Raw genomic sequence first — 144,179 nt, 5'->3', positions numbered from 1 at the left:
AGGCAGGAGAAACTGCACTCAGCCTGGAGTATGGGGACAGAGGTAAAGGTCCTTTGCTTCAGCAGTTTCCAGAATGAGGCTCATGATGAGTGACCTGGTGACTTTGTTGGGGTGCCTGCCACATCTTTCTTGGGGTGCTCCTCCTTTTATAGTCCCAGATGAGAAGATTACATCTTGTGCAATTGACAAGTTCATGTGTCTGGTGTTTTGATATGATTTGCTATATTCACAGATGTAATTGTTTATTGGCACAAATAAATTCTTCATCAGTTTGTGCCTCATGGTATACTGACAAATGGTAGTTGTTTATGTGTATAAGCAAGACACAGGGTCATTCTGTTTGGCACTTAATATTCAAAATTGAATAGCTTTATGTCAAAATTATTGCTTCATAAAATGGAGTAAGTCAAGGCTAGTCATAGCCTTAAAGTCGCTATTCTGTACAACACAGAGCAAATAACCCAGAGCAAGTCCAGCTGTTCTTTCCAGATTAGCTCTGGTCTGAAGGTTCACCTAAAGTAAGGGAAAGTTTTATATTCAAAGTAGCTCTGTTTGACTTGAGACAGACCAGGACATAGAAAATATCAGGACTCTTAAAACATATGTGACTTATTTCAGATTGAACATCTATTCTCTCTCTCTCTCTCTCTTTTCTTTTCAATTGCAAATATGTGCAGATTATTCACACCCTAGCCAGGGGACTGTCCAAATCCTAGCCTGGGAATGACCCAAACCCTCCTCACTCACTGATTATTGGCAACCAAGAACTGCTCCCACAGGCTAGGATGACCTTTTAAAACACTTTGTCATGGAGAGCTCGCTCTCTCTGTTTCTGCCTCCTTCCTGGCCCATCATGGCTGTTTGTAACTTTTTTCCTTAACCTTTAATAAACTTTTACTATCAACCTCACTGTGCCTACATATCTTGCCTGGATGCATCCATATGGGATATAAGAATCTGGAATCTGTTTATTGTGACTATAACAGACTGACATGCCTTGCAGTGGTCTTTGGGAAGATGATTGTTTAATCTTTTTAGGGTGTCTTTAGGAGGTGGAGAGCTAAGCATATGTACTGGACCAACTGCATGAGGCACAAATTCTGCAGATGCTTCTCTGTGGGCCTGCAATGCTTTCCAAGGGTTTAAACCCTTCAGACGAAGGTCAAGTGCAAGTTACTGCTCATTAACACCTTCAGGTCATCTCCTTGTGGGAGTTCACACCACAGCAGCAGCTAGAGGTTGGGTCCCTGAGGCTGAACTTTATAAAAAGTTATGTCATTTGACTTGATTTGTAAAAAATATGACACACAGATGTTAAATACAAGAACTTGCTGGGTATGTTACTGGAAAGGGGCAAAGCATGAATGAGCAAAGAGGAAGTTCGGAGCCTCTTCTGCCCTCTGTTACGCTCCAGTCATTAAAGGCAGAGTGAAGTGGTTTGTATCGCAGATGGACCCAAGATTGCACCATGTGCTCAGTGGCAGAGTGGTTTGAGTTTTCTGCCCTTCAGTTCTTCGTTTTCTTTATTTTGAAGTGAAGAAAATATAGTGAGGGTTTTTCTAGACTTGTTCTGATGATCAATTTAATTAATATAAGCCAAGCACATATCATAATTACATGATACATGGCCAACAATCAATCGATGTAATTAGAAGGACCAAACTTCAAAATGCATGAATTTACTATTGCTATAATTAATGTGCCCTGGGTCATACAAAAAACCTTTTCCCCAAGGAGAATCTCTCCTTTCAGTTGTGAATCCATGCAAAAGCCACTTCCCTGTCCAGGAACATGGGCCACAAGAGAGAGGCAGGCCTCTCCTGTCCTCTCCTGGAGGACAGGTTCCCACAGCAGCAAACCTTCAGTCCTGGCCCACAAGCTAAATGAAGATGTGCGAGAGTCCAGAATCAGGCACCAAAAAGGGAATTAGGCAAGCCAGATGCCTGACCACAGAACACTAGGTCATGAGAAAGAAGGTCCCCACCAAATTCACCCACACCCTACACCCCAACCCCTATGAGAGGAGCAAGGCATGCTCCTTGCCCAGAAGAGCTAGGACCATGTTTATTTTCTCCAGATCATTTATTTCATCATTTAGCTCTATTAACTATCTCAGCTCTTGTTCCAGATATGAAGTCAGTCTTTCCAAACAAATCAGTAGATATTATAACAGGCACTTAGAAATGGCTTTGGAAAAAAAAAAAACCACCATTTCCTCACTTGGGCCACAGGTTAACTAAAAGAAGGAAAAAAGATTGGCATCACTGCCTCCACTTTGCATTTGATCTTTGCTAAAAGGTGGAGAAGCCATCCTGCCTCCATTTTGTATCTGTCTCTTTTGTTCTGAATACCTCTTCTTCAGTCACCTTGTGTTCCAGGAAGGACAAGACTGATCAATTTACATCTTTATGACTAGGGATCTATACTATTGCACAAGGAAAGAAGCAGAGCGTCAAAGGACAGACTACCCCTCTCCCCCCAAAATGAGGACAATTACCTATGATAATGAAGCTATACCCTGGAACAGGGGGAATTATCTCCTGGGAACCAGATTGCTCCCTTCAAGTGATGACAGCAATAACAAGTTCTCTGGAGTCCCTGCAGAACTAGAATTGAGATAATGGTCAATCAGGCCTCACTCTGCCCTGACTGCTTAATTATACAGACCTCTTGCCCCCGACCTAATTTTTCCTCTCTTGTCTGAAGGTGGGTTAAATGCTTCCCACCCTCTTCTCTCATGTGGTGGATGTGTAACAGGGGCTGAAAAGCTGTTTTTGCTGAGCAACACTGGCTTTTTACTTGGCCCCAATAATTAACCAAAGGTAGGAAACAGATGATTGCAATGCCTCTTTTCCATAGAAATGGAGGAAAGAAATTTGCAGTGGAAAAATGTAAGTAGGATTACAAAACAGAAAACTTTTGGTTGTAGCCAGCTTATGTACTGGCCAGTTTACTCTGTTAATTAAACTGACACTTTTTCCCTTTTTGTCTATATGCTAAGAGTCCAAGGTAACTCCCTTTGCTTTTCAATTAGACCAGGCAGTCTGCTACCTCTTATCTCTCTCTGACCACCAGAGCAGTAAACCTGCCAGCCAAGATATACAGCTTCAGAGATGCAGCACCAGACACCTGGAGATTCACGGCCATGATGCACATGCATCTGGTCACGTAGTTAAGCTGAGTCCTTGAACTCCCCTTTAAAAAGTGGACATTTTCTCTCAGAAGTGGGACAATAGAATTTTGAGAGGTTGATTTTCCCTGTCCTTCTCTTCATCTGATGAATAATAAACCTTATTTCCCTTCCCTCAAAACCCTGCTCTCATTATTTGTAGATTGTGAATTAGCATCATGGCAGGGGACCAACTTTCCGCTAACAGGTGCCCTTCACCACTACTCTTCTTTACAAATGGGGTGAGTGGCTGGACCTGACATACTGGAACCTCCAGAGTTGGGCCTCTGACCTAGGACTCCAGTTATATCTTCAGAAAGTCCCCAGTTACTGTTAAATGTGGACACTTTCATACTTCTGTCCTCCTTTCCTCAAGAGAGTCCAGAGTTTATCTGGAAGGTGCAGCGTACCCCAGCAGGAAGTGGAGACCTGAGACAAGGTAAGGAAGAGGTCACCTCTGCAGGCCACTGGAGCTCAGCTCCACAAGGAACTGCAAAACCACACATAATGCCTCTGAGGGGTGAGGGAGCCAGGCTTGTATACAAGCTTGGCAATCACTAGTGGAGGGGTGCCAGGGTATGAATTTTCAGCCCTCAGACAACCACCACCCTAGACCATGGAAAGACAGGAGATTGTCCTCCAGCCAAGAGGAAATTGGAAATGAGGTGGAGCCAAGGGCCAGGGGTACAGGTAAATCACCAGCTGCCTCTGTTACTTTACATTTTGGGAGAAGATTCTGGAACTCACCATAGACAAAGCTTGGCATAGGAAGTTTTAAATTCACCCTTTTCCCTCTGAAGTTACAATCACTTTAGTCTATGAAATTTACTGACAAAAAAGAAACAGATAAACAAGGGGGGAAAATCAAAGGAATTTATTGGAATTTTTCCCACCTTACAATTTTTAAATTGGGCTTAAATAAAGAAATCAATGCTTCCGTGCCACCTGGCAAGGGCCCACCACTTCCCTTTGAAGTCTGCTTTCTTTGCTTTTCTTTCAATAAAGTTTTGCTAATCAGTGCCTCCTTGCCATCAGGCAGAGGCCCACTTCTTTTCCAGCAGTGCTTTTCCTTTCTTTTTCTTTACTATTTCTTTCAAAAAAGTTTTGCTACTGTTTTGCAATTTGTGTCTCTGTCCAGTTCTCTGTTCAGGTGACACAAAGATTTGGAGCCTTCTGGGCTATGGTTTTAGACTATGCAGCCCAGTAACACACCCACTGTTTATTAACAGATAGATGTAAATGTGTTTTTACAAAACGATGGCCTTCATCGTTTTGCTCCTGTGCCTGCCCACCATACAATTGCTCTGAATAACCCAGCTGCAACTATGCTAAAGAATGATCATGGGGCTCCCTGTCAGATAAAAGGCTTCCCCTCCAGAAAGTTTCCTGATGTCCACAACTAAACCTCAAAGATTTACAGATTTGCTGCTGCTGACTGAGGGAGGAGATAGCAGGAATCCAGCACCCTGGCTCTGAAATCAGAATCATCTACCTCTGAATCCTCAAGATTCCACTCCGTGGTCATCAGCAAGTCCCTTGATGTCTCTGGGCCTGTTTTCCCTTGTGCAAGATGCGGATTGTAGTGAGACTTACTTGGTGGGGCTGTTGTGAGGATTTAAGGCATTCACATAAATACAGCTCTTAAAGGCATGCATTGGGTGGCCACACATTTCATTGTAGATCAGGTGTGAGTTGCTTCTGTGTACATATGCTGTGGTGTAGCAGTGCTCAAAAGGCTTTGCCGGTCTAATTCACTCTGCTCTAACACTCTGAGAGTTGGTGGAAGCAGTGCAGTGGAAAACAGGGAGCTGCCAGTGTGACTCAAGTGATAGAGCACCTGTCTGGCAAGCCATGGGCCCTGAGTTCAAACTTGAGTGTCACCTAGTTCACAATGCTAATCTGATATTCAGATAGGAATATAAAAGAAAAAAAATCTTTTGATAAATGTTTTTTTAAAACACCCTGTTACATGTACAAATTTTTAAATGGGTAATTTCTGAGATATTGGACCGTATCCAACACTTGGCAACAGGATGTCACCGTGCTCTGTCATTTAGCATCGTCATCAGTTCCAGTGAGGGTGAAACAGCTTCTGGTACAGGCAGGTTAATAACTGCTATAAAGAGAAGTGAGGGAAAACACAAAACCCTCCTCACCTCTCTTCATGCATGAAATAAACCTTGCTAATGGCTTCTGAGGAACAATGGCCAAAGTGGTTGGCCTGAAATGGGATTTCATTTGAATCTCTTGCTATGCATTCTTCAATGTCCTCTCCTGCAAAATTAGTCCCCTTCCAGTGTAGATGGTTTTTTGCTAAGAAGCTAGACTGGCGGTTCTCCACCCGGGGGAAGGAATGGCACCTATATGAGACTACACTGCCCTCTGCTGGATGTCGGAGGTCAGATCAGCTCAGGCAGCAAAAACCTCTGGGAGAGAGTGGGCCATTTTAATTAAGCTTATGGAAATTATGCATGAGATCTGCATGGGAAATGAAGCGTGGCTGTTACAGTTATAAATCTATCACTCTTCAGTGGCAAAACTAGTTGGCCAGAAGGTGCATTTAGAGGTGGTGGGAGCTCCAAAATATGCTGAGGCTCGCTTCAGGGCTCCAGCTCTGCAGGTCCTACTTGGGCCTCTTGGGTGAGTTGTCTAACCCCTCTGACTTCACTTTTCCCACCCGTGAAATGGAATCACCCATAAGGATATTCAAAGACTGAACAAGAAAATGCATATAAAGTCATTAAGAGAATGTACAACATGTCATGTTCCCAAAAAATGTTGGTTAGCATTATTCCAATCTCCTTCTTAAAAATACAGAAACGGAAAACTTGCAGGCCTTGACCAAGGGGCCCGAGGTTACATCTGCCTTCTCCCTCCCCCAGGTGTCCTGGGCACTAAAGAGCAGCCTCAGATCCTGTCACTGCTCATCGCGGTTGGAGACCTGGCCTCGACCTTCTGGCTGACCAACCCCAGCACCCACAGAAGGAAACAGTGCCTGTTTGCTGGGCCAAAGCTCTGCCCATCTTCTGCCTCAGCAGAGCAGTTCACCAGGAGGATACCACAAGGGCTGTTCCAGAAATGCAGCATGGAGTGAGCACAACTCATCGTTGAGTGCGGTCGCAGGGCAGGGCCCATCAACTGATAAAATATATTGAGTCATAGGAAAGCTCATTCCTTCATTTTCCATTTATGCTTTCCCAAGTCTTTGTTGAGTGCTGCTACATGCTAAGCAAGTCTTAGAACTTGTGCTGAAGAAGAGGAGAGCCACGATCCCCAGTGGGCTCTCATACCCTTGAGCACCTGCTGGGCACATTGGTTCCTCTTTTGTGTGGGTTGCCCCAGTCCCAGGACTGTGACTGAAACCACATGAGGGAATGAGTGAGCGGCCCTCCAGTAAACAAGCTTGTGCAGGTGGAGCACTCATATAAACTGAAAACATATGACACCAAAATTCCATACATCCGGAGGGACATCACGCACTGTCTCAACACCAATAGTTGTCCTTCCCTGGTCCTTGCCCTAGATTCTGGAGGCATCATCACACAGTCCAGATTCATCACACAAGGACAAACCTGAATTATCACCACTAATGTGTTTGCATTGGAATTCTGAGAAAAGCCAAGCTCGATGCCTTACTACTCTCAAGTGCCATGGTGAAGAGTTTTCCCTAAGACTGGGAAGGAGACAGCAACATTTCTCTTACCGAGTCCATTCTGAATTATATTGGAGGTCATAGGCATTGCAATAAGGCAATGTAAGTACATAAATAGAAAACATAAAGATAAGAAGGGAAGGAATAAAACTGTCTGTACTTGCAGATGCGTGTTTTGCAAGAGACCTAAGGAATTTACAAAGAAACTAGTACAACACACAAATGTACTTGCCAAGGTCTTTGGACACAGAGTAAATCTAAAAATTTTAGGCTTTATTTCCATTTCCTGAATGTGGAACAAGAAATGCTTCTCCCTCCCCCGCCCACCAAATTTCTCCCTACTTTTATCCTGTTATACTAGATTCCTTTCCTAATGAACTTTCCTATTACTGTTACTATAAAAAAAAACTACACATTTTAACTTTATACTTACGTGCTGTCAACAAAAATTGGTGAATAAAATTTACAAAAACCTATGCCAGTTCATAAGAATACCAAATATTTAGAAATAAGTAAATATGGGCAAGACCTGTACTCTGAAAAGCTACAAAACACAAAGAGTGCTAAGACTTGCTCAGCAATACTAAGAGAAGTCAAACAAGACCTATGTCAGCGGACAGATGCTCTGTCTGGGGGTTGGGAGATTCCACATTTACAGTGGTGGTATTTCTTCCAAACTTACCCATAGATTCACTGCAATGCTGTGTCAGCCAGCTTCCCATCCATGAGACAAATAAGATGAGATAATCAGCTTTTAAGGAGGCAAAGTTTTATTTTGGCACGTGATTTCAGAGATTTCAGGTCATGGTCACTTGACTGTGTTGCTTTGGTCCTGTGATAGCACAGTACATCATGGCAGAAGTACAAGACAAAGGAAGCTGCTTGCTTCATAGCAGTTGGCAAGAAAAGAGAGAGTTAGGAAGGGCTAGAGCCCCAATATCCCCTTGAAGGGCATGCCTCACTGACCTGACGCGCTTCCACTAGACCCACCTCCTAAAGACTCCACCACCTCCCAACGGGACCAAGCCTTCCACACAGGTGCCTTTGAGGGATATTTCAGATCCAAACTATAGTGAATTCCAGTCAAAACTCAAAGACTGTTCTCATGGAAATTAATAAGTGGATTCACATATTTATATGGAAATGACAAGAACCTAGGATAGTCCAGTCTCCAAAGAAAATAAAGTGGAGGAATTTTAATAGTTGATTTCAAGTCTTACTGTAGTACTGAGGCAGGCTGGGACATAGAAAAGTTCAGTACTCCTAAAGCATACATGACTTAAAATAATTCTGTTTTCATCTTCACTATGTCTACACATCCTGCCTAAATACATCCACATAGGACACAAGAATCTGGATTTTCTGACTACAACAGTGCAATAATTAAGATTGTATGATATTAGTGTAAGGATAAAGAAGTCATTAAGTAGAATAGAAAATCTAAGAAAGACCCAAATATACAGTTAGATATTTTTAACAAAAGCAAAAATGAATTTTAATCAAAAGGGAAACTCTTCAAAAAATGATGCTGAAGCAACTGGATGTTTGTATTTTTTTAAAAAACCCTCAATTTCTGTCTTACATTTTTTATTCAAGGTTTATCAGAGCTCTAGTAAATATAAAAGCTATAAAATTACTGGGAAAAAATAAGAGCATATGTTATGGAGTAGACAAAGTGTTCTTAGAATGGTCAAAAACAGCATTCATCTTAAAATAAGAAAATTGATCAATCTTGCTTATCAAAAATAACAACTTCTGCTCATTAAAAGACAGCAGTAAGACAATGACAAAGGCAGCCAAAGACTAAAAGAACATGTTTACCATGCATGACCCTGCAAAGGACTTGGACCCAGAATATATTTTTTTAATTCCTAAAAATAATCAAAAGACAATCAAATTGTTAAATGGGCAAAACATTGGAGCAGCACTTTATAAAAAATAATGGAAGTGTAAGCACATAAAATATGGTCAGCATAATTGTCACTAGGGTGGCATAATTGGTCACTAGGGCAACCTTGAGCACACTGTGATGGCTGTGCACCCTCACTGAATAATTGAAAGACAGCTGGGTACACCATGAAGTGTTGCAACGATGTGAAGCAAATGAGACTCACACACTGACAAGTTTTCTCCTTAAAATGGTGCAAGCATTTTCGAAACTTTTGTCACAGTTTCCTTTAAACAGACAATTCTGTTCCTCTGTTCTACGAACTTATCCAAAAGGAAATAAACTATAAATCCATTAAAAAAAATCATACAATAATGTTCACAGCAGCTTCATTCAGAACATCCAAAAACTGGAAGCAGCTCAAGCATCCAGTGACAGAAGAATGAATAAAAACTATGTACAGCTGAGTGCTGGTGGCTCAGCTCTGTAATCCTAGCTACTCAGGAGGCAGAGATCAGAAGGATCTCAGTTCAAAGCCAGCCCCAGGCAAATAGTTTGTGAGATCTCATCTCAAAAAAAAAAAAAAAAAAATCACAAAAAGGAGCTGGTGGAGTGGCTCAAGTGGTAAGAGTGACTGCTTAGCAAGCATGAAGCCCCTTTTTCTTCTACTGTACTCAATTGCAGAGCACTCTGGTCACCAAAGTGGGATGGGAAGATTCCCCCACTCCAAACCAATCTGTGACCCTGTAACAGGTGCTTAAACTGTTTCTGCTAAAAAGTACTGACTCCTTACTTGGACCCTCGAGTTAACTAAAAGCAAGAGAAAAACCTGGCATCCTATCTCCATTTTTGTGTCTGTCTTTGCTCTGAGCCATTCACCTCGCAGCCACCTTGGAATCCAGAAAGGATAGGACTGATTGATATCATATTTACAAAGAGGAATGGAGGAAACCGCCACCAAGGAAGGGAAGAGCAGAGCCCTTTCAGGACAGACCACACACCGGGCCACAATGACTTGTTTATCCTGACTAGATTGCTCTTCTCAAGTGAGGACAAGCACAAAATCCCTTTCAAAAGCACTACTGAGGTAATGACTGGGACTGTTTAACTATGCTTACCTTTCATTCCTTGCCCCAAATTCTTTTTCTATTTCAGCCAAAAGCTTGTGCCAAAGACAAGCTGGAGTGCTGCCTTTGCCCCTTCCTGCCGCTGTTGTCTGTGCTGCCTTCATTCTCCGCCCTTTATCATTCTCATTATTTGGAGCCATGGACAGACCTGACATGGAGGTGGAGCCTGGAATTAAAACTCCAGTTTCAACAGCAGTGGGTGTCCTCCAATTCAAGTCCATTCTGTCCAGTCAGAGGTAGCGTCTGATCACACAGGTTAAGTTCTTGGTCCCACAAGTCTGCCCCTTTCCTCCCCACTTCATGTGCTAGTCACATGCCCCAAGTGGTGACCTGTGCTTCTGACCATCTGCCATCAGTTGAGGTTCTTTCCACCCATTCTTTGGCTCATGTAATTGGCTAGGATGGCTCAGAGAGCTCAAGGAAATACTTACATTTACCCATTTATTATAAAATATATTACAAAGGGCACAGATGAACAACCAGATGGAAGATGTGTACAGGGGGAGATGTGTGGAAGAGGCAAAGGGGCTCCCATACCCTCCCGGGGCACCACCCTCCAGACATCTCAGGTTGTTAGATGCTCAGAAATGCTCCAAATCCTGTCATTTGAGGGTTTATGGGGTTTCGTGACTTAGGGGTGACTGGTTAAATCATCGCCAGTAGTGGTCATCTCAACCTTCGGCCCCTTTCCCCATCCAAGACGTCTGTCTGATAAGGGTTGAGTTTCAACCCTCTAATCAGGTAATTGGTTCCCCCTGGCCCATCCTGAGGCCTTCTAGGAGCCTCAGCCATCAGTCATTCCCTTTACATGCAAAAATGGCACTGAATATTTTGGAGATTCCATGGATTTTAGGAGTTGTCCCCAGGAAACAGGAATAAAAACAAAATACAGTACACATTTCTTTCTTTCTTTCTTTTTGGCAGTACTGGGGTTTGAACCCAGGACCTAAACCTTGAGCCACTCCATCAGCCCCTTTTTGTTCTGGCTTTTTTTGAGATCTTTCAAGATCATTAGAAGTCTTGCAAACTATTTGCTGGCACTGGCTTCCGACTGCAATCCTCCTGGCGTCTGTCTCCTGAATAGCAAGGATTACAGGCATGAGCCACCAGCACCAGGCCACATTTCTTATAAATCACAGTATCATAGCCCAATAAAAAGAAATCAATAAGCAACATGGATGCATCCTAAAACCATGATGTTGAACAAAAGAAGCCAGATACACAAGAGTGCTTAAGCATATTATTTCATTTAAATAAAATTCAAGAGCAAAGAAAACTACAGTGCTAGAAATTAAAATTTAATTGCCTGGGAAAGAGAGGACTTGCTGCAAAGGGGAATTTCTTGGGTGATGAAAGTCTCTGTCTTGATTATGTGTGTGGTTATCCAAGTATTACATCTACGTACATGTGTCAAAACTAATCAACATGCCAATGAGGTTTGTGTATTTCTTGTATGTGAATGAGGTCTCAATTCTGTAAATAGATAAAAGTAAACCCAGTGAAATTAAAATTTAACAATGCCATAGTTATCGATGTCCAATAATTTTTTTTTGGCAGCACTGGAATTTGAACTCAGTCCTCACACTTGCTAGGCAGGTGCTCTTACCACTTGAGCCACTCCACCAGCCCTTTTTTATGATTTTTTTTTATCAAGATATGGTCTCATGAGCTATCTGCCCTGGCTGGCTTCGAACCATGAGCCACCTGATCTCTGCCTCCTGAGTAGCTAGGATTACAATCGTGAGCCACTGGCACCTGCAATATTTTTAGTAAGTACGATCAGATGGTATCCTTTTCCTCAGCAAAATCTTCTTGTGGCTTCTCCTTGCCTTTACAACAAAATCAAAGTATTTATTTGCTATTGTGAGTATCATGGTTCGAAGCCAGCCCAGGAAAATAGTTTGCAAGACCCTATCTTGAAAAAAAACCATCTCAAAAAAAGGATTGGTAGAGTGGCTCAGAGTGTAGGCCCTGAGTTTAAGCCCCAGCACAACAACAACAACAACAAAAATTCTCCAGGGCAGCCTAGTTTCCAGGCTACATGGGGTTTCCACTTTTGATGACCACAGAAATGCTATAAAATAGATTATACACTGTTTTGAAGTTAAAGAAAAGTGCCAAGCTCATATTAAAAATCAGCTGCTCTTGACCTTAACAAGGAAGAGAAATACTTATTAACTGAGAAGTATCTGGCTTCATTTTCTTCAAAAAATAAAAAAATGCTCAATCTGTAAGAGTTCATCTCGGGAAGTCAGATATAAGACTGTGAAGACGCCAGATGTCAGTCTGTTTGGCTTGCTAGCTGGTGTGACCAGAGAACAATCAGGACAGGTCTCGGACGTTACGTGCACAGTAGCATCCCTGTCTGCTGCCTGGGACTTTTGTCAATGCCCAGCATACTAGAGTTCAGAAAGAAAATGGCATGCTTTCAAGTGACTGTCCTGGGCTTCAAAAGTATAAGAAACCTGATGGCCAGCACACTTCCCAGCAGCTATGTCAAAACAGCTGTGAAGTCGGAAAGACAAATGTGGCCATGATTCTGAGTTGGGTGTTTCTCTGATCTCTACAGGAAGCATAAACTCTCTTCCCACAGCTCTTCTTCTACCACCTCCCAGACACCCCGGGCCTCAAGGGTCACCTCTGCTTCCTGCATCCAGACGAAAGGAAGTCACATCCCTGGTGCCTGACCAGGGATGACCAAGGTGACCAAGACCCCTTCGATGACTGCCCCAGAGAAGGTTTCACCTGTGACTGGGCGTACAAGGACAAAGGTACCACCACTGGTGACATTTTTCCTTTCTTCATTTTTCTGAAATTACAATGAAGAGGGCCCTTATGACTTGTTGGACCAATGCAAGATTGTTGGAGTGTTGTTTTTTGGTTTTTGGTTTTTTTGCAGTACTAGGGCTTAAATTCAGGACCTTCATCTTGAGCCACTCCACCAGCCCTATTTTTGTGGAGGGTTTTTCGAGATAGGGTCTAGCAAACTATTTACCTGGGCTGCCTTCGAAACGCAGTCCTCCTGATCTCTGCCTCCCAAGTAGCTAGGATTATAGGCATGAGTCACCAGTGCCCAGCTAGACTGTATTTTGAACTGCAAAAATCCATTATAGCTGCTGAAAAAAATCTCATGAATATTCCTGAAAATTATTTGTTGACTTAATGTCCACCCTCTCAAGTCCCTGGGTCATGAAGGGACAAAAGAGACATCAGTAGCTCTAGAAACATAGAGGCCTGGGTTCAAATCACAGTCTACAACTTCCTGCCTATGTGATCTTGGTACATAACCTCTTCTTCCTTGGTTTGTTCATCTGTGAAATGGACACATTAACAGTATGCACTTTGCAAGCTATATTAAAGAAAAACAGAAAATCCACCCAAAGAATTTAGCAAAGCACCTGCAGCTTTCATAACTATGTATTTAGTATCTTTTATGAGAAAAAGTTTTGTGGTAGTAGTTGTAAGGACATGAAAAGACAGAAGTACACAATCTTGAGTAAAAGACACTGAAGAAGTTGTTATGAATGCTGAAAAAAGAGGAACTGAGACTGAAGAAGGGGAAATAAAATTACCCAATGTTCACTGACATCAGGGCTTGCACTCAAATTGTGTCTTTTGGTTTTCACAGCAAAATGTGATATCATTTTTTCAGGATATTTTCAATGGCTCGAGATGGAAATTCAAGTCAAAATACCGAGAGAGAGAGAAAGAGAGAGAGAAAGAGAAAGAGAGAGAGAGAAAGAGAGAGAGAGAGATGCAGGATGCATTGGCTTTCCCAACTTGGCCACCCAAGGTGGAGATGGAGTTTTGGACCAACATAGAGTCCTGAAGGTCAAATGATGTGTGGATGGTTTTCTCGCTCTTGCTGCTCCATCTCACAGTTACATTCTTCTCTGCCTCATTTCCTCGTGCTTCAACAGGTTTTCCTGTGAGACAAGAACTATGACTGTGTAAACCCCAGATCCAACAGGATCTATTCCGGTGATTCCTGTGTCAGATCTCAAGAAAGCACCTAAGTGGCCCCAATTGAGCCACATGCCTGCTCTTTTCCTAGTCACTAGATACAAGGGCATGGGTTGCCCTGATTGGCCAGGGCTGAGTCACATGCTCATTGCTTGCACCAATTGCAGATTTATATATAATGCATTCATGAAAATTCACAGGAGAAGGGTATCCCACATAGGACCAGTTTCAGGGATGAACTGCACACACAACCTCACAGTTGTTGATTTCAGGCTCTGCTGCTGTCATCTTGAATTTTTTTTTCATTTTTTGGATGGTACTAGGGTATGAACACAGAGCCTCATAGCTGCTAGGCACGTGCTCTATGAGCCACTCCACTGGTCCTTTTTGTGTTGAGTATTTTTGTCTGAGCTGGCTTCAAACTGTGATCCTCCTGATCTCTGCCTCCTGAGTAACTAGAATTACAGGCATGAGCTACTGGTGAAATCTTAATAGCTGTATTCTTGAGCATGTGTCAGGTAGGTGGAGTCCAAAGGGTCACTGGCACATTTACATGAGCAGAGGAGATGGACGCCACAAGGATGTCCACTGCTGTGCCTGGCTAGCACTGACCTCTTCTGCTTACACTGCCCAAGTGCACAGAAACCCTTTGTTCCCATCATGTGTGCAGTTCAGCAAAACTCAAGGCAAGAAGTGTAAGGTGACTATGTGACATCTGCCACTGGGTAAGAGGGGTGAGAGCAGCCCAAGAAGCTACATGTGATATACAGAAACTGTTCCAAGTGCAGAAGAAGGCAGCTGCCTTCTAAGAAGGAAACAGCGGGGCACCCTGTCAGATCCCTTCTCACCCAGCTACTCCCCCTCATTAGCCAACCAGGCACCCTGAAAATGACAAGAGGGAAAGTTTCCCCACCATTAGTGTTTCTTGCTGATCAGTCGGCCAAAGATAGAGGGTGCTGGGACAGTGCACTGATCAAAAAGTGGAATAAAAATGGTGGAGTTAGTTTCGTGCAGCATGTCCACTGTTCTGGGAAAAAAAACAAAATAAGCATGCACATATGAGCTACAGAATGCAGACTATAACTATGTTGATTCCACTTAAAAGTCACATTTTTATACACATTTATATCTATATCACAGTTTTATATACGTTTAAAACTGACATAGCCAATTCTATGTAAAAATGAGTGGTAAAATCCATGCTAGTAATTTATAACTTGAAATTTTGTTCACTTACAGTGACATTAAAAAAGACACTTACAGTGCCTTTTGAGTAGGACCCAACATTTTCATTTTGCTGTGACCCCATAAATTATGAATCTTGACTCTCCCTGGAGAGTCAGACCCTGCACAGTCACTGTCTGGCCTGCTTGAGTGCTAGAGTGACTGTGTAACACATGATGCCAAACCTAGTGCCTTGAAACAACCATTTTTAAATACCTCATGACTTTGTGGCTCAGAAGCTGTGGCAGGGCTTAGCTAGAGTACAATAGAAGTTATCCAAAGACGGAACACAGATTCTAGGATTTATCTGATCCTAGACAAGACCCCCTAGGAGCAAAATTTCTGGATACACCTGTGCAGGGAACCAGTGGGACCAGACTGCAGCTATCTTCGGTGGTAACCTTTAGGTCTGCTTCTGAGTGACTCTGGTGGGTTTTTCCTGCATAGTTTCCCACAAACGCTAAATTAAAAAAAAAAAAAGTCATTGAAGTGGTGTCTACAGCCTTTATGACCAGAGTCCACCAGTGCCAGGAATGTGCTGTACCAACTTAGGGCCTGAATTCATGCCAGGTGAGCTGAGACTGGGATGAAGTCGTTTTGTTCACTTCATCTCTGTATGCCCCTCCTTCTGACCCCAATTGTAGCAAGACCCCCTCTGTCAGTAAGTCCCCAGTACATAGCACTCTGTCTGCCTCCTTCGTGGGTCTCCAGTTGTTCTGCCTCCACCGAGGGAGCAGAGCTGGCTTTCCAAGAGACCCGCAGGCACCGCGATGGCGGCACACTGGGGTGCCAGCGCCGGGCGCCCCACTCTCCGGCTGGAAGCGGAGTCCCCAGGGCGCCAGCGCCGGGCGCTCCCGCAGGAAGAGGCCAGGCCCGCTCCAGGGCTCAGCGCGGACACGCGTGGGCCGCACCTCCCCGCCGGCTCTCCCGCCGTCTGATCTGCCGCGGCCGGAGCTGTCGGAACACGCGGGTTCCTCCAAACAAGCTCCCCCGGCTCTTGTAAAAGGGGAAATGAGCCTAAGTCCCAGAGCATGTGCTCGAGTTCAAGGCTTGGCAGGCACGAGGGAGCCGCTGTGCACCCTGGAGTGTCACTGCCGCGTTCTCTGAGCGCTTTTAGGTCGGGTACGTGTGCGTGTGTTTTGTGTTTTCTGTTTTGTTTGGCAGGTTTCTAGGTACTGGGCTCCAGACTTTTTTGATTTCAGGCATCTGCAGCTAAACCTGCCTTTGATGCTCTCAGCGCCAGCCCGAGCCTGCCCTGCTTGGAACCCCTGCCAACTACCAGTGAATGGGCGGCGGGAAGCGCGATCCCCGCCTCCAGGACTCGGCCACGCCCCCTAGGGCGGAGCCACGCCTCCTGCTGCCCAGGGCAGGAAAGAGGTGCTCCCAGCCATCCTTGCTGCTGCTTCTGGGCCTTGGCTTTGCGCCTTGTCTCTAGTGGCTTCTGATTCTCTGTACTGAGCCATGCCAAACAGCCAGTTATTATATTTTTAATCATTAAGCTGCAAAAGTCCTTGTTGGTTCTGCTGACCTTAATGGCACAGACAGGATTTAACTTGCACTTTAGGAAGAACTTTCCAGTTATGATACTTTTGAATCTCTAAGAAAATTGCTAGGGGTGGTCTTGCGTTTTCTGCACCGTCAGTATAGACTAGGCATCTACCAGAGATCATTGGTTAATAAAAAGGACTTAAATGAAAGTGGGATAACTTTTCATTGTTTCCGTCCTATGGATTTTATAGTATGGAATCGACATAATTTAGATCTGAAAGGAAACTGCAAAAAAATGAAGGACTTTGCTTTTCTTTCTTCCCTTCTTTTTTGCATTAAGACATATGACTGTAGCTGAGCGCCAGCGGCTCTCGACTATAATCCTAGCTACTCAGCAGGCAGAGATCAGGAGTTCCATGCCAACTGCAGGCAAAGAGTTCACAAGACCCTATCTTGATAACACCCGACACAAAGCAGGGGGAGCAGAGTGGCTCAAGTGGTAGAGCACCTGTAGCAAGTGTGAGGCAGTACCCCAGAACTGCAACAAAAAGAAAACATGAGTGTGATGGTAATGCTGTTGAGGAAAGAATTTCAAATGCAACAAGGCCCTAGATGTAATGTGGGATCTTGGATGAATACCTGAGACAGAAAAGGACATTAGAAGGAAAACAGATGGGGTCAGAATGAAGTGGGCCGTTCAGGTATTAGCATTGTCCTAGTCACAAGTCTATAGTTCCAAGGGATGTTCCTTGGTTCTAGGAGATGTCGATCTTAGGGGAAGCTGGTGGAGGGGGACCTGGGAGCTATCTGTGCCCACATTGTGACCTTTCCATAAATTTCAAAGAATTCCAAAATTAAAAGTTTATTAAAAACATGAAGGACCGGGCTGGAGGAAGGGCTCAAGTGGTAGAACACCTGCTTATCGAGCATAAAGTCCTGAGTTCAAATTCTAGTACCACCCAAAAAAAAAAAATGAACACAGTTCAGCTATATGAGTATGTTTCTCTGAGTCAAATTTGGTTTCAAACAAATATTTGGTTTCAAATATTATTATTGTATTGAATAATAACATATTATTAATCCTTTCAATCATATTTAAGTCAAGATCGTCATTCAAGATTTGCAAACATGAAACAAATCAACAAACTTCTTGTTTATGGTCATCTATGACATCAAATAAAGTGAAAATTTTCAAAACAATTAAAAACCAAGCAGAGTAGTATATGCCTGTAATCCCAGTGCTAGGGAGCTGAGGCAAGAGGACCATAAATTGAAGGCAAGCCTGAGCTATAGAGTGAGTTCAAGGCCAGCCTGGGATATACAGTGAAACCCTGACTCAAAAAACAAAACAAGCCAAGTGAGGTGGCTTACTTATCATCCTCACTACTCAGGAATCAGAGGATCGAGGTCCAGGCTGGCCTGGCTTAAACATGGAACTCATCCCAAAATATCTAAAGCAAAAAGAACTGGGCATAGCTCCAGCAGTAAGAGCAACTTCCCAGCAAGCATGAGCCTTGAGTTCAAACCCTAGTAATGCCAAATAAGCAAACAACAACAAAAAATTAAAATCTTGGGCTGGAGGCATGACTCAAGTGGTAGAGTCCCTGCCTAGTAAACACAAAGGCCTGAGTTTAAACCCTAGTATCACCAAAGAAGAAAAAAATAAATAAAACTTTCATGTAACTTTAAAAGAGTTTGAAAGGAGCAACACATGATACAAAAATAAATGTTTGAACTTGCTACTTCTGTGTAAACAATCATGTCTGATGATTTTTTCAAAAGAATCATGCATTGGAAAAGTTTACATTCTAGCAATATCACCAACAAGATGGATTTTTCCATCTGCCTTTTCTACTTTAGTTTCCTTTCATTATTGTATACAGAAAAGAACCTCAGGAAGAGTAGGCAAGCCAATGACAAGTACCTCAGATTTAATCCAAGTGACCATGACCGAGAATTACATGGCAATCTTACAAATCATCTGGGCACAAGGACAGAAGAGGGGAAAACATACAAAGCAGGTTCTCACAGCGCTGCAATGTGCCACCAGAGAGAAGACACAGAGACCAGATGGCTCCATAGCACACTGTGGGTGATGGGATGAAGGTTTCTTTTTCCTAATCACCGACAGGGAAATTCTCTCAAAACAGCTCCTCAGCCCTCCACCACCTGGCTGTAGAATCAAAAGGAGAAGCTAGCGTCTAGTTGACACTTTTATGTCTGTTGAGTTACTCACCTGTCCATCTCGATGCTTCACCATCTCCTGTCTCTGACTTCGTATATCAGGGTAATGACATTACTTGATAAGGAATAATTTCAGTTTTCTATGTCAAAGATCAGTGAGTCTGTTCTGTAGGGAGCCAGAGGGTATTTTAAACTTTGGAAACCACATACAGTCTCTGGAACACAGCTTAGTTTGTTTAGTTTTTAAAATAACATTTTAAAAATATAAAAACTATTTTCCCCTATGGGAGTGAAGACATATAAAAAAGGCCCATGGCTAAGACTTGGCTCGTAGCTGTAGTTTGCTGAACTCTGTCTTCTGTTGAAAAGATGCTTAATTTTTTTCAGAAAATAAATGTCTCAGAGGAAAAAAATGAATAAAAAGATTAAAATGAAACGAGCATTAAAATGTTTTAAACATTTCATTGAGATGATGAGACATTACCCGTTTCTCCAGGGCTGTTCCAAAAGCCGAGCCCTCTGCACGCCCCATTTCTGCAGGTGTCATGGGTTCTGGGCAGGGTACTGGAAGCTCACACACTGCTGATCAAAGGATCTTCCTCCCTGCCAGGGAGGTCACAAAGTCCTCCCCAGGTTACAAGTGGGCAAGTCTGAAGGGACTCACCTGACACTCAGGTGTGCTGGGTAACCAGCCCTCCCCCAAACTTTGAGGGAAGTCACCTTTGCACTTGAGAGTCATGAACTGGAAGGGAACATGTCTCTGTCTTTTTCCTTTATCTCCTCTAATCTGAATCAGGGAGTTGATGGTCTATGAATTCACATAGATAGGTTGCGTATCCGTTATCCAAAGCATACTTGGGTTCAGAAGGTTATGGATTTGGGATATTTTGGGATATTTGCATATACATAATGAGACAGCTTGTGGTTGGAACCCAAGTCTAAAACACAATTATTTGTTTTATATACATCTTATACACCTAGTCTGAAGGTAATTTTATTCAATATTTTTAGTGCACACCTGCTTTTTTTTTTCTGTACTGGAAAACTGAACCCAAGGCCTTGCGCATGCTAGGCAGTGCTCTACCACTTGAGTTATGCTTCCAGTCTTTTCTTTGTATTTTTTTTTTTTTGTATTGGAGTTTGAATTCATGGCCTCACACTAGCTAGGCAGGTGCTCTGAAAAAAGCCTCTCCTCCAGCCCTGTATGTTGTTGTTGAGAGAGGTCTTGCTAACTTTTCCCAGTTGGCCTTGAACTCGTGATTCTCCTGCTTCCACCTCTGTTTTTACTGCAACATGAGGTCAGATGTGGAATTTTCCATCTGTGGCACCATCAGTTCTCCAAAACGTTCAGATTTGGGGACATCTTGGGTTTTGGATTTTCATATTAGGGACGCTTAATCTTTATATATTTTCTCCATGTACTTATGTGGAAACAAAAACATCTTGTCAGGAGAACAGCTTTGACCTTCAGACTTTCTCAAATCCTGAAATATAGTAATAATGAAGCCAAATCACAAAGCTCGAGTAGTTAAAGCAGTGACAACCTAGCATACCAAACCGATGAATGAAACAAAATTAAAGGCCTGAAATACACCCAAGCATTTATGCAAGTCAGTATTTGATAAAGTTAATTTCCGACCAGAGAGAGCATAGACTGCTGAATTAACTGACTAACCACTAGGGGAAAAGAAATCGAATGTTGGTCTCATTCGTATGACTGAATAATGTCCTGAACAGGCTGGGTTTGGTGGTATGCACCTAAAGTCCCAGCTCCTGAGGAGGCTGAGGTGAGAGGATTGCTTGAGTCCAGGAGTTCAAGACCAGCTCGTGCAACATAGTGAGACCTCACCTCCAAAGAAGAAAGGAAAGGGGGGGAGAGAGAAGAAAGAGAGAAAGAAAGGAAGGGGAAAGAAAAGGAAAGAAAAAAAGACAGAGGGCCATAGGTATGGCTCAAGTATTAGAGTGCCAGCTTAGCAAGCACATAGGCCCTGAGTTCAAATCTCAGTACCATCAAGGAAAAGAAAAAGAAATGGACTAAGTAAATTATATTCACAGAGGGGACACATTGAGAAACTCCTTTGAACATTGACTTAAATATTAATAATGAAAGACAGGACTGTAAAATAGGCACAGTGTGTGGGGGTACTTGTGGGAGGGGGAAGGTGAGTGAAGGAGAGGAAGGTGAAGGGATATGGTTGATGGACTCCATATATCTATATGAAAAAGAGCAAAGACACCTCTTGCAATTCCTTTAAAGGGGTGAGGAGGGGGTTAAGGGAGAGAGACAATGGGGGTGATCTAACCAATGTACAATATAAGCCTATTTGGAATTGTCACAATGAATCCCCCATACCACAAAAACATCCCGATAAAAAAAGAAATCCAGAAAAAAAAAAGGGAAAAAAGAAACATGCCTGCCCGTAAAATCCCAGCTTATAATGAATTAAATATAAAAGGCTTCAAATATTTTCACATGTTTGAGGTTTAGCAAGGCCATTGAAATAAAAAAAAATAGCTGATTTTAAATGTATTTTTCCAAAAAAATTGAGAATTTCTTTTTTGGCATAAGTAAGAGAAAGCTGGAAGACAAAGACTAAACTGGAGAGTTTGCAATGTGGTGTAACTGATGAACAGAGGGATAAAGTTCATAATCCACTACATTTTTTTGTTAATCAGTAAAGAACTATTACTGATGAAAATATTGGGAAATTTGGTGAGTAGGAATTTCCCAAAGAAATAAATATGAATGGTCAAAAATATGTAAAATAATATTCAATCTCTAGTTAAAATGATACAATTTAGTCACAAAAATAAAATCTTGGGCTGCGGATATAACTCAGTGGTGGAGCACTTGTTTGGCATGTCTCAAGGCCTGGGCCTCCATCCCCGCACACAAACACACAAAAAGCAGTCTCTTTTTTCCCCTCACCCTGAAGAGGATAAAAATATTTTTTGTCTTTGTTTTCCTTTTTCTTTAGTCTCATTTTTTATTTAAAAATTTTTTAAATTTAGATATATTTGTTGCACAGGGGGATCCATAGTGACAATTCCAAATAAGCTTATATTATACATTGATTAGATCACCCCTACTGTTTCTCCCCCTTAACTCCCTCAACCTCTTCTCTGCCCCACTTAAAGCAATTGCAAGAGGTTTATTTGCTCTATTTCCTATGAATATATGGAGTCCATCAACCATATACCTTCACCTTCATCTCCTTCCTTCACCCTCCCTCCCATATACCCAATATGGTGCAATAGAGACACCTGTACACCGATGTTCATCACAGCACTGTTCACAATAGCCAAGCTAATGAAAACACCCCAGATGCCCTACAACTGATGAATGAATCAAGAAAATGTAATACATACACACAATGGAGTTTTACTCAGCCATAAAGGAATAATGGCATGTGGTTTGAAGGTAAATGGATGCAATTGGAGGACATCTTTTTAAGTGAGATGAGCCAGGCTCAGAAAGACAAAGGCTGTATGTTTTCTCTCATACGTGGAAAATAGATCCAAAAATACTGATAATGCTTAAAATTAACAGATCCAGGCAGCAGGGCAAGTCTACCCTCACAACTGCTGAGACCAGCATGCCCCCATAGAGCCTGGGTATGAGCCACCACTTCACACCCATGAAGGAAGCTGGTATCAAAATGACAGACAGTAACAAGAGTTGAAAAAAAGGTGGAAAAATTGGAATCCTCCTTCATTTCTGATGGAAATCTAAAAATGGTGAAGCTGCTTTGGAAATGGGTTACTATGTATCCCAGAATTCTACTTCTAGTTATATATACAAGAAAAAAGGAAAACACGTATCTACCCAAAAACTTACATTTGTGGCAGGTTATTTATAATAGCTAAAGAGAATAAACTGATGAATGGACGAATAAAATGTGATACATCCCTACAATGCAATCCTACTGGACAATAAAAAAGTGAAAAACTAATGCATGAAAGTACTATGCTAAATAAAATAAACCAACCAGAGACAGCACGTGCTTTGCAATTCAATTGATATGAAATGTCCAGAACAGTCATGTCTACAGAGACAGAGCAGAGTGCTTCCAGTGGGAAGGGAGGATGGTATTGAAGCGGAAGTGACTAATAATGGGTCCAGGTCTTCTTTTTGAGGTTTAAAAAAATTATAATATTGATTGTGGTGATGTTTGCACAACTTTGTTAATATACTTAAAATCATTGAATTGTACACTTTAAATGTATAAGTTGAATATTATGTGAATTGTATCTCTAAAAGAGCTGTTAAAAACAAAATTGTACTTTCAGAAATAAAAAGAATGAAAAGGTAATGGTACGAGAAAAGTCGTCAAATGAAGTGACTTTCATGGAGGTAAAAAATCACAGCTGAACTGCCTTCCAATGAAGAAATCACATATTCACAGAGGAGCCTCTGAGCAAATGGTGATGACCTGCTGGCATAAGTGAAAAGAAGTTTTTGGGTACACTTCTTCCCAGTCTTTTCCATCCTTTTCACTTCCAGCACTTAGGATTGTGTGTGGCAAATAAAAGACCCTCAATAACTGATCACTTGATTTTCACTAATAGTAAGAAATCAGAGTCACACAGAGGAGACTTGACCCCAGACGCACACCCAGGAAAAAGGAGCGGGGTTGTGACACTCCCTGTTTCCCTGACCCTGAGGGTGCCCACTGCTGTGGTTACCCTGCTTGCACATGGGCCTTAGTGCTTAAGTAGTGTTCTCGCTCTCACTCTCTCACTCTCTCCTCTAAAATCTCACTGACAAAAAGAAAGAAAGAAAGAGACTGCACCCAATTTAAAGTAGTCTGCATAAAAATAAATCAGACACTTTCTTTAACCATGCCATTTTCTCCTTCGTGTGCCAATGAAACTTAATTATTTCAATAGTTGAAACTGGGTATCTTTTCCTTGCAACCTGAAGTTTCCTAATAGGTATTTATTTGGGTGTAACTTGCATGTTTTTAAAAATTCAATAAGATGAAGACTAAGTCCCTGGCATTGTAATATGAACATGTACATGTAAATTCTTTAGTAAAAATGTGTGAATTAAATTCTGAATAACTGTGAAATAGTCACAGACTATCAAGGCCCCACTATGCAGAAGGAAAAGAATCCTTCTTCTTCTCACCCCTCCCCCAGAGAAAGGGGAAGAGGGAGAAAACAAAAATTTTAAAGTTACCAGTAGTAACTAAACAAAGGAAAGAGAGCCAATTGAGGAGATGCACTTGGAAGAGTGCTGGCTCACAAGAAAAACAAAAGTGTGAGAGGATACAGAAGGGTCAGACACACACCTTCAGAGACCTTGTTTTGTGGGTCGCAGCCCTGTGGATTCTCACTCAAGTCTTGAGAGAAGCAAAAGGGATCATTGCTTATCCTTAGCTTTCCCGTTTCTGACCATGGGGTGGTGAAGATGGCTGCTGTGGAGAGGAGGCTATTGAGTCAGCAAATCAGGCACGGCTCCATCACAGTGGGAAGATTCCAAAGACCCCCCAGGAATTGGGGGAATGAGTGGACTCTTCAGGTACCCCCTAGGAAGTGTCATTGTCTTCTCAGAGGAACAGGAGGAAACTCTGAGCGCCACACCCAGTCTCATCGGAAGGGAGGAGTTAGCTGAGCCCACCCTATATCCCCATGCTCAAGAGAATTAGACTCAAAGGGAATAGTAACACTCCAAAGGGTAACACAGAAAAGAGAAAAGAGAAAGCAGCTGACATAGGATCAAGGGGGTGTCACCCACAGAGGAGCACAGCAAAGAGAAAGTCTGCAGGCCTGCCACGCATGGAGGAGACAAGAACAGTGAACTAGCAACTATGCAGACCTTATAAGAAAATAGGAGAAAAATTTAAACAAAAAACTCAGTCTAAAAGAAATGTCAAGTACACAAGATACAAAGCGATTTGATTATAAAAAAAAAACCATGAATTCAGTATTTTAAAATGCAGGATCAACTGAATTAAAAAAAATTATAACTCATAAGAGAGAGGTGATGCTCAACAAACTTAGAACCCACAAGGAAAGATGACCCTGCTGAAGAGTTTAGTTACTAATTTAAAAATGAAAGAAAACCATTGTAAACAAGGAAGAGGAAAAAAGAGATAATAGCAATCAGAGAACAGATAATAGATGTGACATAAGAATAATTTATATCTTTGAAGGTAAGAAGTATTTAAAATAATACAAATAAAATGTACTTAAATGGAAGACAAATTTTCTCATAAAGAGCTCATGTGTTTAAAAAAAAAAAGTAGAAGCAACAAGTTTCTATCTATATATGTCCTCAGCAAGTTTCTTAATTCCTAATGAAAGTTTCCTTTAGATGTCCAGGAGAAGGATCACGTATCAGGAGTTGGATATGGTGTGAGTGTGTCTTCCAGGGTTTGTGTGCTGAAAGCTTGTCCCTAGTGTTGCTGTGAAGGAAGCAAACGTGAGGGGGAATAAATGGCAGAAGTGACCCTGGGAATGTAAAGGGAACAGATGGCAGAAGTGACTTTGTCTTCGGTAAAGGAAATGGGAAGACATCCTTAAAAGCAAACATCTAAGGAGATGTGAGAAGCAGGCTTCTCACCCAGACGATAAAGTACGGCTGTCTTTCTCTTAGATAAGGGAGACAGAGACGCATCTTTAAAGACAAACATCTAAGGACATGTAGGCGACAACTGGCTTCTCAGAGAGATAACAAGCCCCTTACCAAAGTAACAAGATGCAGCTGCACAATGTGGAGAGTGGGCCCCAGGGCCAGGAGGAGCCGACCAGACCCTCCTGGATGTCCAGTTCGATGAGGAAAGGGACAGACAGGTGGTCGAATTTAATGAGAAGCTGACTAGGCACCAACCAATCACAAATACAGTTTCAAGGCAGAAAAGGTGGATCTGAGCAGGTAGCGCCCTATATCATCTCCTAGACTTCAGCCATTGTTTGGCTTAGCTCTTTCACTAAGCCCCACCTGTCAGGGTGCTTTGCTATCCTTTCAATAAACATCGTGCTTGCTTTAACTCTTAGCTTCTGGTCCAAGGTCTTCAGTCATTGACTACTCCAGGACACAAACTCGGGAACAACACCCCAGTATCAGGCCATGTGGGGTAGTGACACTTCCAAGAGTTGGGGCCTAGTGGGATGTGGTTAGATCATTTCCAATGACCTCAGACCCTTCTGAGCAATGTAGTCTGTTACCTGGAAGTTGGATCCTTTAAATTCAGAACTGAGAATTGATAACTGAGGGGTTGTTGTAGAAAATGATGCAAAAAAAATTAAAACTTAACAATCTAAAACTAATACAACTAACAAACCTTGAGAGGCAACATGAGAGAGGGACAGAGGTAGATAGCTCACGTTTCCTAGAGGAGTGACACTTCTGAAATTAAAATGTACTTTTTAAAAAATGACTGAAACTGCTTATTTTCCTTGTCTTTTTCTTTAATCATATTGGGATCATTCCAGAATGAGTTGTTTGTGGTAAACAGTCATTTCTATAAAATCAGCAATTCTCCTTATCTCATTTTAGAAATTTTCATTCCATTAAGTAGAAATAAATTGTCATATTTTATATGGATAAAAATGTATAATAAAAATGGTATAGTTAAAATGATGCTGCTTGGATACAAAATCAACTTAAAAATAATTAGCCTTTCTATACACTAACAGTGAACAAATTGAGAAAGAATATATGAAAACAATTCCATTTACTATAGCCTTAAAAAAAAAATCAAATACCTAGGAGTAAACTTAACAAAGGATGTGAATGACCTCTATAAGGAGAACTACAAACCACTGAAGAAAGAGATCAAGGAAGACTACAGAAGGTGGAACGATTCAGTGCTCATAGATTGGTAGAAACAACATAGTAAAAATGGCTGCACTACCAATAGCAATCTACATGTTTAGTGCAATTCCCTTCAAAATCCCAATAACATTCATCACAGAGATTGAAAAATCTACCCTAAAGTTCATTTGGAAACAAGAAACCACGAGTAGCCAAGGCAATATTAAGCAAAACAAGCCATGCTAGAGGTATCACAATACCTGCCTTGAAACTATATCACAGAGTCATAGCAATAAAAACAGCATGGCACTGGCATAAAAACAGATATGAAGACCAGTGAAACAGAATAGAGGACCCAGAGATGAATCTACACAGCTATGCCCACCTTATTCTTGACAAAGGCACCAAAAACATACAATGGAGAATAGACAGCCTCTTCAACAAATGTTGCTGGAGAAAGTGGCTATCTGCCTGCAAAAAACTGAAACTAGATCCATGCCTGTCACCCTGTACTAATATCAACTCAATGAGGATTAAGGACCTTAATATCAGACCTGAAACCTTGAAATTAGTACAGGAAAGAGCAGGGAATACTCTGGAAGCAATAGGTATAGCCAAGAACTTCCTCAGTAGAACTCCAGCAGCCCAGCAACTGAGAGAAAGGATGGACAAATGGAACTACATGAAATTAAAATGCATCTGCACAACAAAAGAAATGGTCTCTAAACTGAAGAGACCACCCACAGAGTGGGAGAAAATATTTGCTGGATAAACATCAGACAAAGGACTGATAACCAGAATATACAGGGAGTTCAAAAACTAAACTCCCCCAAAATCAATGAACCAGTAAAGAAATGGACAAAAGATCTGAGCAGAGCCTTTTCAAAGGAAGAAGTCCAAATAGCCAAAAAACACATGGAAAAATAATGCTCACCATCCCTGGCCATAAAGGAAATGCAAATCAAAACCACACTAAGATTCCACCTCACCCCTGTTAGAACAGCTATCGTCAAGAACACCACCAACAACAAGATGTGGAAAAAGAAACCCTCATACACTGCTGGTGGGAATGTAAGCTAGTGCAACCACTTTGAGGAACAATATGGAGGCTTCTTAAAAAACTAAACATAGATCTGCCATACCATCCAGCAATCCCACTCCTAGGGATATACCCAAAGGAATGCAACCCAGGTTATTACAATGGCATCTGCACACCCATGTTTATTGCAGCACTATTCACAATAGCCAAGCTATGAAACAACCAAGATGCCCTACAATCAATGAATGGATTGAGAAAATGTGGTATCTATACACAATGGAGTTTTACTCGGCCACAAAAAGAATGAAATTTCGTCATTCGCAAGTAAATGGATGGAACTAGAGAACATCATCTGAAGCGAAGTTAGTCAGGCTCCTAAGGCCAAAAATCACATGTTCTCCCTTATATGTGGATTATAGACCCAAAACAAATGCAGTAATATCATTGGACATGAGTCACATACTAAAGGGAGAACAAATAGGAAAAGGAAAGGAAACCTAAAACTTGAATGTGGTTGACGGGCTCCCTGTTGAGGAGCGAATAAAGTAATCTTAAACTGGCTGAGGCCACTATGGGAAGGGGACCAGGAAGTAGTGAAGAGGTCTGGTAGAAATGAACCAATGTGAGTTGCAATACACAAATGTTGCATGGAAGCAATGGTAGGAATTTCACTGTATAGCTATCTTCATCTCAAACTAGCAAAAACACTATGTCTTTCTTATAATCTCTTATGCTCTCTTCAACAGAATTGGAGAACAAGAGGGTGGAACAAGATCTACCTGGAAGTGAGGGTTGGGGGGATGCGGGGTAGGGGAGAGAGATGGCCCAAACAATGTATACACATATGAACAAATATAAAAACTATAAAAATAAAATAAATAAATAAAAAGAAAATGATGCTGTCTTTATGATGTTTACTGCCAGGTTTATGTAAGGAAAGAGATTTTGCAACAGTCACCTAAGGTCAATGTCTGGAATTTGGAATCTTTCTATTTTCTTTGTACTTCTATTCACTGTGGGTAGCTCCACTGTGGGTATTTGCACGATTACAAATTCAATGGCTGTTTTTGATTTGTTTGTTTCTTTTAAATATTAAGTAATATTTAGAGTAATTTTAGGTTTACAGAAAAATTCAAGTACAGGTAATCAAAACTGGTACGAACATGGTTGCAGGGTTCTATGCAGACAGAACTTTTCAACTCCTTTGGGCTGATACCAAGAAGCATGAGTGTTGGAGCGATGGTAACAGCAGCTGTCTTCCAAGGTCACCTTCCCACCAGTGATGAGTGAGAATTCCCATTGCCCCACGTCCTCACCGGCATTGGGTGCTGTCTATGTTCCAGATTTCGGTCACTCTAATGGGCACATGGTGAGAGTTCATTGTATTAATCTACATTGAGTGATCTGTAGTATCTTTTCATATGCTATTTGCCATCTGTATATCTTCTTTGATGAGGTGTCTTTTCAGATTTTTGGACCATATTTTATCAGATTATTTGTTTACTGTTGAATTTTAAAAGTTCTTTGTGTATTTTGGCTAACCGTCCTCTATCAGATGTGTCTTTTGCAAATATTTTCTTCCAGTTTTTGGCTATTGCCTCCTCATTCTCTTGACATTATCTTTCAACAATAGCTATTTTTAAAGCTATATGTTTTGGTTCAATTTTCTAGTGGGCAATTTTTAAAAGAACTTTGGGGAAGAGAAAACCACAAAGCTTGTATATGTTATACAGCAACATAAACAAAGTCAAAAGAGAAAAAACTGAGGACAATATTTACAGTGATGATAGAAAATTGTTAATATTGCTCACATAGATAAGCTCCTATGAATGAATAAAGCAATCAACTAACTACCCAGTAGGAAAATGGCATGAATATAAATGGGCAAGGTGCAAGAGGACAAAATGTCCAAAAACTCAGGAAATAATGCTCAGTCTCCCTAGCAAGTAGGTACCAGCTATCAACACTCATGTGTTTTATCACAAAAACCACCTGTCCTCCAAAGGCATGGAAAGATGAGATTTCTCACATGAAAAAGTGCCAACTGTTGAATTTGCCTGGAAATTGATATGAAAGTACACGTAAAAATGTGCCTAATACATGGTTCAGCATCCATTTTAAGCTGTTATACTACAAAAATAACAGTCTAAGCACATAAGACAAGGATCCAATGTCCAAATGTAACAGTTTCCTAAAAGGTACAAAAGCAAAAATGAAGTGAAAAAAGTCATCAACAAAGCAATTAAAAAAAACTTCCAGAAATACAAACATATATTTCTAGATTCATAATAAAAGTAAATTCCATTTTTATATTTAATTACACAATATTTATAATAAATAACAATTTGATCCTAAGAAAATTATTGTAATATTATCATCATATATCATCAATGTCAAAATATGTGCACAAATTAAAAAATTCTACAACCTTGAAAGGAGAAATAAGAAGTTACAGAAAGGGATAAAGAATCAGAATGGCTTGGATTTATCAACAACACTTGAAGCAAGAATTTACTAGAATAAATGTGAAGAAAAATAACTTACAAAGTAGAATAGTATTCTGCACAATCCAAACCACCCATCAAACTCAAGAGTATATCATTTTGGATATGGATAGTTTTAGAAATATCTACTTCTGTTTCTCAAAAAATCAACTAGGAAAGGGGATTGTGTTTCACCAAAATGGTAGAGTAACTTCAAATTACAGCCTAAATTCATATCTCCTACATGATCCAAAAAACTAAAGCTGGATATTTACCTTAAACTCTCCAAAGACTAGTTGTACAGGCTTCTGACAGGAAGAAGGCACATTCTTTCTGAAAGAAAATACCTTTTGCCCAGTCTCATCTCATACCCATGAATAATTTTTCAAAGAGAATGAATGGCTCATAGTCAAATGTCACCATGTGTGTAAGGAAACTGGGCACCATACTGGTTTTAAGGAGAGACTTCATATGTTGGAATTAGCATGGTGGAACAGAAAACAAATATACAGTCATTACTATTTATACGAAATTTCAAAAGTAAAGAACTTGCAGGCAGGGAACAGATTTTCAAAAGTGACCCTAAGACGAGCCAGGTGCTAAGATTCCCTGGAAGAGTTACTGGGGACTAAGCACATTGTTACAGCACAGCTGAGGGTTACAGTGAAAGCTTAGAAAGCAGGCTGAGAAGAAAAAGGCACAGGGAAGATTTTTTTTCTAGGTATTTATGTGATGATTTTTAACAATTTTTAATAAAAAAATCACTACCAGCATAGTGATGAACATTCAAGATGACTTGCAGGTCGGAAGACTTTGTAGTGGATGGAGAAAGACACCTCATTTCCATCAGGTGACACCCCAAGAAACATGTCAGCCACCATAGTGAAGGCTGGTTTGCTCTGCACAGATTCAAGTCAGGCCTCCAAGATCCATTCCCGCCATCTTGACAACTCTGAACCCCCCTGTAGATTTTCTACCGCTTCTATGAGGGAGCCATTGCTATGCTGCTGGCTCACTGAAGCAAAATAGAGTCATGATTGTGAAATATGACAATATAAAAAATCCTCCATTTCAATTAAAAATTTTCATGGCAAAAATGGATGGAAGAGAAAGTCAACCACAGTGGAAACAGGAAAGACTGAGGGGCTCCAATTGAAGGGCACACCTCCTTCACCTCCCATTTTTTCCCCTCCATGTTGTTACAATCTAACAGGCCATTTTAATTCTCCTACTGTAGTTGGGCTCAGGGTTCTGTTTTTTAAACAGGCATTGACAACTACTGTTATGGAGGCCGGGACACTGTTTTATGGGAAATGTCCTGTCAAAATCCAAACACCACCCAGAAAAATTCTCCAAAAAGACTGAGCTTGCCTGGGAGGGCCAGAGCACAGCACTAGGAATATGTCTGAGGTGGTGATCTATCAGCCTGAGGCAAGGGTAAAATATTAAAGGCAAAATGAGGATTATGTAAATTATTTTGGAACAATCAACCTTGCTTACAAGTATCAACGACAAGGCAGAGTCAGCCCAAGGTTGAAGGGGCGGTTGGTGGACAGGCTCCTTGCTCAAGTTCTGTGTAAGACTGTGGGTGGCCTTTTTGCAAGGTCGTGGCTCTGAGAAACTTTGTTACAGCTCTTGACATCGGGCACATGTGAGATCCCCTTTTGGCTTTCACCACCTCCTGGCTTTATTTATATGATTATTAATATTATTATTATTGGTTAAGACTAGACACAAGTGACTGTATTCTCATTCTGACGGGGGGGGGGGAGGGTGTTTTAAAGCCACGTTAACTCTGAAGAAAAGGATTAATCTTAGTGCATTTCGCTGTAGACACCAGACTCAGTTGTGGGAAGAAGGAAGACTCCATTAAAACCCTGGGAAGACAGTCCACTGGGTAGGCAGGACTTCACTAGCTTTCGCCTTGGGGTCACCTTTCAGGATTGTTCTGTGTTCCGGCCACAGTGTCAGCAGGCACATCTTGGTTTAAGCCTGCAAATACACCATAGGGTGAAGGAGAAAGATCCTCTTCCCAAGCGATCACAATGCAAAGGACAAGGGACGCTTGAATGGCGGCAGGGTTGGCAGGAACAACGGCTGCTGTCGTTGGCCCACCTCCCTTCTTTACATGTGGAGGCCCTTGGTGCGGGGCGCTCCTCCTGGAAGGAGCCTGGCAGCCAAGGCCACGGCCAGCTCAGGGCGCGCGGGCGCGGTCGGTCTACCAGCCGGGCCGGGCCGGGCCATGGGGCGGCGGCCAGGAGGAAGTGCGGGCCGCAGCCTGGCGCGTTAAGGAAGTGGCCCAAAATGAGGAAGCGCGGCGCGCCGGGTGGCTGAGGCTGCAGAAGAGCGCGGAGGAGCTGCGGTGTCTCGATCCTGCGCCCCGCGCCCGGGTCCTGCGCTCCGCGCCCTGGCGCCGGAGCCCCGCACCCTGTCCGGCCTCACCTGGCACAGGTAGGTGTGGCCTCGCCACTTCCCGGGCCGCACGCCCTGGAGCTTTGGGTGAGAGGGGCACGATCCGCGGTGCCCACGCTTTCCCGGGTCTCTGGTGGCTGGCACCTGGGCAGGTGGCCTTTGCAAGCTGGAGGTGACCAGCTCAGACCAGAAGTTTCAGAGGCAGAAACCCAGGAAGGGAGGCCGGGCAGGAGAGGCACCGTGAGCCTTCATTTGGCCACGGAGAGATGCACTGCGCGGTGGCACCGTGATTATCGAAATGACCCAAAGTAGAAATGTCCCCATGGCTTCTGAGGCTTTACAGATGTGCGTGGTTTTTTGGTTTTTTTGTTGTTGTTGTTTTGCTGCAGAAAGGCAGCACCGTGGTGCAAAACCCGATGCTTTCTGAGCCGCAGTAAAATCCAGCACCCAGCTCCCTGGGCTCCGTGCGTCTAATGATAGTTTTCCGTAATGAAATGTAAATGTCTTTTGGCAGTATGGCTTCAAAACCTTAAGCTCACCTAAAACTCCACAAATGTAACAAATTTTGTTTGAATATTCCAGGACTAGTCAAGAGTTTGCATCTGGTGGATTATTTTATGAATTTTGCCACAAAGATTGAGTTCAAGTTGAGTAAAAAACGCTTGTCTGGGAGAATTGTTTGTTCTTTTACTTTGAGCCTTAAAAAAAAAAAAAAACAACTTTGAAGCATTTTGGCAGGTGGTAAAAAAATAGTTGGAGATGTTCCATCTCTGGAATCTTCATATTTAAAAAACAATGAGACATGTGGTGCCTGAGACACTCTGCTGGAAATGGAATCCATTCTACCTTCTGATTTGGTTTCGATAGAACAAATTAATCGCTTTTACACAGGTAGCTTTTTAAGTAAGTGCAATCAAACACATTGATATGATGTCGTTATATTTGATTGTATTTGAGCTAAGAGGTTGAAAGACTTACAACTTAGGTGCTGTAAGTGAGAAATCTTGCTAATTGAAATTATTTCATCAAACCTTTTTGTTTTATCCAAATCATACTTTTGTTTGAATGTATTAAGAAATATTTTGCAGGAAAACAGAAATTCATTTGTACTGTCCTCCCTATTTGAGTGCTTAGATACATAAGATGTTATAAGTAGTCTTAAAAATTAATGAAAATGTTTTTAATTTTTAAAGTTAGGACAAAAATGGAGACTTTAAGTATATCCTTTTCCTGAGAGATGAAATTGGCAGAAAGATTATTTTATTGCTAAATTTACATTTCAGTTGTGATTCCCTTTGACTTTTTTTTTTTGGTAAAATTGTTGAAGTTTGAACTCAGGGTCTCATGCTTAGGCACTCTACCACTTGAGTCACTCTGCCAGCCCCATTTTGTGTCAGATACTTTTGAGATAGGGTCTCATGAACTATTTGCCAGGGCAGGTTTCAAACCAGGATTCTCCTGATCTCTGCCCCTGAGTAGCTAGGATTACAGGTGTGAACCACTGGCACCCTTTGGTCTTTTTTTTAACACTATTGAAACAGGTCTAATATTGCTGTTTTTTTTTAAAGCTTCTTAAGTAGAATTTACACAACATACTATATGTCCATCCATAATCATCATAAACTCTTAAAATTTAAATTTAGAACTAAATTTCAGAATTTAGAAAAGCATACGTCCACGTGGACCCTCCAGTCCGGTTTGAGCATGTCCTGCAATCCCACACGTAAATATTTCTGTGTCCTTACATTGTATGGCATGAATAATCTCACTAAGTGGAACAAATACAGACTATAAATAGGTGTGCGTCAGTTTAGCACAGGTGTTGACACTAAATGAGGTTCCCTAAAACTTAGAAAAAAAAAAAAAAAGAAAGAAAACCTTGCTTTTGAGAGCTGTGACTGAGGGACTAAGTCTGTATTCAAGAAACATTCATCTTTGCTCATAAGGCTCTATGGGGGGAAAAAAAAGCATATAACTGTTATTCTAAAACCAGCTGTCTGCTTTTGAAAGCACAGCATCTGACTGCCGGCTACTTCACACTTTCCAGAAATGGGTGAGCAGGGCCCCTTTGTTCAAGAAGTCTGACATAGCAAGAGTTCACTGAATCTCCTATCGTTGCAATCAAATACAGATCCTTCAAGGAGAATGGGCTGTTTCAGCCTTTACTGACAGCATTTCAGACATAGAATTTCCCACAGTCTTACAACTTGAGAGACAGCAGTAGTTACTCAAAGAACAAGCTATGGTCACCGGGCACAGCCACAGCCAGTCCCTGGAAGAAATATGGTTTCCTGTTCTCTTTGCAGCTGGTTCTTTCTATCTACTTCTGTTATCTCCGCCTGAGGCATTGGAGAGGAGTCTTTACAGTTCAAGCTAATTTTTGCCTTCTCTGCCCTTACTATATAGTTTTCCTCCCACTATTCCTAACTCACCTTCTTTTACCCTCATTGTGCAGCTTTTAACAATTTCTTCCATTTTTGGATTGACTTAGGTATAACTGGATGGAGAAAATAAATTATAAATTTAGGTGAGCTTTTTTTTTTCCCCACTAGAATTCAAAGGCAGGATCCTAACAAAGACTGTAATCAAATTGTCTAGTTTAATTGTGTCTTGTCCCTTCTACGTAGGATTTGAATAGGTTGGATTTGAGCACTAGGAAAAAAGGTTTTTCTATGAAAAGTCTATGGAGAAGATTTTAAAAAATAAGTAGGCAGATTGGATTTTAGAAAGTTCATACATTTTGATATTGTGTTATCAGGGAAATTTTCTATTTGCTTGGATCTATAAATTTTTTTCCCTTTAAGGGTCAATTATCTAAGTTTTTCTCTATGTCTCTTAAAAGGTGGCCGAATAGGATTTTTTTTTTTTGAGACATAGTCTCCCTATGTAATCCAGGCTGGTTTTGATCCTCCTGCCTCAACCTCCTGGGTGCTGGGATTGCACCACCATGCCTGCCTTGAATCTTAAATACAATCAAATTTAGCCAAAGGCAAAGATAACACAAAGAAAAATATTTTGTTTACATTACAGTTTATTTAACATATTACAAATGACAGGCTCTTATTCTTTTATGTCTTGGAAATATCATATTTCTGGCTAGAAGAAGATGTGAAGACAATTAGGAATGTGGTGAGGACTAGTCTGGGGAAGGGGCAGGTGGTGTGAGTTTTATGACGGATGGTGTCTGGAAGAACACAGGTACCCCCCTGTGATACAGGGGTCCTGGCTCTTGAAGCTGGGGTGGTGCTGCAATTAGGGCCATCCTGCAGCACTGAGCAGGAACACAGGCTTACTGAGTAGAAGGTGCTGTGGCCAGAGCGGAGACAGAGCAGGCAGGCCACAGATCTGCAGAAGAAGAGACTGGGATGGTGTCCAGGTAAGTGACCAGGATACTTATGGAAAAAGAGAGGGCCCAGAACAAAGATTTAGGGAAATCCACATTCTGTACTGGCCAGTCTGGTCACTCGTTGTGCCTGTCCTTTCCTGTTGAGTTGACATGGGAAAGGTTTTGGTGTGACCTCATTTAGTTTTGCATTTTTAAAAAATTTTATTGCAACAACTTTGAGCCTTTATATGATCCTCTAGTACTACCCTCCAGAGTAAGCTTTTGATTTTTTTAAAGCTTTTTTTTCTGCACTTTTCCTCATTTCCTAGTATTGGATGTATTTGCTAATTTTTTTTAATGTTGCAGTTTCAGACAGTGTGTGCTGAGTTTCTGATGTGACAACTGAGGAGCTGGCTGGTAGTCCTAGACCACCTTGTCACCCACACCTTCCCAGGATAATGGTGTCATTCGGTGTGGACTGTACCGTGACTGTGTAAGTGCAGTTTACTGCCTGCTCAGCCTCCACTCAGTCATGGCAGGGCACTCAGCATGCCAGGCCAAAGCCCACTGTCACCCCTGCACCTGTGTTCCCTGACTAGAGCTTCAGGGTAACTCTGAGGAGCTAGGTCCTGGCATGTGCTGTGCTGTAAATACAGTTTGAGTATGTCCCACAAGGTTCATGTGCTAGAGGCCTGGTCCCCAGTGTGGCCGTGTTCAGAGGTGGTGGTGCCTTCAAGATGTGGAGCCTAGCAGAGGTGATTATGTCATGGGTGCCACTCTCAGAAGGGTTTTGTTACTGATCTTAGACCCTGAGTAGGTTGTTGCAAAAGAGCAAGCCAGCCACTGAATTTCTCTGGTTCCTGTCTCGTCATGTGAGCTGTCTCTCATCCATGGGCTCCTGCCATAGTGTTACTGACATTTTGGGATGTAGCCAGTGGGGCCTTACCAGCAGCCAAACAGATGGGGCCACCCTGTCTTGGGCTTTCAGCCTCCAGAAGTGTGAGCAAAATAAACCTCTTTTCTTTATCCAGTTTCAGGTAATTTGCTATGGTAACAATAAACACACCAGCATAGCACAGAATATGCTTACACTTTCTTGATACCCTTTGCCCCTTTTTATTTTTCCTGGGGTAAAACTTTGCTTTGCTTTGGGGGTTTTCTTAGTTTGCACTGACCTATTACAATTTTCTTTCCAACTCTCTGACAATAAGCTGAAACCCCTCTTCACATGTTTCCACCAGATCAAATATACCACACACTTCTGCTTTCCTTTCTTTTTTTCTGGAGTGCTCATCTGTCTTTTTGCTCTGTTTTGACAGCAGCTCTTCAGTTTTGCTACCCATATATTAATAACTGAAGAATGTTTTGCAGGAGTTTGTCAACTAAATATATTTTTTACCAGTTATCATATTCTCTGTATTGCATTTTAAGGATATTAATATATCTCTTAAAAACATTCATGTCTTTTTGTCTTTTTTTTTTGTAGTACTTGGATTTGAACTCAGGGCTTCACACTTGTTAAGGCAGACATTCTACCCTTGAACCACTCTGCCAGCCCTATTTCCTGTTGGGTTTTTTCAAGACAGGGTCTCACGAACTGTTTGCCCAGGGTTTACTTTCTCCTAATCTCTGCCTCCTGAGTAGCTAGGATTACAGGCACGAGCCACCTACATTCTACCTATCACAAATCTGTTATTACATTGTTGAATGCATTCTCCCCCCCAAACAGTTTATTTCTATGATTATTTATTTATTGTCCATAGCATGGAACTTTTTTGATTCCTTCCATTATGACCTATTTTGAATGATGCTTCGTAAAATGTTCTTTTCACTTCCGATGTCACGGTTAAACATCTGTACTTTGCATAAGCGTCAGTGTCGCGATTGCATTTGAGGCAACACCTCTGTCCTATTTTCTGAGTGAGGGTATTTGTCTCTCTGGAGAACCCGCCGGGCTTCCCTCCATTCCCTCAGTTCCTTTGGGAGACAGCATGGGCAGAACTCAGTTCGGTAAGCAGGGGTGACTTCTCAGATCCTGCAGGTGGAGCACGAAGATTCCCAGCAAGGGTCACCGTCACCGAGTGCATTTGTCCCCAGAGCATCCTGTAGGACCCAGCTCCGAAGTCACTTCTGGGAATGAGGACAGACTTCTTGCTGCTGTTTTGTAAGTTTTGAGGATTTGCTAGTGTAGAAGCAAAATATTGTGACTATTTTCATCTAAATGCCAAGAATAGCTGAATTCATTGATTTTTATTATGCCTCGAGTCATGTTTGCTGGCTATTTTATAGACAGTAGAGATCAAGGTCCTTTTGGGTTCAAATCCCCAGTCTGTAGTTTTTAACTACTCTTGAAGTTCTTGTAACTGGACTGATCACAGGGGAAATGCATCTTGCAGACTGTACCTGTCTGCAGTCCCTGGCTTGTGGTTAGAACTGACATAAATGTCACAGCCCTCCTGTGGTGGGAGTGACTCTGGGAAGCTGTCCCCACAGTCTTGGATGGACTCTAATAATTGCACTCCCAGAGGTATTTCAGAGGAGTCTAACAGTTGCACTCCCAGAGAGGTTTCAGAGGAGTCTAATAGTTACACATTCAAAGGAGTCATAGTTCATGTCCAGCGGGGGTTTCAGAGGAGTCTAATAATTGCATGCCCAGAGAGGTTTCAGAGGAGCAGCAGCAATTTCTACTGTGAGTTTCCCTGACTTCCAAAATAGGCGAACTTCCTACGGTTCTCTTTTTGAAATGTTTTCAATTTCCTAACTGATGCATGGGTAAAGAATTCAGATGTAGCAAGCAACAATAGCCCACACCAGTCTCAGCCTTACCAGTCCTACTGGGCGGGAGCAGTTTGGTGCCTTTCCTTCCAGGTTTCGCGTGTGCACTCATGTATGTGTGCACATGTGTGTCTCCAGCAGCCGCAGTGTTGCATGTGTGCATGTATTCACCCTTCATGGCTCAGTGGCTTGCTTTTCTTTTTTTTTTTTTCAGTCAACAGTATGTTGGGTGGGGGAGCTCCTCAAATCTGTGTTCACTCCACTTTATTTCACAGAATGAGGACCATGATAGCTTATTGATAAGCATTTAGATTGTTTTTCTGGGTTTTGGCATTATAAGCGATACTACAGTGAGAACACTTTCCCTTTTCATTTCTTTCTCTCTCCTTTGTCATCTGCACAGCACCTTCAAGGTAATCATCATCCCAAGAAAGTTCTCCAGCCCGGAGTTCAGTTCTCTTCCTGGAGTCAGTCCCACATGAGGTTTTTCATTTTAGCAAGCCAGTGGTTAATTTCCAGGAAATGTCGCAAATTCTTTGTTTCTTTTTTAAAATGGTGTATTAGGTTCTTGCAGTTTCTTGTTACTAGCCCAGTGTGGACTTTTTTTTTTTTTCTCTCACTCTCTCTTTTCCTTTTGGTGGGATTGGGGTTTGAACTCAGGGCTACAGGCTTGCAAAACAGGCACTCTACCACTTGAGCCACACCTCCGGTCCAGTTTGCTCTGGTTATTTTGGAGATGGGGGTCTCACAAACTATTTGTCCAGGTTGGCCTCCAACCATAAGCCTCCTGATCTCAGCCTCCCAAGTAGCGAGGATTCCAGGTGTGAGTTGCCAGCACCCAGCTGGACATTCTGTCTTGCACATGACCTCTCTCTTTGGGCGTCATTCGTCTGTGTACTTCTTTGGTGACTTTTCTTGTGGTGGCAGCATTCCTGATGAGCTTGATATTTCCAGCATCGTTTGCTGGTCTGTTTTGTTTGTTTGTTTGTTTTGAGGAGTCCTAGGTGTTCACCGTCTTTTGAGGCTGAATTTGTGGTGCCATTCTTTTGCAGTCTGTCCCCATGTGGCAGGAGGAGGGTGAGACAGACCCAGTGTAGGAAGCAAGAACTCTCTATTAGTGGATGTGGCCTTACCCTGCCTGAACAAACCATCCAAACCCATCTCCTCTCTCCTGTAACACAGCTTCTGTTGTTTGCTGGGGAGCTGGAGAGAGCCAGGTGGCCCTCTGGTCTCTGTCACTTCCAAGGCACCATACTTTTGGGGCTTCCTCCCCCCATTGGCTGCTGCTCCCTGCTTCCTGCCTGCACTTGGGGCTCCTTCTTCAGTGTGAGCCTGTCCTTCCTGACATCTTCCAAGGACATTAATAGTTTGTCATCTGCCGATGATTTGCCCTCTTGCCCCCCAACACTTCGCGGATGTGTTTTTGCAAGGTGTTCTTAGTGTTGCTTCTTTTCTTTCTCTGAATTTACTGCTCTTACATACACTTGAGGCGGAAGTCCATCACTTCCTTTTTTAGCAACACCAGTCAACTCATGGTCATAGCTGTGTGGAAGGGAGTGAGTCCAAGGGAGCAGGAAGGAGAAGAGGCTTGCTAGAGCAAGGTGGCTGCTTTGCAGACTATGGCGTTTGGTTCCCACCACTGCTGGCTTCTGGGGTCTTCACTGGCTCCCTCTAACCCTGTGGGCCAAATCTGAGAAGGAGGCTTCGTGGTCAAAGCCACACCAGGACACTGAGCGTTCAAAATCACAAATTTCTTAGAAGTATGTTTAAAGATGCATAGGATGCTAAGGTAACAGGGACTTCAGCGACCATCTAATTCAATATGCTGAGCAACAGGGAGGCCAGAAATGTGAAGGAGTTCGTCAAACCCCTAGCTGGGATTCAAACGCTTGAACATAGGGGTTTCTAATGCAGAACCAGAGGTTTGTTGTTGTTGTTGTTGTTTTGCAGTACTAGGGTTTGAACTCAGGACCTACACCTTGAGCCACTCCACCACCCTTTTTTTGAGATGGGTTTTTTGAGATAGGGTCTTGTGAACTATTTGCCTGGGCTGGCTTCAAACCTCAAGCCTCTTGATCTCCGCCTCTGGAGTAGCTAGGATTACAAGCTTGAGCCACCAGCACCTAGCAGAACCAGAGGTCTTATCCACTACTGTATTTGAAGGAAAAAGGACCACCATCATACTACGTGATGGGAAGAGTTAAAACTAAGGAAGCTTTGTGCAAAGGCTGGCGGGTGACACAAGCTTGGTGTAGGACATGATAGCACTCTTTCACTAGTACTTGTAGAAAACTTACGGTCTTTACTGCTTTGGTTGAGAATTGAGTAAATTCCATAGGAAACTAGACAGAAACTCCTGGGCTCATGAGAGGTTCTTATGAGAACATCTGATGTGTTTATTATTCAAAGAAAGAATAAGAATTGCACAGTCTGACAGATGCACGTTGTGTGGGGTCATGAGCACCACTGCCAGGTCCCCATCAGGCCTCCATATGTGTTGGGGTTTGGATGTGGTACCTGTGTCCCCCATGGGCCCATGTGATTATACTTGGTCTTCAGGGCTGTGAGTTGGGAGGTCTTTAAGAAGCAGGGCTGGTGGGAGGTGCTTGTGTAATTGGAAGTCCTCCCTTAGATTACACCATTTTTTATGCAACCCTGGAGTTCTTGTAAAAGGATTATTATAAAAGAAGCAAGCCTGGCTCCTCCCTCTCTCTGCTTCCTGGCTTACATGTGAGTACTTGTTTGCAGTGTTCTTGTCATTGCCATCTGTCATGGGATCTCACCAGAACAGCTGATGCAGGTACCATGCCCTTGAACCTCCAAACTGTGATCTCAACAAACCTGTTCTTCTTCATAAGTAATCTTTGTCAGGTATTTCATTATAGTGATGCAAAGCTAAGACAGTGTTTGTGGTTGTCAAAATTTTTTGAGAGGGGCAAAATTGAGAGTTGGGAAGAAGTGCTAGGTGTTCTGAAGAGTTGGAACAAAATGGGGAGGGAATTGTCAGACTCATTTCCATCCAGATAGGGGATATTTGTGAGGCAAGTGCATGTTCATAACTCAGTCCAGAAAAGGTGGCTTGGTACCTTGGGAGAAGAAAGAAGACAGAAGGCCCATATTTATGAGGGCCAATCTCGCCCAAAGGAACCACCGATGTCTGCAAAGACATATTTGCATGAAACTCCTTCCAGCTTATTTCCAGTAAGCTCTGGAAATTGCTGCTGCCCGTTCATAGTGTATGAACTATAGCGAATGGAGTATTAGTTTGTGCCAGGCTGCTGTAACAAAGTACTATATGCTGGTTGGTTTAAAAAGAAGAATGGTTCCAGAGCTCAGGGAAGTGTAAGATGAAGGTGGGGGCAGATCTGGTTCTTTCTGAGAGCTGTACAGGTCTTTTCCCTTGGATTGCAGGTTACTGGTTTCATCTTTACATGACATTTTCCCTCTGTGTGCATCCCTGGGTCCAAATTTCCGTTTTGTATAAAGATACCAGTTATATTGGATTGGGACTCACCCTAATTTAATATAATCACCTCTATAAAGCCCTTATCTCCAAATACAGTCACAATTGCAGTACATGTGGTTAGGATACCAACAGTTGAATCTGGGGAGCAGGGGGTACAATTCAGCAGGGACACAATGGTTGAGTGAAGACTGCCAACCCCTTCACAGTGGCTTTTGTGCACTGCCAGGCACAGCAGCATCAAGGTAGGGAGGTGTCCAGCCACCTGAATGGGCAGATGGTTGCAGAACACTCTGTAAAAACCAAACAAAATTAATCAAATTAAAATACTTAAGAGATAGTGTTTCTTCCCATTTAGACTGGCAAAAATTTAAAGGATGGGGAGGAAGAGAAGAAAGACAGGGAAATCCCAGAAGGGCACAGGCACAGCTGTGGAGGAATGGAAGTTTAGGCTCAAGTTGCCACTGGAGTTGGGCAGCCAGGGGGCGGTCACATCATTAGGAGGAGGGAGAAGGGAGGGCGGTGGGGTAGGAATTAATGTTAATGGTCTTGGAAATACTGCCTTGTCATTGGGGAAAAAAAACAAACTTTGCTCTTTTACCAAAATTAATTCCAGATTGAACACAGACTAAGAAATATATAGCAGTGGAATAATGAAAATAAGAAAACTTAACATGAGTTATTAAATAACTGTGGAATAAAGAGGGCTTTCTAAATGTTATAGAATGTACAAATGCACAATAGAAGGTTGACAGGTATCACTTCCTATAATTTTAAGTGGATATGCATACCAATAAAATATATAAATAAGTAGAAATAACCCTGTAAGCTAGATTTATTTGCAATGCTTGTGGTAAAGCACTAGTAACCTTAATATGGAGTGACTTCATTGAAGTAAACAAGAAAACATCCTTCAGTGAGCATTGGTGTTACTTGATAATATCTTCTGAAATTTGAAACACTCAAGAGCTGTGATGCAACAATTTCACTTTTTGGAAATTAGTACACATACAAATTGACAAAAGTGTAGAAATTATATGTATGTATACAGTAATTCATTGCACCATTTGATTTTGTAATAGCCAAAAAGGGGTGGGGGGGGGAAATGAAAGACATTAATGGAGGAAGTGGTTAAACTCCAGCTTTATGTATGCATTGCAAATGTGGGATTTTTATACACCAACATATAATGATGTCAACATTGTATTATGAAAAAGCAAGTTGTAGCATATCACTGTACATTTTTAAGCTACTGAGTGCACATCATGAGTTTACATTGAGTTGTTATTTAATACACACAGGCACAGCATATGTACCTAGGCACATGTGTGTACATCTGCTCATTGATCTGAAAACCTAATTACCAAACTGAAAACAGCACTTATCCAAGGAGGAAAGTGGAACTGGTTTGAAACAAAATGTGAAATATGAATTTTCACTCTACATGCTTCCCTATATTTGCAGTATTTACAAAGTCTTTTTTGAGTTGGGAAATAATAATAAAATAAGGTTTGCTTGGGAGGAGAAGAAGTGAATAGGATGGCACCAAGAAGAGAACTGATTATGATATATGATATCCAACATTTGTCATGACTGCTGGGACAATTTTGCCCTCAAGCGAGGAGTGAGGCTTGGAGAGGTGGGGTGGCTAGCCCAGCATAGCACAGCCCTGGTTCTCAAGCACATTTGCAGCTGGCACCCTGGGAGCATGTCTCAAGCCCAGGCCTACCTCCAGAGGTGCCAGGGTGGTTGAGGGTAGAGCCTCCCACCCCATCCCACCAAGGGCAGCAGTCAAGGAGGAGGACCACTGTTTCAGAACTAGTTTGTGGCAGTTCATAGCACACAAGCATGTCTCTGACAGTGAAGCTTCCACTAAATTGGAATTTATTGGTGCACTGAGTATAATGGCAGTTGTGTGAGTCTTGAATGCAAATATTGGGCAGGCCAGAGTGGTCCCTTACTATTTGATGTGTGTGTGTGTGTGTGTGTGTGTGTGTGTGTGTGTGAGAGAGAGAGAGAGAGAGAGAGAGAGAGAAGGAGAGAGAATGGGAAGGAAGGAGTGAGGGAGAAAGAGAAAAAGAGATAGAGGAAGGAGGGAGAGAAAAGGGGGGAAGAAAGAGGGAGGGAGGAAGAGAGAGAGAGAGAAGTCACCATTTCCTTGGTGTGAACACTTCAGTGCATGAGAACTTGTGTTCACCAAGTCAGTCTGCAGACACTCTGGAGGAAGGTGCCTGAGAATGGCAGCACTTGCTGACACACTTGGTGACGAATACACAGAAAATAACTCAGAGAGGGAATGTATGTACCACCTGATTGGAATGGTTCCCATCTTTGGGATTACTTTTTATTGTTATTCTTAGTTCACTGGACTTATTTGCTATCATATCGTTTGTCATGTAGCTGCTGCGTGTGAATTTTTTTTTGTTTTCACAAGAAGGACATAAACAGCCTCACTCTTGGTTGAGAACTTGGGTGATGGTTTGGTGTCTGTGGCTTAGTGTCTGGGCCTTGCAGGCTGCAGTAGGTGGTGATCTGAAGATGGTCTGTGCTGTCACCTACCCGGCCCTGAATGCCTCCCTCCACACTGTGCCGAACTCACCATGGAGAGCCCCAGGGCTCATCACACACTCTGGCTTTGACTCCTAGACCCCCAGTTCCAAGCGGTGGCTCCCTAGCCCACCTCTGGTTGTCAAAAGCAGTCTGGATTCCACCATTTGCTTGAAACTTCTTAGGCTCTTGCTACTTTGTCTGCAAAATGAGGCTAAAAATACCTCCCCATTGGGCTTCTGTCAAGCTCAAGGTGCTGTATGCAAAGTGCTGAGGTGACTGACTTGCAGAGAAGGGGCAGTCTGTAAAATGTTCATGATTAAGAGCAGGAAATCAAGGATGAATATTTACGGGTCACTTGGGGACTGAAAAAGTTGCCTTTTGTGACCAACATAATTTAAAAAGACCTTATGGGAAGGTCACAGAAACAGGGGAGCTCTTGGCCAACTATGTCACCTGATTTTAAAGCAAGCTGTCTGTAAACACTAACGCGTTCAGTAATCAGTGAGCTGAGTGTAACAAGCATCACGTGGAGAGTGCTTTCCCCAACTCTTCTATCTCCAGGTCCCTAGTCATTGGATGGCTTTGTTACATGATTTGAGCCCTTGTCACACACTTTAAAAGCATCCAGTTGGAGACCATGCTGTAACATTTTTGTGCGATTGGTACTCCCAAGGATGGCAGATTGTATGTACCCTTAAAGTTTCTGTCCAATAGTTGAATCTATCAGATATGCTTTGGATACAGTAAAACTGGGCATTTGGAGAAAAATATACCATCCCCTTAATAAGAATGAAAACCCAGAACCTCCAAATTTGGCCCTAGTGGGAAAAACTTCTGGAAGGGAGAGGTGCCTGTCCACACAGACTGCTCCTGGGGGTATATTTATGTGACACCCATCATGACCTGCAGTCCACACCACATTGGTCTCAGATGGGCATGTGAACTGCCCAGGTGGGCACAGAGGCTTTTCTCTGGCCAAGGAGAAGCTACCAGCTGTACATGGCCATTTACATTTCAATTACTTAAAATGAAATAAATTGGAAAGTTCAGTTCTCAGTCATAGTAGACACATTTCAAGGGCCAGTGACCACTCATGGCTGGTGGCTGTGTGTGGGAGAGAATAGACAAGAATTGCCATGATGAAAGAAAGGCCCGTGGGGGCCAGTGAGACCTAAGCCTGACAGCCTTGGTCCCCTGGGGAGCCTGCGATGGGGAGGAGCCTTCCCTGCCTCCCACCATTCCGCATCCCTGGCTCTTAGCACTGCAGCTCATGGTGAGTGCATTGGCCTTTACCATGGCAACAATTTCCCCAATTTCTTCAAGGGGATCTGACACCAGGATTGATGGGGACACAGGAGCATCTTCACCTGGGAGGTGAGACCCTGAATCTTGGCCACAGGGACAAGGCCCTGCCTTCCACTCTCCCCGCTTCCCCTGCCTCATGGGTCCACCTGTGGGCACACACAGGTGCCACTGGGGTCTAACCAGAGTAGTCAGTGGTATGCTATGGTGAGGCACGGGGGAGCTGAATTGGTTCCCAGTTGCTGCCTTGCCAAACTCTAACCAATCCTGGGACTAAGCACATGTGACTCAGAATGCAGGCAGCCCACTGTAACCTTGGGGGCTGGAACATCAGAGGACTGATACAGACCATTTTCTTGTCGTTATTCCCAGAACGATACAGTATATTTACCTGGCATGGGCATTGTATTAGGCATTGTGGGTAATCAGAGATGGTATCAAGTCCATGGAGGATGAGCATAGCTCTGTGGACACACCACGCCATTTGACATTGAGCTACTGTGTCTTTGGGTGTGGAGGTGTGGGAGGAGATGGAGCCCATTCTCTGCAAGTCTGTGGTGGTTCCTGAAAGAATGGAGCCATTTGTTTGTCCAAGAGGACTTTGAGGGAATGTTCACTTCTCTACTTTAAGAAAAAAAAAAAATCAAGGACTGGGGGTGTGACTCGTGGTAGAGCATTTGCCTAGCGTGCACGAGGCCCTGGCTTCCATCCCCAGTCTTGTTAAAACAAAAAATCTAACGTTATTCCCATGCACCTTGACATCTGAACTTTTGTTCATTTTGAAAGCAAGATGTTCTTTATGAGGGCAAAATAAAAAAAAAAATGCTGAGTGTCCTGAGCTACTTTCAATGCAGGAAAATGAGGTTTTAGCTTCTAGGGAGTTAAGAATGAGGGCGGCTGGAATCTGGAGGCAGGAGCACCCTGAGGGGGTCTTTGGTGCACAGAAGTGAGCAGGGCACAGCCCAAGAGTTGGGGACCTTCTCACGCTAGGCCCTGCCTCACTCCCACGTCCCAGGGAGAGATGGCAAGATGGGTGCTTTGTCCATCTCTGGAACTCCTGTGCTGTTTAATTTGAGTACAGATAAAAGACCACAAGAGGATCACTGAGCAGGGCCTGTGAGTTACAAGACTTCCTTTCATGATTCAGCCTGACAGCAGGAAGCTAAAGCGCGGGTGCTGTCCTCTGGCTCTTCACCCCACAGCCAGTTCTGGCTCTCTCTGGGCTGGACTGACCACAAGGGACACGAAGAAGACTCTCCTCCTATATTATCATTTAACATTCATGGCAGCTCTTTAATTAAAAGGACAGTGTCGCCTGACCATGTTCACATTGCTTCTATGGGACCCTCTGCAAAACTTGACTCCCCTACCCTGTACCTGTCCTCCTGGCTTTGGTGGCCTGTGCCACAGGCAACGCATTTCAGTGTCAGCTCTGTCTGCATGGATTTTGAGTCCCAGCACCTTCCCTGATCAGGAAGTAATTCCAGAACAAGTGATTCTCAGTCCTGGCTGCCTTCTGGGATCACACTGAGAGCTGGGGCCTGGTCCGATGTTTGGGCCCAAAACCTAGAGACCTGAGCATCTGTCTGGACTGTGCCCTGTCACCATACTTTCAGTGACTGAGCCCTGCAGGCAGGTGGAGGGCATGGTGTCATTCATCTAGGGCCTGCTGTGTCCTGGTGACAGCTTGTTGATCAGAGCAGTGAGTGGCCCAAACCACTGAGCACTCAACAGCAACAAGTTTAGATGGCTCCTTGTGCTACTGTAGGCTTGGTGGCTGCGGTTCTGAGAGACACCTGGGGTGACTTGGAAACAGGTGGTTAGAAGGTTGATAGTCCTCCTCTGTCTTTCTGACTCTCCATAGAGACCCTGGAGTCTTCCCAAATCCTGACACTTCACATGGCCAGCCCTGGACCCAGCCGGACAACCTGCCACTGGGTGGGTACATTAGCCACCTTTGAAGACTGTGAACTTGAAAGCTGTGAGCATCACTCAGTCTTCTGGGCCTCAGGCCTTGCCAAGCAGAAGCCTGAAATCCAGAATTAAATTTTTGTTTGACAAATTGTAATAGTGTACGATTATAGTGTACACGGTGATGCCATAATATATGTTCTCGGTATGGGATGAATGAATGGAGCTAATTAACATATCCACCCCTTTAAACTCTTACCATCTTCCTATATAACTGCAGCTTTGTGCTCTTCCGTTAATGTCCCCCACCCTATCCAGTCCCTGCTAACACCATTCTGTTCTCTGCTTCTATAAGTTTGTTTTAGATTCCATATACAACTGAAAACAAGTGTTTTTAGTGCTTTCTGTGTCTGGCTAATTGCATTTAACATACTGTCCTTCAGGTTCATCCATGTTGTCACAAAAAACAGAATTTCCTTTTTTATAGCTGAATAGTATTCTACTGTGATATATACACATTTTCTTTATCCATTCTTCCACTGGTGGACATGTTGGTTGCCATCTCTTGGCTATTGGAAATAGTCCTGCAATAATCATGAGAGTGCAGCTGGCTGTTCAATATACTGTCTTCGGATCTTTAGGATGCTTTCCCAGAAGTGGGATTTGTAGTTCTATTTTCAGTTGAAGCCAAATAACTTCCTGTTTGTTTAGAGACTCTTGAAAAAAGATGTTCTTTTAGCCCCAGAGACAAGGCCTCTTTTATTTCTGGAGATTGACATGTAACTTTAAACATATATGCTACTTCTTTATTTAACTTCTCTACACAGGGATGTCAATTCTGCAGAGTTTGCATTTCCTTTGTCTGTCTCACATTTTTCTGTTAAATTCCTGAACTCATCGTAATTTCCATCTCCCTCAGGTACTCCATCATCTCCCCTGGGTGCTTTGCAATGGCTGTTCTTTTTCTACTGCTTGATATAATAGCTGCCATTTCTTTTCTGTTTTTTCCTTGATTTCTGCCAGGTTTTCTTTCCTTGCTTCTCTCTTGCCCTAACTTGCATGCCTCTGGCTTGAGCTACTGCCTTAGCAAAGTGATGATTCTGCTACAGGCCTTGATTGTGTGTATGTGTGTGTGTGTTCCTGACTTCATCATCTACCCTTTGGGTCAATGTCCAAGTGAACGCTCTTTGGTTTTTCTTGTTGTTTCTTGCCTTTCATTTTTGTAGTGTAATTGTGTAGATACCCCATTGTTCCTCATCTTTGAAATAGATCTTGGAAGGGCTTGGATGTGTTCTAGACTAACTATAGTTTCTTTATGCTGAATAATAAATGCTGTGTGTGTGCGTTAGTGACTTGGATTAGTATGTATTCGTTTCCAGTGTGGCTGCTAGCCATTCACAGTCTCTCCTCCATCTTTAAGAAATGGTTGGCTTGGCCACTGCAATGTGGATCCCTCAGTCCTAGGGCTTTTTCAGGGTCTGTAGCTGCTGGCCCTCCATGTAACTCTTCACACTGTAGGATGAGCCTTGACTGCGTTTGGTCTGATCCTCTGCTGTAGTTTGAACATGGTTTGTGCCTCTAAAACTCACATTGAAGTGTAATCCCCAGTATGAGATATTAAGAGGTAGAACCCAGCAGGAAACTCATGAAGTCAAGACTCCTCCCTCATGAATGGATTAATCCACTCAGGCAATTAATGCAGTAGTGGGTTTATGGGCTCCCCTGTAGAAGAGCCAGTTTGACTGTCTCTCATGATCTCTGTCTCTCACCATAGGAGGCCCTGTACGGTCTTGGGATTCTGCCAACATGAAGGTCTTTACAGAAGCAGCCCCTCAACCATGACAAAACCATAAGCCAAAACAAACCTCTTTACTTTATAAAGTAACCCACTTCAGGTATTCCGTTAGAGCAATAGAAAGCTCACCAAGACATTGCCTTAGGTTGTTCAGGGTTAGCAGTGTTCGCTCGTTCCACAGTATTTCTCTTTCTGGTCCTTCTTACTGTGGGTGATACCAGAGAGGAGAGGGAGAGGATGACTTTACTCTGCCAGTACTCAAGCTAGCTGATATTTTGATATGAATCTCACAGAACAATTTGGAGGGGCATTGTTACATAACAGTGGGGTTTCTTTAGGAACTGGTTAAAAAAAAACCAGAAGGCAACTTCAGAATGACCAAAGCAGTTCATGCTCTTTGCTTCCTCGGAGATTCCGGGTCTTGCACGTTGATTATCAGAGTACCTCCCACGTGTCAACAGTAGGATCAGGTACTGGCTGTTGGTCACTTGTTGTTACTGTAACAAAGCACCTGAGCAATCAACTTAAAGGACCATCTGCAGTTGGTTGGCCTTGTTGCCTATGGCAAAGCAAAACATCATGGTGCAGCCGAAAAGCTGCCTCCTCATGCTGAAAAGTGTGACAGTGGGAGGCAGGGGCCATGGTCCTCATGTCCCTTTGAGGGGCACGTCCCAATGACAAGGTCACCTCATAAAGTTTCTTCCAGTGGCAGTGAGCTGGGACGAGGCCTCTGGGGACATGTAAGACCCTAACTGTAGCTGGTGTAACCGTTGCCAATCCATTCCTACACCCAAGTGACTTATGGTCAGTTTGTGCAAAACAGCTGAATTCCAACACCTGGCCAGAACCACAGATGACTGTTATTTATTCTTCACAACAATTTTTTTTTAATTTAAAATTATAGAAAACTACAACACCAATAAACATTAACAAATGCTGCCTTCTTACAATTCATGCCTTTATTTTTCCTAAAAGAAGAATATTCCAAATAAAGATGAAACTGCAATTTTGATGGATGAGGAAATGCAGAGTGATTGGGCTGGGGTCGCAGGGTACCAGGCCATTGTCCTCATGTCACCTGTGTCCACTGAGCCATCAGCTCATCCGCTGTGACCATCTGCACCCATAACGGTAAACACATTTGTCAACACATTTGCTTCACACTGTGGCCTGGGTTTTTTCTTTTTCTTTTTTCTTTATGGTTTCTTTGAGACAGGGTCTCTGGCTATGTAGCCCAAGTTGGCCTCAAACTCATAATTCTTCTGTCTCAGTCTCCCTGAGAGCTGAGATTACAGGTGTGTGCCACCATACTCAGTTTTTGTCATTGACATATGTGAGTAAACCTATGTTTTTTGAAGGCGGCATTTTGTTAGCCAGCCAGGCAGATGTAGGGGGTGTGACTCTCAGGACCTGAGGTGACATGAGATAAGAATTTGTAAATAGTCATGAGAAATTTAGGTACTTTTGCACTGATCTTTGCAGTGATCTGCACTTCTCACTTACCACGTGACCATCAAGCCCCTTGAGAATACTCTAGAAGTTAGTCAACATGGGTAAAGAATGACTCTGAGTCATTCTTACATAAGCATTCATGTGTAAGATACAATTGATGCCATTTTTCTGGACTCCATATTTGTGGAACCCCAAAACCAATACTCAGGGTGCCTCAGTGGTCATCAGTGGACTTGCACTGAGCCCACAGCACGTGAGTTACCGATGTGTGTGATTCCAGCTGAGGCCGAGCAAGGCCACTTGTCCTACAGTGAACAAGATCCTGTCCCCAGTCTATTTCATGCCATGGTGTCCGCCATGTTGGCTCTTCTCTGGGGATTGTCTGCAGTGCTGAAGTGCAGGCCAGTGTCCCCAAGCCAGGACGGCCATGCTTTGCCCTTGAGAGTAAATCTATGCTTTAGAGGGATGCTTCAGATGAGTCACGGTGACAGGAACCAGCAAGCTGATTACATATGGTGCCTTTAATCAGACACACATGGGACAAGGCTGGGTATCGTTCTGTTGATAAAGGTACTTTGACCCCAGGCCCTAAAGAAACACTAGGTGACTTTATGGAACATGTTTATCTCAAATAATAAGCATCAACTCATTTTGTTTCTTTTTTCTTTTTTTTGATGGGGTTTGAACTCATGGTTTCGTGCTTGCAAAGCAGGCGCCCTACCACGCGAGCCACATTTTCAGTCCATTTTGCTCTGGTTATTTTGGAGATAATGGTCTCCGCTCAGCCTCCCAAGTAGTAAGGATTACAGGTGTGAGTCACTGGTACCCAGCTTATTTCACTCTTGCACAAAGCAGGAAATACTTTCTAAATCCAAGTTATATGTGATTGTTTTGGTAACAGACATGTTTGTGAAACAAAGGAACCATTTTCTAATGCAGTGAAAGTCTCTTCACCTTGCATTTTATATTGGTTAACCAAGTGGGAAGATTTTTCTTTTTCTTTTTTTGGCAGTACTGGGGTTTGAACTCAGGGCCTCGCACTTGCTAGGCAGACACTCTCACGTCAGCCATGCCTCTTGTTTTGCCTTTAGGTCATTTTTCAGATTGGGCCTTGTGTTTTCTTGCCTCGGGCTGGTCTCAGACTTTGATTCTCTTACCTATGCCTCCTGTGTAGCTGGACCCTGTGTACAGTTATGGACCCACCATATCTTGCTTGTTTGTTGAGATGGGAGTCTCACCAACTTTTTGGCTAGGATGACCAATAATCATGATCCTCTTGATCTCCCTCTCATAAGTAGCTGGAATTACAGGTGTGAGCTACCATACCTGGCTTAAATTGGTGGATTTTATTGTGCCAAACAATGTTTGGTACCGGGAAGATATAGGTAGACAGATCACAGTCTTCAGGATTAAAGGCAATCTCTTCAATTTGATATTTCTCTTTAAACTTAGTGACAAGCCCAATGGGTTCTGAAATAAGAATCTTGTGGGGCTGGGTATTGTGGTTTTTATGAATCTTTATGGTGTTACAAACCTTAAATGTACCCAAAAAGCTCATGTGTTGAATGCTTGGTCCCCAGCTGATGGCACTCTTAGGAGGTGGTGGGACCTTTAAGAGGTGGGGACTGATGGAAGGAAGTGAGGTGACTAGGGGCATGCCCTTGAAGGGGATGCTGAGATTCCAGCCCCTGTGACCCACCTTGTGCTCCTTGCCATGATGCTCTGCCTTGCCACAGGCCCAAAACAACAGGTCATGGACTGAAACCTCTGAAACTGTGAGCCAAAGTAAAGCCTTTCTCCTTTAAGCTGATTATCTCAGGCATTTTGTCATAGCAATGGAAAGCTATTTAACACACTAAGGATGTAGACCAGTGGTAGACTGCCTGCCTGGTGAGGCTCTAGTTTCATTCCCCCAAAACAACACATACACACACACACACACACACACACACACACAATCTTCCAATTACCATGCAATGTTTTTCTTAAGAATCATTTCTCAAGCCAGAGCCTGGCAATGATAGAGTCCCATACCCACCCACCAGGAGGTCCTGTGGCTTCTGACATCCAGATTTGCAGGCTGGTCATAGGTCATACTGGGCACTGGCTCACTCAAGGGTACAGGACAGAGATACCTGCCTTGCAGCAGGGAAACCTCAGGCATTTGTCCTCTGGCACTCTGCTGTGCTCCAGTCAGCTCAGCACAGGAGATGAGGGCCACACCTGGGGCCATTCATGGTCCTCCACAACACTGTTGAAGTAGCTTGGGTCCACATTGTAGCACAGTCATTACCACTGCTACAATAAATCCACTAATGCACCCTCTCTATGGTTCACTGTCGCTCACCTGCCCTGCAGGTGATGTGTCTGTGTTCCTGCTCAGGCCCCTTCCAGCTGGTAACCAATAGGGAGACACCTCAATCTTGGCTTTTGGACCCATACTAAGTCCGGTGAGTTTTTAGGGTTTATTTTAATATTTTTGCATGAAAAACTTAAATTTTTGCTATAAATATTTTTAACAGACAAGTAAAGAACATGGTATAATAATTATGTATGTTTGTGACTTAGTTCTAGCCATTAACTGTCATTAGCTTTGATTTGGTTTTTCTGTGTGTTTATTTATTAATCATTTTTTTATTATTGTTGTACTGGGGATACAAAGTAAATTACAATATATCATAGTTGAATTCACCTCCTCCTTCATTCTCCTTTATCCCTCCTCCCCACATCCCTGGAATAGTCTCAACAGGTCTCATTTTTCCACTTTCAAATATGAATATATAATATTTCTGCCATATTCGCCCTCTTCACCCTTTCCTTGTATCCTCCTCCTTCCCACTGGTGCCAACCCCCAGACAGAACCTGTTTTACCTTTCCGTTCTCCATTTGTGAAAAAAGACATTTTGTTTGTTTAAGATAGCTATATAGAGAGTTTCATTGTGACATTATATATATGCATTATAACCTGAATTGGTTCATCTCCTCCGTTTTTCTCCTTTCTACCTTAGTCCCCTGTGTGTGTGTGTGTGTGTGTGTGTGTGTGTATTTAAAGTAAACTAAAGTTTTCAAAGAACTTCACCCCTGAAACCCTTCCACCTTTTTAAAAAGACATTATAAGAATACAGGTATTCCAGCACAAACCTGCTCCAGTGTCTGGGAAGCACCCCCAAGGGGCCATGGGACCCTTGGCCCAAAAGACCAAAAATCGTATGTTCTCCCTCATATGTGGACATTAGATCAAGGGCAAACACAACAAGGGGATTGGACTTTGAGCACATGATAAAAGCGAGAGCACACAAGGGAGGGGTGAGGATAGGTAAGACACCTAAAAAACTAGCTAGCATTTGTTGCCCTTAACGCAGAGAAACTAAAGCAGATACCTTAAAGCAACTGAGGCCAATAGGAAAAGGGGACCAGGAACTAGAGAAAAGATTAGATCAAAAAGAATTAACCTAGAAGGTAACACCCACGCACAGGAAATCAATGTGAGTCAATGCCCTGTATAGCTATCCTTATCTCAACCAGCAAAAACCCTTGTTCCTTCCTATTATTGCTTATACTCTCTCTACAACAAAATTAGAGATAAGGGCAAAATAGTTTCTGCTGGGTATTGAGGGGGGGAGAGGGAGGGGGCGGAGTGGGTGGTAAGGGAGGGGGTGGGGGCAGGGGGGAGAAATGAACCAAGCCTTGTATGCACATATGAATAATAAAAGAAAAATGAAAAAAAAAAAAAAAAAGAAAGAGACAAGCAGATCTAGGATTGTGTGGGTGCAATTGACTGGGGACTTGCTGACAGAGGCGTGGTCCTGGGTAGCAGCCGGGCCTGGACAAACTCCTGCAATTTGGCTTAAGAGGGGCACTTCTCTAGGTTAGGACAAAAATGACTTAATCTAAGCCAGAATGTATCTGGTTTATCTTAAGCTTGTATCAAAGTTAGGCCTGCTCCTGGCACCAGGATCTAATGGAAAGAAAGCTCCACATATCATTCAAATGGTTTTGTTTATTCATAGTGCTGGGAAACTCTGTGGGGGAACAGGCCAGGACTACCCAAAAGCAGTCATTATCAGCTCAAGCTAATTATTATTAGCAGTCATAGCTCAAGATGGCTGCAGTTAGGTCAAGCGGAATCCCAAGGGCAGATGATCCCACCTGACACAATCAACACTGGTGTTCCCTGAGCCAGTGTGCAGCAATGCAACCTTAGGGATGTGTGACCTTCCTAGGAGCAAAGTCCTTTCTACCCTGGCAGTGAGGAAGTGCCCTAAGCCATCATCCTGACTCACAACACGCCCAGCTGCAAGTGTAACACTTACCAGGTGCTAAGTGCCACACTGCGAGCTCCACACAGGGAACCCCCATGCCAATCATGAGCTGAGTTTTACCATTCTCATCTTGTGGGTGGCAAAGCAGAGTCCTAGATTTCAGGTTAAAAGTAGTGGAGTCAGTGTTTGGACCCCAGAACTGTGATCCCTGAGTGGACTTGTACGCCCTTCTCAGCCTTTAACTCTTATCCACACATGCCCAGGCATCCTCAACAGATGGATCCTGCCCAGTACAGGGCACATAAGATGCAGCCCAACCTTGTGACCAACGCAGAGGACAGAAGCAACCATTGCCTTCAGAACACAAAGCCCCTCGTTTTGTTAAATTTTATTTTATTTTTATTCGTGTATTCACATGTGCATACATTATTTGGGCCATTTTTCCCCCCTACCCTCACCCCTTCTCTCTCCCCCCAACTCCCCTTCTCTTCCAGGCAGAACCTGTTCTGCCCTTATCTCTAATTTTGTTGGAGAGAAGACATAAGCATAATAAGAAAGACAAAGCATTTTTGCTAGTTGAGATAAGGATAGCTATACAGAGAGATTCCTAGCATTGCTTCCATGTACAAATGTGTTATAACCCAAGTTGATTCATCTCTACCTGACCTTTTCACTAGTTCCAGATCCCCTTCCCATATTGACCTCTGTCACTTTAGGGTTTCTGTATTAGCTTCTCTGCAGTGGGGACATCAAATACTTTCATGTTTTTGGTTTCTTACCTATCCCCATACCTCCCATATGTGCTTTCCCTTTAGTGCGTGACCCAAGTCCAACCTCATTGCTGCATTTGCCCTAGATCTGAAGTCCACATATGAGGGAGAACATAAGATTTTTGGTCTTCTGAGCCTGGCCAACCTCGCAAAGAATGGTGTTCTCCAGTTCCATCCATTTACTTGAGAATGATAAGATTTTATTCTTCTTCATGGCTAAGTAAAATTCCATTCTGTATAAATACCACATTTTCTTGATCCATTCATCAGTAGTGGGGAATCTTGGCTGTTTCCATAACTTGGTTATTGTGAATAGCGCTGCAATAAACATGGGTGTGCAGGTGCCTTTGGAGTAACCTGTGTCACAGTCTTTTGGGTATATCCCCAAGAGTGGTATTGCTGGATCATATGGCAGATCTATGTTTAGATTTTTAAGAAGTCTCCAAATTTTTTTCCAGAGTGGTTGTACTAGTTTACATTCCCACCAACAGTGTAAGAGAGTTCCTTTTCCCCCCCGCATCCTTGCCAACACCTGTTGTTGTGGTGTTTTGATGATGGCTATTCTAACAGGGGTGAGGTGGAATCTTAGTGTGGTTTTAATTTGCATTTCCTTTATGGGTAGACATGGTGAGCATTTTTTTTCATGTGTTTTTTGGCCATTTGGATTTCTTCTTTTGAGAAAGTTCTGTTCGGTTCAATTGCCCATTTCTTTATTGGTTCATTGATTTTGGGAGAGTTTAGTTTTTTAACTTCCCTGTATATTCTGGTTATCAGTCCTTCGTCTGATGTACAGCCGCAAGCCCCTCATTTTGAAGAGTTATTTTGTTACCTTGATTTAGAGCTTAAGTTTTCCTAAAGGTTGTGCATAAGAAAGAAAGGAACTGGGATAATGAAGGCCCACAGACTCTTCATAATTTTGGGCAAAGTCATGATGGTTAATAAGCCTCTTAGGAAACACTACTGGATCTAAGTAAGTCAGAAAAAGGTATGCTAACTGTATTGCGTTGGATGGGCAATGTGTAACATAGTTTTCCTTTTGCATTTCATACCTGCACAATCCAACAGGGAGCCAACAATTTGGAACAGAATTAGTTTAGGAATTGTCTCAGTATTCCTAGAGAACAAATATGAAAACAGTGTGCGTGACATGTCAGGTAAGGAGCACATGGCATCCTGGGGATATGGGGCCTTTACCAGTGACTTAGAGTGAGTCAGTGTGCACTGGACCAGGAACCTGGAGCACCTATGGGCTTCCTTAGGTTTGCGATGAACACTTAGGGTTCCTGTGTGGGTAAAACATCAGTCACACCTTGTTCATTCATTCAGCAAATTTTTACAGACCAGGTCACCATTTGCCACTTACACATTTGACAGTTTTGGATCATCTATTATAGAATAATCACATTTGAATCCTTACCAATTCATTGATTCATCAGAAAACGTTTGTGGACTATTATAGGATACCCATGTAATAGTCCCGAGGTAGACCAGGGTTGACAAAAGGAGACACTGGTTTCAGCTGTAATATATAAAGAGCGTGGACATAGTCACCACTATTCTGACAATAGGGAAAAACTTGACATGCTGAGAATCAGGGACTTCCTCAACTCATCAGAGAACTTAGGTTCAGGGCAGGTTGACACTGGCCATCTGGAGAGACAGGCACAGCAGAGATGCTAAAACCTCCTTAGTGGAGCAGAAGCTGTGAGAGCCAGACACTAAAGGAAACTCTTGGAGGACAATTTTGTTGGAGGCTGACTGGACAAGTTTGAGAGAAAAGCTATTATAGGTAGTAGTCTCAAGATGACCCCACTTTCCACTGCCCCTACTTGCCCGAGCCGGCCTCAGAGTGATTAGGACAGGGGAATTAAGGCTTGGTTTATAGAACAGTGTAAAGGAGGTAGTTGAGGGTTGGCATTAGATTGACTAGTTTGCACACACAGAGTGTTTTACTGTCTCTATAAATTGACCAGCCCTGGGAGGCTGGTACTCTGACATCAGCAAGTCCCAGGTGTCAGAACATCAAAAGATACAGAGAATAAAAAGGTGTGGTTAATGCTAACTTCACTAGATCCTTATGATGAAGATCTGATACAGAGCCCTTCAAGGCTGTGGCTGGGGAAGAGTCAGTGATAAGTGATAATTGTGAAATGCACCTCAAGCCTTCTCCATAACAAGGGTTATTCTCCAGAGAAAACATTGCCAGGGCCTTACCCTAACTGGGAATTCCCAAGTGAATTCCTCAAAGTCCAGAGTCCTCCTAACTGCCTGTGTCACTGAAAGGGAAAAAAATCCCATGGTGAACAGGAGTCAGGGCTTCAAGGAAATTTTCACATAATGATAAGGTGGTTAAATATCCAAGAAGACAAAGCAACCTTAAACATGTATGAACATAACAACATCAAAATACACAAGGCAAAATATACTGATAAACCTGAAAGGAGAAATAGACAAACCCACTATTATAATTAGAGCTATCAGGCTTCCTCTTAGTAATTGATAAACCAATTATACAGAAAATAGAGGATAAAAATACAGAAGTTTGAGCAGCTCTCTCAGTCACTTTGACATTTATAAAATGTAAAGCCCAACAGCAGAAGAATCTACATTCTTCATTCACCAATATAAACCACATTCTTGAAAAGATGTTAACAAGTTTAAATTTAAAGTCATACAAAGTATATTCTTAAACATAACAAAACTAAACTAGATATTCATAACAAAAAACTGACTCCAATAGTTGAAAATTAAATAGCAGATTTCTATATAGCTTATGAGTCAAAGAAAGTCTTGAAAGAAATCTTAAAATATCTTCAACTGCATAGAAATGAAAATATAACTTATTTAAAATTTGTAGGATGCAGCCAAAACAGTGCTTAGAGGGAAATTTATAGCGGTGAGTACATATATTGTCTTCCAACAAAATGCCTGACAGCAAGTACTTTATAAAGAAATGAGGTTTGTTTTGGCTGACAGTTTTGATGCTGAAAAGTCCAAGTTCAGAGAGACACTTCTGGTGAGGGCCTCTTGCTGCACAATATCATGGTGGGAGTGTGTGCTTAAGTGGTGCCTGGGGAAGAGACCAAATGAGGGCTGGCAGAGTGGCTTGAGTGGTAGAGCATCTGCCTAGCAAGGATGAGGCCCTGAGTTCAAACCCTAGTACTGTCAAAATAAATAAATATAAATAAATAAAGTGGTGCCTGGGGAAGAGACCAAACGTGTGGAATGGCTTCACTTGATAATGATCCATTCTCAAAGTAAGTAACCCAGTTGCTTGGGACCTAACTCGATCCTTCGAGACAGGCATTAATCTTTTCCAAGGGCCATGCACGCAATGACCTAATTACCTCTCAGTAGCTCCCAGCCCTTAAAGGTCCCACCACTTCAGTGCACTTCAGCTTCCATCAGTGCACTTTTGGAGAACACCCCCAAACCATGTCCAAACTTCTTAAAGAAATTATATGAAGTCAATAACCTATAATTCCATATTAGCAAGCTACAGAAAGAAGTGCAAATTAAGCCAAAACCAAGAAGAAGAAAAGGAATAATTGACGCAGGAATCATTGGGATTAAAAACAGGAAACCACAGAGAAAAAGCAATACAATCCATGCTGGTTCTTTAAAATGATCAGCAGAGTTACTAAAGCATTAGCTGAGGTAAACAAGAAGAAATGGAGAAGGAAATTTTGATTCTCCGGACGCCAGTGTTCATGCCTGGCTAAAGCAGTCCACTGGCCCGTCCTCAGCTTTGTTTAGGGGACCCGTGTCCTAGAGTATAACTTCATTTTGAATATCAAGTTAAGAGTCCCTCCCACCGGGGACCCTCGCACTTCTGCTTTTGGGTTTATTTTGCATGCTGACACTATGAGGAAAGCCCAGTTACCTAGTTACAGACACCAGCCTGCAGCAGGACACCCTCGGCTGGCTCCTCTTCCGCTCTCCATTTCAGCTGTCCTCTTTTTAAAACCCTTCTCTCTACCGAGAGCTTCGTCCTTGTCATGCTGCATGCTGTGTGATGCCTCTGACTGCAGACCTGCATGTGAATCCAGGAAAGGAAGGCTGGGCCGGTAGGACTGTGCACCAGTGGGTGGGGTGTGCCTAGGATGGAGATCACGCCTCACATTTAACTTGTTCTTCTGCCCTGTGCCAACAGTATTCTCTGCTGAACATACGCCCACCCTCAGCCATGCACTTCCACCTTTGCACCTGCAATTCTCTGGTGACAAAACCATCTTTCTCCCCGGGTGGAACCTCTGCCAATTTCTTTAAGCATTGGATATATTTATATCTCAAGTTTATGAAAGACCATCATAAGTTTCTGGAATATTTTACAGTCATGAGTCTCCCACGTTATTTTTTAATTGGCTAGAGGAAAAACTCTGCATTCAGAGTTTTTTCTGCATTCAGTAAAACTCTGGAGATTTCTTAATGCAGGTTCATTGTGTCCATTTGGTTGAAAGCACATGGTTTGGATTCTCCAGCAGCCAGGGGTCCCTGTACAGGTTGTTTGTCTCGTTAAATGGACAGATGGAAAAATACAAATAGTGCCTGAAGGCTGGAAGCTTTTGCCAGATCCCTGAAGGTCGGACGGAAGTGGTGGCTGCTGACTGTGGTCACTGCTAAACAGAGGGTCTCAGTTCAGGCCTCCCAGCTGCCTCAGTTCTTCTGGGAGGAAGGGTCTTGGAACTTGGAGTGGGATCAAGCCTCAGGATCAAGAGTGGATCAAGTTAGCAGAGGCACTCCATAACTTACTGCCCTGTTCGTCTAACTTGGCTATTTGCCCAAGGACAAGACCAGTGAGACCCAGCCAGTATTTTCAATGTGAATTCTTTTGTCCAGTATTTGGTCAGTTGTTAGTATTTTTCCCCAGAGGAGAGTGAATGACAAGGTGGCTCCCAGGACATAGCAGACGGCATAGTTCACTGGGGTGACATCCTTGGGCCTGCTTAGAGCCAGCACAAGTGCCAGCCCACTGGCTGCTACTCCATGCCATCCTCTTCTGTTCATGACAGCATGAGAAGGACTTTGCTGAGGGACAACCTTGACTGTGACCCAGTACTCTGTTAATTACTCACAAAGGCTGACTCTCTTTGAATAACCAACTGTGTGCCTCTCCCCTCCTCTGAACAGACCCACATGGCACCTGATCTGTGGGGAAAGACCTCAGGGGCAGTGTCCGGGGTGGAGCCCTGAGCCAACTCTCTCACCCCAGGCATCAGGAAACCCTGGGTACTTTTATTGTCCTTCCTGGTTCAGTTTTTTGCCCATGGCAAGGGGCAGTCCAGTTTCAGCACCCCACCTGACTGCCTTTCTCTCCCATCTTGGGGGAAGTGGTGTCTCTCTTCACTCTCAAGCAATCTCTCATGAGAGGTACACATTAGGCTGCTTAAAAAATCACCAGGGACCCTGATTAAAATCCATACTTCCTGGCTCTCTGGCCTCTTAGCTGGGCCTAAGTTGATTTCAGGATCAACATTTCTATCCCTCCCTTTGACCCCATATCTGTGCCCACATGTCTCCTTCTGCACAGTGAGATCCTACTGTGGAAACCCATGTGCAGACCAGTGGAGGGTGGTTGTCAGCAGAGCCGGGTGCTACATGAGGTGGTCCCTTGGCATCTCTTTTTGACTAGTCATCTTTCTATATAAGTAACCAGCCAGTCCCTGATCAGCCTTTCAAGATCAATTTTCCTTCCAGGTTGGGCTCATTCCTCTTATGAAAATTAAACTAACCCACAGAGGAAGCATTTCCTAGCACTTAATTTTCTCAGCTTAAGGCTGAGAAAATTCCCAGGTGCATTTGAACAAGGCTGATTTGCATCAAGTGACCATGTGGTTTTGAGTGTGGGATTTGCATCTACCCCTGAATGGTATGGACTTGGCAGAAATTCCCCTCACGTCTTATTTATCCAGAGAGCCATTTACTTCTGCCACCGTCTACATTATACGAGAGGCTCTCACAGCTTGTGATGGGAAAATGAGCCACCTTAAATTGTAAGTGCTGGTGGGAAAGGTTCACTGCAGGAAGCGGAAGGGGCTGGGGGTGGGAAGCCAGCACCCGCAGGAGCAGTGCTCCAGTGGTCTTAAGAAAAGCAGAAGCGTGAATCACAGGTCCTTTGATAACAAGGACAGATAGGCTCAATAAATAAAAGTAATTTTTAAAAAAGCATCAGAGACATAGGCTGCCTCTTCTGGTTCCATGTCATGCTAAAACCAACAGAGATTTAGGAATGAGAATAATATTTTTAAGAGCACGGTATCATATAGAGATAACTGGTTTTCTCAAAATATCCACAGCAAAAATATGCATCTTTATGTATGCTTTTGGGCCTCTTTGGGGAAGTAGGGAGAGGAGAGGAAAATTATATCAATCAGTGCTCATTGCTCATGGATTTCTTATTTACGAATTTGCCTATTCACTAAAATGTATTTGTAATCCTCGAATCAATACTCACAGCACTTTTGTCATTTGTGGACATGTCGCCTAACACTCTGAGCTTGGACCAAGTGACCCTCTCTGCCTCCTTGTGTCGGTTCTAACAGTGTAAAACATCTCTCCATTTTCTTGCTTGATTTAGTGCTTTCTTTTTAGCATTTCATGCTTCTCATTGATGATTTCACTTTTTAACATTTTACCAAACTTAGTGCTCAAGTGCTGCCTGGTGTCTCCAAGTACAAGGTGGATGTGCTTCATGGAGTAAATCTGCAGGTCAGAGAAGTGTTGTACAGGCATGAGTTGCAGTATTGTTCCAGTGAGTTCAACGTTAACATATCCAACGGTGTAAATGAAACAAGTTTCTTTAGACAGAAACACATGTGTTCTGATCGGTTGACAAAAAATGTAACCAGAAGATCACAGGAATTTAATCTGGTCTTTTCCCTAGCAGCAGTGGTTTGGAATTTGCAACTTTAGGATTCATGGTGACTCTACCAAAATCCAAGAAGAAATGACATTTTGTTTCATGCATATGATGAAAAGAGAATAGAGACAAAGTATTAACATTAGTGAAATGGAGAGGAGAAAAGAGAAAGAAATGCCACTATGAAAATTTATGAGTCACAGTGTTGTTCACAGCCGTAATAATATGAACTTTGGGATTCATCTTTGGTTCTGGTTCCCAGGTTGTTACCACTCAGTGAATGAAATTCCCTTCCACTAGAGTTGGCTCTGGACAGCTTTTCAGCTGCTTTCCTGGTTCTAAGCTTCTGCACCTCACCTTCTACCACACTGCCCCTAGAAACTTCCTTCCTTCCTTCCTTCCTTCCTTCCTTCCTTCCTTCCTTCCTTCCTTCCTTCCTTCTTTCTTTCCTTCCTTCCTTCCTTCCTTCTTTCCTTCCTTCCTTCCCCCTATCTCTCTTTTTCTTTCGTTTTGCAGTACTGGGGATTGAATTTAAGACATAATGTCTGTTAGATAAGCAATCTATCACTTGAACCACATCTCAGTCCTTTTGCTTTTTGTTTTGTGAGTGTGAGTGTGTGTGAGTGAGTGTGTGTGAGTGAGTGTGAGTGAGTGTGTGTGAGTATGTGTGAGTGTGTGTGTGAGTGTGTGTGGGGGGGTGGTTTTCAGATAGGGTGTCACAGTTTTGCCCAGGTTAGCTTTAGAACACAATATTCCTTCCTCCACCTCCTGAGTTACTGGAATTACATGTGTACATCCAGCCAGAAACATGATTTATTCATTAGTCCAACTGCTATCTGAAACACTGTGCTTATGAAGGCAGGCATGAGGCTAGGGCTTTTCATCTAAGTAGCTGCCTGATAAAATAGAACTACACAAGTTATATTTTCCAATATAAATGCATTTTAAAGGATGGAGCTTATACAGTCATCCTTAGTTCTGAGACTGGGGAAATGGACCATGAATATCTACTGGGAAAGGAAGATCAGGAGTCAGTCAGTGCAAAATGACACAGTGTAACTGAAATCAAATACACAGGAGACGTAAGGACGCTCAGAGACAGATGAGGCCCATCAGCATTCACAGGAATTCATTCTACAGGCTTGGCAAAAGCCCCTGGTAGACTGCTCAGGAGAAAAACAAAACCTGTAAAAGCAATATGGCTTCATTCTAAATTTAACCCTTGCAGCAAATCATGCTTGGCATGAGGCCTGACTGATGCTTGACTGGCATGAGGAAGGCTTTCTGGGAAGGGAGCATTGTCCCTGGCTCAGTCCAAGCCTCTGTTCATCTATCTACCACCCTCATATGGGTGTGTCTCTCTATCTGTCTCTCTCCCTCCCTTGTGTTACACTCTCCTGCCAAGCATGCAGCTTTCCACTCTTTTCTGCTCCTGACGTGATATTGTCCTTCTCTATCGCAGAGCTTCCACTCTTGTGGGACCACTTGCCATGGTACCACCATACTCTGCGTTCATGACTGTGACTTGTCACTGTAAGCTTGGTGGCTGTTGTCATCTGCTTTCACCATGAGGGGCTGTGACACTAAGGTGCCAGGGTCACACAAAGCTGGAACAGGATGGAGCAATTCCTACTCTCAGCCTCTGCTCTGAACTCCCAGCTCTGCTGTCTTCTAGGTCGCTAGGCTCCACCCCCAAGGGCTTCCTTCACAACCCTCCCAGAGTATTAGTTCATCTAATTTATTGTTGAAAGGATTAAAACTTTAAAAGCACACATCCGATTTGCATTTAGGCCACAGCAGCTAACACAGTTACTCCCAATCACGCATCTGCTTGCCCCAGGGAGCACTTGGCAATGCATGAGATGGACTTGGGATCATGCTTGGGAATGGGCTGCTCCTGGCATCTAGTTAGTAGAGGCCAGAAAGTCGCCTCTAATGGACAAGACAGCTGCTCCCACCACACCCACACGCCACAGAGGATCACTAGCTTCACTGATAAGCAGGCTAAGGCTGAGTAACCCTGAGCTAACTCAACGGAAGACGCTAGAAATGGGTGGGACTGACAGAGCAGGTGGGCAAGGCAAGTGCAGCTGTCTTAATATGTAATAGAGGTTGGGGAAGGTGTTGTTGGTGTGACCACATGTGAAAGTTCCAGAACCCCCGTGTAGATGCTGGACAGCTGGGCTGTTCACTGGCACAAACCAAGAATATGGAGGTAGCAGCATGAAAGTTGGTGGCACTTTTAAGAGGGGCTTGGGTGGCATAAAATTGTGTGGACAAAGTGACCAAGACATGAATGCTCCTGAAAGAATGTGAAGTGAAGAAGAAGGGCTTGACTTGGAGTTGTTGCTGTGGGTAGGCATTGAGAGGGTGTTTGGGGGAAGCAAAGGTATACCCTGTATCTTAGGGATACACAGATGATTGGGACTGGAGGAGAAGTGCAAGAAATCAAATGAGGAAGCATTTCCTACCAGAAGCTTCAGGCACATGCTGGCTCCCTTCCCATCAGAAGCTATGAGTCTTTGTTAGAGTCAAATTCCGTTGATGTAGCCACAGGGCTGGAACATCTGGAAGGCTGAATGAGCCTGATCACACAGCAACTGGACATTTTGTATTTTCATTAGGAAAGCAACATACATTCATTATAAAAAAAAAACTCTGAAAAGGAAAATGCAGCATACTTCCATTGAACAAGAATTTTCTGGATAGCTGGTAAACCTTGAAGCATGAGCAAGTTACTCAAAATTTACAAACTTTTGTAGTTTATATTTTATGATAAGAGAAAGCTTGCAGTAGAGCTATGAAGATACAAAAGTCACAAGAATGAGGTTAAAAACTAGTGGGGGCAGCCACCTGAAACTGATCATCAGGACACACCTAAGGGGATGGTCTTGAACGGAGACCACAGGCTGGGAAGGAGGAGGGGAGAGCACTATGACTGGTGACACTATAGGCCTGACACATGAGGACAGGAAGAAGTGTGGTGTGGCTTGAAATGGAGTAAGACAAGGAGACCATTATAGGCTTGGAGAAGAAGGTTTGGGATGTGACACAGATGGAAAGATGGCTCGAGGATAACTACCTGCTGGGTGGGGAATGAAGTTGAAAAGGAGTACCAAGTAAGACTCCATCACTTGAGTGATGGTGTCCCACTTCTAGGGCAGTACCAGGGGAGTTGGTAAGAAGTGCATGGTTTGGGAATGTATTTTGGAGGAAGACTATTAGAGAACCCTGGAGACTGACTCATGGAACTTACTTCTAGATTCCTCACTCCTTAGCTGCATAGATGGAGCTCAGTTCCTACCTGACTACCTCTCAGGGGAAAGCCCCTGCTCTGGTGAGTGCCCTAGGCTTATGGTAGAAAGCATATTCTTTTCTGACTCCGCGGATGAGACGTGTGAGTTGAGGGAAAGGAAGACTCTTGAAAGTCTCTAGAACCTTATCCTGACCAGAAGTTGTAGTTAGTGCCACTTCCTCCACAGAGAGACTAAGGAAGCAATGTATTTGGTGAGGGGTTCACATGAGGAATGGAAAACCCCATTTTGAGTCTGAAAATCTGAGTTGACTGTTGGACATCCAATAGTCCAACAGGTTCAGAGCTCAGTGGAGAGAAATGGGTGCCTATTAATCAACAGGTATGTTTATATTTGTTTTTATATCCTCTTCCCTTGCACCAGGAGCTGCCCCAGGTGTGGAGGAATATACTCCTAAGTGCACACTTAGCCTATGTCATAAAAGGCCCCCAAAAGTGAGGGATTCACTGGGTTTTGAGGAGATCACCTGACACTTGAAGACCCTCCCTCCTGAAGAGCTACCAGGGCAGGTGTGTTCTGAGGTGAGACCTGATAAGCTGACAGGTGCAGAAAGGAGTGAGGGAGGAGTAGGAGGACCTGTTTGTGAGGACCAGAGGCCTTTTTTTTTCTCAGTTTTATGCTTTTAATTAAAGTGGTTGCATACATGGGAAAAATAACCAGGAATGTTGAATTAACAAAAAATAGGGAACAATTTCTAAACACTATTGAGATTATACCAGTGGGTATTGAAGTGAGCTTGCAGCGTGGACTCTGCCCGTAATCAGAGAAGGCGGGCTTAGGCAGAGTGTGTAAGCCACAGTGACAGGTGTGACGACCATCTTCTTTCAAGAAGGCCTAGGGAAGCAGAGGGTAGAGACCAGGATAAGGTCCCAGGTGGGTACCAGGGATGCCAGCCCTGAGAGGTACATGTGGAGGCACTGAAGATGCTGTTTGTGCCCCAAGCTAAATAAGAACTGCCTTGAAGTGAACCTGCTCTTCTGGTCAAACCACTGCCACCACCCACAACATGGCTCCTCTTCCTTCAAGCCAGCACCCAGGTCACTTCCAGTGCAGGAGATCACATTGTCAGAAGGAAGAGGGCTGCTCAGCCACAGTAGTGCTGCTGGCTCTGAGCACAGGGTGACTTTTCCTTCCCTAGAGAAGATGAAGGGGCTGTCTGCTTGGGAAGGAGACAGAAACTCCCCATGTAGAATGGTGGTTCCCAGAGGCTGGAGACTGTGGGGAGATGGGGAAGCTGGTCAGCAGATACAAAGGAATGGTTAGACAGGAGAAATCGGTTCTGGTGTTAGGTCACACAGCACCATGACTATCAACAAGTATATATTGTATGTGTATTTCAAAATAGTTCATAAGGAGGGAGGATTTTCAAAGTTCTCATCACAAAGAAATAAGTATCTAAGGAGACAGACATATTAATTACTTTGATTTGACCATTACACATTGTGTATATATTGTACTGTGCCACATTTATATGTACAATTCTGTGTCAGTTAAAAATAAATAATAACAAAAGCAAGAGATATGGGAGCAGCTGGAAGGATCCGTAAATTCCCCCCATGCCTTGTCATATCCAGTGCTGTCTCCTATGGTTGCCCTTCCTCATGAAACTCGTGACAAAGTACACACACCAATGTAAATATTAGTGACAAACCAATGGATTGCAAAAATGTAGTCAAGATTGATGTAAGTCATAAAGTATTTGTAAACATTTCATTTTAAATAGCATTCCTAAAAAAAGTAGTGTCTTAGAAAATACACCTGACAGAGTTCTGGACTCCGAAGGACTTGGGAGTCCTCCCAGGGGCATTCATCCATAAGCAGGCAGCTGATGGGGGGGGGTGGTCTCAGCTGGGTCAAGGTCCCAGCATCCCTCTCACCAGAATGGCGGGAGTGGCAGCATCCCAGTTCCCTGCAATATAGCAGAATCCCTGGGCAGCATGCACACACACGGAAGTTCCAGAAGCACCAGGCTAGGGCAGAGAGAAGGCAGAAGTGAAAGTGGGACCCTAGAGAACCGTGTCTGTGGCTGGCACAGAGTGGAGTGTGAGAAGTGTAGGCTTTGGGCTGTCACTGTGCAGGACAGGGCAGGGTCAAGCCTGCAGCAAAGGTGTCATAGAAAGATGAGCCAGGGTGACAAAGAGGGTGAGAAGAGAGCCGCGCCTTCCAAAAGACACTACTCCCTGCTTTGCCAGGTTTGTCTTTTTGATACTAGTATTCTTAAATGTAGACTGTGCTTCAAACCAAAACCTGACTGAAAGGGGAATTTTTGGAAACTTGGTGGACAAAGAAGAATTGGACATGACAGTCAGCTGTCATGAGAAATAAGCAAGAAAAGGAGTATTTGCACTATCAGAGCTTAACAACGCTTGTGCCTCTTAGGGCCACCCAGGGGCACTGCTGTGAGAGTGGTGTCAGAGAAATCCTGTTCCCATCAGGCTGCTACCCTCAGCTGGGGCAGCCACTTACAGGGTGGCTCATGCTGAGAAGAAGCTGTTGCACAGAATCACCTGTGCTGTTGTGTGTGCCGTGTGTATGGGATGTGTCTACATTTGACTGTGGTTTGCATGTGGTATAGATCTATATGTGATGTGTAGTTTGTATGTGTGATATGTGGTGTGGTCTTTGTGTGTATGTATTGTATGGTCTGCTGTGATGTGTTAAGTGTGTAGCATGTAGTATGTATATGTATGCATGTGGTATAGTGTGTGTGTGCGCTTTGTATGTGTGCTGTGTGTGTAGTGTTTATGTGTGGCAAGGCATGTGTGTATGTGATATTGTGTAATGTGACAGGTGTATTTAGTATGTGGTATGTATGAGTGTGTGATATGTGTGTATAGGATGTAAGATATGTGTGTATGTGATGCATGTGTGGTGTGTGTATATGATTTGTGTGTCATTTGTATGTGGGTGTGTATATGTGATAGGTGTATATGATATGGGTGTGACAGGGTGTGATGTGTATGGGGGATGTCGTTAGGGTGTCACTTTTTGTAAGTTGAGCAGTAGCTTGAGTGAGGCAGAGGTCATGAGTGAGGCCCTAATTGCAGCTCTCTGGAACTCAGTCCTGGGGTTCAGGTAGACCTCACTGATGACACCACTATGAGGGACAAGTTTTCCTCAGAGTCATCTACACCCAGAGCACCATTCTGTTAAACTCACGCAGCTCTCTTTACTTCCCTGTGCCTCTGTCCATTCTTGGTGGTGGTGGGCGGGGGGGTGCTTGTGAGTCCAGCTCTGCAATGCTTCTGTCTGCTTCTCTTTTTACAGTATTTTTTCTTATAGTACTTTGTCCCTAATGTGGGGTGGAGGAAAGGGAAAAGCAAATTAGTCACTTTTGCCAAACAGTATGTATTTGGGTGAATTAATCAGAGAGTGTGTTCAAAGACTAACAATTAAGTGAGTAGAAAGGGTCACACCTGTTGGGAAGTCCACAGAAGGAGTGTTTCCATTCTGAGCAGGAAGGATGTGTCTTAGGCTAGCAAGGTCTTGGATGCATTTAGCAATGTCCCTTACTAAGGTTCCTTAACCACGGCTCTCTCATCTTTGTCTTGCCCAGGTGCACCCTTTGTGCAAGCTCTCACATCCTGAAGGACTGTCACAAGCATGGCAGGCAACGTGGCGGACAGCGCCAACCACCTGCCCTTCTTTTTTGGCAACATCACCCGAGAGGAGGCAGAAGACTACCTGGTCCAGGGGGGCATGACCGATGGACTCTACCTGTTACGCCAGAGTCGTAATTACCTGGGTGGCTTTGCCCTGTCAGTGGCCCACAGCAGGAAGGCACACCACTACACCATCGAGAGGGAGATCAATGGCACCTATGCCATCCCTGGTGGCAGGACCCACAGCAGCCCTGCTGACCTCTGCCACTACCACTCCCAGGAGTCCGACGGCCTGGTCTGCCTCCTCATAAAGCCCTTCAACCGGCCCCCTGGGGTGCAGCCCAAGACTGGGCCATTTGAGGACCTGAAGGAAAACCTCATCAGGGAGTACGTGAAGCAGACGTGGAACCTGCAGGTGGGCTTTGCCAGCAATGCTGTGTTCATGGGGTCCCACAATCCCACCCAGACACCCATTACCTGCAGACCCGTGCAAGCATTGTGCAAATAAGCAACCATCTCTTTAGTCTTAAGGTTGACTAAAGCATGCCTTCCTCCAAGAAGTCACCCTTTCCTCTTTCACAACCCCTGCTGTGAGCAGGGACCTGCATGCCGATAGGGTGGGTTTCCCAACGGTAGGAAACCACTGCCATGCAAGTAGGTCATGGTGGCCCTTTGCAGAGGCACTGATGGATGTCTGTCATTTCTGTTTACATGTCCACACAAATTCCTGACATCTTGCAGAATTTTTTGCATCAGCATATACAAAGCTGCCTCATCCTCTCTTTTGCAACCTGGCACTGCCTGCTGTGTGCCATAATTTATTTAATTGGTACCTTCTAATGAACACTTTTATTATTTGTAGATAGTGCTGCTAGAAACATTGTTCTATACTCACCTACACTAAGGTTGTGTGTGATAGGTGCAGGAGAAACTCTCTAGGGGGTGGGCTTGCCACAGAAAAGGGTGTGTGTGTAACTTGAACATAGTGACAATTACCATTTTAAAAGGTTGAAGAGGTGGTGACAGTTTACAGTCTTGCTTGTCACTCTTTCTTTCTCTCTTTCTTCTCTCTCTCTCTCTCTCTCTCTCTCTCTCTCTGTCTCTCTCTCTCTCCCATTCCCTCCCTCTGGTCTCTCTCTCCCTTCCTCCATCCCCCCTTTCCTCCTACCCTCCCTTTCTTCCTTCCACATCCACTAAGACACCAGAGAGAAGCCACCACACTTGATTTTTCTTTTCCTTCTTCTTTTTTTCTTTTTGTGGTGCTGGGGAATCAGACCCCGGACCTCAAGCATGCTAGGCACATGCTTTATACTGAGCTCCATCTTGGCCCTGCCATGTTCTTAGTGGCAAAAGCCAACAGGTTTGGCTGATAATCTCCTGCTTGCATTTAGGTGTTAACCGTTGTTCTTCTTCTTTCTGGATGTATGTTCTATGCATTTTGCTGTGCTATTTGATACACACAAATTAAGACATCAAGTTTTTGAATATAATGTATATGAGTCTGTTTACTCTTTCAACAAGTTCTGTATTAAACTCAGTCTTTCAGACAGATACCCCAATAATGTGTGTTCAGTTTTTAATTATCACCCATTGGGTAGATCTTAGATTTGTGGGCTCTAATTTGCACACAGTAGATTCATCCTTTTCCAGTGTGCAGTTCTGTGGGATTTGATAAGCACAGAGCACTGTGCAATTCCCATCTCAATCAAGACAAAGAAGAGCTCCATCACTCTATCCAGCACCCCCATGCCCAGCCCCTGACAACCATGCATCTGTTTTCTGGCTCTCCATTTTGCCTTTTCCTCAGTGTCACATACCTGGACTCCCACATTATGAAGGCTTTTCAGTCTGGCTTCCTTAACATGGGATATTTACCTGCTTTTGCTTCTGCTGTTGCCTGTGTCCGTGCTGGCTCTCAGCGGTGTGTGAGTGGATTCTACAGTCTTCCACTCTGGCCTCTTCACTCATCTTACTCCAGATGCCTCTGTGGCCATGACCATTGCTGCCTTGGTTTTTATTCCATCTGTGAAACCTGTAGTGCACTCACATTGTCATCATCCTCTCTCCTTCTTCCGTCTCTGTGTCTGAGATGTTTACATTTTTACTTTTACTCCTTTGAGCTTTCTTAATGAATACAAATACACTCTGGCTCTTCATTAATTACTGTCAAGAAGATCTGTTCCTTCTCTCTCACTAAGAAGGATTAGGAAATTAATTCACTTAGTTTTCAGCCCCATTTTTGATTGCCACATGAGCCTGTCCACATGAGCAGGAATGCTCACCTGTGCTTTCTGTGATGCTGTTTCTGGCACATACAAGAAGGAATGGTGAGGGCCCAGTGGAGCCTTGCAGAGGCAGACATGAGGCCACGTGTACATTTCTCACACATCTTAAAGGCGTCTTGCTGGCTATGAGATGACCAGGCTCTAACACAGAACCTGTAGCCTACTGGACCACATGATCTGAAGGACCCAGGGCAGGACACCTGTTCTCTGGACCTCCTGGGCTAGCCCAGACGGTATTCAAAGTTTTGCCTGCCTTTGAAAAAGCCAATGTTTTTATCCAAAATCTATTTTCATATTTATACATATGGAGGTCCATAAGTAATATATAAAGATCTTAGTGGTTTTATTACTGGATGAATGAATGAGTGGAGGATGGATGAATAGATGAAGAAAGTTTGGTCCTGCTCTACCATGTAGGCTTCTGGATAGAGTAGACATGACTTCTGTGATTTTTCCATTTCTCCCTGGCCTGCTCACTCTTCCTCTGCCCACTGCAGGGCCAGGCTTTGGAACAAGCCATCATTAGCCAGAAGCCCCAGCTGGAGAAGTTGATCGCCACCACGGCCCATGAAACAATGCCATGGTTCCATGGCAATATCTCTCGGGATGAATCAGAGCAGATTGTCCTGATAGGATCAAAGACAAATGGAAAGTTTCTGTAAGTATCATGTTTTTTTCCTTCATCTCCTAACACCAGGCATTCTTCAACTCTTTAGGGCTAACTCAGCTTCCCTGGTTGTGGACCCCACGTGACACCTGGGTATTAGCATTTGACTTATACAAGCTGACCTATCCTAAGGACATTTCAGACTGGAGCTACCACTTGTGACCCAGCATGTGTTTTGCCCAGTCTGACCCTAAGGTGCGGCATCTTATTTAAAGAAAATGGTATCCAGCCACATATAGGTTGAGTATTTCTTATCCAAATGCTTGGGAACAGAAGTGCTTTGGACTTCGGATTTTTCCTGATTTGGGAATATTCACATATACATAATGAAGTATCTTGGGGATTGGACCCTAGTCTAGACTTGAAATTCATTTATGTTTCACAGACACCTTATATACACAGCCTCAAGGTAATTTGATATAATATTTTATTGCATATATATTTTGGCCCATCACATATAAGATCAAATGCAAAATTTTCCACTTGAGGTATCATGTTGATGTCAAAGTTTCAGATTTTGAAGCATTTCAGATTTTAGATTGTCGGATTATAGATGCTTAACCTGAATTCTGCTTTCAGTGGCAATTATGGGATGTAGAATCATACCTGTGGTGACTCTACAAAAATAAAAACCTGGAGCTTCCTCACTCTGATTTGCGCCATGATCTCAGACTTGGCTCCTGCTTGTACTTGGAACTAAGTGCTAAGTGGACAGATGAAAAATGAGTGGTTCCTATAAACAGTGATCGCAACCTGTGAGTTCAGAAATTAGAAGGCGTGGATCTTGGGTTTTTATCCCTGGTTGTGCTCGGTGGATCAATAATCTGCATTTAGAAGGTTCCTGGAGGAGCAGGCCAGCTCAGTGGAGTGCACAGTCCAGAGGGGTCAGGAGCTGTCTTTGGGTAGTCAAGCCTCCTTCTCCAAGGTGCTCCTGCCAAGGTGACACAGTTGGTAGCTGCCCAGAGGGAAAATCCTCATGTGCATTTGTCACCACTTACTGTCTGTACAGAGATGTTTCCGGGAGGCCACAGAAAGCTACTTCCCCATTCCCACCACAGAATCTTAACCAAAAGTAGTAATGGAGCCTCATGGTCAGGCATGCTGATTACTCAGCTGCCAACTTTTTCTAGAAAAAGAAGTGTTTTCTTTGTGCATCCATCTATTTAAAGAATTTCCCTCATACTTCTTATTTAAAAAGTGATCTTAAATACAATCTTAAAAAAATAAAAAACAGTAGCTCAAGTTGGCAGCCCTGGGTATCTGGAATGTGATGTTTCATGGGATGTAGTCATGGCTGACATCAGTGCTATGAGGAAGGAAGACAGCGTCGCATAGTGGTCACACCTACCAGCTTGTTTTCCATGAGGTTTCGCCTTTTTCCATTTTCTCAACAATTATTTATCTCCAGCATAGTTGTTATGGGGCTGCAGAAATAGCCTCGTGGCATGAAGAGTGCCCTATTGACATAAGGCACGCAGAAAGGGTGCTGACCCCTTGCTGGTCAAGGCCTTGATCTCAGGCTCTTTGAAGAATAGCTGTGGTCATGAAGCAGACTTTTTTCTCAGATTGCACCCTACCTTGGCCTGAGTTCTATCTCATCCTCCTTCCCCAGGGATGCGCATAAACCCCATGTGGAAGGTAGGAGGCCAGCAGGCAGCCTTTCTGTCAGCCTACACACACTGGCAACTTATGCCCTCCTGGCACTTCCCACCTTGACATGGTTTATATAGGAGATTCTCAAAAGTGCTGTGCATCTACACTGGGTGGTGTCAGAGCTCACGACATGCCGAGGGCCCTGTAGGTGAAGAACCTAGGTAGTCCCCATTGATCTCCTTGGACTGGGTTCTTATTCTACCTTACATTGAAATTGCCTGAATGACCCCATAGACGCTAAGCTTTTTCTTTCATGTTGCCCACACCCCATATCTCACTCCCTCCTGGGCTTCTGTCATATCTGCAGGGCTTGCCCATGGATGATGGATGGATACAAGGGCAGTGCCTTTCAGCTCAGGCAGGGCACTATAAAAGGCAATAGCCTAGCATGAAGACGATGAGACCCCATTGCAGAGCCTGTGTTCTGATGTTTGTTGCAGACCTACAAGCAGAGGGACAGCCTTCCTCAGGCTGGGCTTCTCCATGTGCAGAGTCAGTGACAATCTCCCCTCCCACTGTCTGAGGAATAAATGAAAACACACACAAGCTCACGGCATGGCATGGGTGGTCAATGCCAGTCTGACTTTTCCTCTATCTGCCACGTCAGTGTGCTTTCTCCATCATTAGCAGCAAGTATTTCTCATTACCAGGAAATCTCATGGTTGCTGTCACACAGCAAATAAAAGCCTTTACTATTTGGTGATTTTTTCTCATGGCATTATGGCCTCCTTCAGAACCTAACTGGGGTGCTTAGTTGTCGCTGGTATGTGGACTTCCCCTCTGTGAAGGACACTGGTGTGTTGTTTGAGTGCTCAAAGTGAGTGAGGGGTTTGCCAACTGTACTGAACTTGGTGCCACTCTTCCTTGGGTCTGCGCAGTGCAGAATGCAGTCTCTCAAGTCCAGATTGCCCCCAGCAGACTCCTTCATCTTTACAAAGGTCGCTGTGCTTCTCTTGTGGGGAACAGAGCCGAAAGGCTCCACTGAGCTCTTATAAGCCAGCACCAGATCTTGTGGCTGCATGTCGGACGTGAGTGGTTCATTCCCCGACCTAGTGAGATAAAGTTGTGGGAGGTCCCAAACCTGATTTTCAATAAGTCAAATCTAATAAGCTTCTGGGCCATTTCATTTCAAAGTGTCCTATAATAACCATGACACGAGGTTTGTGAAGTCAGAACCGGATCCCAGTCCTTGCTGCATCCTAACTTAGAGGAGTGTCATCAAGGGCCACCTATCCTGGGATGGCAAGGGGCTGGGACAACTGCTGATTGCTTCCTTCCTGTTCTTCTCAGGGCTTTATTCAGATTTGCCTAAAGAATTTGTCTCTCAGCTGGGCACTGATGGCTCATGCCTATAATCATGGCTACAGGGGATGCTGAGATCCATAGGATGGCAGTTCAAGGCCAGCATGGCAAATAGTTCATGAGACCTCATCTTCAAAGTAGCCAGAGCAAGATGGATTGGAGGTGTGGCTCAGGTGTACAGTGCCTGCTTTGTAAGCATGAAGCCTTGAGTTCAAATTTCACTACCACCACCACCAAAATAAATAAATAAATAAATAACATGTCTCATGTCTACTTCTTAATCATACCAGCTTACCCATCCAGGGATGGACAATCCTGGAGTATGCAGTTATACCAAGCTCTGAATGCTGAGTACCATCGTGGGCCCTAGAATTGGAAAGTTACTCTCAAAGCATCTGTCCTCAGAGCTGGCATCTGCATGAAAGAGATACTGCAGTTAGGAAGATCAGCACATAGCATAGTCACTCTATATCCTCAGGGGATTGGTTACAGAACACTGCAGATACCAAAATTTGCTGATGCTCAAGTCCCTTAATTAATGTGATGTTATATTTATATAGAACCTATGTACATCCTCACACATACTTTAAACCACCTCTGAAAATACCTAATACAATGTCAATGCTGAGTAAGTAGTTTTCATACTGTGATGTTTAGGGAGTAATGTCAGGGGAAAAGTCTGTACCTGTTCTATCCTGACCCAATTTTTCTTTGAAATATCTTATCGGTGGTGAATGATTGGATTTGGAATCCATGGACGTGGAGGGCTGACTGTCTATCGAGGGCAAGCAAGCAAGGGAACAGAGCCCACTGGGGTCAGGTGCCAAGGTTCTGTGCTATGCCAAGCAGCAAGGAAGGGCCTCACTGCAAAAGAGGCATTTGAGTAGAGACTTGTAGGTAATAAAGAGCCATCTAATCCAGGGAACAGCACATACAGGTGTCCTTAGGCAGGGGATAGCAGCTGATGCAGAGAGAGAAGGACAGTGGAAAGCCAGGCCACAGAGGCTCATAGCACTGGGGGATTCTGCTTTGGATAAGCTAGTAGGCCCATCTTTGTGGAAGTTAGATGGAAGTTTCCATGGTCTATTCGCCATCCTACCCAACATTCAGTGGGATGTCTGCCTGTGGGATGGGGAATGGGCCATGGAAAGCCCACCCTCAGAGCCACGCCTTGCATACTCATGTACATTGGAACCACATGCATTGTTCATTTTGTGTCGTTGGCTTTAAGATCTCTGCTTTCTCATGCCTGAGTGCAGGAACTGCATTTAATGTTTGCTGGAAGACAGAGTGGCCTGTGTGGGCCTGTGCTGTGGTGACCCCAGAGCTTGGGCCCAGATGCCTGTGGGCCCTGCTGCATGGCCCCCTGATGGCAGGGTGGGTCTTGCATCCTCTCTGCGCCTTGTCCCTTTAGGTGGTGTTCAAGACACCCAAACCATCTCCTCTGTGCGAGCTTGTCAGTTGGAGAATGGTCCAACTCCATCTTCTATTGCAAAAAGACAGAAGGTGGAATTTCAGAGCCTGGATTGGCACTTGGGTGCACTTGGTGACATGGCCCCATCCTAGCTCTGTCAGGAATGATAGATCTCTGAAGTTGGCTTCCACCACTTTACTTAGGAGACCCAAGGACTCCCTGGGTGTCAGTCTATTCATCAGTGAGTCAAAGGTGCATTGAAAAGCTTTTACATTACAGTTGCTGGAAGGTAAAAATAACTAAACACCGCCTGAGAGGAGCTGACAGCCTCCAGCAGAAACAGATAAATAAACACAGTCCACCCACGGGATCCACATTTGTCAAAGAAAGAGCTTATAAGAATACACATATAACCCAAGTCAATGATGTAGAGCCATGGCTCTCAGACTGCACGTGGCATGGCGTGTGTGTGCGTGTGTATGTGTGTGTGTGTGTGTGTGTGTGTGTGTGTGTGTGTGTGTACCATCTGGAAAGCTGGGAAAGCACAGATTGCTGGGTTCCACCCCTGAGCTATTAATTCACTAGGTTTAGGTTAGGACTAAGTGGTTTACATTTCCAGCACATTCTCAAATGATGCTGATGCTGGCCCAAGGATTCCACTTGAGTCTGTTTGAGAAGCCTGATACCAGCATAGGCTGGATTCAGAGCAGTGATCATCTGAGACTTCCATAGCTTGTGGGAGAGGCCGTGACCATATATGTACGTGAGAGTGTTCCCTCAGAATCCCCCAATTCTGTAGTACTCAGTGATGTACAGTCAACCTTAAAACTGCTTTTACTGAGAGAAACAAGTTGAGATAGTAAGGAAACTCAGCCCAGGAGTCAGACAAGTCAGCCATCAAAAAGATCTGTGATTTAGACAGAGCGCTCAATTTCATTTTGCTCTCTGAGTTTCAGTTTACTCAAATGGGGAAAATACAGTGGTCCCCCTTATCCATGGTTTCACTTTCCCTGGTATCTGTGGTCCAAAAATATTGAATGAAAAATACCAGAAATAAGTAATTCAGAAATTTTAAGTCGCATTCTGAATTGTGTCATGGAATTTCACAATGTCCCCTCCCATCCCAGGTAGAACATGAATCATCCCTTTGCCCTGCGTTTCCACACTGCATATGTTACCTGCCTATTAGTCACTTTCTAGCCATCTCAGTTATCAGATCAATTGTTGTTATACAGCAACGTTGTGTTCAAGAACCTTTATTTTACTGAATAATGATCCAAGAGTAAGAGTAAGGATGCTAACAATTTGGAGATACCAAAGAGAAGCCATAAAGTGCTAGGTATATATACTTCATTGCTCATTATGGTGCTTAGTACATAGGTTCATGGTTCAGTACTATCCACAGCTTCAGGTTGGGGGTTATGGGACATGTTCTCTACAGACCAGAGGGTGACTACTGTCATATTTTATCATGAGTCATTGTGGCAATGAACAAAGGGAAGTGTACCAAACTGAGCCTGCAGTTCTCCTGTACCTGTGCTTCCCACACCCATGAATCTTTTCTTTCATCATTTGTGAAAAACACTTGGCTCCTTTTCTTTCTTCTGTATGGACTTATTTCATTCTTGACTTCTTCCCACAGAAGCTCCTATTAAACATCTCTTAGACCTTCTTTGTTTATCTTCTGTATTCTTTCTCATTTTCCATTGCCTTCCTCAGTGAGCTGTATGTATTTGACTTCCCATTCACTAATTTTGCTTCATCTCTATCTAATTTTCTTTTATTCTCATTAATTTCTTTTTCATTAATTACACTTTTTTCAGTTTCTAAAAATTTTATTTGCTTTTTTTCCCCAGATATTTCTGGGCATTTTTTAGATTACCTTATTGGTTGTTGGTTCTTATGATTCCATGTTTTATTTCTTTAAACATTTCAAATCTAGGTTATATTTCATAGTTGGCTACAGAATGCTGAAAGTCTTAGGAAAGGGACTCTCTTTTGCTCCAACTCCCTTTCCTCATAACTCATATTTTGTTTTGTTTGGGGTGATCTTTTTGAGCTCACATTTGATTGATATCCTCCGTGGGGATCCTGAGTATCTTTTGCTGAGAATGCTCCCCTCCAGGGTTGAAGAGGTTTTCATCCTCTGCATGTAGGAATTATGTCCAGATGCACCCCTTCCTACGAGCCAGTCACTGCTTCCCCATTACAGTGCTGATAATGGTGTTTGCTCTTAGACCAAGCCTACTGTTTTGCTCTTATTCACTACTCACTTTTCCCTGCTCAATTTTCAACTCACTTTTCATTCTATACCTATATAGAAAGTTCGTTTGTAAGCTTCAAAAAAAAAACTTTCTCTTTGTTCATTAATGGATGAAACTGGGTTCGGCGATCATGAACCTCCTATGCCACAATAAAAGCCAAGTTCAATCAGCCCTCTCATGTGCTGTCATGATTGATCAAAGCAGGCCATTTTGTTTGATGTAAGTGGTTTTGCAGCCATAGGTCAGCAAAAAGCATCACGTTATATCTGAAGGTAAAAGCTCAGAGTCAGTTGTGGGCTGATGTAATATAGCTTCGTTGGTGCTAATCAGATCTCTGTGGAGCTGGCACAGAAGCAGCAAGAACTAGCTCCATCTTCATGAACTAGAAGGAAGATCATTTGTGACAAAATGTTTTTAATATTTTAAAGGCCCATGTGTTCAGAACAGCTTGACATGTTCACAGATGTGGATTGCGTTCTAGACTGATCTTGTTTTCGGGGTCTGTGTGGAGTACATGTGGTGCACGTAAATATGCAAGGCAAAAATACCCAGCAGTTAGGTCTTCTTTTGTCTTTCTGGCGTCAACAGCACTCTCCCCTGACCAGAGGGCTCCTGGCCTTCTGTAGGCAGGCATACAGTCAGGGTGTCACTCATTCCAATGTTGCCTCTGACATTCTTCCCCAGCCTTCCTTCTGGAGAAGCCCCTGTGCTCAGCATGAACCCTCTCTGTCTTTCTCTACAACCCACCTGGCCACAGGGAGCATCCCTCCTGTGCACACAGCCAATCCAAGGTGCTCTTCCCCCACCCCAACTTTGATACCCCCCAGAGATGCTCCACTCTGCAGTGGGATGGCCTTGTAAAAGAAGAACAAATGGTGATTGAGGATGGGCCCTCTGTTCTGTCGGCAGCAGAGGTAGGTGGTATCCCAGGAACCTGTGGAGGCTGCCTCCAGTGAGTATCCCACCACCTGCTTGTCCTCGCTTCCCCCTCAGTGACTGACATCACCACCACTCCTTTACACACTCCTCACTTGGGGGGTTGGGGGGCACAAGGGGGTGGAGAAGACAGACAGCCCTGCCAGTAGACACACACCCTCCTATCTCACCTCTGCACAGTCCAGTTTCAAGGTCTGCTGAACCCTGGGCCCGAAGCTGCCTGCCTCAGGAGGCCCATGCCAAAGGAGGGCAAGACCAGCCATAACACAAGTTAGCACAGCATACTGCATGACCTTGAGGTCAAGCTTGACATTGAGTCCAGAACTTGCAAGAGCAAATTACAGATCTATTAGTTTACTTCTTCTGAGGAAATCATGGGGAAAAAACAGTCAAAAATTAATCCAGGTGAACAACCTACAGTCAGGTGAACCTGATAAAGCACAAAGTCTTACCTAGACTCTCTGTATAAACCTGTGTGGGTGCCACCCACACCATTGCTAAGGAGAGCTTCTTGGGAATGGGAGGTGGCCAAGACAAGAACCAGACAGCAGCTTCCAACCCAGGTTTTCTTGTCTGTCTAATTTAAAACATCCCCACCTGTCTATCTGCTGATGGCAGATACCTCGCTATGGTTGGCTGTTAGTATGGCCAGGACTCTGGGTCTTTGTTACCTATAGATTCTGAGCCTGTGGACTTCCCTTCTGTACTCTGATTTCCTACCAGATGCCTTGGGCATTCAGGCTGCATGCCCAGGCAGTAGCCACACCTGCTGGGTACATGTTGCCAGGATCATGCACGGGCTGCCAGGTGGAGAGAGGGAGTCACCTGCAGGATGGGTTCCCCTGTGGGCCTTTGCAAAAATGGCTTGTCCATGAATCTTGTACCAGTGCTCATTCTGTAATATATTCTGTATTATAAAACAGAATCTAGATACATCTTAATGAATAATTAAAAAGCAAACACATTCCAAGTCAAGGAATAAAACACAACCCACAACCCAAGTCATAGAAGTTCCTTCTCCACCCCACCTTACACTCATCCTCCTGGGAGTACCACTTCTTGGACTCCTGTGTTCATCAGGCCCTTGTGTGTTTTCACTGTTTTAGTTTTACCACCTAAGTGTGGAGACACTAAACACAACCATTCACTTTTGCCTATTTGGGAACTTAATTTCCATGGAGCATGTTTTCTGTTTATGAGACTTCCTGTGCTTTTCATTTTATTGTACAATTTACTTACTCTGTGGTCAATGAGCATTTGGGTTACAGATGATTTTTTAATCAACACTGAGAAAACCACTATAAACATCCCCTCACACTTTCTGGGTTGCATACTGCACACATTTTTAATACTTGGAAGTGAAGTTGTTGATTCATGAGGATGTGAATTACAAAGAGATCATCCCAGATTATTTTTCAAAGTGGTTGAACCAATGTATGCTCTCTCAGCAATGTAGGAGGATTCCTGTTGTTCCTTGTTCATGGCAACACTTGAAATTTCCAGTCTCTCAGATTTTTGGCCAGGGTGTGCAGTGTCACGGAATTTTTCCAGTGATCTTCATTTGCATATACCAGATTTCTCATAAGGCCAGTTGTCCCCTCTCCCTAGGCAACCTGTGATCTTCCCTCTGGGTTTGTTTGTTTGTCTATTAAAAGGCAGAGTCTTACTATGCTGCCCAGGCTGGCCCTAGACTCCTGCATCAAGCAATCCTCTTCTCTCAGCCTCTGAGTAGCTGGGATGACAGGCACTCCAGGACCATACCAGGCTTCCTTGTCAGTTTTAACAAGAAAAAGCCAACTGAGGTACAAAACAAGATGGGTCAATACAGACTGGACATGGATTTAGAAACTTGAGTTCAGAGCTCGTTTTTATCTCTAACCTTGAGGTCTTGGACAGAAAGGACTCTAATCATGGAAAATGGCATTTTGATGTGGCCTCTTTCATCCTTCTCCCAAGACCAACTCTTAACAGGCATATGTGTCAATTGTTCATGCTTCAGTATTTACATAGTTCTTTATATGTCCAAACTACCCTGTCTGTGAGCCACTAATGTTTTTAAGATAAACAAAGCAGGCCTAATAGCCCCACATTATAAAATGACTTTCCTATAAAATAGACTCAGTTCTCCACTCACCTAAAAATAGGTTTTATTGTGTGTTTTGGGGTTTTTGTTGGTTTACCAGTTACTAGCTATGGCTTTCATTGGCCATGTGACCATGAAAAAGGAGTTCACACCTTGGGGCACTGGTAACTCAGTTTTGGAGGAAGGAGCTGTATTTACAGTGAGGAACTTTCAGAATAACCACCCACCAGGGCCAAGGAGGGTCTGGGGGTATATATTCCACCCTTGTCAGGTGCCCTGAGCAGTAGGGTGTGGAATAAATCCAGCCATTGTGTTTGGCCAAGCACCACTCAAAAACAAATTCATTTTTAAAGTCCCAGCCTCTCACACCGACGTTCAGCTTTTGAGTCTTAAGCTAGCTTTTTGAGATGAGTCTACACAGCAGGGGAAAGGGAAGTGTGGCCACGTCCGGTTCCAAAGCCTCTCTCAGATCTTGTCAAGGCTGTGTGGCCATGACCTCTTACAACCCAGAGGAGACTGTAGAAATTTCCCCAGCACACAGATGCCCTTGGCCTGGTAGCTGAGGCACAGCTGACTTCTTCCCAAATATTGTGCATTTGTGAGTGTTGCTTAATGCTATGGACCTCAACTTCCTCATTTTAGCAAATGCAGGGGCTGAAGAAGCTTCCTGGGACTTCATGACGCACCTTTTCTCAGATCGCATGATCGGAAGGTCTTGAGTTGCTAAATGGGAAGGATAAGGTCGTGTCTGGTAATGACTGAGATGCTAAATTGGACCATGTCCTCCCCAAGTCCTACAGGTCTTTCTGGCAGCCCTGCTGTCTCCTGTAAAGTAAAGGATGCCTGATGCATGCTTTATAATGGGTGTGTTCATCTGTGGGTTGTCACTCCCATGGCTCAGTTCACCAGAACATGGTGGGGAAAAGGGGGAGGCACTAAGGGTACCCTAGCATGACAGTGGAAACAGCCTTTTGAGCCTCTGCGCAGCTCTGCTAAAGCAACTGTCCCCTGTTCCCATAGCAACTATCATTCCCTTCTCTGGGATAGGGGTATCTGACATCACTGAACAGCATTTGAATCTCCAGTCTGCCCTGGGATGTGGAGAGGGAAGGAGGTGAATAGTGGGGAATAGTGGTTTTCACACCTTCCATCCGTGTTCCAAAGGTCCTGATAAAAGCACCCACCAGATGCCCCCATCTGCACCCCTGAACAAGGCTATACAATCTGTGGATCTGACCCAAATGCAGACCCTGGTGAAGAAGGCAGAAGGGTCCAGTGGCCCCACAAACTCTCCAGGGCCTGTGCCAGTCACCCTGAACCACCTTGCTGCCCACTGCTCCCAGGCTCTCTGTGACCCTGCTGAACTCCCACAGTTTCCCCATCCACAACCTGTTGGCATTTCCTTGCTGGCCTTTCCCTGAGCTATATGCTGGGTCTTCCCAGGATGTCAAGGTCTAGATGGTGCCCGTACACCACCTGCCCACCTAATGGTTCCTGGAGAACATCCACTGACCACTGGGGCCAGGGCACCTCTCACTGGGTCCTGCCTTGGGACTGGTGGAGTGGGGATGAAGTGGCTTGTCCTGTCTTGCAGGATCAGGGCCAGAGACAACAATGGCTCCTATGCACTGTGCCTGCTGCACGAAGGGAAGGTGCTGCACTACCGCATCGACAAGGACAAGACAGGGAAGCTCTCCATCCCTGAGGGAAAGAAGTTTGACACACTCTGGCAGGTACATATCATCCTTTCCCTTGTGGGAAGAGCACATTGTCCATGGGACTCTTAGAAATAGAGTGATCAGCCTGCCTACTGTATGTCATGGGCTTTCTCCCAGCCCCCGACCAGCAGCAGCAGCTCTGGAGCTTGTTAGAAATGTCTGCAGGCTCTTTGTCCCACCTGTTCAGTCAGTCTGCTTCCAAGCCCCCAGGTAACCAGCCTGTTTGAGAAGCACTGGTGTAGGGACCATCATTTGTCCAGGACCATTTGGTTTCTCGCTGCCTGAAGCTAAATGTACAGCCCTACCTTGGTAGAACTGAAAGCATTTCCTCCTAGTACATACTAACTAGGACCTAGAAGAGAAATTTCAGACAAATGCACACAAAATGAAGGCATAGATGGCTTGGAGACCATGATGCAGCCATTCCTGAAGCTGCGAAATGCTGCCATGGATATCAAACATCAGGTGATATCCACATGGCAACAGGGTCTCTGTCCACAGAGGTTACAGTGACTTAGGAAGTGAGTCTGCACTTCCTGAGCTCCAGGCTGCTGCCTGTCCAGAAATGCTGCAGCACTGGTCTAAAAGGGTTTATCCTTGGCCTAGTTGTTGCCATTAGAGTTATGCAGGCATTGAAAGGCGTCCACACAATGCTCATCGTGCTTTCCATTCATGGGTAGAGAGCACACGTTGCTCTTCTTAATTGTACATCACAGCTGCATTTGCTGACTAGAGCTAGTAGCAGTTCTTTAAGCACCATTTTAGCAGAGCATCAACAAACTAGTGGACACAGAGACAGAGAAAGCCAGCGAACTCTTCTGCCCTGGAGAGCATTTCTACCTTGAACTTCGGGGGATGAGGGACATACTGGGGGGCAAGTGCAAATGGCCCCACCCAGGTCCATCTGGGAGCTACCCATGCAGTCAACACTGAGGTGTACTTAACCTTTTATGTACATAAGGTGCAAAGTCCATCACAGTGGTTACACAGTGTTGTCTTCTGCATTATTTTCCCATCACCGTCTTTTAAAAGCTTCCTACAAGAATCCTTAATGGTTCCTGGAAGGGATGGAGTAGAACCCAGGGTAGATGGAATATGTGAGTGTGAAGCCCTGGCTTCCATCCTCACCACAGCCCAAAAAAAAATTAAATAAAATAAAGCTATGCATGATGGTGCTCACCTGTATCCCAGAACTGGGGAGGCAGAGGCAGGAGGATTGTAAGTTCAAGGGTAGCCTGGGCCATTTAGTGAGACCCTGCCTCAAAAAAAAAAAAAACAGATGGGAGGTGTAGCTCAAGAAGTAGAGTGAGTGCTTTGCAAGGATGAAGCCCTAAGTTCAAACCCCAGCCCCACCAAAAAAAGAAAGCAATAAAAAAGTATCTGAAGAAAAACATACTTTCTTAATAAATAATAAATAAATAAAGGCACCTGAATTCTTGAACACCAGCTACCCCAACATTTGAGCATCCCACATCCATCACTTATAAATAGTCATTCACTCTACTTCTTCTCCCAAAATGACTTTTTAATGTATGGGGGTTTCACTCATAGTTTCAAAGGCTGTGCCTCACTGTGGCATTTAGCACCTCTAGTTGTTAAAAAGTTCCTTCCTAACACTCTACTGTTCTTAAGGATTCCTCTGGTTTAGCATTAGTGCTCACCCCTAATTTAGTGTCCTTCATTGCATGCTTTCTGACCAATTATGCCTTCCTTTTTGATGTGCATGGTTACACTATTTTTTTCTGACCCACCCTACCTTCAGGTCCCAATGGTGTTTTCCTGAGAGTCAGTCATTGCAGACTACACTGTTTCATCTTCTTTACATTTTAGCTCAAAAGTCTGCAAACCCACAGACCATGCCTAACTTGAATCCTGTTTCTGTGCTTCTATCTTGAAGAAAAGATTTTATGCTTTCAAAGGGTTGTTTAAAAAATAAAGGAATCAGACATAGTGATGTACACCTGTAAACCCAGAACTCAGGAGGCTGAGACGGGAGAATCATGAGGTCAAAGCCAATCTGGACACCATAGTGATGTCAGCAGAGAAAGGAAAGTGACGAGGATGATTCCCTGATACAAAAGAAGGGCCATAAATCCTTGATTCAGCTTCCCAACTTCCATGCAAATCACAGGAACTTCAACTCCACACATTCATCTGGCGTCACTTTGACCATCACAAACAAAGAAATAAATAAACAACTAGGTGACAGAGATGGCATGTGGTCCCCAAAAGTCTAAAACATCACTAAGTAGCTGTTTACAGAAAACATTTGTAGACCCCTACCGTGGACATCCTGGCTGTGTACACACCTTCCAAACAGAACGGACTGTTTAAGATCAGTGTTAGAGCCCTTAGATCATGATAAAGCCCAGCAGGCAGGCAGGCAGAATCTCTTTGTCACTGTTGCTCCGTTCCTTGCTCCTGTCCATTCATCCCTCTTTATTTCTTTCTTCTCTTTCAGCTGGTGGAACATTATTCTTATAAACCTGATGGCCTGTTAAGAGTTCTTACTGTGCCATGTCAAAAGATTGGCTCACAGATGGGTGAGTTATGAAGACATTGGAGTGTCTGTTTTTTTAGATATTGGTCATAGTCAGCCTTATATAAGATTTGGTCTATTCCAAATTCAGATGTGATGAGGTCTTTTTTTTTTTAACCAAGTGACTAAATGTTATGTCAGATCACTCTGGTTCTAAATATCATAAATCAAAAAATAGTCAATCACTTTAACTTTGAAAATCTAACACATTTTAATTGAATGTGTGGAAAAGCTAATGAAAGAAGATAAAAAGAAATGGGTGTGGAAAGTTTGACACTGCTCCAACAGCAGTGTGCTGCAGTCACATTGATTGGTCTGCAGTGGAGGAGGGGATAAGAAGCTGCTTTTTACTATGTAGCAGTGATTGTTCAGATCCTTGTAACCAGGAGATGTTACTTTTGCAGGTCATCCGCAAAGTTCAAGTCCCTCCTCTGGGGTAAGTGTCATTGGCATTAACACTGAAGGGGAGGCAACTGTGCATGACACAACTGAAAAGCAGGTTTAGCTAACAGGGGTAAAGACCATTGTTCTTTTGATTACGCTTCAAAACATAGCCAATGTGAACTGGAAATTCCAGTGAGTTTTAGGTATAATTAGCCTATTATCACTAAGGTGGCCATAGGTCCTCTATACCTGCCTGTTGCCTGCTAACCCCTGAAAAACAAAACCCACCAAAACCCTACTACCTCCAGTAGGGACTATTGGCTGGCCAGCGGCTAAGTCCATACTGAAACCAGGGACTTCATACTTGGTGACAAATTGAAGGACATTGAATTTGCTAAAGCACTCAGTGTACTTCAAGATTGCCTGATGCCCGGTGCCCATGTAAAGTCATTGTTTTTCGACCCTCACACATCTCAGAGGCCTGGCAACTGCTCTACTTTAACATTGTACGTTCATTGAGACAGATCCAGTTTTGTTTTAGATGAAGGTTTAGGGCTTAACCCTTAAAGAATATTCAGCCCAATATTTAGCCATGTATCACTCAATAACTTCAAGAAGTTAGTTCTTTTGGAATAACTTTTTATTGAATGGTAAAATATATACAGGAAAAAAATGTAGCTACTGTATGTGTACAATTCATCATCCTGGAGAAGATCTTTTCTACATCATCCTGGAGAAAAAATGCCACCTAGTAGTCAGTTACTGTAGTGTCCTTAGGATGATCGTTTTGAGCTCATGACATAGTCTTTCCATAGGAGACACCAGCTACTGAATGTCTCAATTTTGTAACCTTCAGCGAAAAATAGTTCTCAAATATTTTTCTAGATCCCTCTTCCCGAATGGTAGACTCTTCTGGAATCATTTCAAATTATCCAGAGTCGCAGACGGGGCAGGGAGTAGGGGGCTCAGCAGTGCAATTGCAGAAGCAGGTTCAAGTAGCAAGTCACATGTGCTGTCCTGCATTTTGTTTCCTGAAACTAAATTTACCATTCCTCTCTGTCCTTGTGGTTTCTAGGGTTGGTCTCCAGGTGGCATAATCTCAAGGATCAAATCCTACTCCTTTGCAAGGCCTGGCCACAAAAAGGTGCTAAATTGTCCCCTGCTTGCTGTCCCTCACTAAGTGGTAGGACTGCCTGCCTGCTCATGCCGCATGCATGAGCAGGGCTCAGGGCTCTGCTGCTTACACCTGCTGCTCTGCTTGCACGCCTTCCTCTTGCACCTGCTGTCCTGGGCAACCTGTGTCTAAGTGCACGCTGTGCTTTCACGTGGTCCTTGGTCCTCTGCTGCAAAGCCCAACCATATTTGACCACTCACTCTGCTCAAGCCCGAGTTTAAAGTCACTTCAGTGAGTGTGATCAGTGCAGCTCATTCACACATCACAATGTCTTTTCAATGAAGGAAAGAACGGGGTGTGGAGGTTTCGTGAAGCGTGCTGCACAGTGAGGACCTCAGGGTGTCAATTTTATAGATATCGAGGGCTATAGTCACCTCATTGTTGCTGGTAAATTCTAACACAGAATTACAATCACTATTCTAACTCATTAGAATTCAATAATGACTTAGCACTGTGATGCATATTAATCCATTATCTAGCATTCGTTCAATATCTTCAGATTTCTAACACGGATTTTTAGCCATAAAGGTGGAAGAGATGGAATTTGAGGTCTTTAAAAAACATTTTTCTTTTGGAGGCGATAATGTAGACATAGTAATTTCTGTGTTTGCTCTAAGATTGAATTTTCTTTTAATGTTGGGGATAGAACCAGAGCTTTGTACATGCTAGTCAAGTGTTCTGCCACTGAACTGCATCTCCAGCCCTTGGCTTTTTTCAGACAGGGTCTCACTAGGTAATTCAAGTGGCCTCAAATTTACAGTCTTTCTGTCTCAACCTGTCAAGGTCTGAGATTACAGATACATGCCACCACACCAGGCTAAGAGGTCCTTTATAATGACTTATTTACAATGAATCTCTCTCTCTCTCTCTCTCTCTCTCTCTCTCTCTCTCACACACACACACACACACACACACACACACACACACACAACATGTAGATTGCTTTTTCCCCTTGTCTACTTTTATCTTCTTTGGGGCAAAGTTGATTCTTCTTTTAAATTCTTCCCCATTTTTAAATTAATCAGTATTTTTCCAAACGTTTTGGCAAATGACTGAGCATAAACTCATGAATTAGGTTGCATAAAAGCCCTGAGATTTTATTCAATAATAGTCTTCCAAGTTGACCGTCATACACAAATAGGTCTTCATCTTGTTGACCAGAGAACAGAGAAGGGTTTAACCTGACGGTTGAGGGGGAAAGTCATGGCGTACCCCTGGATGGAATAAGCATGTCAGTTTTTAACGTTTGCCTCAGACAGAACTCTCCACAGCTACCCCCTCTGGTTAGCCTGGCCCTTGCCTGGTGTCCAGCACTCACCTTCTCCCTGGAAAAGGCCCTGCTCAGCATCCAGGATGGCCCACACCTAGCCAGACTATCAGCAAGTGGGAAACAGGCAGCATGGTGACTCATAAGCCAAGGTGCTATAAAACATACCTGATTCGGGGCGCTTTTCAACCATGAGTCATCTTTCCAATGTGTGATTGTGAAGTCAGTTCAAGTCAGAGATGCACACATGGTTTGGCGTTGAACTCAGAAACACAACAATTATTAATGGGGCACACATTTCCAAAGCTTCCCAGAACACAGGGCAGGTGCTGTGGCAAGCAGTGTGGAGCCCTTGTCAAAGGCCCAGCTCCTCACTCACTTGCCTGAACACCTCCACCCTAAGGGTCTGGCAAGACACTGACTGAGGCCCAGGTAGACATAGCCACCTCCCAATTTCCGCCATTTTTATGTGTCATTCCACTTACCTTGGGCCAAAGCCTATGTGCTAACTCACTTGTGTATCACTCAGAGCTCCACCAGGGAAGCAAGACCCAGAGGAGACGAGCATGAAACAGGCACGGATAGATGGAATGCATGCATTGCGCATGTGCATGCATGGTCATACATATGCACATGTATACCCACATATACATACTTACACACGTATGATACACACATTGTATGCATAGCTCTGCTCACATGTCAGATACAACATGCTATACATGCATACTCGTACATTAGCTATACACACACATACATACAACATGTATACTACCTACCTACATCTGCACAAATACACACACAGATTTATTACAAGGACACAGTTATATAGGGTGGCTAAGCAAGTCCAATGTCCATGATGCAGGCAGTCATGAAGGGAAGCTTCAGAGAAAGACAGAGTCTCATGACATGACCTAAAGCTATTCTGTCCCCACCTCCCCACCCCTCAGGGGTTTGACACTCTCTTCCCCCACCCCACTCTTTCTCTTTCTTGGAGAACCCTAAACTCTTTTCAAATGACTCTAAGTCAGCCTCACCCAAGATACTCTTTCTAATATGAATCAAATGATTAGGAATTGTAATTACATCTGCAGAGTTCCTTCATAGCAATACTGAGATTACTGTTCCATTCAATAACTAAATCTCAGGCAATGAATGCCACCAAAACCCAGTAAAACAGTCTTAGGAAAAGACAAACCCCAGACCTGCCCTCTCTCTGTTCAGCTTAAGCCATCTCAGGTCACTCATAGGAACCTAAAGGAACGCCTAGAAAAGATTTGGTGCATCTTTAGACCATAGGAGAACATGTCTAAAGAAAGTCGAAGAATCAATAAATATGGCCATATAAAATATTCACGTATCAAAACCATAGGAGGACTAAAAGAGAAATAAGAAATCTGGAAGAAATTTTATTTTGTATTAAGACATATTCGTAGTACAGTGGGGATTCATTGTGACAATTCCAAATGGGCTCATATTGTACATTGGTTAGGTCACTCCTACCATCACTCCCCTCCACCCCTTCCTGCCCCACTTAAAACAATTGCAAAATGTTTCATCACTCTATTTCATGTATGAAGACCATCAACCATATTCCTTCACCTTCATTCACCCTCCCCTTCTCACAAGGACCCCCGGCACTGAACCTATTTTATAGTCCTGCCTTTCATTATTAATTCCAAATTCAATGTTACTTTACTTTGGTCCATTCAACCCCTTCCATTGCTCTCCCTTACCCCTTTACCTCCCACCCTCCATTTTTCAGTAGCTTTCAATAGACATCCTCGTATCCTCTACCTTCACAGATGTCGTTTTACAATCTTGTTGACGCTCTATCATTTTCTTTTCCTTTCCCTCCTTCCCCGAGTTCCAGAGTAGTTCCACTATGACAAGCATGCTCTTCGTGTAAATTTGCATACGATCATGTTCGTTTTTGTGTATATGTTTCTCTTTGGATCTGCCTTCCATGTCTGAGAGAAAACGTGTGGCCTTTGTCTTCTGCGCCCGGCTAACTTCACTTAACATGATGTCCTCCTATTGTAACTGTTTACCTTCAAACTACATAGTGTCATTCCCTGGGAAGAAATTTTAGTAATTATGACATATATATTTAATTTCCTTAATATACGAAGAGATTCTATAAGTCTATAAAAATATCAACTAATAAGCAGAGAATTCCAGTAGGCAGTTTAGAATAAAGCAAATGTAAATAGTGAAACACATATGAAATGTTGTTCAACTGCATAGTAAAAGAAATGCTAGTTAAACTGTGGTGCACCACTTTGTCCACCGGTAAAATTAATCCAAATAAAAAATCTTGGGAACACTCTGTGTAGCCAGGGGAGTGGTGAATAAGCACTTCTACACTTTTTTTGAGAAATGAAATTACATGAATCTCTAAGAAAGGCAATTTTATATCTATCAAATTTAGAAGTACATAAAGCTGAACTCTGTAACTATTTCTGGATATTTATCAAAAGATAGCTTGCATTTCTGTACAATCATGCATATGTGAAGGTGTTTACTCCAGCATTGTAAATGTCTATCAATAGAAAATAAATGAAAGCAGTTACAGTAAAATTGCTACTATGGGAGAAGCTGAGATCTACAATTTGTTTCCAAAATTTTAACTGTAAGAGACATTCGTGTATATACACATGCATATGCATGTTGATATAGCATGGAATATTATGGAAAAACACAGAAAATACTGGTAATGAGTATCAAGGAGACACACTTTATGTTCACAAATAAATAGAAAACTTCCCATTATTTAGTCACAAGAAAAGAATTGTGAGAATTGTGTCAAGGATTCCATCTCTTTTTTTTTTATTGTTGTACTGGAGGTGCATTGTGACATTTACAACAGTTCTTACAATGTATCATAGTCAAATTCACCTCCTCCATCATTCTCCCTTATACCCCCTCCACCATTCCTGGAAGAATTTCAGCAGGTCTCATTTTTTTGATTTTCATACATGGATACAGAATATTTCCATCATATTCACCCTCCTACACCCTTTCCCTCCCACTGGTACCAATTCCCAGATGGGAGCTGTTTTACCCTCCTGCTCTCTGTTTTTGAAAAAAGACATTTTTGTTTGTTTAAACTACACAGGCATTTCTGTGTGACTTTTGCATGTATTCATGTGTTATTACCCAAATGGTTCACCCCTCTATTTTTCTCCTCTCTACCTTAGAAGGGTTCTGTTTCCTAAGGAGTAAACAACTTTCTTTAACTTGTTAATTCACTCAACATAAGTAGTTGCTTTTAATAATTCAGAAACAGAAATTCATGCAAGAATTTAACTATAGCGTCTTGATAATTGGTGAAAAGTATGCTTTGATTTTAAGGTTATTAAATAATTTTAAACTTTCATGATGAAATTCTAAAGACAGATGCATTTTAAACTTCAGAAGTTAGCATCATGTTTGTACTTACACAATGTGAGTGAATCTAACTGAAGAATTACTGCTCCTAATCCTTTAAAATCCTTCCTGCCGTTAGTCTGGCATTTTGTTACTGTCTGTTACTTTGCATAATTATATCCTTCCATTAAGGACAATGGGCAGAGTTCCAATATAATCCTTGAAAAATTAAATGCAGGTTTTTGCTTCCTTTTTCAATGATTCACTCTCTAAGATGTTTAGACTGAAATGTGTCCCAGAATTTCTCATTAAAACCCATTATTTCATGTTTTACTCAACACAAACACTGATGGTTGGGATATATAAAAACTTATGTCTAAAACCAACTTGCTAGGGCTCAACAAGAGAAAGAGGAAAGGAAAGAATTCTCAGGTCCCACCTTTTCACGTGGTAAAGCCCAAGCAGACCACACTGTTGAGAAAGGTGTTTCCATAAACCTTTGAAGGGCCAGAAAGATTAGTTGTGTAGATCACTTATTAATTTCCACTGACTTAATGCAAGCCTAAACACTATCCCACTTCCGGGCAGAGACTCACTCTGGTCTTCAGGGCTCTCGTTCCCCACTGGACTGTGCTGCTTCCACCAAAGGCTGGAACACACTTGGTTTATTGTAGCCAATATTCTTAGAGACAATTGGCATTTTACCACTGCATCTGATGAGGTTGCTGTTACCTGCATTACCGCTGTTGCCTAATTTGAAAATGTCTTTCAAGAAACTGACCATAAAAGTCAAAGTCTAGCAAATGAGCCTCAGGACACATGGCAACACTGTGGGACCAGCCCTGCATCAGCCTTCAGGTCCACAGAGCAATGTGTTAATTCTTTTGTTCACTTTCAAATTCCCAGTTTAAAAAAGAAAAGGTGCATACAAAAATTTGTCAAATACATACCCTATATACATCTAAGCCTAACCAATAAAGAGATCGAAATAATAATTTATAATCAAACATGATTTTTAAAGTATTGTTATGGTTTGTTACTGAACCTTGTTTCTACAAGGTTCATTGGTGCCATCTAGTGGTTTCCAGTGGTTATCATCTATTTTGAATACTGGAAAAGTTCATTTACACATTGTTCTCTTCGCAGAAAAGACTATGTGATTTATTAGGGCAGGATTGGTCATCAAATGCAAAACAGAAAGAATTAATGACTAATAGTAGTCATGTGTGCCTGCAATACATTTTTCATTATAATTAACATTTTGATACATTTAAATAATCACTGCTTTCATAATTTATCATTATGCCTTTGTGTTTGTTGTTTACAAGTTCCTCAAATTCTTCTCAACAGAGCATTTGCTTCCAGAGGCTTGAGTTGTCACTGTGGACCTATAAATGACCTGAGTCTCATGGATTGTAGGAAAGGTGAAACAGGTTTTGCCTCCTCACCTTCATCACAGGGTAACCCCTGCTCTGTTAACTGAACTGGTGGAACACATGCCCTTCCCCCCACCACATAGTCCTTCTAAAGAACATTCTCCCAAATGTGGGGCCATCTTTGGTCTAATCCTAGCAGTCATCAGAAATGAGCCAAGGACTCCAGCCAGGAGAGCTGGTGTAGTTAGCCGAACACGGGGACTCTGCGCAGGACCACGAGTGCTCACCATCACGTGATACTCTGTGTGGGGCAGCACACAAATTAAGCTCTGAGCCACCCGTGCCGAAATATGGAGCCCAAGTTGCCAAAGGAGATCCCCCAATCCACTTTCTTATCTGTCAGCCGAGATGGATAGGGCAGCAACAGCACAGAGGGACACAGAGCAAAGACACCTGCTGATAGGGGCAGAAGCTGTCGTGTCCAGGGGCACGGATGCTATGAGTCTGTCACCACTGATCCTTACTTTTTCCTGATACGTTGGTGTTCTTTTCAGTATTTTTCTAACAACCTCTGTTTTAAAATTGTTCCTATAGGGTTCCTATATTCAATCATTGCATTTTTGGTTTATTTGAAGTTCGCTTGCTCTGGAGAGACTGACTGTCCAAGATGATGGCCTAAGTGAACAGAGGGCAGGAGGTCTTATATCAAGAGAAAGGGTGACAGTCCCCTCTCCTAGTCTCTGGTGGCCTGTCCTGGGGAGGCCTTTAACCACATGTCTGTTCAGGTTTTATCTTATGTTCTCAGAACTTTTCTTCTATGGGGAGAATCAAAGGAGTTGACATGATCATAAAGGTTAACCTAAAAAACTTTTCTGTTTTCAACCTAGAGCTTGATTACAAGAGGTAACTAGGCAGAGGGCAGGAAGGAAAAACAGGGGAATTGTTGAGTTTCCGCTAGGCCATTTCTCCTGCGATGGGAATTTTTAGCGTGAGCTAGAAGTGAAATCAAAGTGCATCTAGTAGTCCTGAAGTCACATGGAAGTGTTTAAGAGAGATAAGCTGTCATTTGGAACTCATTTTTCAACCATGTTAGTTTACATTTCACATCTTCCAGTTATGAGAAGTGAGTTTTCCATCCATCTACTCGTTCATTCATTCATTCACGTGTTTGGGCTTTCTAAACACTCAACAGATAACTATGAAGAAGGAACTCAGGATCTCTGGAGACACAGGGCCAAGTGGTGGTGGTGGTGCCTTGTGACTCCATTGTCTTACTCTGGCTTGTATTATCAGTGAGACAGACAAAGGATTTAGTGTGCACTGTGAGATAAGTGACTGCATAACGTGAAGCTTAATGTCTCTATTTCTTTAAACTTCCCTGCAATCTGGTGTTAGCTTATTTCTTCGTGGCCAGTGTTTGAGTGTAGATAAAGTAAAGAAATACATAAAGTTGCTACTTTACACATATAAAAAATAGAGGCTTTGAGTTGAGGTTTTCCTGTGAACTAAGTTTAGAAAGCAATCACCGTGTTTTACTTAGAGGTGAAGATGGATCAGGAAAATTTGAGAGAAAGATGCTCAAAAGGGAAAGGCCTTAGGAATATCCAGAGTAGATTTCCCCCAGTTGTTTCACGATGCAAAGTGATGTTCAAATAAATTAATAGGATAGCGGCCACTAAGGGTCAGCAAAGCTTTGCTTCAGATACACTTCATTTACCTGCCATGGGTACAAGGAAGAATTAGCTTCCTTCAGGGGATCAAAGAGCATTCCCCATCTTATGGGATCTGTGACTATTATTATTATTATTATTATTATTAATCAGTAGCATAACAACACTATTGTGGTGTAGGCAGGTGGCAGCCAGCCTTCTTCTTTGGGACCTGTAGCTCACAAACCAGGCATCTACCCAAATGTTCTTAGATCTCCATCTAAGGTGAAAACTCAAATCTGTACATGCTTTGGAGTTGGGAAGTAGATAGGAGCTTCAGGTGGGCAATTAGTTTTCCTTTTAAATAACTTCCATATAAAATAAGATCAGAGAGACAGAGGTAAAAGGGAGAAAATGAATGTAAGAGGAACATGAGAATTCTTGACCTCTTTTGGTGGGCAGGAAAAGGGTGCAAAAGGCATGAAGTGGGGAAGAACTTCTCTCTGGGCAAGTAGCATGGACTCTCTGACAGCAGCCTGGGAACCCTGCCACAGCCCCTGAAGTTTATGGCATGGGCTTTTCTTATCCTCCCAAGGACCAAACAGTTGCCCGAACAATGAGAAAAGCTTTCTTTTTTCTTGTCTTTCTTCCTAATGCTTTGCATTGTCTTCCCTGCATAAATTAAACTGTGATGATTTGAAAATAAAAAAAAATAATTACTCAGGTCCACTCAACAGTACATCTGTGAAGAAGAGTGACATGTTATCATTTATGTGCTTCAGACCCCCCCGTCCCAAGGGAACCGGCAAGACCGGCCAGAGAGTACTGCATCCTTCAATCCCTATGAGCCAGACCGAGGACCCTGGCCTGCAGAGAGAGGTGAGAGACACACAGTTATTCCCTGGGCATTCCTGAAGCAGGCAGGGGTCAGGGTCACTGGGAAGTGTGTAGAATTTGTTCAATAACTCTCTTCACTTCCTGAGGTTGCCATGGTCAGCCACAAGCAGTACTGTCATCCAGTGTCACACAGGCGGATGTCAAATGTCTACAAACAGGCAGTTCTGCCGAGTGAAATGTCCTCTACGATAAAAGAACGTGCACATATTGGCAGTGTTAACAGTGCCCATGTTGCTTCTTCAGAATTTTGTATCTCTACAAATAGCACTTCTGTGAAGATTGTGCTTTTGGAAAGCTATTTGTGTCATTCATTATTTTTGACAGAAGGTACAGTAAGGAATGTCGGAGTTACTAGAATTCTAGATGCATTTAGGGACCTATGCTGATTCTGTGAGGCTGTGAGCAACGCGGTTTAGGAAGGTACACCAGGATGACTTGGTCCCACAAATGGGGCTTTGGATGGCTTACTTGGGCTCTATAGGTGTTTCCAAGTTATTTTTAAATTAATGAACTTGGAGTCTGTTTATTGTTACAAAACACACCAAAACAGTGCCCGAAAGAGTGAGAAATGACAATGTCTTAAAACAATGAGAATCAATGATATCTCAGCTAATTAACTCTTATATACTGGGGATTTGGACAAGGCCCAGCTGGGCAGTCCCAGCCTGGAGCCAGTTGTCTTCCGATACTGACAGGGCCAGAAAGGTGGGGTGGGGATGAGGCCAGGGCAGTTGCTCTCTGGCTCATTTAGTAGTCTCAGGACCTCTCTGCCCTCTCAGAGGGCTAGTGTGGACTTTCTCCCAGTATGGTGGTGGTCTCAGGGCACATGAACACCTTCCATGGCACCTTGAGCAAGGTTCCACAAATGAGGCAGCAGTTGTCTGGCCTGTCATAACTTCATCTTGGCAATCACATGCATCATTTCTCATGTGCTCTGTTGGTTGAGCACAATTATAAAAACCAAGAGGGGTGATATAGACTCCATTCTCAATAGGAGGGGCATCAGAATTTCCAGTCCTAGCTTAAAGCCCATTGGAAGGCCCAAATTCAGAGTTGCCTCTGGTGTGGAAGACCCTCTCTCCATGCCTCCTGACTGTGCCTTCAATTCTGAGCTACGTCATAAATGCTCAAGGGGACCAAAAAGGTATTGTGATCGATCACAGGAAGGCAGAGGTAGCAGACAGCTGTCTTGTTAGCAGCCCTCCCAAAGGATGCAACCCAAAGTTCTGTGTTTCCTGAATGCCTTGCAGGCCCTCAGAGAGAAGCTCTGCCCATGGATACAGAGGTGTATGAAAGCCCCTATGCTGACCCTGAGGAAATCAGGCCCAAAGAGGTCTACCTGGACCGAAACCTGCTGACCCTGGAGGACAAAGAACTGGGCTCTGGTAACTTTGGAACCGTGAAAAAGGGCTATTACCAAATGAAAAAGTAAGCAGCACCATGTTACCGTCATAGTCATACAAGCATACACTCTAGAAACTTCCAAGAATATATCAATAATGTTTGTTTAATCTCAAACACAAAATTTAACTTAGTATGGCTAAATCCTTTTTTTATTAGCATAACAATTTTTGTTCATTTCTCGAACACTTACAACAAAAGCATCCATTGTGTATACTAACTATAGCTATAGTAACAAATTAGTTTAGTTTTAGTACATGTTCCTTATAGAAAACAGAAACAAGCAAGACCATAATAAAATAAGAACAACATATTCATACCACCCAAACCCAACTGTTTTTAACTAATCTTAGTGTATATATTTTTGGTCCTTTATATGCACACACACACACATATATATATGTGCTATTTCATTGAAATGAAAGCGTTTGATGATGACAGAATGGTATTTTATCTGATTTTATAATTGCATCTCGTTTTTCTTACCCAGAAAATTCTTGATTTCAAATACCATTAGGATAATTATTTTTGTGCTTTAGCATATAATTTAAATAACAATATATATTATACAATAGTTAAAATCACTCCATTATTAAAATGTCTTCACATTTCATTTGGTCTTTAGAAGGCATCCCATAAAAACTGTTTGGTAAAAGTACAGGTTTCTAACGTTCTTTAAGATAAAGCCTGTCTTTATTAAGTATGACTCTGTAAGTGTGGATATGATTGAGTTAATTGTTCCTGCTATTTTACAGTTCAGGAATTTTTGTTAAAAAGTGTTTTTCTTGAGTAAGTAATTCACATGATTCAAAGGTCAAAATGATAGACAAGAGCTAGGCTTTAGCTCAGTGGTAGAACACACAGAAAGTCTTGGGATTGACATTGTAGGAAAAGAAAAAATACATACAGACAAAGATATACACAGAAACTCTTGCTTCTAAAACTGCCCGTATCATGTGTGTGTATACACATATATACATATACACATAGACACACATATATACACATGATGTTTTTTAAAAATTATGTAGTATAACATAGTCTTTTAAAAACATACTAATTTTTGTGTATTTAGACCTAAATTTTCCCAATATTTTATAGCTTATCATATTTAAATTCCTTGCTTCAACACTTCAATATGCAAATTAGCATGTATATATATATAAAATTGTGCATACATAATTCCAACTAGAGGGTTTGGGAGAGGAGAGGATATCTAGATCAATTTGGGATAAAATGATGTCTTTATAATCCTGAGTCTTCAAGTCAGTAAGCTTGGCCCACCATCCCTCTGTATTCTTAGACTTTCTTCACTATCTCTCAGCAAACTTGTTTTATTTTCTGCGTAGACTCCTTTAACAACTTCTCTCAGATCCATTCTTAGGGATTTAGTAATTCTGATGTTAATATATATGCTATCATTTTTAAATTTTATTTCTTCAGCCCTGTTTTGCTCACGTATGAATTACAACTGATTTTACTTATGGGCCTGATGACTAACAGTGTTACTAAATTCATTTGTTTTTTCTGGTAGCTTATCTTTGACCCAGAAGTTGATTTATTTATGAATAAGGACAGTTTGGTTTCACTGTGTCCAGTCTTTATACTTTCTGTACTGAGGTTTGAACCCAGGACCTCACACTTGCTAGGTAGGCACACTACCACTTGAGCCACTCCCTCAACTCCATAATATTTGGTGTTGGCGGGGGATTGTTTTATTTAGTTTTGTTTTGAGACAGGGTCTCATTGTGTAGCCCAGGCTGGCCTCAACCTTGCAATCCTCCTGCCTTAGTCTCCTGAGAACGGGGATTATAGGTGTATGCCTCCATACCTGGCTGGATCTTTATACTTGTGTGCATTCTTCCTAGCTTTGTCATACTAGGAACTGAGGAGCAATGTTTGGTAGCAGTGGCAGTAGTCTCATGCCTGCCTCAGGGGGAGAACTTCCAATATTTCACCATTAGTTATAGGCTTGTGACTGCTCCCTATCAGACTAAAGCAGTGTCCTTTTATTCCTCCATTTCTGAGAGGTTTTTAATCTCTAATGTGTGTGAATTTTATTGAGTGTGATTTCCCCTCCTCTGAGCTCACCATGTGCTTTTTCTCCTTTATTGTGTTTATGTGGTCCATTGCACTGATAGTCTTTCAAATGTTAAACACACCTTGCATCCTCAGGATAAACCCCTTGTCCATCATTCACTCCTTATTTATTTTTTCATAAATCACTGAACTTAATTTACTAATATTTCTCTTAGAATTTATACATCTGTGTTCCTTTAAGGTATACGTCAATTGTTTTTATAGTTTTTCTCTCTGGTTCTAGCATCAGAGTAATGCTAAAAATTTTCTTTCTCTTCTATTTTTCTGAAAGAGATTGTGGGGTGTTATTTAAATATCTGTAAGAATCAAGAGGTTTATAACTTCTTAACTTTGGCCCCTACCTCACACCATACAGCAAATCAGTTTCAAATGGATGGTAGCCCCAAATGTGAAAGGCAAAACAACCAAATGTTTAGAGACAGCAGAAAGGACTGCTCCCATGTTCCCCTGAAGTCCAGGGGAGGCTCCTGGGTGATGACAGTGTTCTGAACCCATTTGTGTAAAAGCCACAGGCTGTGTTCCCTTGATAACATTCACTGAGCTTGTGTGTTCCATTATGTATGTATGTCAGACCTATTCTGATATTCTTTTATTTCACCTATTTTATTGGATAGTTCTGTTTTGATTCTCCACTTTGAGGGTTCAACAAAAGAGGTATACTTCCATGCTTGTGGGAATTGTGCCGTGTGTCAAAGCTTGCATAGTTTAACTCTGTTCTTTTATTTACACCTCACTTTGTCAGAATATTTTCAAGAGTTCAGCATGATCTAGGTGATACTTTTATGATAAAATGAAAAATCTAATTTTTTAAAACTCATTGAAGCTTGCTTAAAATTAACAAAGCTCACTTTGGGGAAAATAGCTTTTTTTAGCTATGAGAGTTAACAATGTAGTCTGTGCCCAGAAATTCATTTTCAATTCACATTAAAGGAATTTTATATTCATATGCACATACATGATCTAGATTATAATCACAAAATGTTACAGGAAACTATGTATGTCATATTGTTTTATATAAAAGTTATTTAACTATTTTCCAGCGTAGGGTTTTTCCTTGGTTTGGCGTACTGTCTGCTACCATTATTTACAAGTAATGGGATGTTACTCGCTGTCTGCAAAATAAAAGAGTACAAAGGAAAGGGTAGCCACTTATAGGACAGATTTACAATACGCATTTCCTGGCAGATGTTACCATAGCACCATTTTTGTGTAGGGATTACGCTTCACAGAACATGTGTTTCTAGATATGAGCCACTTTGGAAAGTTTCTCCCACGTTATGATTTGTTTTGCAGAGTTGTGAAAACGGTGGCTGTGAAAATACTGAAAAACGAGGCCAACGACCCCACTCTGAAAGACGAGCTGCTGGCGGAGGCGAACGTCATGCAGCAGCTGGACAACCCCTACATCGTGCGCATGATTGGGATTTGCGACGCCGAGTCCTGGATGCTGGTGATGGAGATGGCAGAACTCGGTTCTCTCAACAAGTATTTGCAGCAGAACAGGTATCGCGGTGCCCAGGTGTTGGGACAGACAGGGCCCCCCGTGGCCACAGAGCGACCTGACATCTACAGGAGACCTTTTCTTTTCCCCTTTCCTGTCTTCCACCTTATTCCGCCGACGTCGTGAGAAGAGGGATGGGAGATGCTGTCTCTAGATGCAGTTCTTTTCACTCTTACTGCTTAGAGAAAAAGGCTAATCCAACAATTTTATCTTCATTCCCCTCTTGACTCTCTTGCACTGTCCAGCCTCAGAACATCTGGAAAAGAAATCTCTCCTCGGGAGGCAGAACCTTTTTCTGTCTGTTTGGTTGGGTTTTTTATTATCATATTATTGTTGTACTGAAGGTACAATGTGACATTTACAAAAGTTCTTACAATATATCACAGTTAAATTCACCCCTTCCATCATTCTCCTTTATCACCCCTCCCCCCATTCCTGAAATAGTTTCAACAGGTGTTTCCTTATATCATCCCCCTTCCCACTGGTATCAACCACCAGACAGGACCTGTTTTACCTTCCTGTTCTCCATTTTTGGAAAAAGACATTTTAGTTTGTTAAAAATAAATATGCAGGGTGTTTCATTGTGACATTTCCGTCTATATTTGTATTGTGCCCCGAAATGGTTCATCTGCTCTATTTTTTTCCTTTCTACCTCAGTCCTCTTCTTATGGTGATTTCAACAGGCTTAAAATTCTATACTCATTCTTGTGTAGAAAGTGTCAGAACGTTTTAAAGAGGCTTTTAAAACAAACATTTTCTAAGAGATAGCAGCTATGTCTTCTGTTGCCCAGCTGACCTCTGACTTCTGAAGGTATTGGGGCTGTGAACTGACTACATCCATGGGGAGTGATTGTGGTGTGCTTATTTAAAACTGTTGTCAAGACATGGAAACTCCCTTGCAGTAAGACAGAGCACCAGTGGTGATTTGCTAGTCCCATACTCTGCGTTACGTTTTCACTTTACTTAGATTGTCCTCTAGTCTCCATAGAAGGAAGGTGTTGCACTCCTCCTTTAGAGGTAAGAATGGAGACATGGGGTTGGTTTTATTCCGGTCCAATATTGGAGTAAAGTCTGACTGTCTATAAGCCAGAGCTGACCACTCCTTTTTACTGTTTTCTTTAAAAAAATTTTTTTACTAGAATATGCTCACTGTACAGGGGTGTTCATTGTGACAGTTCCAAATAGGCTTATATTGTACATTGGTTAGCTCACCCCCACCGTCTCTCTCCCTCGACCTCCTCCCCACTCCACTTAAAGCAATTGCAAGAGGTTTCTTTGTTTTATTTTGTATAAGAATATGGAGAACATCCACCATTTTCCCTCACCTTAATCTCCTTTGTTCACCCTCCCTCCTTCCACAAGTACCCCCCTCAAACTGTACCTATTTTACAGTCCTGTGTTTCATCACTAATATTTAAGTAGATGTTCAAAGGGGTTCCTCAATGTATCATTGCTGTGAGTATATGCTGCTTTGGTCCATTCAACCCCTTCCATTGCTCTCCCTTACCTATTTACCTCTCCCCCCCCATTTTTCAACAGCTTTCAATACACATCCTTACATCCTCTACCTTCACAGATACTGTGTTTACGATATTGCTGATGCTCTATCACTCTCTTTTCCTTTCCCTCTTTCCCCAAGTTCCACCAGAGCTGTTTTTCATGCAATTCAGAGCAGGCCACAAAAATCACAAGCTACATGGAGCAAAGCAACCTGCCTCCACGCGTGATGCTAGTTGTTTAAGAAGACTAGGGAATGACTGCATTCTTCTTTAGTGTGTCTGAGGAGCATAGTTGTTTGTTCTGAAATGGATGGCAGTCCGTGGTCACTAATGACACCCTTGTGACTTTCAGGCACATCAAGGATAAGAACATCATAGAGCTGGTTCATCAGGTTTCCATGGGAATGAAATACTTGGAGGAGTGCAATTTCGTGCACAGAGATCTGGCTGCAAGAAACGTATTGCTGGTCACTCAGCATTATGCCAAGATCAGTGATTTTGGTCTTTCCAAAGCGCTTCGTGCTGACGAAAACTACTATAAGGTAGGAACGACTCAGCTGTGGTCATGGCAGCAGTCTGTAGCAAACTGGAAAGTAAAAGTGTGTTCTCTGTATTCTACTATGGTAGGACTTTAAGAGAATTTCTCTAGTAAGCAGGCCCCCAAAAAGTGTTCTTATTAAGCTTTGAATCTATTAGTTAAAAAAAAAAAGTGGAAATGCTTGAATTTATCACACACTTTTTGCAGTTTTTTTAAAACTTTTTCTGTTTTTTTTAAAATTATTATGCTGGGGGTACACTGTAGCATTTATTACAATGTAGTAATACATCATAGTTGAATTCACCCCCTCCATCACTCTCCTTTATCCTCCCTCCCCCATTCCCAGAATAGTTTCAACAATCCTCATTTTTCAAGGAAACTCTCTTTTTAGCTATCTTAAACAAACAAATATGGTTTTTTTCCTCTTTTGCAAAATCAGCGAACAGGAGTGTAGAACAGGTCCTGTCTGGGGGTGTTGGTACCTGTGGAAGTGGGGAGAAGGTGGGGAAAGGGTGTAGGAGAGTGAATATGGTATAAATACTATGTATGTAAATATATACACATGTATGTAAATGGAAAAATGAGACTTGATTAATCTAATTTATCATACTATGAGATTTTCCCAGACTAGTATCTTCCAAATTATGTTCCGTGGAACATTAGGGAATCATGGTATTAACTGATGGTTTATTTTGAAAAAAGAAAGCTTTACTAAATTACATTGGAAAATATAGATTGAATAGGTTGGTTCCTGAAGCATTTCCCTTTTCCTGTGAAAGGACACTGAATCTCAGTAGATGGTGTTTCTCAGCTGCGTTTTTCAAACCTACTTCCTCCTTGGAGTTCTTTCCCCATGGAGTATCTAATAACACCTGTGGGACACTGTTTCACAGTGCCTGCTGTGGGTCACTTTAACATACACATTTCTACACATGTAATGAAGATGCAAATGATCAAAAATAAATTCATCCACACCCAACTACAAATTTAGGTCCCCATGTCTTCTCATTATATGTGTGGAAACTGTTTTACAGGCTTAATTGGCATCCTGGGGAATTGAAGTGTAATAATAGTAATAATAATAATAAAATTCTGAAAAGCAAAAATCAAAGTAGTTATGTGAGTGAGGCTACAAAAGAAAGATGCCCCTTAGTCTTTTAAGGGAGAAAGTATACAGAATTAAGAATGGACTCCCAGTAAAAGTGATAACCAGGCCTGGACAAATGTTTGGATGCTCTAAAACATAATTTCACAATAACTAGTTCCATGTACTGAGTTGGCTTTGCTCCTCTCTGCTACCCCTCTCCAAACAATTAAAAGAAGGGGAAAGCAGTAAGAAAGCCCCAGCTTCATGGGAACAAAGCCATGGTCCCTACATAGGGTTCATGTTGACCAAAAGGAAATGTAATGGGATTGTGCCCAGTTAGAAGGGCCATGGGAAGATGTACAATGCTGCATCTCTCCAGGAATATTCAGTTCTCAGTTAGAGACTGGCAGGCACGAAGGGGTAGGCATGGCTGTGGCATGAAGAGGCTGTGGGTTTATCCCTGAATTTTACAGCCTGCTGTGGCTACAGAAGTTCCCCTAAGTTGCAGTGCCCACCACCCACTCTTTCTCTGACAGGCAGCCCATGGATACAGCAGGTGACTGAGGAAGGAGGGGTGTCAGTTATCTGAGAGGTGACATGAGGGCTGAGCTCCCACACTAGCAGGCAGACTCATGCTCACTGGCCTAAAGACCCCAGAAAGAGCAGCACAGGCACAGGCCGTCCAACATCCCGCTCCCTCCACAGCCTCCCCAACCCCATTCCTCCTAAAGCAGGGTTGCCCTCTGGGATGGGGGTCTTGAGACACACAACAGCATGAAGAAGCACAACACAGAAAATCACAGCCTACATGAAAAAGCACAAGCTCTCTGGAGAATTAAGTGTTGCACAGCGAGAGATGTATTGGAACTTGCATGTCACTGGAGTCAAGACAGAAGAAAGGACAGCCCATGTGGAGCAGGCACTCACAGAGGACACGGAGAAGTTGGAATAGGCACATGGTTCCCATGATCTATTGCCAAGTAACAGGCAGCTGCACACCCAGGGCCCTGGAACACCAGCACTTCAGTGCACTTCAAGCAGCAATGGGGCAGGGCTCGGTGAGGACAGACGTCTCTGTGACTCAGAGGCAATCAGCTTGATTTTGTTCATCCATACTGCTAGTGACTAGTTAGACCTGACCCATGTGCTGCTGGCCAGCACGCCTCTGCACAGTCTGTCCTGTAGCCCTGGCTTCCACCCAGCATGGTGGCTGGAGGAGGCAGAAGTGGAGGTGCCAGCCTCAGAAGGCCTGGGCTCAGAAACTGTGTCAGGTTACTTCCACCTGGTTTGTTGGTCGGAGCAGTCACAGCCCACCTAGATTTAAGGGACAGGGGGAGGACAGACGCTTATCTTGGAGAAACACAGTGGACAGCACTTGGGTTTTGCTTTCCCTATACAGTCTGTTTCTTGTGCAATTCTGTCTTTCTTGTTTAAATTTCTTCTCTTTAAATCTTTGAGGCTCTCTGCAAAGATCTGGCGATCTGCTTGTGTTTGGATAGGCCCCTGGAGAAGAGGAGTGTCAAAGAACTTGGGGGCCAGCTGGGTTCAGTGACCTATAATCCTAGCTACTCAGGGGGCAGAGACTGGAAGGATCACAGTTTGAGGCCAGCCCCTGCAAAAAGTTTGCAAGACTCCACCTCAAGCAATAAGCTGGATATGGTGTCATGTGCTTGTCTTCCCAGCCACATGGGAAGGGTACAATAGGAGCACTAATCTAGACCACCTTGGGCGTAAATGTGAGACCCTTCTTAAGAAATATTTACAGTGAGAAGGGCGGGTTATAAGGCTCAAATGGTAGCACACCTGCCTGGCAAGTTCAATCACCACTACCAAAAAAAAAGACTACCCAAGAGCCTTTTCTAGGAGTCTGGCTACCTCAGTCATGGCAGAGTCACATCAACTGCACAGTGCAGTTCTTTCCAAAGGGACTTTATTTGCATGTGCTGACGCAGAGCCAGGCACGACACAATGGTCAGGTAGGAAAATGTAAAAAGTCACATGCAAAAAGCACATGCCCTTGTTTTATTGAAAAAAGGAGCATAGTGCCTGTTTATTCTTGTATGTAGATTGTTCTGGAAGAAAACAAGAAAAACTGCTGAAGGTGTTTGTCTCTGTAGAGATGGAGTTGGAGTCAATAATGGTGACTAACTTTTTAGCATATTGAGGATGTGATAAACATTTACTTCGTTATCAGTTCAAAACTCAAACTTGCTAGGTGCCAGTGGCTCACACCTATAATCCTAGCTACTCAGGAGGCAGAGATCAAGAGTACTGATGTTCAAAACCAGCCCAGGCAAATAGTTCATGAGATGCTATCTTGAAAATACCCAACACAAAAAAAGGGATGGTTGAGTGGCTCAAGTGGTAGAGTGCCTGCCTAGCAAGCAGAAGGCCCTGAGTTCAAACCCCAGTACCAATAAATAAATAAAACCTCAAATTTGAATCAACATATGACTGTATTGTTCTCAACTTTTGAGATCAAAATGTCAAGATAATATGTCATGTGACTGAGACAGAAGTACTCAGTTGTGTCATTTTGAGTGTTAGTGCACCCTAGTGTCTGCAGTCTGACATCCCCAGATCCTACTCCTGGCCTGCCTCAGTGAAAAGAAATCAGCAATTTCCCCTGAAATCTCATTCGTCTGTGTACACTGGGGAGACTGCCTCCAGGTTAAAGGGCACAGTGAGGGGTAACAAGACTCAATAGAACACCACGTGGAATTTCAAACCTGGAAGGAAAGGGTTTTACTACACCGTTTGATCTTTTTCTTACCATTGGATTTTTTAAACTGAGAAATTAGGAACTTTAAAGAATTTAATATTGGTTTTTGGAGTAATACAAGAAATAATCTGTGCTAAAATGATTTAGCATTGTCTCAAAACTATAAACAAACACAGCAGTAGTGAAATATGCTTGTGACGAGCCCAGTATTTTTTAGACTGTTACCATGACTCTGTGTTGCCCCTTGTGTGCTCCATGAAACTGTACATATCCATAGTATAAAAGGGAGAGGGAAAAACTAAAAAATGCAAGCAGCTCAACCGGAATCTTTAAAATGTGTGTTTAAGTCTTAAAACACTTAAAAAGTGTTCAAGGTTTTGCAATTGAATAGTATTTTTTAAATTCATTCCAAACACACCATGCTGTTAAGTCATGAACTTATCCTATTTTAAATTGTGGCATAAGAATGCAAGACAAAATTTCATCACCTTCATTGTTTCTAGGCACACAGTTTCATGGTGTCAGGTACTCATGCTGTTGTACACCTTGTCTTCAGAACTCTTTAGTTCTTTCAAGACTGAAACTGTGCATCCATTAAACAGTCATTCCATCCTCCTCTCCCCCCAGCCCCTGGCCACCCTCATTCCAAGTGAAACCACACGGTCTTTGTCTCTTGGTGACTGGCTTATGTCATTTAACATAATGACTACAAGTTTCTTCCACGTTGCAGTCTGCACCAGAATGCCTTCCTTTCATAGATGGATACCACTCCAAGGTCTCTGTCCACTTGTGGTGGTCACTTGGGTTGCATCCACACCTCAGCTATCAGATTAGAGCTGTGATGACACCAGGTGTGTGCCATTTTGCTCTTCCTGGAGCCTCATCGTCTGTTCTGCTTTCAGGCGCAGACCCACGGGAAGTGGCCGGTGAAGTGGTATGCCCCCGAATGCATCAACTACTACAAATTCTCCAGCAAGAGTGATGTCTGGAGCTTCGGAGTGCTCATGTGGGAAGCATTTTCCTATGGGCAGAAGCCGTATCGAGTGAGCCAGTCTTCACTGCATACTTCCCTAACAGTGGTCTTTACAATAGACAAGCGCCAGACTGTCTTCATGGGAGCATGAAAGCAATGAAAGAGGGAAACCCGCTATGAGTCTTTCATTGTCTTTTGACAGTGGGCAATTAATAGGACCTCAGCTTACACAAACCTGGAAAATCATATTTGATGCTAACTGAACAGTGTCTTTCCTTCATTGTGTGTTACACATACAGATATGCATAGACTGGGTAGCCTTCGTCAGAGTTAAAGTACAAATGGTGTGATGCTGTTGACAGTATCAAATTTGTAGCTCAGTTACATTTTCTACAGTTTTTTAAAATCAAAATATACATATATACCAAAAAGTCCATGGAGCCTAGGATACAGCTCGGGGAGTTTTCACTAATGAAATCTACCATGAAACCAGCCCCCAGATAAGGAAACAGGGCAGAACCCCCAAAGCGCCGACTTCCTGAGCACATACAGCCCTTCCTGCCGGGCAGCCCCGCCTGACCTCCAGCATCACACGGTGTGCTCCTGGCCGTGTGACTTACAGAATTGAAATTGTGCCGCACAGAATTGAAATTGTGCCGCGTACACCCCTTTGTTCTTGGGCAGTGGGCTATGGTTTTGCCGTGTTCGCTAGACCGTTTTCAAAGCTCATGCGAGTTTTTCTTTGTCTCAGGGGATGAAAGGAAGTGAGGTTACTGCCATGCTGGAGAAGGGAGAGCGGATGGGGTGTCCACCAGGGTGCCCAAGAGAAATGTATGAGCTGATGAACCTGTGCTGGACCTATGAGTGAGTACCTGACACTTCTGTCACTCATCTCAGGCTCTGGAAGCAAATGGCTTTCAAAAGCAGCGCAAATTAGCTTTTCATACGTCAAGAATGCGCTGCCTTCTAAATCAATCAGGAGAGGGGGACAGGATGGCTGCTTTGAGATCCAGTCGTGTCGCATAAAGACAAGGACACGCTCTGAGATGTGCATCCTTAGGTGGTTTTGTCATTTTGTGAGCATCATAGAGTGTTCTTACACAACCAGGGCAGCTACAAAAGTCACCAGGTAATGCGATCTTATGGGACCACTATGGGGTCAGAGTGGTGGTTCAGAGTCCCTGGAGGCATCTCAAGCATTTGGAACATTCTGCAGCCCTTGACATGCCCGGGTAAGTCGACTGCCCTGTCTGAAGGCAGCCCCCATTGCAAAGAGCATTAAATCTATGTTCGGAAGTTCCTCCAGATCACAGGTTAGATGTCAGATGTCCAGAAACAACAGGTCAGGGTTACCACGTGATGTACTTTGGTCCCAGCATGGCAGGGTCACAAGCCCCACCCCGATCCTAAGGTGCAATGTGGTTTCCTTCCCTGCTGAGCTGCCCTAAACACCTCCGGAGTGGAGTGTCACATGCTCTCTCAAGTGTGGTCAACACCCAGAGCCACTAGGCGCTGGTGGCAGAGGGTAGCCCTGCGCCACTGCCTCAGTTGCTGTAGTTGCAGATGAAGGGTTGGCAGTTAGAAGGCTGCAGGTGAGCCATTGCGCTGTGACATCACTCGCCATAGTGCCCGGTTTAGGCTACAGAAGCCAGTGTGCTGTCATAACACCGAGTGGGTCTTGGTGTTGGGAACGTTCTGTGTCTGTTCTCAAGTGTCTAGACTGCAGAGCGAACTGCAGGACAAAATGACGGCATGTGGACCCCTGCAGTTTTACCTCAAGCTCTGCTTCACTTACTATCAACTGTATCCATTTGCTTTACAGCCAAGAATCTTGAAAAGTAAGTTTGAAGAAAGGTCGATCCTTAAGGGATACGGCTCGCTCTTGATATCCCACGGGGTAAAAATCAGCAGAGTTAACAACAGAAGACTGAAAATGTTTTTTAAGAAATCGCATCTGTGTAGACTTTTTTCTTGTTATAACTTCCTATTTCTGTAGCATTTACCTTAAATCTAGAGGAGATTTAAAGCATGCAAGAGGATTATGTAGGTTACCTGCAAATGCTACACTATTTTATACAAGGGACTTGAGCATCCAAAGGATTTTAGAATCCTTGGGGACTCAGGAACTGATCCTCCATGGATATGGAAAGGTAACTACACTCCTTTCTAACTGACTGATCAAATTTTCTCATGTTAGAGAAACATGTACATATTTGTTTAGAGATCACAGATTGTTAAAGGCTTTATCTGTAGCTTACTTACACCAGCATCTCACTTACTAACAGTACAGTCTTGTTAAGGTTTATGATAGAAGCCAGGCATGCAGGTACATGCCTGTAATCCCAGATACTTGGGAGATGGAGGCAGGAGGATCACAGTTTGAGACTAACCTGAGCAAAGTTAGCGAAACCCTGTGTCAAAAGCTAAAAGTAAAACTAAAGGGCTGGGGGCATGGCTCAAATGGTGGAGCGCTCACAAAGCATGCACAAGGTCCTGGGTTCAATTCCAAGTACAGTAAAAAGGATTTATATTAGACAAGGTCTATTGCCTCAACCACGGCAGGTTATGAGTTCTAAGAAGTGCCCACATCAACAGTCTTCTTTCAGAAAGTCCAGAGCCATCCGGTGGCACTGGGGGAAGGAATGTCACAGTTACGTCCATACTTTCTTTTTTTTAGATTATGAGTCAAATATGGTGTATGTCTGTAGACGTTGACCAATGTGTCACCTTGGTTTTGTTTTGGGAGATTTTTTTTTTTGATGGTACTGGGGTTTGAACTCAGGGCTTCACCCTTGCTAGGCAGGCGCTCTACCACTTGAGTCACATCCCTGTCCCAACCAACCAATGTGACACATTTAAACAACATGTGTTTAAACATGTCGCTGGTGTCACAAGGGGATGTAAAAGATCCTGAGCTCTAGTGGAAAACTCCTCCCGTACACGAATCCCCTGGGGACCCTGTGAAAAAAAAACAAAAACCTCAGGTTTGGGTTCTGTAGGTCTAGGATGGGGTGAGACCATTTCTGCTTCTGGCCACCAGCTGCTGGGGTAGGCAATCCTAGATTTCTCCATCAGGGGACGAAGTTGCTCTGTGTGGCAGAGGCCCCAACTGGACCTCCCTTTTTCAAGAGCGCCTTGAGAGACCCTAACTCCTCTCTTCTTCTTTCAGGGTGGAGAACAGGCCTGGATTTGTAGCGGTGGAGCTGCGGCTGCGCAATTATTACTACGACGTGGTGAACTAGCAGCTCTAGTGCATGGCTCTGGCTACGTTGGGTCAGACAAGCAATAAGAGGAAATGTATTTAGATGAACTGGTTTTCAGTGTTTCCGTCTCCTCTGCCAGTAGAGAGAGCCAGCCTCCTGTGGAACATGTTGGGGGGACTTGTTAAGCAAAGCTTGTCCTTGGATTCAACCTCCACAAAAACAAGCCCAGTCCCAGGGGAAGATGGACATGTGGATTAAGGGGCCCACTGGATCTGTTTATTTGTGTGGTTTTCATGACAGATCACTTTAAGATCGCTTCCCAACTTCTTTTTATGTTGTTCCAGTTCTCTGGGTCCTGGACTATCCCTGCAGGCCTGGAGGCAGGAACGAGGGGTATAGAGCAAGCATTTGCAACACATCCAAGGTGCAGTGAGCAGCCGACTCTTGACATGGAGAAAGAAAAAGAGGAGGCTGTACCTAGAGCATCCTCTGGCAGCCCAAAAACAGTGTCTAGATGAGAAAAGTGCCATGGGGCTTTTAAAAAAGACCAAAAAAGAAAAAAAAAGGAAGCTGGACCAGTGCAGTTTCTAAACAGGTTAATGAAAACACACCAATAACAGCACTAAGTCTTGGGTGTTGCCTTTGCTGTCTGTGTTGTGGGACAGAAGAAACATCAAGATGAGAAATGAGGTACGGTGGGATGCACCAGCTTGGCTAACACCCCCTGGGAATCCTCTCTCCTGCAGACTCTTGGACACTGTCCTGTGTGCTTGCACGGGGACACGTGTGTGGAAGCTGTGTAGGGGAGGCAGGCTCCAGTCATCCAGTGTGACTGAAGACAGCAGAGTGCATCAGACTGCCACCTACTGACTGTTGGTGGGTGTCTTCCTCTCCTGGAAGAGAGGGTGCCTCCAGAATTCTGTCTTCTTCTCAATCTGTAATGAAGAGCATGTTAGTCCATTTTTTGTTGCTGTAACTGAACACCTAGCCTGGGTAATTTAAAAAGAAATTTAGCTGAGCACCCATGCTCCTGCCTGTAATCCTGATTACTTGGGAGGCTGAGATTGGGAGGATCATAATTCCAATGGCAGCCCAGGCAAAAAAAAGTTTGTGAGACCCATCTCAATGGAAAAAAAGCTGAGTGTGGTGGTGCACGCCTGTCGTCTCAGCGATGGTGGAGAGTGTAAAATAGAAGAATCAAGGTCCACGTCAACCTGGGCTAAAAGCAAGACCCTACCTCCAAAATAAGGGCTGGAGGCGTGCCTCAAGCAGTAAAGCAGGAGCACCTGCCTAGCAAGTGTGAAGCCCTGAGTTCAAATCCAAAAACCGCCAAAAAAAAAACAAAGAAATTTGTCTCTCACAGTTGGACTATTGGGAAATCCAGTATCAAGGCGCTGGCATCTGAATCTGATGAGGTCCTACTTGCTGCCATAACAGAGGGTCCCACCCCCATAACCTCATCTACTCTTAATTACCTCCCAAAGCCCACACACCCACAACATCTGATTTTATGGATTAAGTCTCCAACACAAGAATCTAGGGGACACAATCACACCATAATAGAGGGCAACATGGTGGCCAAAGCCAACTAAAGAGGAGTTTCTGAAGAGAATATCAATTCATAGTAAAATCAGACTCTGACCCTCACCACAAATAGGCCTTATGACAGTGACATTGGGTTGAACATACAAGACCTGATAATTCTCTTCTAGTTCTCTACGGTTAGCTACTCCTTGCTTAATAAGTTTGACTTTATGCAAATCATCACCCATTGGTAGCAGATTTGCTGAGGCCCTTGAAAGTTAAAAGGATGTGTAGCCATTATTCTTCTGTCAGTATGTACATGTAAAGTAGGATCCACTCATCTTCACACCTAAGCATGTAAACCACACACAGCTGTGGATAATAGAGAGGGCCTGAGTAACAGAAGGGGAAAGACTTGGAGACCAGGGGAAATCAGTGCCTTTTCTTAGCTGAAAGAAGCCATGAGTCCCTAGTAGACCTTGTGTTAAGAACTGTTTAAAAACCATTCACACTTTTTGGAATTGTGCTGTCTGTTTCATCATTTTGTTAAAGAAAGGATCCCTGACTGCTGAACTCACTGAGCAGGTCCTCAGAACACATTCAGAGTCCTGAAATTGTGAAGATGAATGACAAAATCTCCATTGGTCAGGTCACCAGTAGATATGGAGTCATGAAAGGAAAGGTTGGGTGTGTTGCGGTTTGGTAAAGAGGTCACAGTCACATCTGAGTCGGGGGGGGCCTCTGATGCTGAGCTCAGAGTTTGCCTTCCTCCATCCCCAGAGTGGGTCCTTAATGAGACTATCTGCTCTTAGGGTAGGGAAGCATGTGTGTAGTAAATGTGTGGGACTTTTTGTGTCTTCTTTCTCATGTGATTTTCTGGCCTCTCTAGCAGCATCCCTCCCTCTTAGGAGTCTGGGGCTGACCAACACCTAAAATGTGACTGGGCAGGAGAGAGGCAGGGACTTCACTTCCCTTCAGAAGGCTGCCCATCCAGGCCCCGGGTCCCTCTGTCCTGGGACAATCTCCAGTGCCTCTTGCTTTGGAGAGCAGATTCCTGTGTGCAGAATCCCACTGTGGTCAGCGTGAGGTGACCTCAACTAGGGAAAACCACGCCCTTCCATCAGGAATAAGTCTCCTTTCCCCTGGGGCCACAGAAGAGGGTAAAGGGAAAGGCACCTCATTGAAGGAGGACTGGAGCAGTAAATGGGCTAAATTCTAAGATACTTTGTGAGCATCTGAACTGTCCTAACCGTCTCTTACCTGGAGCCGGGCTTGCTCCATCTGGTCCTTCAGCAGGGAACAAAGGAGCATCCTAAGCTGCCCAGGTTTGAATGCCACAAGTACCTCTTCCCCCACTGCAGGACCAAATGTCTCTACCACAAAAGGCTTGTCCAGTGTCGGAGTGTGGCTCAACTGAGCACCTGCTTAGCAAGCATGAGGCCATGAGGTCAAACCCCAGTACCTGCCCCCTGCCCAGAAAGGCCAGTCAGTCGTTAAGATCAGTGTGTGTGTGTGTGTGTGTGGTTTCCTTTGACCATGCCCTGACCCCCATCACCCAGCCCTGCTTTATGTCCTGGACCGTGACCTTGCATGGAGCTCAGCTCCATGACTGCAAATCCACCTGGATGTCCAACTGCAGAGGTGACTGCTGGGTTGTCAGTCACCCCAGCCTCCCAAAGAGAGCACTCCACTGCAGCATACAGCGTGATTCTTGTTTATTTCAGAAGAGCTACATTTTTCACTGGCTGTGTTGTTAAACTGTGAGTTTTAATAAAAGGTTAAGATTAGCTTGGTCATGACGTCTGTGGAGGTTATTGGGCTATGATGGGTCACGCTGTGAAAGTGTTAAGCAGCATTGCCACACGTGCAGTCAGTTTTGTAAAATGTTGAGACTCCTGCGTGTTGGACAAAGCAATGCAAGCAGGATCCTCAGAGCTGGCTGTCAGCTGCTGCCACACAGGATGAAGCCCTCAAACAGGACCCTATCCTGTGAGGAACGTGTGTCCTCTGCCCACTGAGGCCCTGATGGCCAGCCCATTCCCCATAGAAAGTGGGCCAAAGACACCCAGAAATCCCTGCGGTGTGTTATATGTGTGATATACGGTAGGTATATGGCGTATGGTTCTATGGTGAGTATATATGTGGAGTGTACAAAGTGTGTGTGAAGTGTGTGGTGTGTTTGGTGTGTGTGTAGTGTGTTTGGTATGCTGTATATTGTGTGTTTAGTGTGGTGTATGTGTGGCACGTTTGGTGTGGTATATGACGTGTGTGTGGTGTCTGTGATGTGTGTATGTGTGATATGTGTGATGTGTGTGGTATGTTTAGCATGGTGTGTGTGTGTGGTGTGTGTGGTGTGTATGTGTTTGCTATGTGTGTGGTGTGTGTGTGGTGTGTGTTCTGTGTATGATGTGTAGTATGTATGTGTTATGGTGTGGTATGTGTAGTGTGGGTAGTGAGTTGTGTGTGTGCTTTGCATGATGTGTTTGTGTGGTGTGGCATGTGTGTCGCCATGTGTGATGCTGTGACTATTGCATTTCTCAGCCATCTTCTACTCCTGATACTTCTCTGCACGTGAGAGCACCTCTCACTGTTGATCCCTTGGCCCCTGCTCCCACTGCACTTGCAGCAGTTAACACTTCCACGGTGGATCTGGGGTGCCACTGCAGCACCCCGGCTTAGACCCCGCCTACTGGCTCTATTGCAGACACCGGGACTGCCACCAAAAGCATAAAGCTGGGGAGAGGCCATGACACAGGCCCTGAAGCCCCCAGGACACTTTTGCTTAAGTCTTCACAAGAGCCATTTGCTCCCTTCACAATGACAGTTCTGCTCTTCCCACGCTGCTCACATCGCCCTGTGCCCGCCCTGGCCCACCCTCCCATGGGTGGGGAAGGTGGGTGAGAGCTGGGGTGCAGCCCCCTCAGACCTGGAGGTATGTGCTCGGTGGACCCTGGACTTGCCCTGTGATGATATATCTACATATAGCGTCTGTGCAGGCCTCTGGACTGGAATGAGAAGCCGGGGCTCCAGGCAGCAGACTTTGGGCCCTGCAGCTGAGCAGCAGCTGGGGTGAGTGGCCTGATGGAGGAGTGCTGGCCTCTGTTGGCAGCTCTCAGCATCCTCAGCAGCTGCCAGGCCCAGGAGGCCCAAATCTGTGCAGTGCTGACCCTACCAACATGACTGATGAGGTAGGGACTCTTCCCAGGTCCAGGCCCCTAATGAGTCTTTGAAATGCTGTCTTGAAGTCAGAGCAGCTTCAGCAGGAAAGAAGACAGGCTATTCCTCCAGGTCACTGGAGACTGCCAGTAGAATCTTCCTCCCTCCCTATTCTCAGCCTCTGGAAAGTTCCCAGTTGAGAACCAATGGTACAGGATACTCAAGTGATCCCTCCAGCAACCCACTGCCCACTCCTCCCACTGCTGGGCAGACCAGAGTGCAGAGGACATTCCAGCAGAAAACAGCAAAGCAGGTGACTGCCTGGAGCTCAGCTTAGCTGGCCGTGACCAGCGAGATGTACACTATGCTGTTCTTGAGTGTGCTGTAATAGAACTTTCATTTGCATAACATTTTACAGCTCACAAAGCCTATTTGGGTGTATTTTCTATTTTAGGCTGAAAACAACATCCTTTGGGATAGCTGTTATTAACTCTTTGTTTTACAAATAAAAAGGACATGATTCAGAAGATAGCGCACACACACACACACACATACATACACGTCCACCCAGATTGCTTTCTAAAACACCATTGGTTGGTTCTCAAACCCGATTGACCTTCAGAATTAAACCAAAGCCTTAAAATGCTGATGCTCAGACTTTGTTCCCCCAAGATCTAGTATAATTGGCTTGGAGTGGGGTCCAGGTACCCACTGCTGATAATCTAAAAATTCACCAAGGGCCAGGTACAGTGGCTTATGCCTGTAATCCCAGTCACATTGGAGGCAGAGATAGAAGGATTGTACTCCAAGGCTGGCCCTGGCCAAAGCGTAAGATCCTATCTGAAAATTCGAAAAGCAAAGAGGGCTGGGGGCTTGACTCAAGTGGTAGATCGCCTGCCTAGCAAGCATGAGGTCCTGAGTTCAAGTCCCAATACCACCAAAAGAAAAAGTACACCAGGAGGTTAAGCTTTCCACCCACCACAGTATGTGACCGTCACTTGCCAGGGCAGGTACTTGGAACTATTTGGGGCCCTGATTCAAGGAGTGGAGGGTCAAAGCAAGACCTGAGTTCTGGCAAGTTGGGCTTTCTCCAACTTCTAGGTTATGTGGTGTTGACCTAATATTTTGAATAGTGGGCCATCAAATGCCTTCTGAAATAGCTCTTTAAGTTGCCCCAGAAATCCCAAGCTAGCTAAACAATGAGGGGCGTGGATTTTCTTGGCTGATAGAAAATCAAACTGAGCAGATTCTGCTGTTAAACCTCATCACCCTTCTGTGACTCAGGCTCCAATATTGCATGGGAGAAAAGGAATCTCTAGGCACTTGAGCGAGCAGAGGTCAGTGTCACCCACACTCATCGAGGAGAAGAGCTGGGACATTGACCACATCCTTCTCGTCTCTGTCTGCAGAGTTGAGCCAAGAGGGTAAGGTGTCAAATGGGGTCTGGGTAGAGCATCAGGAACCTCATCAGCTTGGGATGACTCTCCAGAAAAGTCCCAGGTGGTCTGTGGCGTCCAGATCGGTAAAGTATCCAGGAGATTCCAGCCCTAATGCCATAATGTCATCACCCCTATCCCTGGATGGCTTTGTAGATGCCCGGCAGTGAGCAGCATGCAAAGCAGTTTCAGCCTGAAGCAGCTCCCCACACATGTGCCTGCTGGAGTCCCCACCTTATGACGGAGCTGCAGCCAGCCTCGTTTCAGAGATGCGATGCCACCGCACATAGCCCTCCCTCACCAGGGAAGCAAGGCATCAGCCAGGGCTGTCCCCAGGGGCAGGGGCAGATTCATTCTTGTAGGACATGTTGCTCACGTCATTTTGGAGCTCCATAAGAAAGAGAATTTTGAGGTCTGGAACTGGCTCCAGTCAAGGTGAACCACAGCCAAGACTTGGTCCCCTGGTTGAGAGATATAAAACAAGCAATTCCACGCACAATCACTGAACAGAGGATGGCTACAGGCAAGGCTCAGCCACGCGAAAATCCTGCTAAATTCTGTTCTACATGATTTCTTTCAAAAAAAATGGAAAATCAAAAAGCATGATATGTATATGCATAACAAGGGAGAACTAACCTTGACTTTGAGAACTGAGCCTTCCTCCCTGAGAAGACTGTTCCATGGAGGAATTCTGGCTCCAACAGGTCAAACCGTGTTTCTCTTCCACTGTGTACATCTTCTGGGGCTGCACAAAACATGACATGCGTCTCACATGCGACCTTCATGGCTCACAGCCAGGGGGTCAGTAAAGTGGGTGATCGATCTTCCTACCCTGGGTGGTTGGCAGTGCCTTAACTCCACATGGGAGTCACCACAATCCACACGCATCAAGCCGTGGAGCCCAGAGGCATGCTCTAGAACTCCTGAATCATAAAAAACACCTGGGGCTAGTTACAATGCTAGCCACAGGGAATTTGGAGGGCAAAGAGACAGTTGCCCTAACAGACTACAGATAAAATTTATTACCTTTCTTTTAAAAATGTCACCACCTTGCTAAATGCTCTCTCAGAAACCTGGAAGGAGCCCATGCAGACACCAGGCCCTGAAGATTGTACTGCATTAGCATCCTGGTGACTCCACTGAGGCCAGTGGTCAGTATAATGGAGGAAAACCGGGTGTTAGGAGAGAGCACACTGGGGACCCAGCAGAGAAGGAGAAGGAAGGAAGGAAGGAAGGAGAGAGAGAGAGAGAGAGAGAGAGAGAGAGAGAGAAGGGAGGGTTGGAGCTGTGACTGGGAATAAGTAGTATAGGGAGCAAACAGATGGGGAATGCCCCAAAAGAGATAGGTCACCTGCTAGGGACATACTCTACAGAGTTGCCTGGTCCTCACTCCTTCCTCCACATCCCCAGGCTGGACCCTGGAGCCTGTACCCACCAGCACGTCAGGCTGCTCGCTCTGAGAGGGCACCTTTGGAGCCTCGTGATTCGCCATCCACCTTCTCACCAGGCTTCTCCCTCTGGGGGCAGAACCAAGGTAGACAGAGAGGATGGAGATGCCTGAGCCACCCCACCTGTTCCCACCTCCTGCCTAAAGTAGAACTCCATTGCTGGACATGCCAGGGTCCCGCTATGACCCCAACAGTCTTCATGTTGCTGATGTGTGGGCCAGCCACCTGGGAACCTGCATGGAAACCAAGGCACTCAGCAGCCAGTCCAGACCACATGCCACAGGCCACAGCCATCCAGCAGGGCCTAGGCTGCCAGCCCCACTGTTTCCACCTGCACAGTCCCTGCTTTCAGGGCTGCTGGCCCAGCCCTCACTGTCATACCCCTCCAAAGGTGTCAGTTAGGCTCATTTGGAGTTTCTGAGGTTAGGCTGACCTCCATTGTAGCCAGACTTCCACAAATAGATAAAGCCTGCTGTGGACCTATCCTAAGGACTCTCACCTCAGCCAGGCAGGGGGCTCTTCCCTGAAGTCCAGCCCAGGCCCTGTCCACCTTCCCCATGCTCCAGGGCACCTTGACCATCCAGGCAGCGAACCTCCCGAGATGCCTGGCTGCATTTAAACAACCTTCACACCCTCTTTTATTGCTGTCCCCTGTGTCTGGACACCAGGTGGGGCGGGCACTCTTCTAGTCCCCAGGTCCCCCCTCACGTCTGCCCACCTTACTCAGCCTCCATGGGCTTTCAGGAATAGGAACAACTACAGCCATCGACACATAGAGACAGGGAGACATGCTTTGACCCCAGGATGGGGACGCCAGGCCGAGCCAAGGTGGGGCTCTGACCCTGCTCTTCTGCTTCTGGCTGGACGGTGGGGGCTAGGAAGTCAACACCAACTCAGTCAGCTCCACCAGGCCGAAGCTCTGGCCGCCCTCAGGGCCTGCTTGCAAAGGTTCGTCCAGTAAGACTTGTAGAAAAAAATCACACCCTGTCCAGCTGATGTGTTCTGGCTTTGTCCCTGACCCTGCAAGGCCAGGTACCCTGGAGGTGGAGATGGGCAGTCTCACTCTGTTCTGGGGACAGAGTCAGCTCTGCTCTCAAGTCTTCCACCCTGTCACAAGTGGAATTGGATTTGGAACAAAGGTGAATGTCATCCGGGTCCCATTTTCACCTCTCGTCAAAGTATCAAAAGAGTCATTGGGTGGCCGTGGGCAGCTTTATATGTGGGAATTTCTTATACATAGCTCAGTGTGTGTGTATGCATGTGAGAGAGAGAGAGAAAGAGAAGGGGCCAGAAGAGAGACAAACTAGAGATGAGAGACTGAAAAATCCATGTAAAATCTCCACAGCCCAAAGAATGCTGGAGCCACTTCCAGAAGCATCCAGGCTGTACTTTGTCCAGTGTAGATTCATTCCAGTCCCCGAGGTGGGGACCTGCAGGAACCAGTGATTTCTCACGAAGTCCCTGGCTTCTCACAGCCAGGCACCAGTTCTCTCAGCCCTCCCTATGACCTGGTAGGAAGCCACCCCTTCATCCTATCCTCTAGCTGTTAAATCAGCAGTGCACCTGGGGGGCTGGGGAGACCCTAAAGAGACACTGTCCACAAGGTCTGATCAGAGTGTGAAGCAAAGGGAGTCAGGCATGGCCCCATCTCCTGTCCCCTGCATCTGTTCCTCTGGCCACATATGTGTCCATCAGCCACTTACACAGGCATCCAGCCACACCCAGGGTACCAGCTCTGGGCCCACTTGGTCATGGGGATAGCAGCTTGTTGGCTACCAGCTCAAGGTGCCACCCACGCCCAGAACACTTGCAATTGAGTCTTTTGGAAGTGTGCAAATCAGTGTGCAGTCTAGGCTCCCTGTTACAGTAATCAGCAACTGGTAGGGAGACCAAAACTGCTTCCTCCAGAGTCCCTTGGCCCAGGGTGCAAATCTTATTTCTGGAAAGTACTATTCCTGAAGATATAAGATGGACAGACAGGCAGGCAGACAGGCAGGACCTGCCCTCTGGCATTTCACAGTGTGGGCCTGCTGGGCTGAGTGACATAGACAAGTACTGTCCTCTGGGTAATTTCTAGAGCGGGCAGCACTGAAAAACACTGCTCACTGAGGCCTGCATTCCCTCTCCTTCTAGGTTCATTTCTTTATCTTGAGCCAATTTTGAAAAGTGAATATTACCAGGAAGTGGAGGAAGAAGAGAAGCAAAGTTCGGAGGGGAGAGAAGACCATGACCTCGACTCTAGAACATGGAGTTGGGTGTCCAGCTGGCCCTCTTCATGGCAGGGCATGGTCTGCTGGCTTGTAATGTCCCTCATGAAGGGCAGCAGACCTCATTCTTGGAGTTGCCGACTCAGGCTGTCAGTGCTATTCTTCAGGTGACCACTAGGTGGCGGCAAACACTTGAGCAAGAGCTCAGCCTGGCCACATCCGCAAGCAGGAACTGCAGTGTCGGTCTCCTTAGCTACGTGCCTGCTTTTACAAAAGACTGAGATGCCAACAGGTTGCACTGCTGGAAATCACATTCGAACAGGTGTGAAAATAATGAACTAAGTGAGTTAAATGCCAAGTAAGAAGGTGGCAGATGACTGTTCTGTTCTGGGAAGCAATTTCTAATCTGACATCAAAGATTAAAATGGGTTTCTTTACTCTTAAAAAATCCACTTCACACATTTTCATTTCTACTAGTGTGACATTGGACTGTGGTCATTTTAAGCAATTTGGTCACCAGATGTGGTTTTTGAGTTGGAAGGGACCCTCATCCAGGCCAGTGTGTCTTCAATCTGGAGTTCCGACAGGATGTATCACACTTACCTGCAGGTCTTCCAGACAACACAAATGCTCAGGCTTCTTCATTGGAGCCTTAATAGTGTGCAAAGAAAGCAATGAACTCACATATTACTTAATCAATATGGCTTAGAGGATTCAGTCTTACAGAGTGGAGGGTCCAAAGAGGTTATAGAAAGAATCCCAGGTTTAATCCATCCTGTGCTTTCTGGATGAAGAAATCACATCCAGAAATTCTGAGGTGGACTAAGGTGGATATGGGCTGCGACCACTTGCTCCAAGCTCTACTCCACCTCCACCTGGGCCTTCCAGCACCTTCCCAGGCTATAGCATGTCAGCCATCTTCAAGAAACCACGGTTCAGGGACAGTTCATGTCTCTTCTTGATTTCCATGCATGAGTCAAAGCCAAGCATAAGCCACCGTCTTGACACTTCCAAGAAAATATTTGAGAAATGTCAAGAAGCGTGACACTTCTTGGGTGGTGTAAAAGTATGTACTTCTACAGTTGCTCTCTCACCTCCTATCAGTTAGCCGACGGTAAGGACTATGGACAGTGCCAAACAGAGGGAAAACAGTTCCTTGAACACAAAACTATGAAGCCAAACAGGTCATTCAATGTTCCAAACCACCACAATTTTTCTGAAAATTTCTACACATGCCCAGAGAGATTCAGCTGAAGACATAAGCTGACACTCTGAATCAGTGGCCAGTGTGTGATGCTGTTTCTCTGATAGCCAGGGTTCACAGATCCAGGGATCCAGGGGTAGAAATGGGAGTGGCACAACTCACCATCACCCTAGTGATCTGCTAGACAAATTGTTCTTGCTGTACCCATGATTTTATGCTCTTATTTCCACCAGAGGACACAACAATGACTCCACTGGACTAGACACTAATATGCCACCTGGCCAAGTTGGGCCTTGCCTCTGAGTGAGCAGGTTAATAAGGGTGTTGAGGAGATGTCAATGTGAATTAAACTAGGGATCCCTGATGAGGAAAGAAAGAATATTCTGGAATGCAGATCTCTTTCATTGTGTTAGCATTGTAACAGCAGCAACCAAGTCCAGGCAGGACTCTAATGGCCCAGACTCTTCAGGAATGAAGTGTGGGTCACCCCACCAGGCAAAGCACCAAGACCTACTGAGGCTCTTGCAGACTGCAAAGGGAGTACAGAATGGACGGTGCAGGAAGGGGTCACCAACCCCAGCTATGACCATGAGACCAGTCACAGAAAGCAGACTGTGACAGTTACAAGTATTTCCTGCCAAATTTGTTAAGAGCACATTTGCAAGTATAAACACACACAGTAAGCAAATATCTTAGTCTCTTATCATGTAACACACAATGTATTGGCTTTACAGCAAGTGCTGTTAATTATAGAAAATAAGACTTAAATTATGACATATCAAGGGAAACAGAAAACATCCCTCAAAGTCTTGTGTCATGTTAGGTGGAATTAAGACTGGTATTATTACTATCTGGTGACTGAGTGTCACTTAAGGAGATGTACGTGAATGTCAAGTTGACAAAGGGTAGAATTTTATGCATCAGTTTGGGATAAGGAATGATCAGGTAACTGGTAAAGCATTAATTATTTCTGGGTGTGTCTGTGAGGAAGTTTCAGGAAGACGACAGCAAGGTCCTGGGAGGCTGACTAAAGGTGACCCACTCTCACTAATGCCCGTGGGCATTGTCCAAACAGTTGTGGGCCTGAACAGCCCAAGAAGGCAGAGGGAGGATGAATTTGCTCTCTGGGCTTGAGTTGGGACATCCACTTACTCCTGTCTTCAGCCATGGTAGTTCCTGGGACTCACGCCATTGGCCTCCAAGGTTCTCTGGCCTCTGAACGAGCCTGAGTGACACCACTGGCTCTCCTGGGTCTCCAGCTTGCAAACAGCAGATCGTGGCCTCCACAGCCACAGGAGCCAATTCTGAAATGAATCTCCTCCTGTGTCTGTATCCATCCTCCTAGCTGTGTTTCTCTGGAGAAAGCTGACTAATACTTTGTGTATTTGCTGTAGATAAGACACACACATCCTTCTAGATCTGCAGGGCTTTTTATGAGTGATAAATTCCAGAGAACGACTGGATAATTGAACAAATTCAGTGAAACAAAAATTCTTTGTTTTGTAGCGGGTCATGAACACTTGCACCTTTAACTCTTAGCTCACCCTGTGGATATCACAGATATGGGAGCTTGAGTTAGGGCCACACTCATCAAAGGAAAGCAGGATGGGTTGGGGGAAGGAGATGCATCCATTTTTTTCTTTTTTCTTCTTTTGCAGAGCTGGACATGGCAGCCAGTTCACCACACGTGTTAGATATACACTCTAGGACTGAGCTACACCCCCAGCCTGTACCAGGTGGCTTTTCAGACTCTACATGGAGATAGACCAGGCCTTTGGATTTCAGAACACCTCAACCTGAGGAATTTTTTTTTAAATGTGTTCTTACTATCTGTGTCACCTTGAATAAGTTGCTTAACCTCTCTGAACCTTGTTTGCACAGGATGATGATGACATTAATAAGAATACTGACTTTCTATGTTTACTTCATCACATTTCACCCTATAAGTCATAACTTACCAGCTTCTGCTTTTCCATAACCATCTGTAATGCCCAGGGAGTAACCAGGTAGACCTAGGCAGGTTCTTCAGGGAGTGACTAACCCCATAGAACCAGGAGAACCCAGATATGTGAGGGTGGGAGTTAGTGCCAGATACCCCGAATCCCTTAGCTATGGGAAAGCAACAGCACGGCCACTTTGTGCCTTTGGTGGCCTTCCACAGCATGGTGATTGCACACACAGAGTTCACTGTGCAGAGGATCACAGCCGTCACAGGGCATCTTCCTCATGGGATGCTGGCCTCCTAGAGGACTTCAAGGACTGATCCACACCCAGGGGAAAATGAGTACTTCAACCCAGTCTGCCAATTGCACTTGGCCCAATGGGCAGCCTGGTGAGATGTGGGGTGTGCACAACTTAGCCGGCCTTTGGAGTGAAAGGCAAAATCATTTCTGGGAAACAGGCCTTTCTAGCACAACAGAAATTCCAAAGGATAAATATTCAAGTGCAAAGGATTGTCAATGATGAAGTAAGAGTGTGTGTGTGTGTGTGTGTTTTCGTGGAGATCAAACCCCAGGCCTTGTACATGCCAAGCATACACTGTACCCCTGAGCTGCACCCTATACTCCCAGGCCTCAGTGATGACTTATAAAGACATCTGAACCACCCAAGTGCCAAAGATGTTTGTAAGAATCCAACTTGCTCGGTCACATTTTCACATTTTTTGTTTGTATTGGAGAGGGACTTGCCTTGGAAGCAAACAGCTAGAGTCAAGGGTGAGAGAGTCTGTCATTCAGCTTCTATTACTGCAACAGATACCTGAGATCATGGGAAGAGGTTTTGTTTTTGTTGGTTTTTTTTTTTTTGTCTCTGTTTTGGAGGTTTTAGTCCGTGATCAGTTGGCCCCCCTTGATCTGGGTCTACGGTGGTGCATCATGACAGGAACATATGGTACAGCAAACTGTTCATCTCATGGCCAGGAAACAAAGGCAAGGAGAGGAAGACAGGGGCAGGCAGGAGTCCCATAATCCCCTTTGAGAGCACAGGGCCCAGTGACCTCCCAATACACTCCACCTCTTAAAGGTTCCACCACCTCTAATAGCACCACCCTGGGAGCCAAGCCTTTAACACATGGGCATTTGGGAGACATTTAGTTCCAAGCCACAGCAGGGAGGGAAGGAGAGGAGTCTTATCTAATGGGCCCCCGTGTCTGTGGAAAGAGAACACACACCAGAAGACCTCCAGGTCCAGGATTCAGAGACAACAATTGTTACAAGTGCCCACTCTGTGAAGGCTGCCCCAGGCCCACCAGCACCAGCACAGCTCCCGGTCTGCACAGGTGCTGCAAAGGGTCTGTGATGTAGACTCACTCAAGCATCCTCTGTAGAGTACCTGACTCAGGAGCGGCCCTGGGTTCCAGCAATACCCCGTAGTGAAATGGCCCAGTCCAGAGATCCCTGACCTCCAGGGTCTCTAAGTTTTCCTGTGGATGGAGGGAGTCTGTGGTGAATGCACCTCCATCTTGGTCCAGCCACAGAACTGCTCGTGGACTTGCCATTGCCCCCTGGAACATTGCTAAAAACCCATATGTTAACTTAGGTTTGGTTCCAGCTTGGCACTATTTTGAGGTAGAGGAAACTTGATTAGGTGGGGCTTGAGGGAGATCTTTAGCTCACTGGAAGCATACCCTCAGGGGATCATGAGACCCTGGCTTCTTCCTCTTTTGCCTCCTGGCCATGAAATGAACCATTTAGCTGCACCACACACTCCCCACCATCACTGTCCAACTGTCACCAGACACCCAAAAGCAATGGGTCTACCAGATCATGGATGAGAACTGCTAGAACCAGAGCAAAACAACCCTTTTCTCTTGGTAAGTTGACTGGCTCAGGTATTCATTACAGTAGCAGGAAGTTGACTGACACAATGGTTGAGGACCACCTGGATTCCTCCAGCAGGGCCAGGAGTAGGGGGAGATGAAGGAGATGCCTGGGAGGCAAAGGAGAAGGAGGCTTACTTGCCTCACCCTGGCCCAGTCTAGCTATGGGACCCACAGGTGGCATAGGTGATCCCTGCCAGCCTTGTGCTTAGGACAGCCCTGTGGGTAGAAAGACCAAAACACAATCCATTCCTGGGCTTCAGTCCTCTTTAATCAATCCAGTGCCTTTTCAGCCCCAACTCACTGTCAAACTTTGCAAGGACAAATCTGTGCCATGTCCTATTGTCACAGCTCCCAGGCTGTCACTACCCCTTGACCATTATGGCCTCTCTCATTGTGTTGAATCGGTACAACTGTGTGGATCACCTGCCCTCTGCTGAAAGTCCAAAGCATGCTCAGAACACAGCAGTCCCAGCATTTCCTCTGTGTCTTGGACCTCGGTGTCAACTCCTCACCCAGCAGCTGTGCAACATTCTTCCCAGCCAGGGCTGGCTGTTCTCCTGAGGGGCTGCCCCACCACTCCCCAGCCTGCACTGGTTTAGTGAGGCCTTCCTGGCATGAAGCATCATCCATGCCTCTCTCCCTCTTTCCACCCACTGATGTCCTCTCCTTCGTGTCCTTTAAGCTCTCTTGGTCCCTATAACTTCTGTCAGCCTCTCTGAGGCTGCGTCTCCAATGGACATGAGGTTGCACAGAGGCCACTGTTCTTTGAAAGCAAGAGTTGCTTCTTGTTTTCTAAGCCTCCTATGGTATCTGGGGTAGCGTTGGGCACACATGGGCAGGGGCTGGCAGCCCTGTCCCACTATCTGCACTTTTTTCCAAGTGCTTGTTCCCATGTCCCTCCTCCTGATGGCTCTGGCTGGATCTGCTCATTACTGCATCTTCCAGGGCAGTACAAAGGCAAAACTCACTGCCTGTGTCAGTCATCAGCTACTTGCACTGGCAGGAGCTTTCCTGGTTACAATGAAATGTTGGGTTAGCCATTTTGTATTTGAAGTGTTAAAAAATTTCCATTGGGGTGGTGTGTGTGTGTGTGTGTGTGTGTGTGGTGTTGTGTACCAGTGTGTGGACCCACAGCACTTAAGCTGGCCCTGACTGTCCTCTGACATGGGAAATCTGAGTCCCCCCAGCAGTCTGGCGTGTCCTTCTGTCCTGATTCTCTGACCTCTTCAGCTCCTGGACTTCCTTCAGGGCCCTAGAGCCCAGGCGCTGGAGCAGCATTGCCATGGGGACGCTGCATTCCAGTGTGTTCTGGCGTTCTGCAGCCCATCGTCCCGTGGTGACAGCCCAGCCGGGGTGTGCTTGGCCATCTCACAAAGACGTGGCATAACTCCAGGGCCACCTGAAGGAGCACCGCACATCCCAGCCCCCCTCAACCCCACATCCATCCCTCCACCTGCCTTTGGTCACTAGATCACCTGGAGGGGTGGGTCAACTGCTTCAACAGCTCAGGCTGGCCACCAGCCATGCAGCCTCCCTAAGCTGGGGCCCAGGACAGTCACTGTTTGGCTCCCAGCCCTCAAAGGGGGAACGGTGTCCCTCGCCTGGCTTTTCCATCACTTGCTGTGGTCACCTCATTTCTAATAAATCAAATCTTTATTTCTCTGGAAATTTCAAAAACTCCCTATTACATTTGAAGTTCAAACGAAATCTTTTAAAAATATATTTTTCTATGAGCTTGGTAAGCCCTTAAAACAGGGGTTGTAGAACTCTGTGTAAAATTAAAATGAGGGCTTTTGTTCCAAAAGCAGGAAAAAGTGTAATAATAGTTCATATAAAGCCTTTCCTTTTTTCCAGTCTTCTTCTTGACTTGCAATACAGTTTTTCATTTATTTAATGTCATTTGAAATAAAATTTGAGTTTTAAATTATTAGCATGAATTTACCATTGTGCAATGCTAGTTTGACATGCAAATAGAAGGTTATTTAACGCAGCTGTGTCTTTCAGTTCATACATGCATGTGTATTTTGTTCTTACGAGAACAGTGGCCATGCTGTGTGAAACTAACTTCATCGTTTTTATTCCACCTATGCTACGTGTACACTCCCAGCACCATCTGCCTTGAGTTACCTGATGAACAAGAAGCACTACCAGACAGGTACAGTGTGCTCTACCCTTTGCTGTGCCTGCTGCCTGCATTTTCAGGGTGACTGCTTGGCTGACACAAGACAGTAGCCAGGGTGAGAAGGGATACGACAGGCCATTGCTTTCTTTCTGCACTTGGAGCAAGTTCTGCTTCCCACAGACAGCCTGTAGCTTCTTGGGGCTGTCTGTGTCCTCCCTATACAGTGACATATGTCACACACTCACCTTATACTTGCTTTGAGCATCACCAAAATCCATGCATCCTGGGTCCACCAGAGTTCCGTGCTCTCAGACAGTCAGGAATGGACACACTGCATGCGACTACTCTGTTCACACCACCACCTGTGTTCCCACCAGCCTTCCTCGACAAAGTATGAGTTCAAAGAGCAAATCATTACAACAATCCTGAATCAAACAAGCTTAGGGCCTGTGTGGTGACACAGCCAAAGAGGCTGGCCCTGCGTTTGAATTTTAAAAGTTCTGATCAATTTTCATTTTGATAATGTCCCTCCTTGTGCCTCTCTGTTCTCTTCTCCTGGAACTCCCAGTAGATGCACAGCAGAGCTGGTCTGTCTTTCACACAGTGACTGACCCTCTTGGTTTAATGTCTTCATCCTTGTGAGTGACATCCTCCTCGTTCACTAATTCTTTCTTCAATCATGTCTGTTTTGTTGTTGAACCTATTTATTGAAGTTTTATTACCAATCATCTTTTAAATTTCAAAGTTCTACAGTTGTTTTCCATAATAGCCATTTCTTGTTTTATAGTTTCATTTTTAATCTCCTTCAATTTATTACTGATAATCCCCTTTAAAACTGAACTCTAATGTTTCCTTGAGCAAGAAGCCGTCTGCTTGCTGAATCTGAATGCTACTTTTTCATACAATTCATTGTGCTCAAACATTTGGCCACTCTTGCCTGTGTACTGTTGTCTTTCAGCTTGGGAATCCCTGACCATGTTTCTCTCTGCCCCAGTTTTCTCTGTAAAATGAAGGATTCAAAATAGGTCAATGGTTTTCCATTCTTTTGCAACTGAATATTCACATTGGTGAATGTTGTCAGATGAACTTTGTCTGTGGAGGCACAGTGCAGGACAGTAATGACTGAAGCAGAGGTAATTCCCACCATCCTGAAGATGCTAAAGTGACCTTTGGACTACCCTGGACAGACCCACCATGCAGCAGGGCCTTGCCTGTGGTTGCAGGTCTGGGCGCTCCAGGATCTCCACAGTCTACCCCTCAAGGCCTGGCCACTGGATAATGGACCAGACGGTCTGTTTATGTAGGCATTTCCAGCTCCGATGCTATATTGTCCCTTGAGGGAATGTCTAGATTTGAACGGTGACATTCCTTCAGTATTGATTTTGGCATGACTCTAGAGCTGGAGGGTCTTCATGACAGGTAGACTCACAGTGACTTGCTCACCAATCACGCTCGCTAACAGGATCAGAACTCTCATTAACAGTGGTCAAATAAAAGTCTCGCAAAAGAAAGCTACAAATAAAAATGGCAAGGCAAGTCACAAAGAATGCAGAGTTATATTTCCTTTATTTGAGTGGACCTGCTGATTTCAGAGGAAACACTTCCAGAAAAGATGAGGCTAAACTCCCATCTTGACCTCCGTGTAAGATATAAAAGTAGATGCTTTAAATTCATGGCATTCCATCAATCACTAAAAAGAGGAAAAATGCATTTTCTGTTAGACCTCAAGGCTGTTTTTTCCCCAACCACGGTATAAAGCAAACAGCAGGTGGGGAGAAGGCTTTGTGGACGAACAATCCAGTTTCAGATCCAGAAATAGGCCAAAGTACCAATGGGAAAATACCTGTTGCTTTAAAAATAGGTCTATGTGTCTCAGTGGTATGGGTGTGTGTGTGTGTGTGTGTGTGTGTGTCTTCGAGTGTGCTTGAAATGAGGAAGTGGTTGTTTTGAATTGGTTTGTCCTCTTTTATCTAGAGACGATGGTAAGCATTTCTGTGAGACTAATAGAAGTCTTTCCTTTGAAGAAGCCAGTTCTGCACGAAGCACTTTAATAATGATAATTCCAAAGTCCTGAACTCAAAAAAGCTGAAAGCCTTGTGTTTCCTTCTCTGAGTTCCATCCTCCTCCTGTGACCTTGGGGGGTGGGCTGCCTTTCATATCTCTACTTCTATCCTCTGAGAGCTCTGACCTCGATGATAGTACATTCTAGAAGAGTTCCAAGCCTTCCATTTAAAGTGTCAACACGTTTTTGGGGTTCCCATCGTTCTAGGTTAGCTGTAGTCTTCATTTGGCACCCACAACCACCATGGAGGCATTGTCTGGTTTTCCTTCTATCAGCAGCCTCACTGCCAGGACCCTGCAATGAGAAGCACTCAGAGACCCCAAGCTCAGACTGAATTGGTGGCACCAGTCACCACCATCAAAGGCTAAGCCTGCCTGTCTCTGAGTGTAGCATTTACAGCCCCAGGGAAGGTGACATGGGCCACAGCAAAGAGCGGTGGGCAAGCGCCAGACAAGGACAAACAATAGCATCTGCACCTGGCTCCTGCCTGTGTGAGGCCATACAGCCTCTACAGCCACACTCTGCTATTTTTAAGTTTAACATATATAAAGGTACGTACACCCATTAACACACAACACACATACATACACATATGCACACGAATACACATGCCCTAGAGTTTGGACCTTAAATGTCCCCCAAAGGCCCATGTGTTTGTTAAAGGCTTGCTTCCCAGAGGGATGCTGGTAAGAAGTGGTGAGAACTTTAAGAGGTGAGGCCTAGTAGGAGATGTTAGGTCACTGGGACGTGCCCTCGAGAGGGATAATGAGACACCAGCCCCTCCTCTTCTTTACTCTCACATCCTGGCCACGAGGTGGACAGCTTTGCTTTACCACATGTTTCAGCCATGAAGCCTCGCAACAGGTCCCAAAGCAGCAGGGCCAACCTGTCAGGTACTAAAAACCTCCAAAACTGTAAGAGCCAAAATAAATCTTTTCTGATCATTTGCTGATTATCTCAGGTGCTTGTTCTGGCAGCAGACAGTTAGCTAATACACAAGGTACACACATGACATACACACATATGCAAGCACATCTGTACATACAAAGCACACACATGCATGTGCCTATGCATGTACGTACAGAATACATGCATACACACATGAAACACACAGGCACACTCATATACACACATACATATATGCACATACATGGAGACATGCCCAGAGATACATACTTACATTCATATACCACACAGCAATTCATATGTATGTAGACACATACACACATATGCAAATAACACACAGAAAGTGTGTACACACACCTATACACACATGCATGCACATATGCCCACATGCACATACACTTAGGCACACACATCAAATGTGGCACATTTCCTAAGCATACAGTTTGTTGAATAGTCACAAATGGAGCACATTCATGCACAGGCCCCAGAATAAGACACGGTGTCACCAGCACTGCAGAAGCTGGCCTCGTCCCTTCCTGGCTATGAGCAGGCCCCAGGAGCATCATTATCCTGACTTTACTTGACTTTGTACTTTGGGTAAATGGAACCAGGCGGCATGTTCTCTCTGTCCAGAAACTTCGAATCAAGCACCATTTGCAAAACCCTCCCTCTCGTGGTGTCAAGCAGCACATGTCCTGCCCTCCTCAAGTGTACCCATGCTCATCAGTGCTGGGCGCTCAGTCAGCCTGTCCCTTGCTGGCTGCTGCTGGATGCCTTTTCCCAGGAGCTGGTGTGGGACTAAAACAGAAGCTATTGTCTGAATAATTTAAGAAACAAGATTCTGGGAGGGAAGAGGAGAGGGATTGGTTAGGGTGCAGAGCCCCAGCAGACAGAAGGGTAAGGTTTCCAGAGCAGGCACGTGGAATGGTGACAACAGCTAATAACAGCATGGCATATACTTCAAAATTGTCTTCACAGAAGTAGATTTACACGCAGAACAAAGGGTATGTGAGGTAATGGCTATGTTAATTAACTTGATGTAATCACTCCACAATGCATACATATATTAAAACATCACATTGCACCCCATAGATATACACAACCATTATTAGCCAATTAATAAAAGGTTAAAATGAAAGCCAGAACAAACTGCATCCTAATTTTTCATCAAAAAGATAAACAAACCACCCTGGCCCCATTATGTGAGCAGCTGAGCAATTTCACCCCACAACACAGGAGGGGCAGGAAAGCCACTTCTCCACCACTTGGGAAATAACCCATGTTCCTTCTCCTGGTGGCCTGGATGGAGTTTGTGAAGACTAAAACACAGACAGCTGGCAATGCATATGGCACCTCTGCCCCACCCCACCCTTGATTTCTGGAAAGATCTCAGAAAAGTGGGTGGCATGGAGAAAGGAGGCGGGACAGCCAAGATGAATTTTTAGATACCCAGAAGGTTGTGGAAACCACCTTAGACCATTTCAAGACAATGGGAGTTGGTCTCATTCTCTCTTCCAAGAAAGTCCCCTGGGATTCAAAGAGGTGGGAGCCAGCCCTGGGACAGATGCCAGCAACCTCAGTGAGACACCAGACCACTCAAGGAAGTCCAGGAATTTCCTGCCCCAAAACTTCTAACCAGAAACTAAATTTCCCTATCTAGATGGAAGCCTAAATTGCAACAGGTCACAGAGACCTTGAGGCTGGAAAGTTTAAATCTACATGTTCACACTCTTTGGTTAAGCCTAATATGACCTCAGTATTGCTGCTTCTGTTGAAGACTTTGACTACACGGTATTATCTGGTATTTACAAGCTCCAGGGCCATTTCTTTCCCAAAAGAGTACCATTTTGTTAACTAATTAAATACATACAAAAATAAATGGATTTGTTAAGTGAGGGTGGCAGCTAATGTTCCCAGATGCATGCTAGTTGGAAATCTGGTTGAGTTTTGAGATGTGAGTCACCCCCACCTCTGAAAGATATCAGTGTTGAAGTCTCAGGTTCCAAAGACACTGGCTCCATAGGGTCACAAACCACAGTCCCCACATTCAGACTGAGCCCTGTGGGAGGCCGGCTTACCCGCCCTGGGGGAGCCTTGGGTGTCACCCATTCGCTTCTAGGTTGACTTAACAATGGTAATGACTGTGTCCAATAACAACTCAAGGTGTGGCCCTCTCTGAGACGACACCTCAATAAGCAGCTGCTCCCCAAGGCCAGGCCTTATCCAGGGCCATGGTCCAGGCCTGGCAGGTTGCTTGGGGATCCTAGGGTCGGGCTTATCATGTTCAAGCCTTGTGCTAACCTCACACCACCAGTATCCTGGTTGCTGTTTCTTCCTATAACATTGCCTGTATTTTTCCATTGATCCCAAGACAGTGTGATCTAAGTATCAACAGAAAGTTGTTTTCATTTTTGTTTTTCCTTAAAGAGGGCTATAAGTGTAGCTCAGTTGCAGAGCATGTATTTAGCATGTGTGAAGCTCTAAAAAAGTGTTTTGATTTTTTTTCTTATTTCCAAGCCAATAAAGACATCTAAGAAAAGGTGGTAGCAATACTGAAAAATTGAAAAACCTCTTTTCTTCTACACCTTGTATCTTAGTCCATTTTCTATTGCTATAACAAAATGCCTGAGGCCAGGTACTTTATAAAGTAAACAGGTTTATTTAGCTCACACTTTTGAAGGTTGAAAAGCCAAATAGTGTGATATTGCTTCTTGCCAGTTCCCCCGACCAAGTCACCCAATGATGATGTCATGGTAAAGAGGGCACATGGTGAAAAAGGGGCAGGGTTAATTTTGCTTTTTTATTACAACCTTTTACTGAGAAATAATCAGGGTCCCATGACAACTACATTAAAATAAAATGGAAGAAAAATGCATCTCTCAATAAGTTTTTTAAAAGTCCGAGGAGTAAATTTAATGAGAAATATGAACATGTAACAAAAAGAAAATGTTAAATCCCCAGTGAGGATGAAAGAAAATTTGAGCACATATATATAGTTTTATATATATATATATATAACTTTATCACTCCCTCAATAAAAGGCATAACACTGCAAAGTTGGCAATTCCTATGGACTCTAAATCCTAAAGAAACCACTAATAAAATCCAGAAATATGTCCTCAGGATGGAACTAGGACTAGTCTGAGCAAGAAATAAGTGGGAGAGCACTTATCAAGTAAGTTATATATTGATTACAATGCATGACCTGTGATATGTCCCAAAGACCTTTACAGTTTTGAAACATTTTTGTAAAAACCTTATATGACCCAGCATGGCCTGTAAAGCCTACATATGATCCTGTCATCTGTTAATGGGTCAGAATTAGACAACAGCCAAAGGCATAAGATGTAGTACAGAAATAAACAGGAACCATAACAGCCCAGGGTATTGGCTAAGTTGCCATTTCCAATATCTGGGAAAGACGGCTGATGGAGTGGCTCAAGTGATAGAATGCCTACCTAGCAAGGGTGAGGCCCTGAGTTCAAATCCCAGTACCACCAAAAAAAGAACTCAAATCTCTGGGAAAGGATGAGGTATTGGTACCTGACTTGGGCTCACCTAGGTGGTCATTTGGTGGAAAAATAAAACTGCCTCCTGGTTATACAGCTAACTATGGAGTGTTTTCTTAGTTGGACACAAACTCCCAAAACATGAAAAGAAAGCATTAATAATTATGACTACGTGAAAATCAGTAACAGTTGGGGAGAAAAAAAATGGCTTAAACACATTTGAAAGATCCAAACTGAAAGATATATAGAGCATGCAGGACAAATAATGAATTTCCTAAATATATAATGTGTCCCTAACAAACAAATAATATAGGGTCCTCAATCAAAATGATCTAAAAGTATAAACAAGCAAATTAATAATGAAGGAAAATAGCTAAGAAATGTGTTCACCTCAAGCATAATTAAAGAAATGCAGATCTATTTACTGAACATATTTTTCCTTTATCAAAATGACAAAAAAATGGGTGATTGCCAATGTATACCAGGGAAGGCTTTCTGAAGAAACCTTCCAAAAGGGATCAGCTGGGATCTGAAGGATATTTGGGGGTGACTTGCATGGAACGTGGATGCATCTGAAACAAAGAACAGCTCCTCCCAAGTCCCTGGACTCTGGGTAATGTGGAGCATTCTTGCCCAAGGAACTGAAAGTCCTGTGCCCACATTAGATGATGCAGCTAGACACAGGCCGGTACTGAGCACACGGGGAGGGACATTGTTGTCTCAAAAACCTTGAGAAATACTTGAAAGGCTACCAACATGACCAAAGGGTCCTTGAGCTAGCTGCAAGGAAGGAAGCCAGCTGAGGGCCTAGAGGACGAAGGGGGACAGTAGGAGGCGTGTCACATGGGCTCATGTGCTTCCTTCTTCAAATTCAGGATTGAGTTTACTAAATCAACAATTTCCTGTGCTATGGTGAAGACTAAATATGTCAACCCACTTATAGGGTTTAACTCAATGCACAGCACAAGGAAAATGCTCAAAAAACACATGCCATTATCACGCTCTTTCATTATACGTCTTGCTGGGTGAGATGTCCAAGACACATGGAGCGTTAAAGGTAAGCTACAGGAGAGTGTGCTCTTGAGAATCCCATTTGGGCAAAAGTGAAATAAAACACAAGTGTGTGCTTATGCATAATTAAATAGCAAAAATACTTCTTGATCAGTACGTCAGGGAGATACTGGAACACCCAGGTTTATTGCATCACTACTCACAATTGCCAAAATATGAATCAAACTAGACGTCATCGATGGTTGAATGGAAAAAGAAAATGTGATGTACCCACTCTATAATGTTCAGCCCTAACAAGAATGTAACCACATATTCACAGCACAGGGATGAGGCCAGAGGACGCTGTGTTAAGTGAAATAAGCCAGGCGTAGAAAGACAAGTACCACATGTTCTCACTCGTGTGGAACCCCTGAAAGCTGAACCCACAGAAGTAGAGTGCAGATAGAAATCACCAGAGTTTCAAAGGGTAGAGAAGAAAGGATAAAGAGGGGCAAAATAGAGTCAACAATAATGTAGTACTTATTTCAAAATAGCTAGAGAGAATTGAGTTGACTATTCCCAATACAAAGAAATAACTGGTATGATGAAACTGCTAATTACCCCGCTTGACCCTTACACATTATATGCACATATTGAAATAGCACACTACACTCCTTAAAAGTGCACCATTAGTATGTGTCAAGAATAGGTTTTTTTGGAGGTACTGGAGTTTAAACTTAGGGCCTCATGCTTGCTGGGCAGGCACTCTGCCACCGCACCAGCCCCAAGAATAACTTTTTACAAGTCAAAACATAATTTCCTGGATGAAAAAGACAGCATTTACCTTTGTTGAAAGCCTGGTCCTAGCTTTGTTGAAGCTAGGTCCTCTAGGCCTATAGGAAAGGCTCTACCCATTGACATGACTGCTGAGATGACTGTCCCTGGGGAGCTTATTAGGGCTGATATCAGTAATACTGATGCCATAAAAGGATTTGGGACTCCACGATACTTACATTTGCTCCACACACAAACCTGCAGAAGTGACTGGGAGTGGCCAGGCTCAGTGGCACACACACCTGTAATCCCAGACACTCAGGAGTTGGAAATGGGGAGGATTGAGAGTCAAGGCTAGCAAAAAAAAGGAAAGAAAGAAAAACTAGTGAGACTGCATTTCAACCAAAAGACAGATGTGGTGGTACACACCTGAGGTCTGAGCTACATAGGAGGCCACAGGAAGGAAGTTCACAGTGTGAGACCCACTCTGAGCAAAAGTGTGCAACCCTACCTGAAAAATAACTAAAGCAAAAAAGGGCTGGGGGGCATGGCTCAAGTGTCAGAGCACCTGCCTAGCAAATGTGAGGCTCTGAGTTCAAATCCCAATATGGCCAAAAAGGAGAAAAAAAGTAACTGGGAGTGAACACATAAGTTAGTATCAAGCTTATGGTTCTGAGGAAACTATCACAGAGCACAGCAGTGACAGTTATCCTATCAGCCAAGGTGGTCAGATGAACACCAGATCCCTGCTGAACTCAGAAGGGGCTCTGTAAAGAGGGCTGTGTTTCATCCAGGACTTGGAAGGCTAAAATGGCCAAAAAACACAGAGAAGGAGATTCTAACTCAAAGGAACCCAATCAGTCAGATATTCAAGGTCCCACTGCCGTAACCAACAGCCAAATCCACAGAGGCTGACTTCTCCCCTTGTCACTTCCCCATGCACGATGGTAGGAGCTCTGCCTGGTGCTGTGAATCTGGAACCCATATCAGTGCAGACGAGAGAGAGACGGGAGGGTCTCCCAGTACCAATTAATCCATCCCCTGGGATAGACACATGCCATCTGTGCCCAAGACTTATCATCCCCAAAGCCAGCAGCACAAACCTTCTGTGAACCTAGAAAAGGGAAGGATAGAAGTATTTGATGCACGGAACTTTACCAAAAGCTAGGATGTGCAGTACATGCATTTGGGAGAGAAGGCACAGGCCAGAGAGCCAGGTCCATGCAAGGTGTGAATTTGGGGACCTGAGGGATGTCATAAACAGAGTTGCATAGGCAGATAGGAGGAGGGAGGAGGATGGGGCAGCAGGAAAATCTGGCCTGACCTGTTCTGAGGAAGGGCTCAGCTGAAGCACTTGTGGCTCATCCCCACTGAGGCAATGGGGGTTCTGAGTCAGCCTGAAGACAGGGATAGACCCTTGCTGAGGACATGTGTGGGGAGGGCTTGGCTACAGGCATTCAGCAGCAGAGGTCCATCATAGGGGTGCAGTGCCTTGCCACAAAGGGATGTCCATGGGGCACCATGGTACCCGACACAAAGGGAATGGCCAGGGTCCTTGAGGTGCAGGCTGGAGATTTCCAAGCAATGATTCTCATATGGCAGAACACTCCCGAAGGGTAATGCCTTTCATTTAGGCCTCAGCCAGGATCTGTGCTTTCAACAGACACACGCTGTGAGGGTGTAATGACACACTTCATTAAGAGGGAAAAGTAACAGAATGTGCACTAACATTTACAGATGATCCCTGACTTACGATGGTTTGACTTTATGATGGTGACTGTTTCTGCACACTCAGTAGAAACCCTACTTTGAACTTTACCTTTTGCAGGGCTGATTCTTTGGAAGTGTGACTCGATCTGCAGGGTGATTCTTTGGGAGGACTTCAGGCAGTGGCGGTGAGATCCCTGCCATCATGAGAAGAAACAATGGATGCTGGTCAGCTCACTGTGCTCAAAAGATGACACAACTGTGCCATGCTTCACAGTAGAACAGGCTCGTGCGATGTGATTCTGCCCAATTCTGGGCTAATGTAGGAGCTCTGAGCATGGTTAAGGTAGGCAGGGCTAAACCATGATGTTTGGCTAGGTATGGAATTAATTCTCAATGCATTTTCGATTTATGATGGGTTTATGGGAATGAAGCCCCCATCATGTAAGAGTATCTGTGTATTTGCAGGTTTAGGACAACTGTATGTGGGGAAAACAAGAGGCCTACATTTTCCCTCAGTTATGGTCACATGAAGCACATAGACTTGTCCTATTTCACCCTCAGAGTGGATCACTGGCAACACTCATATCCATAACACAAACGTATTCTCACTAATAATCAAGACAGGAAATAAAGATGCATGATCTAATATTGCAACTTACCAAATAACAGCTTTGTCCCTCACAATTCTAACTCTAGGTCATTGTCTGGAATTTGAAATACAAATATGAACAGGTCACTTAGCTCAGCTTCTTCATCTGTAGCATTGCTGCATGGTCATTTCAGGAATGTTTCCATGTAGGGATGTTTAGAACCCTTATGAACATCTCACAAAATGAGCATGTGGACACTCAGGTGCTGTGTGTTCAGGGATGACCTGTGGATTAGCACAGTGACTACCACAGGATCAGTAATGACCGTGCCAATGCCAAGATCTACTGGAACCTGTCTCACCTCCTCCTCTTTGCCTCACAATGGCTCCAAGGTTTTGAGCTACAAATGCAATGCCTCACGAAGGAGAAAGTTGGGTTGTTTATGCTGATGGGAGGTGTTCCTGGTCTCCTTAAGAGGGGCTATCCAGTGCTGCTTAAGGCAGGATCAACATCACCAGCATCTGAGAACTTGCTAGCACTGCACATTCCAGGGCTCCTTCCCAGGCCTCCTGAAGCAGCATCTCCAGGGCTGGAACTGGGAATTTATTCTTTATGAGTTTCTAATGACGCCTATGGAGGTTGAGTTGGGACCTACAGCACAGGTGTTGCCTGCATCCCTTCTGCCAAGCAGCATCCTTTCTTGGTCAAAGTCTTTGTCTTCTTAACCCCAGGACAAACCAATTACAAGACCCACCAGAAACCAAATCATATGGGAATGTATTTGCCCATTTTCTGTTACTATAATAAAATACCTGACACTGGGTACCTTCAAAGAAAGTAAAGTTATTTAGCTCACAGCACTGAAGGTTCAAGGACATGGTGATGCCAGCATCAGTTTGGCTCTTCTGAGGCCCCCTTAGCAGATGGCATCACAATGCAGGAGTGCATGCAGGAAGAAGAGCTCACATGGTCAGACAAGAAGACAGAGAGACAGTGTCCCAAGAGAACTACATTAATCCCTTTTAAGGGCATAGCCCTCAATGACCTAATGACCTCCCACTAGGCCCCACCTCTTAAAGGTTCCACCACCTCTTCATATTGCCACACTGAGGACCAAACTTCTAACACATGCACCTTTGGGAACACACTTAAACCATAACCAAACCATAACCAGCTTTATTATGTGCTTGAACAATAGATCCTGAAAGTTACTCTCCAGGGCTACTGAAACACAGCTCGAGGCCAGATTAAGCAGAGTGCTCTGGGCTGAACTGAGCCCACCCCCAACCCATACGTTGAACTCCTAACTTCCAGTATCTCAAACTGTGACTGTATTTGGGCATGGGACTTTCAGTAGGTAAGTAAATAAATGAAAATAAAATCATTAGGGTGGCCCCTAATCCAAAATGCCTGATTCCTTATAAGAAGAGGACGTTAACAAAGACACAGAAGAAGGTGATGTGAAGAAACAGGGAGAAAAGAAGCCAAGGAGCCAGGATTCAGAAGAAATTGACTCTTCATCTCACACTTCCAGCCCTAAAGACCTTACGCAAATAAACCTCTGTGATTTAAACTATCCTGTCTGTGGTACTTTGTCACAGTAACCTAAGCAAGCTACAACACCGTATAATGATTTCCCATATACAAAACATTCTACTGAGAGGTAGCTTTTGAGCTGCATACAATTTAAAGAGAAGAAGGGCTAACTTTGTGGCTACTTCCCAGGATGAAAACACCTGCATGCTGTGATGGACTATATAGGCCCCAAATCTGCAGCCCTGGACCACTGAGTAATGACTCAGGAGCAACATGGATGACCTCGAGCTCTGAGCCACCACTTCTTTAGTTCACGATTCAGCTGGGTGGCAATTTAGGCTGGGATCAGCTGGGTGGTTTTCAGCTGTGCTTGTTCACATCACACCTCTCTGCAAAGCTGGGGCTCAGCTGGGCAGGCTGCTCTCTGCTACAGGTTATTGTATCTCCCAGCAGCCCAGCCCTCAGGCAAAGATGAAGAAGCAACAGGCAGCAAACGGCATAGCCAAAGGAGGCCTGGCTCACAACTGGTGCTGGTTCTAGAATGTCTACGGCATCCTGTTATCCTGCAGCCCAGCTCAGGGAGTGTGAGACCTAGTTGTACCTCCCAAGGGGAGGTGCAAAAGGGCATGCGTACAGGATGGGGAGGGGAGTGGAAGCCAGTTTGGTGATCAATCCCTCATACTTACATTTTATAGCAAAGGCAGGCTCAGAGAAAATTCAATGCCTTATCCAAGGTCACAGCGCCCAAAGAGAGACTTGAACATGGTTTTCTGCTCCAAACTCACTGCTCCTTTACAGTGAGCTGCTCTGAAGAAATAGGAAGTGCCATACTCACCTTAGTGGTCTTCTCTTCTGTCACCAAGCTGCTGATGGCTAAAAATTTCCTCGCAGCTTCTTCATTTCAACTTGCGGAATGACTCTGTTCCCATTCACGAGTCACACACGACTCTGACCACATCCAGATGACCAAAAAGATCCAGCTTTGATTTATTCATTTGTTGATTGATTGGATGTACTAAGGTTTGAACTCAGGACCTTGCACTTGCTATGTAGGCTCTCTTACACTTGAGCTACACCCCTGGCCCTTTTTGTTTTTGTTTTTTCCGATAGGGTCTCCGATTTTTGCCCAGGGTCAGCCTTAGATCACAGTTCTCCCTATCTCGCCTCCTAATTAGCTGGGATTACAGCCATGAACCATCACACTCTGCCCCAGCTTTTATTTAAATCCTGATGTTGCATGAGGAGTGTGATACTTCAGGCTCACACCATTCCCCATCACAGGTTCCTACGGCTTTTTTTTTTTTTTTTTTTGGCTATACTTGATTGCCATCTTTAGCAAACTTTAAGAACTGTGTAGGCAGTGACAGTGAAAAATGCAAGACCAGGTAGATAGGGAGATAGAATAAACCAGTAAGTCCGGACTTCTGAGATCACACAAACAAGAACAGAAAGAAGGATTTTAGGTTGAGTCACCTGCCTGCTGTGCAGCACCGTTGGAATTTTCCTGCAGAGTTCTTCAGATAGCAAACAGATTCAGCCAGATGTTTAAAGGGTAGATTTTTTTAATGTTCTCTTTCCAAAAACAATAAGTTGGTGAGGTGAAGGATATGTTAATTACCTTGATTTAATCTTTCTACATCCCTCAAAGTATCACACTGTACCCCATAAATATGCATAATTATTATTTGTCTATCAAAAATTAATTGATTATTGTTTTTTAAAGACCAGATGACTTGTAGAGCAGGAAAGATTTGAGGCTGTTTGCTAATTAGAAAGAGATTAAAATGTAATTCATGGTGTATACTGAAAATGGCAATTAAAAACCATCATTAACACATGTTTAAAATAAATAGTGAATCACGATGAAAGTACAATTAATTTCACCAAGATTCTTCTCCCCTAGAAAACGGAAGTATTGATTAATTTAAATCCAGGGTAACAAATGGTAGTCTTTGGGCCTGATCCAGCCAGCAAAAAGGGACAGGGGTATAGCTCAAGTGTTAAGAGAGCCTGCATAGCAAGTGCAAGGCCCTGTGTTCAAACCTTAGTACAGTCAAGTTTTATGAGCAGCTGGCCTCACTCACTCACTTATAGTCTCCTGTGGCTACTTTCATGTCATGATCTTACAGACCACATGGCCTTCAAAGGCTAAATTATTTACTATTGGCCCTTCAATAGAAAAAAATCTGTGGGTACCTGATCTGTCCCCCTCTGTAGAAGCTCTGGGATATGAAAGACAAGGAAGGGTGTCCAGCCTATCAGTCTGGTTGTCCTAAGGCAAGCATCATGACATATCACCTTCTAGGTCACCAGGAGCCTGGAGAATGCTTGCCCCTGGAGAGATTTCACTGTACTGAACAGCAGAGAATTGTATCAAGCTGAGCCCGGGTTGGAGATCATGTACACTGCTCATCGCATCCAGTAGCTGGATTCTGAGAACCGGTTCAATCCATGCCAAAAGGTCTGCTCCCAGTGCTGTATAAAGCAGAGCTGCAGGGTGATGCTCCCATTTTCATTTGGATGCCTCTGAATCAGAATGGTTGCCTAATGGGACCCTATCATCTCACAGATGGCCAAAGTTGAGTCAGACACACCTGGAGATGACACCCAGAAATGGCCAAGACATAAGTTCAGTATGAAAGGTTCTCCTGTTTCAGATGTGCCTATGCTGTGGGGATTACTGTCATTTTCCAGGAATGGTTGTGTCTGAAAAGCCCAAATAGTGACCATTTTCAAGTTTGGCCTATCTCAGTGTTCATGTCAATCTGGATAGTACCGGGGTCAGAAGCCCACCTTTTGGGCCACCCAATGTTCTGGTCACTGTGAATTGATGCTATTGTCCCCACAAGGCCTGGATCTGCCACCCTGAGTAGAAGTGAACCAGTATGAGTCAACAGTTCCAGCCCTGTTGACTGGGCCTACCAACTTCTCCCAGTGACTAAAGAAAGGAGGAAACAGAGGCAAGGCTAGAAGTGCTTCTAGGGGTTGAACAGCTCTGTGTCCCCTGACCCTGACCCCTAGCTGTCCTTGGATTCTTTCATCTTCTGTTGCTTTCTTCCTCCATCCCTGCTCCCAACTTTCTCCTTCCTAGCCTCTGGTCTTGATTGTGTAGACAGATTTCGGTGTGTCCCAAAGCACTCTTTCCTCACCTTGCCTATCCATGTATCGATTCTCAGCGCAAGACCCTCCAATCCTGCCCCAACTCCTCAGAAGCCCACAGCGGCTCCTTGGGAGACACTGGTGGACTCATCCATGCCCAAGGGATTTGTCATCACCATCAAAACCCATCTCAGGCCCCAGCCCCCTTGCAGTGGTTGGACTGGACTAGGACAAGCAAGAACTTTCTGGCCTAGGAAACATGAAAAGAATGTTCTGGAGAAGGCAGTCCTACTTATCGAGAGAAGCTACTGAGA

General features: G+C 44.0%; 1 protein-coding gene across 10 annotated transcripts; it reads left to right on the top strand.

Moving 5' to 3' along the window:
- Positions 1 to 31,830: 31,830 nt before the first annotated feature.
- Positions 31,831 to 115,083, top strand: Syk (spleen associated tyrosine kinase). Of its 10 annotated transcripts, XM_074052368.1 has the most exons (16): positions 31,831 to 32,430; positions 37,749 to 37,880; positions 66,533 to 66,690; positions 69,726 to 70,186; positions 72,554 to 72,714; positions 83,970 to 84,108; positions 86,555 to 86,636; positions 87,037 to 87,068; positions 88,092 to 88,160; positions 96,634 to 96,730; positions 97,999 to 98,176; positions 101,543 to 101,752; positions 103,602 to 103,791; positions 108,499 to 108,639; positions 109,321 to 109,433; positions 111,739 to 115,083. In XM_074052368.1, exons 4-16 carry the CDS (start codon positions 69,773 to 69,775, stop codon positions 111,809 to 111,811), a joined length of 1,899 nt encoding a protein of 632 aa, XP_073908469.1. In that variant the 5' UTR covers positions 31,831 to 32,430; positions 37,749 to 37,880; positions 66,533 to 66,690; positions 69,726 to 69,772; the 3' UTR covers positions 111,812 to 115,083. The 10 variants fall into 10 exon arrangements, with proteins under 10 accessions (XP_073908469.1, XP_020021955.1, XP_020021918.1 ...); XM_020166366.2 differs by lacking the exon at positions 37,749 to 37,880 and having other exon boundaries at positions 66,533 to 66,678; XM_020166329.2 differs by lacking the exon at positions 37,749 to 37,880.
- Positions 115,084 to 144,179: the final 29,096 nt, after the last annotated feature.

This window comes from Castor canadensis, chromosome 13 (assembly GCF_047511655.1).
Source record: "Castor canadensis chromosome 13, mCasCan1.hap1v2, whole genome shotgun sequence".
In the NCBI taxonomy this organism is placed as follows: domain Eukaryota; kingdom Metazoa; phylum Chordata; class Mammalia; order Rodentia; family Castoridae; genus Castor; species Castor canadensis.
The sequence above is the reverse complement of the archived record's forward strand: the minus strand, read 5'-3'. Positions and strand labels throughout refer to the sequence as shown.

Coding starts and splice junctions, on each gene's coding strand:
- Syk (XM_020166375.2), top strand. CDS start 69,773: ATGGCAGGCAACGTGGCGGACAGCGCCAACCACCTGCCCTTCTTTTTT. Junction 86,637..87,036: donor AAAGATTGGCTCACAGATGG/GTGAGTTATGAA, acceptor TTACTTTTGCAG/GTCATCCGCAAAGTTCAAGT. Junction 103,792..108,498: donor CTGACGAAAACTACTATAAG/GTAGGAACGACT, acceptor TTCTGCTTTCAG/GCGCAGACCCACGGGAAGTG.